This window comes from Taudactylus pleione, unplaced genomic scaffold (assembly GCF_031769625.1).
Source record: "Taudactylus pleione unplaced genomic scaffold, aTauple2 ptg001542l, whole genome shotgun sequence".
Lineage (NCBI taxonomy): Eukaryota > Metazoa > Chordata > Amphibia > Anura > Myobatrachidae > Taudactylus > Taudactylus pleione.
In genome coordinates, this window is record NW_028285939.1 from 156,130 (window position 1) to 300,308 (window position 144,179).

Here is a 144,179-nt window from a genome sequence, read left to right on the forward strand (position 1 = left end):
TTCGGGATGTCCTGTTTCTGTAACGGTGGGCAGATGATGGAGGGAGAGGTCGATGGTGAGATCGATGGAGTGTAGTTGGGAGAAGGAGCCATATATTCACAAGGGCGGTATCTGACCAAACTCAGTACAGTAATTGCTAAGAGATCTGTTAGCCTGGAAACTCGGAGACAGTGTGAAGGTTTATCGTTTGAGGAATATTGTATTTGTGAGTTTTGTGGGTCCCTAGTCGATGAGAGATGCATCTAACGGTGCCAGCCTACCCTTTAGAGGATTATCATACCATGGTGGGCAAAGTTTTAAACCAGACTGACTGTTGGGTGTGCTCTCACGTGCCTCAGGGACAGCATAATGTAGGGTTAGTGCCATTTCCATTAAATGTCTCTGAGGTTTTATAATTGCAAAAAGGGAAGACGCTGGATGGAAAATTTCTTATGTCCAAACCACCTCATTTTAAACTCCACCAGTACCAGGTAGATAGATCACTTTTGTGTTTGAACATCACCATCTTCAACAAACCAGGAAGTTGGGAGGTGACTGGGAATAACCACACAGTGACCTTTTACGCACAATTAGATTAAGTGGGAGACACTTCCAGTATCTGTATACAGGTAGTGACACCAAAGAAATGGTTGGTAGGGTAGCAGAAGGGTACTGTGCCAGGGTTATACAACCAGAAACGTGTGATAGTCAGATGGGAGAACCTGAGATAGGATCATTTGCTAGGGAAATGTGTTTGATGATTATGATGCATTCTATTCCTTACCTTCTCCCCGATGATGTGTATTTTATATGTGGAAGGAAAGCGTATAAGTGGCTCTTTCCGAGTTCAGAAGGTTTATGCTACCTGGGAAGGGTACTTCCAGAGGTTATGACCCTTACACATGGTGAAATGCTTGGTATCCATAAGAATACACCACAAAAGAAATATGATACCTGGTGACGTGCATAAAGCCACACAGTTGATTAGTGAAACAACTGGCTTTCAAGTTTTGGTAGCATTGGATCCCACCAGGATCGCTCGGGGTACTTTAAATTTTAGATATATACAAGATTTTGCCAAATCTGTAGATAATATCACCGAGATGTATGATGATATGTTTAGGTACACAGGTAAGGAGTTACAGGCCTACAAGAAAGAACTTGTGCAACATAGGCTAGTGTTATATTATTTATCAGCTGTCACTGGAGGGTACTGTGTGACTTTAGCCACCCTATTTGGTGTCAAGTGTAGAGGAAAACGTAGAAGAGTGGTTCTGTTGGTTGAACCCAGTGAAATGGTTCTCCGGTCTAGGAGAGTGGGTACAGGAAATGGTTGCGAGCGTAGGCAAGCTCCTGATCCTCATACTTATTGTCATCCTAGTAATTGGCTTATGTGTCAGGTGTGTTCCTAATGTCTTGAAGTGTGGAAAATGTACAAGGGCAAACAGATGATGGTGGTAAGCAATGATATTATGGATACCAAGGTCAAGGAAGAACTGTATTACAACCCTGAATTAGAGTGTACTATCAGATGATGAAATATAAAATCACGTGGTCATGCATGAATGTATTAAAGTTATTTTCAAACATCCTAGATAATGTAGTCTCAATCCCCCCAAACTTCCTTTATAGGTTTGATGAGATCCCACCAATGATCCCTATAGATCCGCAGATAGCGTATAAGGGTTGTTCTACCGTCTTGAAACGCATTATTTAATGGTCAGTGTCTTTTTGTATTACATTGTGTCCTGATGAAAATACTCATGTATTGAAACGTCGACTTGACTGAATGATCGATGTTTGCTGTCTTTCTTTAAAAATCCCTGAGTGCCGCCAGTTCTGCTCGGTATGTGTGTTGGTTTTTTTGTTTTATTGAGTGCCGGATTCTACTTTGGAGATATATATATATATATATATATATATATGTATATATATATATCTCATTCAAGGTTTAGCCAAGTGTGTGAGAAGCAGGAGTATGTCTGAGAAAAGTAATTAAAAATACACAAAGATACTGTGAGTGTTTTGCATACAGATACAGTATGTCTGTGGCAATTGAAATATAACACAGACACTGATATGCACAATTGAAGTGTTCTGAATGTAGGGTTTGAATAACGTTAGTAATTGTTTGCCTTGTGTCCAATGCTGATGTGGTTAAGAAGAACTAAAAATTGTATTCTAAATAAGCATAGGAAAGCCTTTGTTAAAATTATCAGACGACTTGCCAAGCCTTGCTCCACCTGTGAGCAGGGCAAACTTCATTTTATATGACCTTTTGTAATTATCTTCAGACGGATATAATATAAAAAAAACAGTTACTGGATAAAGCTATATATATATATATATATATATATATATATGTATATATATATATATATATATATATAGATATCCATGACACATATTCAGACACACATTAACGAATACATTATACACGACACATGCGCACAGCGTTTGCGTTGCATTCAGACGCACAACACGCACTGCTGAATTCCTGTAAATATCTCACTATTACTTATGCAAGCACATATAGAAAAGGTTCCCTAGCATTAAGAAAAGGTTTTGTTAGACACTCATTATGGTATAAAATGTGCATATATGATATTTAAGGTATACAACATGGTAGACATGTCATGTTTGGTACTATACTGACACCCTTTTTTTTTCCAGATATTCGAGTCTATCAGCGAGGCAGTCGCATCTTGCATTCGATGGTTATGGATCATAGGAAATTATTGGTTAGAATGTACACTCTGTATGTAGTGTCTTAAACCAGTTAAAGAAAGGCAATGTAATCTCAAGACATTGTTGGAGAATTGGGACATACCCCTAGTGACAATATATGAACTACATATATGAACTACAGCGTACTACAAAGACCAAGAACCAATGGAATTATGTTTGTCTGTCTACATTGTTGTTATCTGTGATCTGTAAAGTACATAGCCTGCTTGCTCATCCCAATATACAGCCATTCTCCTTGGATGACCACAGGCTTCCGGACTGATGACTATGCTGGGACCAGTGCGCACGCGTATGTATTGGGCTGTATCTTATTTTCTGTATTTAATTGTCTTTGCGCTAATTGTGCTAGATCAAAGCGTGTACCTTTCTTTTTGAATGCAATAAGAATTTTTGTGCTTTTGAACCACAATTATTGTCTGGACAGCGATTAGTTCTCTAGCAATTTAGGGGTATTCATACTACAATACCCTTAAACGCCTGCATCATAAATATTTAATAAAGTGAATAGTTTGTTGTATTATCACTATATTTATCATAAAGTGATATAATTAATCATTCTTGTGAATATTAATTTTTAATCCCACTTTGTGACAAATTACAAAACTAAGTATATATTCAACTATTATTGATTGCTGTGCTCCAGTGTGTGAATTCTAAGTGTATGTATTGTCATAAATCAATTAATGTATATTTAACTTCTACTCCAATTAATATATATGGTCTTGAATAAAATTAAGTGATGAAAAAAAATAAAATAAAATTAGTGTCACAAATAGTGAAATTTTACATTAGTGTTGTGTATAACTGTGATAATTTTTAAGTGTGTACATAACCGTTATAGATACTTAAATATATTATTATTCTTTATTCAATGATTTTACAACAAAAATTATACTGTAGGATTATTTGTTATTTATAGTTCCATATCTTTTTTATATTTAAGATAATTTGGAAGAATACATATTTGTTTTTTTATATTTAAGATAATTAGGAATGTATTAGAATACAGAAAAACTCATCAGATTGAAACTAAATCTCTCATACTGTAGTTGGTTGTTTCTAATTATAAAAATACAGTATAGTCATTATTTTCATTAAAGCCATGAGGCGTTATGCTGTTCATTTGGAAAATCATTCTGGCTTCTTTTTTCTGAAGTTCTCTATTTAATTCTCCACCTCTTATTCCGAAATGGATTTTTTCCATTCCAAAGGCTCTTAACTTTCTGGGATCTCCCTGATGTTCCTTGAGAAAGTGTCTCGCGTTAAGGGTTTACATTTTTTATATCATTATGAGCATTTTTAATGTTGCCAACATTGTTTTAATAGCCTTTGCTTGAACTTTATGCTCGTCATACCTATGTATAGTTTGTTACAGCTACGTGATAGACAATATATTATGCCAGTTGTATTGCTATTGATATATTTGATCTTCATTTCTTGTTGGTATCTGTTTTTGAAGGTTTTTGTTCGGATGATGTATTGACATGCTTTGCATGTACCACAGGCATAACTTCCTTCTATTCTCAAGTTATTTTGCTTGCTGCCTTTTCGTGTATGGTGGCTTTGCACAAGATGGTCCTTCAAATTATGTGATCTTCTCCAATTTAATTCAATTCTTGGACCTACGAATTTCCTAATATCATCTGATTATAATATGTGATGTTTTTGAATTATCATGTTGATCTCTTTCCATTAGGAGTTGAAGGTTGTAATGAATCTAATTTTGTCATTTGAGGTTTCTTGTTTTTTTGTTCGTTTTTTTGTGAGGTCAATACGTTTTTTTCGATCACTGTTTTTAGCTACCTTGTATGCATTTTTGATCGTTTTTTTGGCTATAGCCTCTTGCTTTTAATCTTGTTTTCAGCTCCATTGCTCGTTGTTCGAATGTAATTTCATCCGAACAGTTCCTTCTTGTTCTTAACATCTCTCCTTTAGGTACACCTCTCAAAGTTGGAGGAAAATGTGCGCTTGTTGAATGCAGAAGGCTCTTTGTTGCCGTTTTCTTCCTATACATCTCCGTCCGGAATCAGCATGAAATACCACCGGCAGTTCGAATCCAGGCAGCGGCTGGCCGACAGAAGCAGAGATCCCGGCAGCGGAAGCCTGACAGCGCTGGAAATCCTGATCATCTGTAGGTAAGTAAAAACTAACCTAACCCTCTTTAGGGGTGCCTAATCCTTACCTCCCCCCCAAGTGCCTAAACCTGATTTCCCCCCCCCCCCCCTTCCCCGCTGCCTAAGTCCCACCCGGGAATGCCTAACCCTCCCGGGGGGGTGCCTAACCCTAATTCCCCCCCGGGGGCCCTAAACCTAACCATCCCCCCCCCCGCAGCTGCCCACTCGCAGCGCCAGGCATGCCGGATGCAGGTCTCCCAGCATCGGGAAAATGACAGGCGTCTAGATATAGACGCCTGTCATTTAACCCTCGCTGGGATAAAGCAGTCGGGAAGCCGGCTGTCGGGATTAAGACAGTCTGTTTCCCGATTGCATCCCGTCCGTCCTTATATATCATTTGTAGATGAAATCTAAAGGTCCAAAAAGGTCACCTGTGTTTTATCTATCTCTGAAGTTAGTCTTAGATCAAGTTCATTATTAGTCAGGGTTGAGTCACCAGAATAAATCATGAAAAGGGCCTGAGGGCAGTCGATTACTTCCTCAACATGGAACAAATGGATGATTTTAACATCATCTTCATGCGATTATTGGAACAAATGAATTTCTTTTTATACCACCCTCAAATACAGGTGACTTGCTGCCACAAATGAATTTCTTTTTAAACGGCCCTCAAATACTGGCCCCTAATGCAGGCTATTTAGAATGTAGTTTTTTTTATACAGCTGCAGCTCCACAAATACTGTCCCAAATGACTTGCTGGTATCACAGAATGGGGCCATAGCTAGGGTAGTGTGGCCGGTGCCAACGCATAGCGCACCGCAGGGCAGGGGGTACTGTTTGGGCCTGTCCAATTTATGTTCATTATCATTTTTGCTTGTAGCGTCCTCTTATTTCATCCCAAGCATCTCCTGGCCTCTCCTATCTCTTCCCTGGCCATTCCCCATGAGGCCATGGCCCTCTCTCAGATGCACTATATTATGTCCCTATTTATCCCCAGCATCTCCTGGCCTCCCCTATCTCTTCCCTGGCCCTTCCCATGAAGCCATGGCCTTTTTTGGGTGTATTATGTCCTTTTGAAAAATGAGGGGGGCGCCAATGCTCATTCTGGCACAGGGCACCAAAAAGTCTAGTTACGGCTCTGGCACAGAATATACTGGCCACTAAATACAGTCCCCACAGATTATTTTGAGCTCCAACACAGAGAGAGGGGACACAGGTCTACTCTCTGTAATCAGCTGAGGTAACTGTTCCCGCCTGAACTGTGTGCCTGTGATTTTATACAGGGGGAGGGATCTCTCCGCTGCTGTCTGACACCTCCCCTGCCCAGCACGGTCATCCACCCGACACCTCCCCCGTTGCATAAACGCACGGTTATGACTAGAATAGGGGACTGCAGGGGAACTGTGACATCACATCTACGTGACTGGCGCTGAAAGTGGGAGGGGCAAGTATGAGAATGGGGGACCAAAAGTCTTCCTTGGCGGGCTCGCTACGAATATTTATTCCCCCTCTATGCCCTAGTGGATGGTAACACAGGAGCGGTCTAGGCTCCTGCTGCGGGCACGTGGATGATATGTCACAGAGGTCCTTTAGCCACTTAGGATCTAGCATCAACCCTTCAAGGGGGAATATAACAATGTGGCGAGAGAAGCGAGCCCGCGAGTGGTTAACTTTCTTTTCTTTGACTGATGTGTGGGCAGGAAACTGCACTTCCGCCCTTAGTGTACGTCACTTCCGCCCTTAGTGTACGTCACTTCCGCCCTTAGTGTACGTCACTTCCGCCCTTAGTGTACGTCACTTCCAGGTACAATATCTGAAGTGGAAACAGTCTGTAAGACGCTCCCCTTGTCCGGCACCTGCTCCCCTTCCTAAGCAGCGTCCAGTGTCCGGCACCTGCCGCAGCAGCATCCCGACTGGCACCTCGGAGTCCGTTGGTATCACATCCGGGCGGCACCAGCGTCGGCGTCATATCCGGGCGGCAGAGGTCAGGGGACGTTGAGCGCAGTTGCCCGGGGGCGTAGGGGGGGGGGGGAATGCTAAGTGCCGGGCACCAGAGACTTCCTGCCGGGCGCTGCGCCCGGAACACAGAGCGTGGGGAGCAGCCTGCAGGAGATCGGTAAGAGGCGTGTTCCGTATCTCTGCCCTGTGTAGTACCGGGCACCATGGGGGGGATGTCATAGGCCTGGTGTACAGAGACATTAGGGGAATGGGGCGGCCTGTGCGGTGCTGGGTCTCCTCCCTGTGTAGTACCGGGCACCATGGGGGGGGGGGATGTCATAGGCCTGGTGTACAGAGACATTAGGGGAATGGGGCGGCCTGTGCGGTGCTGGGTCTCCTCTCTGTGTTGGGCTGAGAAGGGAGGAGGTATACACCCACACACCCACAGTGTACAGGTCAGTCACCATTAGGGCTGGGACACTGTCCTCTCCCGGCATATATAGATGTTAGTATTATACCTCCCCCCTTACACTGACCCTCTGACTGTACCTTCATGTATATAAGTTATCAGTGGTTAGCATTGCTGCAGTTGTGTGTTTTATCTCTGACTGAGCCCTCTCTGTGTGGAGTTTGTATGTTGTCCAATGTTTATGTGGGTTCCTATGGGTTCTCCAGTTTCCTCCCACACCAAAACATACTGGCAGGCTAATTGGCGTCTGACTAAAATCCCTGTGTATATATGTGTGAGTATCATGTGTGGATATATAGCACAGTACAGTGTTCCTGTCGCGGCGAGGAGCTCGGTGCTGTCGCGGCGAGGAGCGCCGTACCTCCCTCTCAGGCAGCATAAGCTGTAGACCTGGTAGAAGCCATTTCTCACTTCTCTGATTTACATACGTCTTGCATCCAGTTTTAAAAGAAGTGCTTTCCTGTTCCATGTCCTGTCATGCCATGCATCCTTACACACATTATGCAGCACTTCTCATAGAATATGTGCTCATACACAACAGTCCCGGCACCAATAGAGTGGTGCGTCGAAGAAACGCAGGCGTGTCTGTCCGTTTAAACGCCGTTGCATGGGCGTGCGTAAATTAGCCAGTGCGATTGCATACTCCGCCTGAGTACTCGCTGCGTGCAACGAGGTTAGCAATTTCTACGTAAGGTCAGGGCTGTCGTAGTTCTACGTGAGGAGCTGATGGTACTCGATGTTACCGATGTTTTTGGAGGTTTGCTAGGTATTATGGATGTGAGGTAGTGAGTGGGTGTCTCTATGCCGGCAGTGCGATTGCATTCATTACCATATTTTCGCAGCAGACCTGCGTGCGATTATGGAGCTGCGATCACAATAGCGATCCTTACTGAATCAGACCCCGAGTACAGAGGGGCTGAAGTTCCTGCTCATAGAGTAGACCCTTAGGGGTCATCTCCTCCTTGGGAGAAATAAATGTTCTTATTGGATGTACAGAAAGGTGCGTGAGGAATGTGTACAGTACTCTGCACACTCACAACAGGCTCCTACTTGCCCACATTCATTTCCAGGGACACTTTGCTGCTTAGCATGTGTATGGACGCCGGCATTGCCGCAATCTATGGGGGGAATGAGCCCACAACTCCCCACAGTGACATCAACTTCAATGAAACATTGATGCCTGATACACATTGTCCCTCCTTGTATATGATGACAATGGAAGGGGAGGATGGGATTGTGCAAGGAGGGATATTCCAAACCATCGCTACTTACTGCACCATGTCATGTGACCGGGGCAGCCATGGTGGTCCCCAGGGCCGCTGTCTGTGCATCATTCATTCAAAATCAGGAAATAAATGCACACAGTGATAGTGGTGCAAACCCCCCGCACACCTGCATCATGGCAATTGTGGCTGTAATTAGGCTGCGTAAGGAGCGATACACGCGCCACGATTCTTCCTCTCTTGCTGAATTGCAGTTGGTAGTAAAATATTGTCAGGCTTTAAAAATAGGCCACAAATCACGCTCCATCTCTGTGATAAACATTCCACCAGGTCTGGGTCCCAGGGCTATTTTATCAAAGAAAGTCTTTGAATTTTCCATTTTCCCCCAACCAACGTTTTTTCCAATTTCTAGAGTTTTTGAATGTACAGTAACCTCACCTAACTCTACCATCTAGCGAATATCTCCGTATCCGCTCTCCTGTACAGTAACCTCACCTAACTCTACCATCTAGTGAATCTCTCCGTATCCGCTCTCCTGTACAGTAACCTCACCTAACTCTACCATCTAGCGAATCTCTCCGTATCCGCTCTCCTGTACAGTAACCTCACCTAACTCTACCATCTAGCGAATCTCTCCGTATCCACTCTCCTGTACAGTAACCTCACCTAACTCTACCATCTAGCGAATATCTCCGTATCCACTCTCTTGTACAGTAACCTCACCTAACTCTACCATCTAGCGAATCTCTCCGTATCCGCTCTCCTGTACTGTAACCTCACCTAACTCTACCATCTAGGGAATCTCTCCGTATCCGCTCTCCTGTACAGTAACCTCACCTAACTCTACCATCTAGTGAATCTCTCCGTATCCGCTCTCCTGTACAGTAACCTCACCTAACTCTACCATCTAGTGAACCTCTCCGTATCCGCTCTCCTGTACAGTAACCTCACCTAACTCTACCATCTAGCGAATCTCTCCGTATCCGCTCTCCTGTACAGTAACCTCACCTAACTCTACCATCTAGTGAATCTCTCCGTATCCGCTCTCCTGTACAGTAACCTCACCTAACTCTACCATCTAGCGAATCTCTCCGTATCCGCTCTCCTGTACAGTAACCTCACCTAACTCTACCATCTAGCGAATCTCTCCGTATCCACTCTCCTGTACCGTAACCTCACCTAACTCTACCATCTAGTGAACCTCTCCGTATCCGCTCTCCTGTACAGTAACCTCACCTAACTCTACCATCTAGTGAATCTCTCCGTATCCGCTCTCCTGTACAGTAACCTCACCTAACTCTACCATCTAGCGAATCTCTCCGTATCCACTCTCCTGTACAGTAACCTCACCTAACTCTACCATCTAGCGAATCTCTCCGTATCCACTCTCCTGTACAGTAACCTCACCTAACTCTACCATCTAGTGAACCTCTCCGTATCCGCTCTCCTGTACAGTAACCTCACCTAACTCTACCATCTAGTGAATCTCTCCGTATCCGCTCTCCTGTACAGTAACCTCACCTAACTCTACCATCTAGTGAACCTCTCCGTATCCGCTCTCCTGTACAGTAACCTCACCTAACTCTACCATCTAGCGAATCTCTCCGTATCAGCTCTCCTGTAGCTGTCAGTGATCAGCACCCCTTGCCCCCTCCCAAACCTTATGTTTTGTAGATATGCTGCCTAGTCTGTTCTTCTTCTGTACATTGGGAAATGCAAAGCTTCGGATTCCGTATATATGGTTACCTCTAAATCTTTCACGTTTACTGAATGCATCCGACTTTTGGGCCTGATTGAGAGATGGAAGCTAATGCGATCGCCGCAGCGATTCCGCACGGCATGCAGCTGAGAAAATATGCTAACGTTTCCAAAGAGCACCCGAGCATAAGGACGCCCACTGCTGCCCTCTCGCATGCATACGACGACGCTTACCTGCGTAAATATCGGTAACATCGAGCGGCCATCTTGCCCTTGCGGAAGGTCTCACCTGCTGCAGATTTGGCAGCTCTCCTGAAGCGCAGAGCTGCGTAGGAGATCGCAAGGGCAAATTTATGCATGCCCGTGTAACGGCAGTCAGACGCGCCTGCGTTTTTATGAACACTCCCCGTTTTCTCCACCCCCCCAAACACTGACAGCCTGTCACTCGCTTTGCGATGTATTTTTCTGTGCATCCGTGATCGCTGCACACGTGCAGTGCGGTTTTGCGCATGTGCAATGACAAACCATCGTTAAACTTGCATACGTAATCGCCATTGCGTTCAAATCTGAATCAGGCCCTTTGTTCTATAAATTTTATGGAATGATTGGCTATGTAAATATGGGTGGTACCACCATGTGCAAATCGGAAATGGTCACGGAAAACGTACTTGTAATGCCCCAACATAAAGTAGGAGGCGGGATAAGAGTACCGGAGCATCTTATTTAGGTTCCAAACCTTTTGGTGAGTGAATAAAGAGCTGCACGTTGTCCCGGCATGTACTGGGGCAGGTTCAGAGGAGGACGCAGAAGCACCAGCAGCTGCGTCTAATGGCGGTCGTCTGTCTGCAACTTTATTCAAATACCGCTACAAACTAAGACGCCCACTGTCAGCGTCCGTACACGCTGTAATACCGATTGGTGCGTCCTAAGACGCAACCATGGTTCTCACCATTGAAACTCGCACCAGCCCTAATGTCTATGCGAGTATGGCCTCCTATGTGAGCGGCCAATCATCTGTGTACGCACTTTCACTGTGACTTCCGTGACACGCCCCTAAGACAGACCATCTCCGCGCATACACTAAGCCACCTGTCACCACCCAAGTGAGAACTGCGACTCTGCGTGGACACAATGGAGAAGGATGCACGGTGCGACTTAGATGCGCGCGCAGTAGCAAAAAATCGCTCCACTGCGGCCGTCATCGGCAATCATACACCTCTAAATCAGGCGCACCGTGTATAGAGCGAGCTGTCTCTCCTTAGCCGTTTTCTCACATTGCAGCGTTTACCTACACTGTGAATGACGTCATCGAGGGTCAGACCAGCCCAATCGCCTGATGTCCATGTGGTGTGTTTGGAGGGCCATGCCAAATTTCAGGCATCTAGAACCACCTCTCTTGTCCATCAGTCTGAGAGCATAGTGCTTGTTTTAGCTTTAGTTTTGCGACAAGACCCTTGTGGTAGGGTCTCGTGGCCGCAAGCCCCAGAGAGCTTCTGGCTCTAATAGAGCCGGAAGCTCTCTCACTGACATCACTGGTGACGTCAGTGGGCCCGCCCATAAACGGCAGGCATTCGCATGGGAACGCCTCCCTTTGTGAAGCCACCCCCCGCCAGGCCTACAAAATGTGGCGAGCTGTCGATCAACATCGACAGCTGCCCCTTTTGTAGTGAGCCACAGAGCGAGTGCTTTTTGCGCTTGCTCCGGGGCTCGCGCACTGGGCCACCATTGACCCGCTTGCGAGCGGGTCTGAATCAGGCCCTGTGCTACTATTCCTAAAAACGCGTTTATCCGCGGACGTGTAAAACGCACCTCGCTATAAGCAGAGGGATAAGGTGGGGTTTCCGGCACCTCGAACACGTGTACTGCTAACTTTTTAATGTTCCTTTATCCATACAATAAATAGAAACTAGCACTTGCGGGTGTTTTTACAGTAGCAGAATAAGGTGGTGACGGAGAAGCATTGTGTGTGCGCGCTAACCAGTACCGCACTTATAGCATGCTGTGTTTTCCGGGTGCCTCCATTCCTCGTTCCAGCATTGAGGCACTTAGTGCCTCGGTTTTGTCACTTGGTCCTAGTAAATTACTGATCCAGGCCTCCGTCTATAGGATGGTTCTATGACATATAAATAATTGATCCCCTTACACTGTAGCTGTGGGGCAGAGCTCTGCCTGGTGATTTACGGGTCTGTCCTGCGCCTCGCTGGGCTTGGCTCACATTTCGCTTCTGTTTTGGAAGGAAAGAAAGGGAATTAATATTCTTCTCTTTACTGTCTGGTTGCGTCCAGCTCTCGCTGCACTGAGCACAGCATCCTGGAAGAAGTTCTGCGTTTTTATTTTTTGTAAGTTTTTCTAAGACTTTTTTTGTTTTTACGGGTTTATCTTTTTTTCGTGTTAAATGATTGAAACCGCATATTATGCATTTTTAGATCTATCTGCATAGACGCCATGTTAGAGAAGATAGGGAAATAACCCGCTGCTTGCTTTAATCTCGGGCGCCGTCATGGCGTGCATTGTTATTCCGTACTCTTTCCTCCGATCCTGGGTGGATTACACCCTGTAGGAGGCCGGTAACGCGATACGACCTGTACCGGTGATTAGCTCCATTCACGTCGCCCCTGTGTGAAATTCCTGTCTGTAGGACATAGGAGGCAGCTTGTAGCTTTATATATATAAGTTGTGAAAGAACTGGTGTAGCGTATTGGCGAGATTCCCGACCTCCTGGAGTCTGGGAGATGGAGGCTGATTAACAGGATCCCAGCTGCTGCTGTTATAACCTTGGCGACAAGAGCTGCTGGATCAGCGCCCAACCTTGGCGAGCTGGCATTGACCAGGCGAGCGAGGACAGCGCGATAGAATCGCACTCTTTTCCTGGATATATAGTTGCTTGTTGGAAATACAGCTACAGATAGTTACTTATTAATATGGACCTATCTCTGCCATATGGACCTCCTTCTGATGCCCAAAGCTATTTTTATATTTCCTTTTAATATATTTATATTGACCCATCATCCACATACTGTATGACCAGAGCCTATTGGTAGTGGGGTCTTTTCCTTGCTGTGTATTTACGCTGATGCTGCCAGTGATGTCCTATGTGCTGCGTAGTATTGCAGGCTCCAGCATTAGAGCGTCAGGGTTTCGGTCCATAGGGTATTTTGTTTTCCGATGGTTTCTGCTGAATTAAACCTTTTTTTGGGGGAAGCAGATTTAAGACACATCCTGTGTGGTGAGATGACGCCTGCATAGGCTATTAAAGGGAGTCATCTCATGGTGACCCCATTACCCAAGCTGTCCCTAAGGATTGTGGGTAGGGTAATGTAAATGACCTCTTAGTGGAAATATTGACCTATGTATGTAATGTGTAGGACGCCCTGTGGAGAGTGGACATTGCGATTATAACAGCGTGAGCGCTTTTGATATCATTCCCTAATTTTTCTGATGCATGGAAAATATTCTCTAATAACGAATCTTGAACGTCTCTCCTGCCGTTGTCGGGATTTTGTTGTATTTAATAAAAGTTTGTGTACAGATGAATTAAACTTAATTTTCCGTGGTTGGGCTATCAAAGTATTCAGTGTGATCTATTATATTGAGCATCCTAATATATATCTCACAGTTGCACGTTATAGCGCTGCAGGGAAGCCCCGGACCCTCCCAACCCTGACAACTCTCACCCCTCACAGCTCTCACTGGCTGCCTGCTAGCCCCAGCCTCTTTTCTCACCCAGGCAAGCACGGTCAGCGCCTAGATGTAACACAAACCATGGTCATGTAAAGCTTCACACATGGAAATATACAATATCTTATCACATAATCGTTTCCATTATGTTACTAAAGGAACATGGTAGCTACAATCTATATGTTTAGGCCGTATTCTCGAATACTTGGAAGCCGTGCCGGATAGAATTGTAATTCCTGCTCACACAGCTGCTACAGCCATATTGTGTCCAGCCAGTGTGATCGAGATTATCGGCCTGATTGAGATTTGGGTGCAAAGCAAAACAAAAGCGAGTACCTTTGCCCCATGGTAGTAACTTTGCAACTTCGTAAAACCATGCGTCACTGCAAGGGGGGACAGATATAAAATGTGCGGAGATTTAAGCTGCGTACGCACGCAGCAATATTTTGGACGATAACTATATCGTTATCGTCCACTCGTTGAAAATATTCATTTTCTGCCCCAAAACGATGAACGGTAACGACCAATGTGCGCTCCCGCTGGTTGTTGGTCTTTGAGCAGCCAGTATTTACCATGCATGCTAAATAATACATGTATTTGCTCCCTTGCAGTGCAGCACGGTTTGTTCCAGGTGCAAAGTTACTTAATTTTTTTTTTGCTTTGTTCCCAATTCAGAATCTGTTCCTATGTTTAGGGCTCGGTCACACAGATCAATTACATGCACTGGACAGATGTTCTAATGCTGGGCATGTTTTCTGTGTACGAGTTGTCACTGGTTACAGCCCTATTACAGAGACCAGAATGTAGTTATACTATGCTGTACAGACAGGCTAGGGCAGCCATAATGTTGGAGGAAGGCGTATTCAGGTGGCAGTGGGGTGTGACTGAGTAACGGCCTGGGCGAAAGGACACCCTCACCCTCTGGGCATCTGTTCTACGTTTAGCATTGTCAGAGAGGTGCTGGTGTACATTCTGTGCGGGGACCCTTCCTGACCTGCCTCTGATTCCCATGGGAACGTACGCTGAGTTGCTGGCCTATTGCTGATACAAGGGGACCCCTGTCCTCTATGGTCACATGATATACGCTGGGGTACGTTTTCCATCCAGCCCTCAGTCTGCTGTGTCCTGTGCTCCAGCACCACGTGGGACTGTCCCTATTATTATTTAGTTACCTATTACCATCATATTCCATAGCGCTTTGCAGTTGAAAAGAAAGAGCGTAATAAAATGAGATGTGGTTTGTTACAGTGCCACGTGTGGGACTCTGTGTGCAACTGTTCTAGGTACATTTATACTGTGCGTTTTACAGATATTCTAGACAGGACTGATGCTTCCAGCTGCACTTCTATCAGTCCGTCACTAGGATCTATAGACCCGTATTCCCGCTAGAGCTTTGCAGTCACACAGACGTCGCAGTCACATCTGGTGGCGCTGAGGTTATGGAGCTTCTCTGCAGCACTTTCTAAGACATTAAGGGCCTGATTCAGAGCCGCTCGCTCTGACAATGCCGCTCGCTCTGACAATGCCGCTCGCTCTGAATCAGGGCCAGGCTTCTTCTTTTTTTATAGCGAGCGGCCATGATGATGGTCGCGATGGTCAAGACCATCGCGAACCATCGGGCTTGCAACGAGACCCTTGTGGTAGGGTCTCGTTGCCGCAAGCCCCAGAGAGCTTTTGGCTCTAACAGAGCCGGAAGCTCTCCACTGACATCAGTGGGGCCGCCCCCAAACGACAGGCGTTCTCATGGGAACCCCTACGTTTGGGCAGCCACCCCCCTGGCCCGCCCACCAAAGGGGGCGAGCTGTCACTCAACATCGACAGCTCGCCCCCTTTGCTGCGAGACCCGGAGCGACGGATTGCCCGTCGCTAGCCGGGTCTCGCGCATGCGCACAACGGAGCCGGCTCCGTTGTGCGCATGCGCTGTGCGCCACCATCGACCCGGTTGCGAGCGCTCAGCGCTTGCGACCGGGTCTGAATCGGGCCCTAAAGCCAATAGAAATGCATTATGGGAACTTGCCAAGTCATGTCTATGTGAAGATCATGTCCGCTCTCTGCTTTGTATTTATATAGTGTCTTACACATCAGCAAGAAAGGAAAACATCATCATAATTTGCGTTACATATAAGATATAAGGCGTAAGAAAAATGAGAACATTTTCGTGTTCATAAACTGGACCATTCGTAGGAACCGATCCAAAGTCACAAGCGTCATAGCCTGGTCTCAGCCCTATGTGTTGAAGGGATCCTGGATAGGTCAGCTGTCTACGCGTTTTACGCTGGGGATCTTCCTAAAGGTTCCAGGGAATGTGTCTGTATTTCACTGTAGAAGCTCTTGTTTTGTCTTTTCTCTATAGCGGAGTCTAGATTTACACGGAGGAACTTTCCATAACTGCCGGAGGGTTCTCGCACTTTTTTTGCAGTGATTTTTCTATTGGCAATTATTTTTATTTCTACACCTCATTCTTCCAGTCTTAACCTAAAAGTTGCGTTTGATGACATCGTCTTTGTTTCTTGTGTTAAAGATTGAGCCACGAATAGAGTGAACGTGTTTCCACTGTCTTGTCCAAGGCGCTCACTACTTGCTGCCATATTTCACTGAATGTCTGTCCAAAGTTACCAACCTGATGAAGTAAATAAACCTGATAACAGCACAGGACTCTTTGGTATATATTCATATCGTGAACTATTCTGTAAGTCAGTAATCGCAGTATATGTCCCATGTATTAGCCACGGGCTAATAGCGTAGAAATCCTGCTCCATAAAATAATTTCTATCAGCCAGCGGCTACTTATAAGACTTTATCCTCCCCTCACGCTCATAGGCTGCAGGAAATGGATCTGCCATAGACCCACAGACCTCCTGCTTGTCATATTGTGCTCACTGGTAGCAGACACGGATGGATCCTGCCACCCGGCTGCCTCCATTTTGTCCTGATACTGTGTGTAGCAGGTTAGTGCGTGCTCAGGCTGACAAAGGTCGCTTGAGCTGTTCCAGGTTTGCGGAATGCGTCGCATAGGAACAGCTGGAGGGTAAACTCGGACCCTTTTTGTGTAACAGTAGGACAGCTGTACGAATCCTGTCTTCCTGCCCAGCGCCCACTGAAAGGCCGTCTGATGGCCGGGTCACTCTGGAGCATGCTGGTGGTCTCTGGGGGCGCTCGTGTCTGGCTCTTCTGTGTTATGGTGTATTGGTAGATGGTGGGAGAGCTACTGCCAGCCGCCAGATTTGGGGCCTTTGGATCCATGCTGGTCATCGGCATCCATTGCGTTCCGTCTGCATGTTACTTACCTTCTCTCCTCTTCCTCTGGTTATTGCTACAGTCGCCCTAAATAAAATGCTCACACCAAACGTTTTAGGAGGTGCCGCTATTGTGAATGGATGTATATACTGCCTGTTTCCTATAAAGGCGCTGCTGGCTCCTACATCCTATGTATAGTGTATACAGTAAGCGTCTCTGCTGCTTCTGTAATTCATAGTTACCTGGGTTTAAGTTGTTCTATTTCTATCCCTACGTATCTGTTATACGTACGACTAAGCCCGGTGTTTTTTGTGCAGTTGTTTAGATCCAGTTATCTGGAGTGAATGATTTACAAGCTGCATTGTGTAATCACTGGGCGTCTATGTAAACCTGGATTATGTAATGTACATTACTACACTGTCCTGGCCAGCGTCCAACCTGCAGCCGTGATTTCCCCTGTATATGAGCTCTGTATATACAAGGTGCGGTGTGGGCTGTAATGTTTATGCTGTGTGTAGTGCTGCCGTACGCCGGTATTAGTTGTGCAAATGTACCGAGTAGTCTCCCCAGCTTCGCAGCTGGTCAGACATGCTTCCTAGTGATCGCCAACACGATAAACCTGGCATGTCAGGGCATCCTTGTCTGATAGGCAGGTAACCCTGGATTTCCACGTGTGCAGCCTGCATGTGGCCAGTCACCTGATCTGTTGTAGTTTGTTTGTATCGCAGAAACTGATCATCATCATTTGCGACACTGACATCATGGCTGCTCCTACTCGCAGCATAGCTCTGTTACAAAGTATTAGACATTGTTGGATGAATAAAATAATAGAAATTGGTAATATATCAAATATGGCACTCTGTCACTGACAGTCTATACTTTGTCCCCCCTCCACCTGTTTCTAGTCCTTGTACTCTGCATAGTAATTCCATGTGCACATGCCGATCACCATTATCTATACTGTGACACTATTCCACACTCCACATCTATCCCTCAGCTGCTGCTGTCTTCTCCTTACATTATATAGGGTCATTATTTTACGGTACAGAGTCCGCGGTGGACACGGCAATATCGGCGTTCTTGTGTATATATTGGCAAGCAAAGTCCATGTTCGATTACGCTGGGTCCCTGGCACACTCAGCCTTTGATCTAATCCTTTAACTAAGTTTCACTAATCAGATGGGATTGTTGCCAGGAAGAGGCCATACATCCAACAAGAGGCCGCGTGTGGTGACTGCGCTGCATGATACAACACTACACCGCTACGCTCCCAGGCTGTCAGAGTGAGGAAGAGTCCCCTGTAGCAATGTGTGCAAGGTAACGCTGGTTTTATGGCAGTGTGTGTGTGGCCCCAAGCAGCTGCTATGCCTGGTTATGAAATGGATAGGATCATTATGTAGCACAGCGGAAGAAGACACGTAATGTCCTCAGTAACGGGCCGCATTGAAGGCAGAAGCCATCCGGCCGCTGGTTCCGAGTGGTGAGCAGCGTTCTATGCCCAGACTGAATAATGATCCTGTTGCTGGACCCTTCGGGAGTGGAGGGAAATTTATGTGTGATCTCTCTCCTACAGCCCCCAGTACGGAGCTCTACATCCAGGTCTTCTCCAGCCGCCCCATAACTAGTACTGTTTCTTCACCCGTCTGCTCATCTAACGCATCAAAACCATCACGGTAAATATGGGAAGCTCTAAATGGCCTCAGACCTGTTGCAGATGGTCCGATGTCCGGCCTGAGCCTCTGAGTGATTAGTTGGTCCTGTCATTGATGGCGTTTGTATAGTATGTATACTAAATCATCATTTCTCAGTCTTTGGGGGTGATTCGGAGATGGATGCAGTAGCACAGCTGTTACTGCATCAGTATGGTAATGGGACGGCCGATGGGCCCACTGACAGAGGCGCGATTCTACCGATGTGCATACAAAGACGCATCATTGGAGCACCATCGGACATAGCACCAGGTTATAGTAAGCGCAGAATGTCCGCCTGTGTCAATGCAACTGTGTAAGGCTCCGCGACTGGCTATCCATGCAATTTCAATCTGCGTCTGTGTGCGGTATCGATCTCGGCGCCTGCGCAGTTCTTCAGAGACGCCGCTGTTATTGCACCTCTATGTTATATATGCAGGGTGTGTGTTTATTACATTGTTCTCCATTCCATTAGCAGCATTTTCCTGTCGCCCACTGACAGCATCCCAGCTCCATTATATTGCCCCTGCGGTGCCCGAGCAGCGTTAGACCAGCTCCGGTGAGGGGAGCCTCACTGCAGACAGTCTCTATAGCTTGTTACATAATCCCTCTGTCACTGCGCTCCCATATAGTGGCTGGTTGTGGCTGTCTGTATCCAATCTGTACATGTGTGTTTAGGTCGCTTTGGATGCTAAACCTGTTTTCTCTTTCATCCACTAGGGGACACTGGAGGTGCTTACACTGTGGTATAGAGGCGTGGATAACTGGAGCCGGCACTTTAAATAGTTTAGAAGTGTGAAGCTTCTCCCCCTCTATTCCCCATCAGCCCCCAGTTTAGAAAATGAGCCTCTAGGAGCTGGTCACATTATGCTGTGATCCAGCAGCACATTTTATTATTTTTTATAGGGTTTTTTTAATTTTATTTTTTTTATTATTTTATACATCTTTTACATACTGTAGGTACCCTTCGTCACCTCTTCAAAGGTGGGGTCCGGGTACCTGGCACCCTGTCTTATTAGAAGCAGGAAGGAGCGCACAGTGCTTACATTAAAAGCACTGACAGCTCCTTATTGCCACAGCACAGGAAGAAGTGCTGAAGCCGATTGCAGAGAGAGACCTCAGCGGGGACACGCAGTGAGTATCAGCGCTGCACATCCCCCGCTACCCAGCGCTATCTCTGCACTTTGTAAGAAGTGCCTGCGCTGGGTTAGGAAGAAAGCGCTACAGCGCGGCTTCCTGCTTCTCCCTCTCCCCACTGACAACACGCGCTGAGACGGGTGGATATTATGAGCAGCCATCTTTGAAGCCCTCGAGGCAGAAAATGGTGGGTTGCTTAGGCAGCACGGGCTCTCTCTCCTGCAAGCGGCTGTGTAAAACAGCGTGGCTGCCGTTTGTTATTACTAATGCTGCATCTCTCCTTCAGCCAGGAAGTGCGCAGGTTTTTAACAGGATCCTTGGCAAAGGATTACACGGAAGGCTGACCTGACCACATCCCTGGTACAGAGGCTGAGAGTATCACTGGGGTGTAGGCAGGGATTCTGATCTGTGGGAAGGGAGTGGGGTGTACTCCTCCTCTGTGTCCCAAACCAGCCTTCTGTTATTCTGTCTATACTCTGTCCCTCTGTGTGTGGTGACTGTGTGTATCCATGTCAAACAGAGCTAAAGCTTCTCAGAAAATGTTTGTGTTCAAAGTGTAACAACAAACTAACCAAGCCGCATGCCGCTGGGTCCACGTTATGTGATGCTCGTATAGCAATGGATCCATCTATGGCTATTTCTGCCTCACCTGCGCCTACACGGGCCGCTGACATGGTAGGAGTTATGTCAGACTTAGCGTCAGAGTTAGCTGAGGCATGTAAGTCTCAACCTCCCTGGGTGGCGGGGCTAACCAAGTCTCTAGACACCTTGGTACAGGTTATGGGTACAGCGGCATCTGCACCCTCCACTTCCTGCCAGAGACCGACACAAAAGCGTCCTCTGACGACTGTTCTCCAGTCAGAGGAGTCGGACGAAGAATTTTTCGCTATGGAGGATACTGAAGAAGGGGAATTGGAGGAAGCTTTACAGGACGATACCCCTCAGGAGTTAGAGTCCACCTCTCCCGGGGTGGAGTCTCTAATTTTGGCGGTCAGAAGGACCCTGAATTTACCTGAGGTTATAATTCCTGCACCACAGGAGCTTGAAATAATTCAAGGACAACCTAAGAGCTCTGCGGTTTTTCCGTTCTCACAGCAACTTCAGCAACAGCTCTCGGTGGCCTGGAAACAGCCGGATAAGCGGTTCCAGATTCCGCGGCGGTTTTCGTCTAGCTACCCTTTTCCATCATCCATGATGGAGAAGTGGGAAACACCACCTCCAGTAGATGCGTCTGTCTCCCGTCTCTCAAAGAAAACAGCACTCCCCGTACCAGGCGCTACAGTACTAAAAGATCCTTCGGATCGTAAGTTGGAGACAACGCTAAGATCTATTTATACTGCAGCGGGTGCTCAACTTAGACCCACCCTTGTTACCGCTTGGGTTAACAAGGCTGTGGTTTGCTGGGCTGACCAGTTGGTTACAGGTTTGGACTCAGGTAATTCCAGAGCAGAGTTACGTCTACTAGCAGAACACATCCGTGAGGCTGCAGTTTACATGGGAGAAGCTTCTAAAGATATCAGTCAGATTAGTGCTCGCATATCTGCTTCGGCGATTTCGGGCCGCAGAGCCCTCTGGCTGCGCGCTTGGCAAGCGGACGCAGAATCCAAGCGTGCTGTGGAGGGTTTACCATTAAATGGCGATATGCTGTTTGGCCCGGAATTAGACAAATGGATATCCCAGGCCACGGGGGGTAAGTCTTCCTTCCTCCCGTCAACTACACCGGCTCCCAGAAAAGCTTACACAGGACCTTCGTTTCATTCCTTTCATGCGCCACATTCCTTTCGTGGTAGAGCCAGAGGGGCTCCCTCCCAAACATGAGGCGGCAGAGGTAAAGGCCGCCCACACACGGTTGCACGCAGACAGGAGCCTAAGCCAGCTGAAAAACAGGTGGCAAGACGGTCTTCCGTCCCACCTGGGACCACCTACAGTGGGTGCCCGGCTGCAAGGATTTCAACATGTTTGGAACCAGACATCTCCGGAACCGTGGATCCGCAGACTAATTTCCCTGGGGTACCGAATAGACTTCGAGGCCCCCCCTCCGCCTCGGTTCTTCACTACAAGTCTGCCAATACCTGCAGACAAGGCCAGAGTTCTACAGGAGGCTATCCAGTCTCTAGTAGTATCATCTGTGCTCGTTCCGGTTCCAGAACATCAACGAGGTATGGGGTTCTACTCAAACCTGTTTGTAGTACCCAAACCGGATGGATCGGTCAGGCCCATCTTGAACCTCAAGTCATTGAACCTGTATTTGAAGATGTATCGATTCAAAATGGAGTCTCTGCAGTCCGTTATTGCGAGGTTGGAACCAGGAGAGTTCCTATTATCCCTGGATATCAAGGATGCCTATCTCCATGTTCCCATCTGGGAACCACACCAAGCCTTTCTGCGTTTCGCCATATTGAAGGATCATTATCAGTTTCGGGCATTGCCGTTCGGGTTATCCTCGGCTCCCCGCATCTTCACCAAACTCATGTCATGATTGCTCTCCTTCGGTCATCGGGAGTGAACATAATCCCAGGAAACCAGTTTCGGCTGCGCATTATCATCGTAACTGGCTTTCTTATATCTCGTGGTGTTCCAGTCGGGATCTTCCATCTAGGACTTTTCGGTTGTCCCGGTTTCTGCTTTTTCTTCAGACTGGTCTGGATTCTGGCCTTCGTCTTGGAACTTTAAAGGTGCAGGTTTCTGCCCTATCCATTTTCTTTCAACGCAAATTGGCTCTCATTCCTGAGTTGCTGACGTTTCTTCAGGGGGTCTTGCGTATGCAGCCTCCTTTTGTACCTCCGATAGCTCCCTGGGACTTGAACTTAGTGCTTTTGTTTCTTCAGTCGTCCATGTTTGAACCTTTTGAAGAGGTTGATATTCAGTACTTGTCTTGGAAAACGGTCCTACTCCTGGCTCTAGCTTCGGCTCTGTCCTATAAGCCACCTTACCTTGTTTTTCATGCTGATAGGGCGGAACTCCGGACGGTAGCCGCCTTCCTTCCCAAGGTAGTGTCGGCTTTTCATATTAATCAGCCTATTGCGGTACCGTCTTTGGTGGAAGACTCTGGTGGTTCTTCTACCTTGGATGTGGTTAGAGCTCTCCGCATCTATGTTGACAGGACTGCTTCCCTCAGTAAGTCTGAGTTGCTTTTTGTCCTCTGTGATGCGGTTCAGAGGGGTTGGCCAGCGTCTAAGCAGACTCTGGCACGTTGGATTCGGCTGACTATTCATCAGGCTTATGTTGGTGCCGACCGCCGGCCTCCTTCGTCCATTTCGGCTCATTCCACACGTTCAGTGGATGCGTCATGGGCGGCCGGTAGAGGAGCCTCCACGTCACAATTGTGCCGTGCGGCCACTTGGTCTTCAGTTCACACGTTTGTCAAGTTTTATAAATTTGATACGTTTGCTACTTCGTTTGCATCCCGTTTTGGCCGTCTTGTTCTACAGGTGCCGCAGAGCGCTCCCTTCCGTGGGGAGAACTTTGGGACGTCCCCAGCATAAGCACCTCCAGTGTCCCCTAGTGGATGAAAGAGAAAATGGGATTTTGGTACCTACCGGTAAATCCTTTTCTCTGATTCCACAGGGGACACTGGACGCCCACCTCTGCGCTCTTAGCCTGCCTCTTTGGTTTGTTACATATGTTGTATGTTTTGTGTGTTCTCTCCCTTTTACTCCGCTTGTTCTCCATCTCCTCTCGGTCTCCATTTTCTAAACTGGGGGCTGATGGGGCATAGAGGGGGGAGGAGCTTCACACTTCTAAATTATTTAAAGTGCTGGCTCCAGTTATCCACGCCTCTATACCCCAGCGTAAGCAACCTCCAGTGTCCCCTGTGGAATCAGAGAAAAGGATTTTACCGGTAGGTACCAAAATCCCATTTTATCACGTGTATTCAGATTTCGCCGCTTACCCAGACATCGTATCGTTTTCTAATTTTCTGAAAACAGACCTCGAAAATGTTTTGTCCCCGTGCCATAATTTTCATCATCTACAAGTCACCGGACATTTCACCTCTTATGAATAATGAGTTTAGCTCAACATCTTCATATTTATATGAGGGCCCAGCATTCTCAATATCAGCTCCTTGGTGTAAAGGCCCTCAACATGCGCTTCCCATGGATGCCGCATTAGCTATCGGTGTTGAGTTTATAATTAATATCGGTCTTTAAATCCAGTTGAGGACAAATCATTTGAGATGCAAACAGTTGTTTATCTTAATTTTTCCTACATTATGGCATGTGCTGTTGTTGCCGACAGGCATATGTACACGCATATTGCTGACAGGCATATGTACACACGCATATACTGTACATATCAGTGTTAATTGTGACCAGGCTGTGAATACATGTGATGTCTTGTTTTTTTTTTATAAAATTTTCAAAAATCTCAAACTTTTTACACGTGGTCATTATGGGGTATTGTGTGTAGAATTTATTCCATTTTGGAATAAAGCTGTAACCTAACAAAACTGTGGAAAAAGTGAAGCAATGTGAATACTTGTAAAGTTTTTTTTTTATTATTTTTTTGCAAATTTAACTAAGAAATCACATGTACATAAGTATTCACGGCCTTTGCTGATGCACCTTTGGCAGCAATTACAGCCTCAAGTCTTTTTGAATATGATGCCACACGCTTGGCACACCTATCTTTGGGCAGTTTCGCCCATTCCTGTTTGCAGCACCTCTCAAGCTCCATCAGGTTGGATGGGAAGCGTCGGTTCACAGCCATTTTCACATCTCCAGAGATGTTCAATCGGATTCAAGTCTGGGCTCTGGCTGGGCCACTCAAGGACATTCACAGAGTTGTCCTGAAGCCACTCCTTTTGATATCTTGGCTGCGTGCTTAGGGTCGTTGTCCTGCTGAGAGATGAACTGTCGTCCCAGTCTGAGGTCAAGAGCGCTCTGGAGCAGGTTTTCATCCAGGATGTCTCTGTACATTGCTGCATTCATCTATCCCTCTATCCTGACTAGTCTCCAAGTTCCTGCCGCTGAAAAACATTCCCACATGCTGCCACCACCACGCTTCACTGTAGGGATGGTATTGGCCTGGTGATGAGCGGTGCTTCCAAACATAACGCCTGGCATTGATGCCAAAGAGTTCAATCTTTGTCTCATCTGACCAGAGAATTTTGTTTCTCGTGGTCTGCTAGTCCTTCAGGTGCATTTTGGCAAACTCCGGGTGGGCTGCCATGTGCTTCCGTATAGCCGCTCTACCATACAGGCCTGATTGGTGGATTGCTGCAGAGATGATTGTCCTTCTGGAAGGTTCTCCTCTCTCCACATAGGAATGCTGTAGCTCTGACCAGAGTGACCATCGGGTTCTTGGTCACCTCCCTGACTAGGGCCCTTCTCCCCTGATCGCTCAGTTTAGACAGCTGGCCAACTCTAGGAAGAGTCCTGGTGGTTCCGAACTTCTTCCATTTACAGATGATGGAGGCCACTGTGCTCATTGGGACCTTCAAAGCAGCAGATATTTTTCTGTAACCTTCCCCAGATTTGTGCCTCGAGACAATCCTGTCTCGGAGGTCTACAGTCAATTCCTTGGACTTCATCCTTGGTTTGTGCGCTGACATGCACTGTCAAGTGTGGGACCTTATATAGGCTGGTGTATGCCTTTCAAAATCATGTCCAAACAACTGAACTTACCACAGGTAGACTTCAATTAAGCTGTAGGAACATCTCAAGGATGATCAGTGGAAACAGGATGCACCTGAGCTCAATTTTGAGCTTCATGGCAAAGGCTGTGAAATACTTATGTACATGTCATTTCTTAGTTTTTGTTTTTTTTATTCATTTTGCAAAAATCTAAAAAAAAAAAAAAACTTTTTACACGTTGTCATTATGGGGTATTGTGTGTAGAATTTTGAGGACAAAATTAATTTATTCCATTTTGGAATAAGGCTGTAACATAACAAAATGTGGAAAAAGTGAAGCGCTGTGAATACTTTCGGGATGCACTGTATGTAGAATGTTGGCTTGCTGTAAATATCTCTCTGTGTTTGGGGGCCCAGATTGATTCCTGGTCTGACAAGGGTTATGGGGAGTTAGGGCTCATTCAGATGAAAAGAACCGTTTCAGCATTGGGATATTTTAGGGTGACCGGCTTCAGGTTATATTGGTTCCTTGGCTCGGATAATCTGAATACGGAATCAGTTGTATTGATCCTGATACAGGAAGCATTGTAATGAGCATTGCGAGGTCTGTCCTCACAATACAACAAAATGTGTACAATTATCTCTATCTTTCTAATCCCCTATGTGAGAGGAACAGCACACGGCATATGTATATATGGTTAGCTATACATGACCTCTGACAGCGCAACCATGTGACCCGCGACAACGGGGAGGAGCGAAGGTCACAATGGGGGGCCAAAAGTGTGCCCTCGCAGGCTCGCTTCACTCGTCCCGCTTCTGGCGCAGTGGCTTACTTCGCTCGCCGCAGGTTTATATTTCCCCTCTATGTCCAAGTGGATAGTAAAACTGGTAGCCCCTCCCCTTGCTATCGCTGGTCACGTGGTTGTGACATCAGAGGTCCTTTTGCCAACTTGGATCTAGCATCAACCATGTATATATTCCACCCTGGTGACCTACACACTGTTATCCTCTATGGGGGGGAGTCTCTATGTCCAGTCACATGGTCGACATCTACCTTGTCAACACCACAATGTCGACACAGTTCAACAGGGAGGTTAGGGTTAGGCCCTACTAGAGGGAGGGGTAGGGGTTCAGGATAGGACATGTATACTTACCGAAACTCCGGTGCATCATCTCCCTCTGCTGGAACTGGCAGTCACGTCACTGCTGGGCAGACACTGAAGATGATGCTGCCACCTGGACCAGGGAAGTAATTGCTGGGCCTCCAGGGAAATGAGGTCGACGTGCTGTCATGTGTAGACATGCCTTATGCCGATATGAGAACTGTCAACCTATCATACCACACCCTGCACACACCTTTCCCTGAGTAATGGCGGCTAACCGAGGAGTAGACTCTGGGCCCTATTCAGACCCGGTTGCTATGAGCGTACGCTCACATGATGCGTATGCAAATATTTGAAAGTGACGCGGCGGGGAGCGATCGCTCGCCAAGGCATAAGCACGTCCATCGTACCTGTACGAGCGTTCATTCGCAGACTCCCCTTAGCGAATGCAGAGGCGCCCACTACCCCCACGTCATCTCCTGGAAGTGTATGAAAACTTTGGTACATCGACCACTATCGGATGTGAACGCAGTGCTTGTGGTAGCTTTTTTTTTTTTTTTTTTACCGCAAGCATTGCGAGGAAAATAGAGGAAAAAAATGGCTGGTGACGTGTACTATGAACGCTGCCTGTTAATTATGCACGCCTCTAAAACGGCGTTGAAACACTCGGGCACGCCTGCGTTCGCCTCTCCAACCCGCTGTTTTTACTGGACTGCCCCTGTCACCACCCACAAACGGCCTCTCCTGTCACTCACTCTGGGCTGGCTTTGCTGGGCGAGCGAGGGATCTGTGATCGCACTGTGTAGCAACCATCGGCAATTGCGAACGGACTGCAGATACCGTCCGGGTCTGAATGAGGTCCTTGGTCCCGTAATGAACGCAGTAAGCCTGCCGGGCCGCTTCTATAGATGCTGCATTGCAGTTTTGGCTTGTCGCATATTTGTCACCCGCTAGTCACAGTACTTTCTGTTATGGGAAATGCCTCCTCTGATCGCAGGGCACTAATGACTCAGTTCATTTATAAACCAATAAGACATCATTAGCCTAGATCCCTGGGGAAGCCCCTTAATCTGACCTTCCAGCCACTGTGTGACCACTGGTGAGTGTTGCATTGATTGGAGCAGCCGGGTAGGCAATGCAGACGTTACAGCTAGCGCCTGACCTTCGCGAGTATTCAGGTGACTCCCTGCTCATCTGCCCCAGCTTCTTAAAAGATGCCGAATAGTAAATAATTTTGTGCATCCCGAAGCTGTCTCACGTATATGGCTTTTTTCTTTTAGTAGAGATATGTATAATTTCTGTCCCAGCTTATGCCGCATGATGAGATGACACAAGTCTGTTACCAGCTGTACTGTAATAAATGACCGGATGGCCTTAGCCTCCACTCCCGATCACAGATTGGATTTGACTGGGTCTTGGGGTATCAGGGATTCCCTCTTACTGTCATTGACCGCCTGTCACTGACTCCGCCCACTGCGCTGTGGGCGTGTAACGATGCTGCCACCACCAAACTCTGCCATCGGTGTGTGGAACCGCTTCTTACGTACAATCAGGCTCCTCTCTCGGCACCTGGAACCGCTGCTGCTGCGTATGCGTCGACTAGCTGCGGCCACACCTCCAGATTCGTGTCGGCTGCTTCCTCCTGATCCCTCGCAATAGACCAGGCTCTGCGCGGTAGCTGGCAGAGGGCTTGCGCTTTGGAGACGCTTGACTCAATCCAGAACAGCAGGAGAATGGAATAGCGTTTTGCGCAATTTTGTTGGTCACAGGATACAGATGCAGTCGTAGTCAGGCAAAGATGTTTGTTGCTCGATGGTCTTGAAAAAGACCCTTCCCCTTAGCTTCAAGGGGGTATAGCATACAGAGATGTTCAGTAGTCTTAATGTTCAAAAGATACACAAGGATGTACCCAACCCAGGCTCGCAGGCCTGGTATATACTGTATGTCACTGCAATACACATTACCACAGGCTCGCAGACCTGGTATATACTGTATGTCACTCCAATACACATTACCACAGGTCCGCAGACCTGGTATATACTGTATGTCACTGCAATACACATTACCACAGGCCCGCAGACCTGGTATATACTGTATGTCACTGCAATACACATTACCACAGGCTCGCAGACCTGGTATATACTGTATGTCACTTCAATACACATTACCACAGGCTCACAGACCTGGTATATACTGTATGTCACTGCTATACACATTACCACAGGCTCGCAGACCTGGTATATATATATATATATATATCACTACAATACACATTACCACAGGCTCGCAGACCTGGTATATACTGTATGTCACTCCAATACACATTACCACAGGCTCGCAGACCTGGTATATACTGTATGTCACTCCAATACACATTACCACAGGCTCGCAGACCTGGTATATACTGTATGTCACTCCAATACACATTACCCCAGGCTCGCAGACCTGGTATTTCTACTTCAGGGTCCATAGGTTATCCACAGGATACCTTGGGGGTATTGGTGTGACGTCAGTCGCTGGGCACCATAGAGTTAAGCTTTTCAGCCTCCCAGGATGCACTAGGGTCCCTCTCCTATACCCCGCCCCCGAGCCAAGGCACCTCAGTTTAGTTTGGTGCCCGGCCGGCGTCGGGTGCACCTGTCGGAGTGGGGCTAGAAGAGCCCCTGAAGCTTTCTTCAGTGCAGCTGTGGCTGTACATCTGGATGTACAGCATGGACAGTCAGTCCTGACGTCCATGCTGTCTTCCCTACACCCCCGCCGGTACCAGAACGCCGGTACCGATCCGGGTATGCTGGTGAGCATCTGGGGTCACAGCTAGCGGTGACCCCAGATGTTCCGGACCATGGCCGGATCCAAGGGGGACAAAGGTAAGCAGCGGGGTCCCGCGGTGGGTCCCCGCTGGTCACATGGTCCTAAGTCCCCAGGCAGGGGGCTCCCTGGGGACTGGCTGCAGCGTGGAGCCCGGCGACCAACCTGCGCTTTCCACTACCCCCTGGGACAGCGGACCGCAGCAGAGCGGTAGCGCTGCGGCGTCCCAGGGGTTAAATGCATGCCAGGGGAGCGCGCCTTCCCTGTCTCACAGCCAGCGCCTCCCCCGCTGCACACAGCCCTCTCTGCATGCTGCCGACTGGTCCTGTGGCAGCGCTCCTCCCCCAGGCCAGCCTCCTCTCTGCTCCTCGGCGGCCATCTTCTCCAGAACGCATGGTGAACGCTGCTGGAAGCGCTGGACGGAAGCATCGTGGTCTGGGTCCCCCCGCATACCTCTCCTCCGCTGTGGCTCAGGTCTGTGTATGCAGCGCTGTGTCCTACCAGGCCCTGTGTCTGTGTAGTTGAGTGATCAGCGCTGTTAGTGCAGGAATTGTTATTTCTCTGCATTGTATGTGACTGTGCTAGCGCTGCCTGTAGCTTTTCTTCTCTAAACTGTCAGCTTTATTACTGTCCCTGTTCTTTCTGCTAAAGCCCTTGCGGTGCGGTGCTGCAGGGTGGTCTCTCGCCTATTTAATACTTAATTGGTGAGAGAGGTCACATACGTGGTGCCATCATGTCTGAAAGTGATTTTCCCCTCCGGCTACAGTGTACCACGTGCAAAGTACCGTTAGCGGAGGGGGAGGGTAGCGCGGAGGGCCTTTGCCGGCAGTGTTTGTCCATGGCGCGGCCTATTACGGTTACAGCACCGGTACAGGAGCCGCCCTGGGCTTGTTTCGCTCAGGCGTTAACAGCTTTAGTGGGCCAGTTAGCTCCGCAGCCCGCGTTTACTCCGATGGGTTTGTCCCAGCAGTCTGTGGTGTCGTCACCCATGCAGGGGTTCCCACGACAATTGGTGGTACCCCACAGTCTCCCTATTTCCCCGCTCCCGGGTTCTCAGGAGCCAGCGTGGGTTAACTCCCTGACGAGTTCTGTACAGCACTTGTCGGATGTGTTGCAAGGGGAGTCTGTGATGCGGCCTCATACAAGGCCGGTGGCGTCTCTGTCCGCTCCTTATGAGGATGACGAAGGGACGTCTGATGATGGGGAGATTCTGGATCCTTACGATCAGGAACCTCTCCATACTAAGGACGCTGATGCTAAGTCCAAAGTATATATTCCTGGACTTATTCGGGCGGTCCGCACAGCCTTGGTGATTGAGGACGAAGTTCCCCCAGCGGCTAAATCTAAGTATGCCTTTTTCAAAGATGTGAAGGGCGATGCCACAGTCTTTCCTCTTTCGGGTCAGTTGGTGGACCATTTAGAGGAGGCGTGGAAACAACCTGGCAAAAGATACCAGCCGCAGAGACGCCTGGCGGTGGCTTATCCGTTCGCGGATAATTATTTTGCTAAGTGGGAATCCCCTCCACAGGTGGATTCTCACGTGACCCGTCTTGTCCGTAGTGCCACATTGCCGATGCCATCCATGTCCTCCCTTAAGGATGCTACGGACCGCAAGGTAGAAATCTGCCTGAAGTCCGCTTATTCCCTTGCAGGGGGGCAGCACGGCCGGCTATGGCCATTTGCTGGGTTGCCAGAGCGATGGAGCGCTGGGCGGATTCATTAGAGGCTTCTTTTGAATCCGACTGTCCGGCCGAACAGGCGGAGTTGATTGGCAATCTCCATGATTCGGCCACCTACATCAACGAGGTGGCTCTAGACATTAGTACTCTGGTGTCAAGAATTTCTTCAGCAGCGGTAGCTGCTCGTCGCACCTTGTGGCTGCGATCCTGGAAGGCGGACGCAGATTCCAAGAAAGGTCTGGAAGCGTTGCCGTTTACCGGAGAAGTTCTCTTCGGTCCGGATCTGGATAAGATTGTGGCCACGCTGGCAGCAGCCAAATCTGCTTGTCTCCCGTCGGCCGCTGCTCCTTCTGGTTCTGGACCATCGTCTTTTCGGTCATCTAGGGCCCAGGGCAGGCCCAAACCACAGTTGTTTCCTCGACAGGCTGGCCCTAAGAAATCGGTCAAGCCCCGGAAGCAGGCATGGAGTACCAGACGTCCGGCCCCCAAGCCAGATGACAAGCCTGCGGCCTGACGGTCCGGGCCTCCCTTTGGGGGATCCCAGGGTGGGAGGCCGCCTGCTACAGTTCGCCCAGTGTTGGTCGACCACTACGACAGACACTTGGGTTCTGGAGGTGGTTTCCCACGGATACGCCCTCTCCTTCCGGCACAGACCCCCGGCTCGATTCTTCACACGGGTCTACCATCAGACCGGAACAAGGCTACGGAGCTGCGGAAGGTATTGCACACTATGCTCCAGGCTGGAGTTATAGTGCCTGTTCCATTCTCCCAGAGGGGCCAGGGTTTCTATTCAAATCTATTTTTGGTACAGAAACCCAATGGGTCATATCGTCCGATTCTCAACCTCAAAGCACTCAACAAGTCTTTGCGGGTCCCGAAGTTTCGGATGGAGACCCTACGGTCCATCATTCTAGCGCTGGAACCTGGGGACTACATGGTGTCATTGGACATACAGGACGCTTACCTGCATGTCCCTATTCTTTTGCGCCATCAACAGTTCCTCAGGTTTGCAATCCGCAGCGACCACTTCCAGTTTCGGGCGTTACCTTTTGGCCTGGCAACAGCACCACGTGTTTTCACCAAGGTGATGGCGGTCATGGCGGCTTCTCTGCGGCTGCAGGGAGTCCGCATGTTGCCGTATTTGGACGACCTGTTATTGGTGGCAGGATCTCCAGAGCTCCTGTTACGCCACTTGGACCTGACCATTGCACTGCTGCAACGGCACGGCTGGCTAATCAACTGGCAGAAGTCCACTCTCATCCCGTCTCGGAGGATTCTGCATCTTGGAGCCTTATTGGACTCGGGACAGCAAAGGATCTTCGTGACGGAGGACAAGATCTCTGCTTTACAGTCAAGGGTGCGCAGTTGTCTGCACAGCCGCCGGGTGTCCTTACACTCGGCGATGAGGTTACTGGGCTCCATGGTGTCGGTATTCGACATGGTGGAATACACCCATTTTCACTCCAGACCTCTGCAGCACCTGATCCTGTCCAAGTGGAACGGGCTGCCTCAGTCTCTGAAGTCCCGGACGATTGTGCTCACCCCGGAGGTTCGCCTGTCCCTTGCGTGGTGGTTACAGACGACCCACCTCAACAAGGGACGTCCGTTCTGGGTTCCAAATTGGGTCCTGTTGACAACGGACGCCAGTCTTCGGGGCTGGGGAGCTGTTTCGGGTCCACACTTGTTCCAGGGCAGGTGGACGCCGACAAAAGCGGAGCTTCCAATAAATATCTTGGAACTCCGTGCGGTCTTCAATGCTCTCCAGCAGGCACAGCGGTTTCTCCAGGGTCACCCGGTGCAGGTCCAGTTGGACAACGCTACCACCGTGGCCTACATAAACAGGCAAGGAGGAACTCGCAGTCGGGCGGCTCTCGTAGAGGTCTCTCGGATCCTGGTTTGGGCGGAGCGCAATCTTCCGGCCATATCAGCGGTCTTCATCCCGGGAGTGCTAAATTGGGAGGCGGACTTTCTAAGTCGCCAGGACGTTCATCCGGGGGAATGGTCCCTGCACCCGGACGTTTTTCAACTACTGGTGGACAGGTGGGGTCTTCCAGAAATCGACCTCATGGCGTCCCGGCACAACAACAAGTTGCCGGTGTACGTGTTTCGCACAAGAGACGAAGGGGCGGCTCTGGTGGATGCTCTGTCCGTCCGGTGGACGTTCCGGTTTGCATACCTGTTCCCTCCGGTCTCCCTTCCACGGGTAATCCGGAAATTCAAACAGGAAGGAGGGTCGCTCCTGTTGATAGCTCCCGCGTGGCCCAGACGGCACTGGTTCTCAGACCTTCAGGGTCTGTCCGTGGACAGTCCTCTGCGGTTGCCGCTACGACCGGACCTTCTGTCTCAGGGTCCTTGCCTTCACCCGGACCTGACTCGGCTGTCTTTGACGGCGTGGCTGTTGTGACGGCCATGCTGAGGTCCCGGGGGTTTTCCAGCTCTGTGGTGCGTACCATGTTACGAGCTCGGAAACCGTCTTCCGCGAGGATATACCATCGCGTGTGGCATACGTTCTTCCAGTGGTGTCGACCGAGAGGTTATGCACCGCGGGAGTTTCGTCTGTCTCGGATTCTCGCCTTCCTGCAAGCGGGACTAGATCATGGGCTTCGCCTTGCTTCTTTGAAGGTACAGGTTTCGGCCCTATCTGTCTGGTTTCACCGTAGGATTGCTACAATCCCGGATGTGCGCACCTTTATGCAGGGTGTTCTCCGCATTCAGCCGCCCTTTGTTCCACCTGTGGCGCCTTGGGATTTGGCTGTGGTCCTGAGGGCTCTCCAAGGGCCGCCGTTTGAACCACTGGGCTCAGTGGATCTTAAATGGCTAACAGCTAAGACTGTTTTCCTTCTGGCCATTGCTTCGGCCAGACGTGTTTCTGAGTTAGGGGCTCTTTCTTGTAGACCCCCTTTCTTGGTTTTTCATGGGAACAGGGCAGTGCTCCGCACTCGGCCCGAGTTTCTTCCCAAAGTTGTTTCCCAGTTTCATGTTAACGAGGAAATAGTTGTTCCGGCCTTTAACTCACCGGGTCTTTCCGTGGGTGAGGCCTCTTTGGATGTTGTGCGGGCCTTAAGGACTTATGTTGACCGCACTTCTTCGTTTAGGAAGTCGGATGCTTTGTTTGTCCTCTATGGCTTCCGTAAAAAGGGTTGGCCTGCTTCAAAGCAAACTTTGGCAGCCTGGATCCGTATGGCTATTTCTGAAGCTTATCTTCATGAAGGCCTACCGGTCCCTCCTTCTCTGAAGGCTCATTCCACTAGGTCTGTGGGTCCTTCGTGGGCAGCTCGACGTGGTGCCTCTGCAGTTCAGATCTGCAAGGCTGCTACGTGGTCCTCTGTCCATACCTTCGTGAGGTATTACAGGTTTGACACCTTCGCCTCTCAGGATGCTTCCTTCGGGCGGCGGATTCTCCTTTCTGCACAGGAGCGTCCCCACCCTTAAAGGATACTGCTTTGGGACATCCCCAAGGTATCCTGTGGATACCCTATGGACCCTGAAGTAGAAAATATGAGATATGGTAAGAACTTACCCTTGTTATCTCTAATTCTACGAAGTCCATAGGGTTCCACAGGACTCCCGCCCTGTCGCACCTGTGCTGCAGATGGGCTTTGCTCTGGTCACCGGTTTTCCGTCTCCCTCTGGTGAGAATGTGATTCTTGTATGTGTCCAGATCTTTTTTCTCTCTCCTCCTTCTCCTCCTCCGGCCTATGGCTTGATAACTAACTGAGGTGCCATGGCTCGGGGGCGGGGTATAGGAGAGGGACCCTAGTGCATCCTGGGAGGCTGAAAAGCTTAACTCTATGGTGCCCAGCGACTGACGTCACACCTATACCCCCAAGGTATCCTGTGGAACCCTATGGACTTCGTAGAAATAGAGATAACAAGGGTAAGTTCTTACCATATTTCATATTATACTGTATGTCACTGCAATACACATTACCACAGGCTCGCAGACCTGGTATATACTGTATGTCACTGCAATACACATTACCACAGGCTCGCAGACCTGGTATATACTGTATGTCACTCCAATACACATTACCACAGGCTCGCGGACCTGGTATATACTGTATGTCACTCCAATACACATTACCACAGGCTCGCAGACCTGGTATATACTGTATGTCACTCCAATACACATTACCACAGGCTCGCAGGCCTGGTATATACTGTATGTCACTCCAATACACATTACCACAGGCTCGCAGGCCTGGTATATACTGTATGTCACTCCAATACACATTACCACAGGGGGTAAATGCGCCCTGTGTTCCTTTTAGCCAATCAGGCTAGCTCACAAAATATAAATATACACATCTTACATTTTAAAGCTAATAACATAATTTCCTCTTCACCACCCAAAACACAGCTGCTTTGCCTAAAGCACATACGGAGTTGCCATATACTGTTTCTGCAAGGTAAATATAATGCAAATTCCTATTACATTCGTCCTCTCACATGTCTATGACTAAACCACCATTGGCTTTCTGAGTCTCGGCACCTTCTAAGTTCTTACACAAAATAGCTTTCCCCACACGTGCTGGGTATTGTACATAGACACAAACACATTGCTTTCCCCACACGTGCTGGGTATTGTACATAGACACAAACACATTGCTTTCCCCACACGTGCTGAGTATTGTACATAGACACAAACACATTGCTTTCCCCACACGTGCTGGGTATTGTACATAGACACAAACACATTGCTTTCCCCACACGTGCTGGGTATTGTACATAGACACAAACACATTGCTTTCCCCACACGTGCTGGGTATTGTACATAGACACAAACACATTGCTTTCCCCACACGTGCTGGGTATTGTACATAGACACAAACACATTGCTTTCCCCACACGTGCTGAGTATTGTACATAGACACAAACACATTGCTTTCCCCACACGTGCTGGGTATTGTACATAGACACAAACACATTGCTTTCCCCACACGTGCTGGGTATTGTACATAGACACAAACACATTGCTTTCCCCACACGTGCTTGGTATTGTACATAGACACAAACACATTGCTTTCCCCACACGTGCTGAGTATTGTACATAGACACAAACACATTGCTTTCCCCACACGTGCTGGGTATTGTACATAGACACAAACACATTGCTTTCCCCACACGTGCTGAGTATTGTACATAGACACAAACACATTGCTTTCCCCACACGTGCTGGGTATTGTACATAGACACAAACACATTGCTTTCCCCACACGTGCTGGGTATTGTACATAGACACAAACACATTGCTTTCCCCACACGTGCTTGGTATTGTACATAGACACAAACACATTGCTTTCCCCACACGTGCTGAGTATTGTACATAGACACAAACACATTGCTTTCCCCACACGTGCTGGGTATTGTACATAGACACAAACACATTGCTTTCCCCACACGTGCTGGGTATTGTACATAGACACAAACACATTGCTTTCCCCACACGTGCTGGGTATTGTACATAGACACAAACACATTGCTTTCCCCACACGTGCTGGGTATTGTACATAGACACAAACACATTGCTTTCCCCACACGTGCTGGGTATTGTACATAGACACAAACACATTGCTTTCCCCACACGTGCTGGGTATTGTACATAGACACAAACACATTGCTTTCCCCACACGTGCTGGGTATTGTACATAGACACACAGGAGACCTCTGCATTACATTACAATGAAAGTGCTGTAAACGAAGGTTTGGTCACTACGTCAGGATAATTACATGTCACTAGGAGGTGAGAAGGTCTCATAACCATGTGACTTTAATATTACAGCCGTCTAACACAGAATAACTTATACATTCCTTATAAGTGCGTAGGCTGTACATTAAAAAGTACATTTCCACATCTGCGCACAGCACATTGAATATAACCTGTTCAAACACATTACATATACATTCGCAGTACGTGGCGCACTGCGCCTAGGTCCTTTTAAAAATGGTGCCGTGGCATGAGGGTTTGTCCCGTGGCAGCCATTTTAATCACATGTGGTCGGGCTCCGGCCACGGTTGTGATGTAAGCGGAGGCTGTATAGTTAGTGCGATCATCATGCGCTTCCTCTGGTGCAGGTGGCCATGATGGAAGAGAGGGGCTTCTTTAAATGTATAGGCAGGATGTGACTGACAGCTTGGCAGACTTGCATGGCTTTAGATTGGTCAGTTCATGCACAGGGGGCAGGGTCAGTTATGTCACAGCAGCTCAGATGACTGTAGCCTCAGCTATCTACAATACGGGAAGGGCCTCTGCTGCCTATATATTATGATTTTTTTTTTAATGGCGCTACAGTAGAATATCAGGGTAACGCTGCACAATGTATGTTCCATTCCGTGTTCATGTCTGATCATACTGACCTGACCGTGCTCCGTTCTCTTCTGTCTCACGCAGGTTTCACCATGTTCCCAGTAAGTAGAGAACCAGCGGTGGAGTAGCCTGGGGGGCACATTACGTGATGGATCGAAGGTGACAGCAGCTGAGGATGCCCCTGACTGATAAGCTACGTGACAGGATATCACAGGCCTTCTACAGGCATGGTCTGCTGTGTGCATCCTACCCGATCCCCATCATCCTCTTTACAGCGCTGTGCATCCTAGCCTGCTGGTGAGTGCTGAGCCAGGAGTGCTCGTACAAGGGGCTAGATAGACACCAGGTGTTAGACAGACAATAGGTCGACTGGGACAAAAGGTCGACATGTGAGAAGGTCGACGGGACAAAAGGTTGATACACTACAGGTCGACATGTACGAAAGTCAACACAATAAAGGTCAACATATAAGAAGGTCGACATGTGATTTTATTTTAATTTTTTTTCTAGCCCTAATCTTACCCCTAACCCTCCATCCTGGTGCCTAAACCTAACCATCGGGGCAGGTGCCTGAACCTAACCTTCCCTTCTAGTGTCTAACCCTCTGGTAAGTGCCTAACTTTCCCTCCTGGTGCCTAACCCTAACCGTCGTAAGTGCCTAACCCTTCGATAAGTGCCTAACCCTAAAAACAAATGAAAAGATCTTGTCGTACATTTTTGTGTTGACCTTTTCACCCTGTTGACCTTTTGTCCCAGTCGACCTATTGACTCACTAGCACACGGAGGGGGGGTTTCTAAGTACCCAGAAACCCCCGCCCCCCCTGACCAACCAATATTTTTTTTTATTCAGAGATGGAGACAGCCTTGTCTCCATCTCTGCACCATCCCCGGGCCACCCATGATCGCCTGCGCGGCGCTGTCCGGCCAGGCCCCTGCCAGTTCTAATGTCAGCGCTTCCACGTCAGATGGCTTTCATACCACCTGACGCGGAAGTGCTGGCAGCTGAATTGGCAGTGGACGGGCTGTGCGCCATGCACACAACCCGCCCAGAGGGAGCTAGACAGAGGGAAGCATTGCCGGAGCCGGGCTGCACCTTCCGGCTCACGGACTGAGGCGGGCACAGGAGCGGGGATACAGGTAATTGTTTTGGTTTTTTTTGTGTTGTATATGTATGGGGCACTGCTGGGAGAGGCACTACTGGAGGGCACTATATTGGGGACACTTCAAGGGGGGACCACTAGTGGAGGCACTGTCACTGCTGGGGGTCACTGCTGGGGGGAGGCACTTCTGGGGGCACTGGCACTGGTGGGGGGAGGCACTACTGGGGGCACTGGCACTGGGGGGAGGCACTATCTAAAGGGCACTACTGGGGGCACTAAATAGGGGGGACTACTACTGGGGGCTCTGGCACTGCTGGGGGGGGCATTACTGGGGCACTATATAAGGGGCACTACTGGGGGCACTGCATAGGGGGTACCATCACATAAGGCACTGCATAGGTGGGTCTACTACTCGGGGCATTATATAAGTGGCACTACATAGGGAGGACTACTACTGGGGCCAATACATAAGGGGCACTGCATAGGGGGAGGACTACTGGTGGCAGTATATAAGGGGCACTGCATAGGGACAGGACTACTACCGGGGGCACTATATAAGGGGCACTACATAGGGAGAACTACTACTGGGGGCCTCTGTCGCGCGCAACTATGTATATATATGTATGTGTGTGTATGTATATGTGTATATATATATGTGTGTATATATATATATATATATATATATATATATATTGTGTGTGTGTACATATATATTGGAAACCCCTCCCTGAGAATCCTGCGTTTGCCCCTGTGACTGTCTGACATCTGGCGTCTATATAGACATTGTCGACCTTTTTGCTGTCTATCTATAGTCTGGCACCGAGTAGAAGTAGCCAGGAAAAGACAAACTCTGCTGCCTGCACAGATATCTCTGCTGATCCCGAGCAACTGTCAGACCAGCAGCTTAAAGAACATTGTTTCTTTAGCCAAAAAACCCAGCACATTCAGGGGGAATCGGTATGAAATACTGCCGGCCGTGTTCATTTTGGCGACTAAATTGTAAACTGTAACGAAAATATTAATTTTTTTTTTACAGCATCATTTAACGATTTTCAAAAACTTCTGACTTAAAACATTATCTGAAATTAGACTAAAATGAAAACTGAGATCCACTGACTAAATCTTGTCTAAAACAAAGCAAAAAGAGAGACTAAAATGTGACTTAAACCAACTACAATTTCAAATTAAACAGAGATACAAAAAGACTGGGCGCTAATCAATGAATAGAATATTATAATTAATAGCAGCAAATTCACCCAATGGGCTTGTGTCTGCCCACTACTAATATAGAGATACCACAGTGGGGATGCGCTAATAAACAGATAAATAATATACTATGTAGTTCCCGAAATGGCAGAAAAAATTCTCAAGACACCACCTATATAATATTAATAATCTTTAGAAAAATTGTAATATGTCAGTACATATAATCACATATAACCAATATAACCAATACAGGATCAAATACACTCCTGAGAATTGAAATATATAAAATATACTGCCTCTAATAGAATCACTGGAGCAGTCTCTCTTGTCATATTAATGACACGTGGAAAGTCCAATAATAACTATATAAAGCTCTTTCTGTATGATATAAGGGCCTGATTCAGACTCGCTCGCTAGATGCGTTCGCCCGCAGCCAAAATATGCAAATCCCGCGATCGCACGGCAGGGCATTAGCACGCCCGCTATGTCTTGCTGTGCGAGCTCGGGGTGTATTTAGACGCCCACTTTCCCTTAGTGATACACGTCATCTCCAGGAAGTGTATGCAACAATCGGTAACATCGGATCCATACGCAGCACTTGTGGCTGACCATTCCCTACCACAAGCACTGCGAGCGCTGCTGTGTGTAATTCAGCCATGTGACGTGTACTATGACGCCGCGTCTTAATTATGCACGCCTCTAAAACGGCGTTAAGACGCTCAGACACGCCTGCCTTCGCACCACCACTCCCCCGTTTCCATCGACCATCCCAGTCACCACCCAGAAACGGCTCGTACTGTCACTTTGATAAAGCCCCCATATTGGAGTGAAACCGGTCAGAGATTTACCTGCCAGTGATTATATATTACAGGAGCTTTGCTGCCACACTAATGAAACCGGGATCTTGTGCTGTGGAAGCCTAATAGACTGAGAGGGAGATTTAATAAAGCTCGGAGAGCGATAAAATTGGAGATAAATAGCACCAACCAATCAGCTCCTAACTGTCACTTTACAGGCTGTGTTTGAAAAATGACAGGAGCTGATTGGTTGGTGCTATTTATCTCCAATTTTATCTCCCTCCACACACACACACCCGAAACCCCCCCCCCCCCACCTGTGACGCAGAACAGCTCACATTGCTTGGGACTGTGCATTGGAAACTCCCTTGTTTATCAGCTGCACACGTGAAACACCGACCAGACCCCCACTACTTACCAGGAGTGCCACCGTGGGCGTGCTTCATAGGAGGTGTCCTTCCAAACTCAGGGGATTGTTCATGGGACTCTGCAACTAGGGATCTATGTGGTGAGTGACTGGTATAACAGTGTGCGCACTTATATCATACAGACAGAGATATATATATATATATATATATATATATATATATATATATATATATATATATATATATATATATATATATAATTTTCCACATGTCATTAATTTGACAAGACACTGCTCCAGGCATCAAAGATCCAGTGATTCATCTCTATTAGAGGCAGTATATTTTATATATTTCAATTCTCAGGAGTGTATTTGAGTCTTTCTATATTGGATAAATGTGATTATATGTACTGACATATTCCATTTTTATAAAGAGTATTAATATTATATAGGTGGTATCTTGAGAATTTTTTTCTGCCATTTTTGGGAATTACATAGTATATTATTTATCTGTTTATTAGCGCGTCCCCATTGTCTTGTTGTGGTATCTACAATTTTAAATTAGTGACTAAAACTTGTCAGAATTAACACTGCTTCCCCCACCCACTGTGTGCACCTCATATACAGTATAAGATCAATGTGTACAGCAGTCCTGCCACACCCCGCTAATCTCACATTCAGCCTCTGTGTGTTTAGTGCCAGTAGGTGAGGGGGACCTGTGCCACTGTGCCAGTAGGTGAGGGGGACCTGTGCCACTGTGCCAGTAGGTGAGGGGGGCCTGTGCCGCTGTGCCAGTAGGTGAGGGGGCCTGTGCCGCTGTGCCAGTAGGTGAGGGGGGCCTGTGCCGCTGTGCCAGTAGGTGAGGGGGGCCTGTGCCGCTGTGCCAGTAGGTGAGGGGGGCCTGTGCCGCTGTGCCAGTAGGTGAGGGGGGCCTGTGCCGCTGTGCCAGTAGGTGAGGGGGGCCTGTGCCGCTGTGCCAGTAGGTGAGGGGGGCCTGTGCCGCTGTGCCAGTAGGTGAGGGGGGCCTGTGCCGCTGTGCCAGTAGGTGAGGGGGGCCTGTGCCGCTGTGCCAGTAGGTGAGGGGGGCCTGTGCCAGTAGGTGGGCGGGGGCCTGTGCCGCTGTGCCAGTAGGTGAGGGGGACCTGTGCCAGTAGGTGAGGGGCCCTGATGTGATTGTAGTGTGAATAATGGATACAGGGAGGGCACGTGTGTCTCATTACCCGGTGGGGAATTCCTGGTGTCACTCTGAGACATGGTAACCAGGGTGAGAGACTGCTCACCTTTCATACAGTACTCGCTCAGGTTACACACTGGTCATACCGGACCAACAGCTTCACAGATAGCTGTGCTCTCCCTGCATTCATGTCCCTCACAGTGTACGGCCCAGGACATTTATCAGGTTTAATTAGGCAACAGACAACTGGTGGGATGAACACGTTGTTTATTGTTCTCTTATATGGCCTCAACATATTCTGCGATGGTGTATAGTACGGCACTAATTCAGACACATCCAGGAACATTGACGCCAGTTACTGCAACAGTGCTATCCATTCTGCCCACTGTAGCTCAGGGGAACGCAGGTGCCTGTATAGTCAGAAGCCAGTTACTGCAACAGTGCTATCCATTCTACCTATTGTAGCTCAGGGGAACACAGGTGCCTGTATAGTCAGAAGCCAGTTACTGCAACAGTGCTATCCATTGTACCTACTGTAGCTCAGGGGAACGCAGGTGCCTGTATAGTCAGAAGCCAGTTACTGCAACAGTGCTATCCATTCTGCCCACTGTAGCTCAGGGGAACGCAGGTGCCTTTATAGTCAGAAGCCAGTTACTGCAACAGTGCTATCCATTCTGCCCACTGTAGCTCAGAGGAACGCAGGTGCCTGTATAGGAGCTCGGGAGAAGCGATTCCATGTGTCGATGTAGGAGGCTGGTGGTGGCAGCGAAATACCTGCCCACTGCGCAGAGGGAGGAGTCAGTACCAGGCAGTTACTGATGGTGAGAGGGAATCCCTCGTAGTGGTGTAGTAAGCCCACATAGGTTACACAGGGACGAGTAACCAGCTTCTACTCTATCGGTGGATCAGTGACATCGGTGACTGCCTGGTGGATCACATCTTATTACACCACTACAAAAACATTTCTAGAGAATCTCTTCCTTTTCCTATATTGCCCCCGTGACCAAAACCCCCCGCCCCCGCACCACCACTCACTGCATTTAGCAGGGTCTCAATACTCTCTTATACACAGGACAATTACCTTCATCCCTGATTGGCTCACTCTTTAGCACTTTGTACAGAGAGAATCTCTGTATCTGTCTGTACAATATGTATGTATGTGTGTGTGTGTCTACAATATGTATGTGTGTGTGTGTGTCTACAATATGTATATGTGTGTGTGTCTACAATATGTATGTGTGTGTCTACAATATGTATGTGTGTGTGTGTCTACAATATGTATGTGTGTCTACAATATGTATGTGTGTGTCTACAATATGTATATGTGTGTGTGTGTTACCTGTGGTGTATTCTATTGCATAATGTTAATTGATTTATCTGATCATAGTATCATTGATAAATATGTCTTCACAGAGCTGTGGATGTTATCTTGTGCCTAGAGCTATGTTGCTGTTACATCTCTGTATTATGCACCTCCTATTTTTATGTAAAGTAATATGTATCCTTCTCTCTCCTTCCTCTCATTTCTCTCCTTCCTCCTCTCCCCTTCTCTCTCCTTCCTCTCTCCTCTCTCCTCTCCCCTTCTCTCTCCTTCCTCTCTCCTCTCCCCTTCTCTCTCCTCTCCCCTTCTCTTTCCTTCCTCTCTCCTCTCCCCTCTCCCCTTCTTTCCTCTTCCTCTCTCCTCTCTCCTTCCTCTCATTTCTCCCCTTCTCTCTACTTCCTCTCTCCTCTCCCCTTCTCTCTCCTTCCTCTCTCCTCTCCCCTTCTCTCTCCTTCCTCTCTCCTCTCCCCTTCTCTCCTTCCTCTCTCCTCTCCCCTTCTCTCTCCTTCCTCTCTCCTCTCCCCTTCTCTCTCCTTCCTCTCTCCTCTCCCCTTCTCTCTCCTTCCTCTCTCCTCTCCCCTTCTCTCTCCTTCCTCTCTCCTCTCCCCTTCTCTCTCCTTCCTCTCTCCTCTCCCCTTCTCTCTCCTTCCTCTCTCCTCTCCCCTTCTCTCTCCTTCCTCTCTCCTCTCCCCTTCTCTCTCCTTCCTCTCTCCTCTCCCCTTCTCTCTCCTTCCTCTCTCCTCTCCCCTTCTCTCTCCTTCCTCTCTCCTCTCCCCTTCTCTCTCCTTCCTCTCTCCTCTCCCCTTCTCTCTCCTTCCTCTCTCCTCTCCCCTTCTCTCTCCTTCCTCTCTCCTCTCCCCTTCTCTCTCCTTCCTCTCTCCTCTCCCCTTCTCTCTCCTTCCTCTCTCCTCTCCCCTTCTCTCTCCTTCCTCTCTCCTCTCCCCTTCTCTCTCCTTCCTCTCTCCTCTCCCCTTCTCTCAGTTACCCTCTGTTAAAGCTCCCTCTGCCGGGGACAGGCCCAGTTGAGTACATTACCCCCGTGAAGGATTACTCTCCCCCTCCAGCTGACGTGACTCCTGACACCCGCAGTGAGCGCCCGGATTGGGTGAGCAGTGTTACAAATCTCTCTGAGATAATGTTGAAACGCCATTTGTCGATAATAAACGGTAGTGTTTGTTAAGACCTGACATGTCCCTTACATGGCACGGCATGTACACAGCACATATAGGAAGCACATCTGTGTGGGGCATAGCAGAGGCGTCGCTGCCCTGTGTGAGGACATCACAAAACACCAGATAATTCCTGTATGTGTCCTTGGCTGGTGCATGTCTTATCTGTCCACATGTCATGTCATCTACAGGGGAAGGATCTGATTACCGACCTTGGTACCATGTAATACACAGATACATCCGACACACTGCTAATACCTCATTACTAGCAGCTTTCTAGCCATGCAATAACTATCACTATCGTGCTGATAATGTTGCTTATAATGAGTGAGTGTGCAGTGTAGCATTGCACTATCATGCTGATAATGCTGCTTATAATGAGTGTGCAGTGTGGCATTGCACTATCGTGCTGATAATGCTGCTTATAATGAGTGATTGTGCAGTGTGGCATTGCACTATCGTGCTGATAATGTTGCTTATAATGAGTGAGTGTGCAGTGTGGCATTGCACTATTTGCTATCACCCACACATCTGGTTGATTTTGGGAAGCGGTCCTGTTGCCCAGTGCTGAAGCGGAGCGCCCGTACAGTGCCTGTGTGTCACCAGCTCAGACACCATAGAGCAGCTCTTCTCTATTACAAAAACCATTCTGTCTTTATGGCTCTGCAAGCAAAAATATAGCATTACAGTACATTACAGCAATAATGTCATAACAGTACAGTACAGGAACAATATGGCATGGCAGTACAGTACAGCAATAATATGACAGTACAGGAATAATGACAACAGTACAGTACAGTATAGCAATAATATGACAGTACAGGAATAATGACAACAGTACAGTATAGCAATAATAGGGCATTACAGTACATTACAGCAATAATGTCACAACAGTACAGTACAGGAACAATATGGCATGGCAGTACAGTACAGCAATAATATGACAGTACAGGAATAATGACAACAGTACAGTACAGCAATAATATGACAGTACAGGAATAATGACAACAGTACAGCAATAATATGACAGTACAGGAATAATGACAACAGTACAGTATAGCAATAATATGATAGTACAGGAATAATGACAACAGTACAGTATAGCAATAATAGGGCATTACAGTACAGAAATAATATGGCATTACAGTACATTACATCAATAATGTCACAACAGTACAGTACAGGAACAATATGGCATGGCAGTACAGTACAGCAATAATATGACAGTACAGGAATAATGACTACAGTACAACAATAATATGACCGTATAGGAATAATGACAACAGTACAGTATAGCAATAATATGACAGTACAGGAATAATAACAGTACAGTATAGCAATTATATGGCATTACAGTACAGCAAATATATGGCATTACAGTACAGCAAATATATGGCATTACAGTACAGCAAGAATATGGCATTACAGTACAGCAAGAATATGGCATTACAGTACAGCAAGAATATGGCATTACAGTACAGCAAGAATATGGCATTACAGTACAGGAATAATATGGCATTACAGTACAGGAATAATATGGCATTACAGTACAGGAATAATATGGCGTACAGTATAGCAATAATATGGTGTACAGTACAGGAATAATATGGCGTTACAGTACAAGAATAATATGGCATTACAGTACAGGAATAATATGGCATTACAGTGCAGTATAGGAATATGGCATTACAGTACAGCAAGAATATGGCATAACTGTACAGTACAGGAATCAAATGGGACGGTATACATTTGATATGCCGGCAGACGGAATCCCGATGCGACAACGATATCCACAAGAGGTTCGGGGTACAGTACAGCAATAATATCGCATAACTGTACAGTACAGCAATAATATGGCATAATTACTGTACAGCAATAATATGGCATTACTGTACAGCACATTAATAATATAGAAGTACAGTTCAGCAATAATGTGGCATTACAGTACAGCAATAATGTGGCATTACAGTACAGCAATAATATGGCATTACTGTACAGCACATTAATAATATAGAAGTACAGTTCAGCAATAATGTGGCATTACAGTACAGCAATAATGTGGCATTACAGTACAGCAATAATGTGGCATTACAGTACAGCAATAATGTGGCATTGCAGTACAGCAAATATATGGCATTACAGTACAGCAAATATATGGCATTACAGTACAGCAAGAATATGGCATTACAGTACAGCAAGAATATGGCATTACAGTACAGGAATAATATGGCATTACAGTACAGGAATAATATGGCAGTACAGTACAGGAATAATATGGCGTACAGTATAGCAATAATATGGTGTACAGTACAGGAATAATATGGCGTTACAGTACAGGAATAATATGGCGTTACAGTGCAGTATAGGAATATGGCATTACAGTACAGCAAGAATATGGCATAACTGTACAGTACAGGAATCAAATGGGACGGTATACATTTGATATGCCGGCAGACGGAATCCCGATGCGACAACGATATCCACAAGAGGTTCGGGGTACAGCAATAATATCGCATAACTGTACAGTACAGCAATAATATGGCATAATTACTGTACAGCAATAATATGGCATTACTGTACAGCACATTAATAATATAGAAGTACAGTTCAGCAATAATGTGGCATTACAGTACAGCAATAATGTGGCATTACAGTACAGCAATAATATGGCATTACTGTACAGCACATTAATAATATAGAAGTACAGTTCAGCAATAATGTGGCATTACAGTACAGCAATAATGTGGCATTACAGTAATAATGTGGCATTACAGTACAGCAATAATGTGGCATTACAGTACAGCAATAATGTGGCATTACAGTACAGCAATAATGTGGCATTACAGTACAGCAATAATGTGGCATTACAGTACAGCAAGAATGTGGCATTACAGTACAGGAAGAATGTGGCATTACAGTACAGGAAGAATGTGGCATTACAGTACAGGAAGAATGTGGCATTACAGTACAGGAAGAATGTGGCATTACAGTACAGGAAGAATGTGGCATTACAGTACAGGAAGAATGTGGCATTACAGTACAGGAAGAATGTGGCATTGCAGTACAGGAAGAATGTGGCATTGCAGTACAGGAAGAATGTGGCATTGCAGTACAGGAAGAATGTGGCATTGCAGTACAGGAAAGAATGTGGCATTGCAGTACAGGAAAGAATGTGGCATTGCAGTACAGGAATAATGTGGCATTGCAGTACAGGAATAATATGGCATTGCAGTACAGGAATAATATGGCATTGCAGTACAGGAATAATATGGCATTGCAGTACAGGAATAATATGGCATTGCAGTACAGGAATAATATGGCATTGCAGTACAGGAATAATATGGCATTGCAGTACAGGAATAATATGGCATTGCAGTACAGGAATAATATGGCATTGCAGTACAGGAATAATATGGCATTGCAGTACAGGAATAATATGGCATTGCAGTACAGGAATAATATGGCATTGCAGTACAGGAATAATATGGCATTGCAGTACAGGAATAATATGGCATTGCAGTACAGGAATAATATGGCATTGCAGTACAGGAATAATATGGCATTGCAGTACAGGAATAATATGGCATTGCAGTACAGGAATAATATGGCATTGCAGTACAGGAATAATATGGCATTGCAGTACAGGAATAATATGGCATTGCAGTACAGGAATAATATGGCATTGCAGTACAGGAATAATATGGCATTACTGTACAGCACATTAATAATGTGGCATTACAGTACAGCAATAATGTGGCATTACAGTACAGCAATAATGTGGCATTACAGTACAGCAATAATGTGGCATTACAGTACAGCAATAATGTGGCATTACAGTACAGCAATAATGTGGCATTACAGTACAGCAATAATGTGGCATTACAGTACAGCAATAATGTGGCATTACAGTACAGCAATAATGTGGCATTACAGTACAGCAATAATGTGGCATTACAGTACAGGAATAAAGTGGCATTACAGTGCAGTACAGGAATAATTGTTCTAGTACTGTATATGGATAATATGGTATCTGGTCAAATGGTTGACATTCAGAATGTCGAAATTTTTAGGTGGACAACCAATATGTTGTCATTTAACATGTCGACACCAGAAAGTCAGCATATGTTTTTTTTGCTTAGGGGTTAGGTTTAGGGTTAGGTTAAAATCAAAAAACCACATGGGGACATTCTGACATCGACATGTAATAATTCGACATTATGAGCATGTCGACATATTGGTTGTCAACCTAAAGTCCATGTCAACATTCTGAATGCCGACCTTCTGGATGTCAACTTCTCATACCACAGCTGATAATATATGGAAGCCTTTCCCCACAGTATCTCGGCCTCCCAGTAGCCTATATCCAGCAAGTCTTGGTTAAAGGGGTCGTGTCTCCCTGGGACAAGAACTTCCTGGCTGTTGATGTTTTCCGCTCCCCGCTGTCCCGAGTGTTCCCGTTAGTGGAGGAGATCAGGAACCACGTTCTGAGAGAGAGGTAACCGCAGTTTTCTTCAGCGCGGATCTTCTTAATATGTCACTCTTTCATTTTAATGTAGCTAAATGTCTGATCACAGAATGAAAGGCCCACGTTGTATGTCTTTCCTGTCGTATGTGGCAATTTGTTTGTTTTTTTTGGTCACTTGGACCTTAGGCCTGAACTTGTTTTGTGCTTGGGACAGAATTATAGGAAAGAATTGAATACATTTGTGGCTGTCCATTTACCTAATGTAGGGCCCATAGCTGTGATTTCTGCTGTGTTCTCCCCCCAGAGCCAGTGAGAAGAGCCTGGAGGATGTGTGTCTGCAGGTGACCGACCTCCTGCCAGGACTGAAGAAGCTCCGGGACAAACTTCCAGAACATGGCTGCCTCCTGCTGTCCCCAGCTAACTTCTGGCAGAACAACCGCGAGCAGTTCAACAAGGACCCAGATCTTATTCGGACCATTCAACAACATGAGCCCAAGACCCTACAGACCTCGGCCACGCTCAGAGGTTGGGGAATATCTGCCCTCATTATTCCTTTATATGTATATATTAATCTTAATTTCCCACGCATTCTGTAGCATGCTACTTGTGCTGAAACTGGATCATTTCTCACTGAAATAGATGGTAACAGCCGGCATTTCGCAGACCCCCTGAAGCCTTTATTACAGTGCGGTTTCACGATGGGGGAATACAGTAGCCGGCTTTGTTCTGAGAGGGCTTATTTCACCCCCTTTCCTCCATCTCTCCCACAGATTTACTTTTCGGAGTTCCAGGGAAGCAGAGTGGGATCAGCCTGTACAACCGCAAGCGGATCGTGTCTTACACCATCACGCTGGTCCTGCGCACACATGACGCAAAGTAAGGAGGGCGGGGAGCTCTGTTACTGTCATCCTCCATCCTCTCCGCCTGTGATTCTGAGCAGAACTTGGTACAAAGCCGCTATTTACCCTCCTGCCTGACCGGTGCTGTCTTACAGTTGTGTCATTTTCCATGATGATTTCCCACTAGTAGACGCTGGTCCCTTAGTGCCTATGGCAGATACTCTTATCTTGGTTCTGCTATATGTATATAGATAGCGATAAGTTCTGTACAGCCTGAAGATAACCCTGCTGATAAATGGAATCGGCCACTTGTACTGTAATATAGAGCTGCTGGGTTATTATACATGTGACTTGTGCTACACGTTTCCCCCCGTCCTACGTGCGCTCATCGCGTTCGGGATTAGACAGTCTGCTTGGGTAACGCATGTCGGGCATCTCTCCGTCTGTCTGACAGATTCCTGAGCAACCTGAGAACTCGCCTCCGACAGCTCCACCCCAGCACCAACTGCACCTCCCGAGGGCAAAACATGGTCCACGTCCATTTCAAGGAGGAGATCGGAATCGCCGAGCTGATTCCTCTTGTCACCACCTACTTCATACTATTCGCTTACATCTACTTCTCCACCAGTAAGTACACAATGTCTGTATATGTCCATCGTGTTCCTCAGAGCCCAGCACAGCGGTCAGGTCTCTCCTGGGGGGTAACCCATACAAAGGGTCTTCTGGGACTGCAGAGAGGACGCCTATATAATTATTAGAGATCATGGATGACATCCGTTATAAGAATAGATTGTCCTCCCTAAATGCATTTACAGAGGCACTTGCAGACCTTGCAATTTAGGCATCTTTCCTTCCCCAGCACCTGCTGTAAGTACAAATGTAGTATAGTTTCAGGACAGTGTCAGCTTTTTGTTCATAGGTCTCTCATGGGGTCACTATAGACCTGCAGATAATACAGCCAGGTAATGGGCCTCTACAGTAGTCTGTGTCATCTGGTGATGTTGCTCGGTGTGACAAAACGCGTCAGTATGCAGCTCATCTCACCATTTGCTCTTTATGGCGCGTTTGTCTCGCTGGTGCGCCTCCCGCACTCTGACTGCTCGTGGGGACTACAGTAACTAGCTCTGTAAGTACACGCACATGTGCATATACATGTCAAGTGGGGGTACATGCCGTGTCGTAAAGCAAGATGAGGTAAAATGCTTTAAGTAACATTACAACCGCGTCGGTATTATGCTTTCGGCATATTCACTGTTGACAACATGACGACTTCCCGTCAAATGCAACCCCCTCATCTGCAGTACGTCGCTGATCAGGCGTCCGTGTTGTCCTGGGAAGTGAGATCATTCTAAACACTAATCCGCATAGAGGGGGGAACTCGGGCTGAATGTGGTGCAGATGGATCACATAATATTTGCAGGATATGAGAGTGCGATGGACGTGTTCTGTGTAACCATTCCCTAATATAGCTCATCCTAATGAAGCAGCAGGATCCCCCGTGTCGGGGATCACAAGAATCAAATGAATATCTGGACCCCTTCAAACCTGCTGTAAAACCTAGCAGAGGGTATGTACTAAACGCACCATGATCCTCCAGGACATATAACGTCAATAAGCCATCTTGTTATCGTTGGGTACAGTATGTCGTCGACGTTCATTTCCTAGACACCATAATGTCGATGGGTACGGAATGGCAAAAACCACAATGTCGACATGTTGCAAATGTCGATAAGTACGTAATATGGAAACCACATTTTTAGCCTAACCCTTAAATTTCTATGGGCGACATTGTTATTGTTGACTTAATTACTATATATCGTATAGTTATGTGGGGAGATGATACAGGGGCTGATTCAGCGTTGCGCAAAAGTCCTCTTTGCAGACGGATCTGGTGATTTTTAGCACCGTAGCCGACCGTTCGCAGCTCTCAGCAACTCCAGCTAAGTTGGCCGGACTGTATAAATGCTCCAAGGACGAGTCGCAGGTGTATAGGCGGAATTGTGGGTTATTCGGCGTCGCACGTACGTTACGCAGAACTTCCGTCTCATTTGGGGAACTCTTGCACCAGTTATAGGGCTGGTGTAAATTAGCGCTGATGGCGATGGCCGTTATGTCCGCAGGCGGATGGATTGTGCGGGTGCTTAGATGTGGCCAACGCTGAATATAGGTGAACATTTGCATTTATCTCAAACAAGCAACACAATGCCACTCCATCTGTGGACGACTTAAGCGCTCGACTCTAAACCAGGCCCTTTATGCATAAGGTTAGAACACTTTGGGCCTGATTCACTAACGTACTCAACTGCGATTGGCCGATTGTTGCGTACTGCGCATGTGTATGCATCGCAGTGCAGGAACTAGCCACTGCAATCGGGACTGCGATCGCAGTGACTACGCAGACCCTTCGCAGAGTGATTGACAGGAAGTGCTGTTTGGAGGTGGTGACGGGGGGGGGGGTTCTTGCGAACGCACGTGCACCAGTGCGTTTCAACGCCGTTGCAGGGACATGCATAAATTATCCACTGTGATGCCCTACGCAGCCTGAGGTCTCATAGCGTGCAATGAAATTAGCAATTCCTGAGTAAGGTCAGAGCCTGTGTAAGTGTGTGTGAGGCTGTGATGGTACTCCATGTTACTGATGGTGTCTCAGTCTTGTGTAGTCACTGCGTGTGATGAGGTTAGTAAGTCCTGAGTAAGGTCAGAGCCTGTGTAAGTGTGTGTGAGGCTGTGATGGTACTCCATGTTACTGATGGTATCTCAGTCTTGTGTAATCACTGTGTGTGATGAGGTTAGTAAATCCTGAGTAAGGTCAGAGCCTGTGTAAGTGTGTGTGAGGATGTGATGGTACTCCATGTTACTGATGGTCTCTCAGTCTTGTGTAGTCACTGCGTGTGATGAGGTTAGTAATTCCTGAGTAAGGTCAGAGCCTGTGTAAGTGTGTGAGGCTGTGATGGTAGTCCATGTTACTGATGGTCTCTCAGTCTTGTGTAATCACTGTGTGTGATGAGGTTAGTGATTCCTGAGTAAGGTCAGAGCCTGTGTAAGTGTGTGTGAGGCTGTGATGGTACTCCATGTTACTGATGGTCTCTCAGTCTTGTGTAATCACTGTGTGTGATGAGGTTAGTAATTCCTGAGTAAGGTCAGAGCCTGTGTAAGTGTGTGTGAGGCTGTGATGGTACTCCATGTTACTGATGGTGTCTCAGTCTTGTGTAGTCACTGTGTGTGATGAGGTTAGTAATTCCTGAGTAAGGTCAGAGCCTGTGTAAGTGTGTGTGAGGCTGTGATGGTACTCCATGTTACTGATGGTATCTCAGTCTTGTGTAGTTACTGTGTGTGATGAGGTTAGTAATTCCTGAGTAAGGTCAGAGCCTGTGTAAGTGTGTGTGAGGCTGTGATGGTACTCCATGTTACTGATGGTTTCTCAGTCTTGTGTAATCACTGCGTGTGATGAGGTTAGTATTTCCTGAGTAAGGTCAGAGCCTGTGTGAGTGTATGAGGCTGTAATGGTACTCCATGTTACTGATGGTTTCTCAGTCTTGTGTAATCACTGTGTGTGATGAGGTTAGTAATTCCTGAGTAAGGTCAGAGCCTGTGTAAGTGTGTGTGAGGATGTGATGGTTCTCCATGTTACTGATGGTTTCTCAGTCTTGTGTAATCACTGCGTGTGATGAGGTTAGTATTTCCTGAGTAAGGTCAGAGCCTGTGTGAGTGTATGAGGCTGTAATGGTACTCCATGTTACTGATGGTTTCTCAGTCTTGTGTAATCACTGTGTGTGATGAGGTTAGTAATTCCTGAGTAAGGTCAGAGCCTGTGTAAGTGTGTGAGGATGTGATGGTACTCCATGTTACTGATGGTCTCTCAGTCTTGTGTAATCACTGCATGTGATGAGGTTAGTAATTCCTGAGTAAGGTCAGAGCCTGTGTAAGTGTGAGTGAGGATGTGATGGTACTCCATGTTACTGATGGTTTCTCAGTCTTGTGTAATCACTGTGTGTGATGAGATTAGTAATTCCTGAGTAAGGTCAGAGCCTGTGTAAGTATGTGTGAGGATGTGATGGTACTCCATGTTACTGATGGTTTCTCAGTCTTGTGTAATCACTGTGTGTGATGAGGTTAGTAATTCCTGAGTAAGGTCAGAGCCTGTGTAAGTGTGTGTGAGGATGTGATGGTACTCCATGTTACTGATGGTGTCTCAGTCTAGTGTAATCACTGTGTGTGATGAGGTTAGTATTTCCTGAGTAAGGTCAGAGCCTGTGTGAGTGTATGAGGCTGTGATGGTACTCCATGTTACTGATGGTGTCTCAGCCTTGTGTAATCACTGTGTGTGATGAGATTAGTAATTCCTGAGTAAGGTCAGAGCCTGTGTAAGTATGTGTGAGGATGTGATGGTACTCCATGTTACTGATGGTTTCTCAGTCTTGTGTAATCACTGTGTGTGATGAGGTTAGTAATTCCTGAGTAAGGTCAGAGCCTGTGTGAGTGTATGAGGCTGTAATGGTACTCCATGTTACTGATGGTTTCTCAGTCTTGTGTAATCACTGTGTGTGATGAGGTTAGTAATTCCTGAGTAAGGTCAGAGCCTGTGTAAGTGTGTGTGAGGATGTGATGGTACTCCATGTTACTGATGGTGTCTCAGTCTAGTGTAATCACTGCGTGTGATGAGGTTAGTAATTCCTGAGTAAGGTCAGAGCCTGTGTAAGTGTGTGTGAGGATGTGATGGTACTCCATGTTACTGATGGTGTCTCAGTCTAGTGTAATCACTGTGTGTGATGATGTTAGTAATTCCTGAGTAAGGTCAGAGCCTGTGTAAGTGTGTGTGAGGATGCGATGGTACTCCATGTTACTGATGGTTTCTCAGTCTTGTGTAATCACTGTGTGTGATGAGGTTAGTAATTCCTGAGTAAGGTCAGAGCCTGTGTAAGTGTGTGAGGATGTGATGGTACTCCATGTTACTGATGGTCTCTCAGTCTTGTGTAATCACTGCATGTGATGAGGTTAGTAATTCCTGAGTAAGGTCAGAGCCTGTGTAAGTGTGAGTGAGGATGTGATGGTACTCCATGTTACTGATGGTTTCTCAGTCTTGTGTAATCACTGTGTGTGATGAGATTAGTAATTCCTGAGTAAGGTCAGAGCCTGTGTAAGTATGTGTGAGGATGTGATGGTACTCCATGTTACTGATGGTTTCTCAGTCTTGTGTAATCACTGTGTGTGATGAGGTTAGTAATTCCTGAGTAAGGTCAGAGCCTGTGTAAGTGTGTGTGAGGATGTGATGGTACTCCATGTTACTGATGGTGTCTCAGTCTAGTGTAATCACTGTGTGTGATGAGGTTAGTATTTCCTGAGTAAGGTCAGAGCCTGTGTGAGTGTATGAGGCTGTGATGGTACTCCATGTTACTGATGGTGTCTCAGCCTTGTGTAATCACTGTGTGTGATGAGATTAGTAATTCCTGAGTAAGGTCAGAGCCTGTGTAAGTATGTGTGAGGATGTGATGGTACTCCATGTTACTGATGGTTTCTCAGTCTTGTGTAATCACTGTGTGTGATGAGGTTAGTAATTCCTGAGTAAGGTCAGAGCCTGTGTGAGTGTATGAGGCTGTAATGGTACTCCATGTTACTGATGGTTTCTCAGTCTTGTGTAATCACTGTGTGTGATGAGGTTAGTAATTCCTGAGTAAGGTCAGAGCCTGTGTAAGTGTGTGAGGATGTGATGGTACTCCATGTTACTGATGGTCTCTCAGTCTTGTGTAGTCACTGTGTGTGATGAGGTTAGTAATTCCTGAGTAAGGTCAGAGCCTGTGTAAGTGTGTGTGAGGATGTGATGGTACTCCATGTTACTGATGGTCTCTCAGTCTTATGTAATCACTGTGTGTGATGAGGTTAGTAATTCCTGAGTAAGGTCAGAGCCTGTGTGAGTGTATGAGGCTGTAATGGTACTCCATGTTACTGATGGTGTCTCAGTCTTGTGTAGTCACTGTGTGTGATGAGGTTAGTAATTCCTGAGTAAGGTCAGAGCCTGTGTAAGTGTGTGTGAGGATGTGATGGTACTCCATGTTACTGATGGTCTCTCAGTCTTGTGTAGTCACTGTGTGTGATGAGGTTAGTAATTCCTGAGTAAGGTCAGAGCCTGTGTAAGTGTGTGTGAGGATGTGATGGTACTCCATGTTACTGATGGTCTCTCAGTCTTATGTAATCACTGTGTGTGATGAGGTTAGTAATTCCTGAGTAAGGTCAGAGCCTGTGTGAGTGTATGAGGCTGTAATGGTACTCCATGTTACTGATGGTTTCTCAGTCTTGTGTAATCACTGTGTGTGATGAGATTAGTAATTCCTGAGTAAGGTCAGAGCCTGTGTAAGTATGTGTGAGGATGTGATGGTACTCCATGTTACTGATGGTTTCTCAGTCTTGTGTAATCACTGTGTGTGATGAGGTTAGTAATTCCTGAGTAAGGTCAGAGCCTGTGTAAGTGTGTGTGAGGCTGTGATGGTACTCCATGTTACTGATGGTTTCTCAGTCTTGTGTAATCACTGTGTGTGATGAGATTAGTAATTCCTGAGTAAGGTCAGAGCCTGTGTAAGTATGTGTGAGGATGTGATGGTACTCCATGTTACTGATGGTTTCTCAGTCTTGTGTAATCACTGTGTGTGATGAGGTTAGTAATTCCTGAGTAAGGTCAGAGCCTGTGTAAGTGTGAGTGAGGATGTGATGGTACTCCATGTTACTGATGGTTTCTCAGTCTTGTGTAATCACTGTGTGTGATGAGGTTAGTAATTCCTGAGTAAGGTCAGAGCCTGTGTAAGTGTGTGTGAGGATGTGATGGTACTCCATGTTACTGATGGTGTCTCAGTCTAGTGTAATCACTGTGTGTGATGAGGTTAGTAATTCCTGAGTAAGGTCAGAGCCTGTGTAAGTGTGTATGAGGCTGTGATGGTACTCCATGTTACTGATGGTCTCTCAGTCTTGTGTAATCACTGTGTGTGATGAGGTTAGTAATTCCTGAGTAATGTCAGAGCCTGTGTAAGTGTGTGTGAGGCTGTGATGGTACTCCATGTTACTGATGGTCTCTCAGTCTTATGTAATCACTGTGTGTGATGAGGTTAGTAATTCCTGAGTAAGGTCAGAGCCTGTGTAAGTGTGTGAGGATGTGGTAGTACTCCATGTTACTGATGGTTTCTCAGTCTTGTGTAATCACTGTGTGTGATGAGATTAGTAATTCCTGAGTAAGGTCAGAGCCTGTGTAAGTATGTGTGAGGATGTGATGGTACTCCATGTTACTGATGGTTTCTCAGTCTTGTGTAATCACTGTGTGTGATGAGGTTAGTAATTCCTGAGTAAGGTCAGAGCCTGTGTAAGTATGTGTGAGGATGTGATGGTACTCCATGTTACTGATGGTTTCTCAGTCTTGTGTAATCACTGTGTGTGATGAGGTTAGTAATTCCTGAGTAAGGTCAGAGCCTGTGTAAGTGTGTGTGAGGATGTGATGGTACTCCATGTTACTGATGGTCTCTCAGTCTTGTGTAATCACTGCGTGTGATGAGGTTAGTAATTCCTGAGTAAGGTCAGAGCCTGTGTAAGTGTGTGTGAGGATGTGATGGTACTCCATGTTACTGATGGTCTCTCAGTCTTGTGTAATCACTGCGTGTGATGAGGTTAGTAATTCCTGAGTAAGGTCAGAGCCTGTGTAAGTGTGTGTGAGGATGTGATGGTACTCCATGTTACTGATGGTCTCTCAGTCTTGTGTAATCACTGTGTGTGATGAGGTTAGTAATTCCTGAGTAAGGTCAGAGCCTGTGTAAGTGTGTGTGAGGATGTGATGGTACTCCATGTTACTGATGGTCTCTCAGTCTTGTGTAGTCACTGCATGTGATGAGGTTAGTAATTCCTGAGTAAGGTCAGAGCCTGTGTAAGTGTGTGTGAGGATGTGATGGTACTCCATGTTACTGATGGTCTCTCAGTCTTGTGTAATCACTGTGTGTGATGAGGTTAGTAATTCCTGAGTAAGGTCAGAGCATGTGTTAGTGTGTGTGAGGCTGTGATGGTACTCCATGTTACCGATGGTTTCACAGTCTTGCTAATGGTGCCCACACACATAGCGATATTTTACCCGATCTGGCCGATGAGTCCCCACTCACGATCGCGATGCGAGTCCCCGCAGGTCGCACATCGCATCTTCACGTCTGCCGTGCTGTAGGACAGATCTGACACTCTTAAGTCAGGATGCACTGGAGTAGTTAGGAGGCACAATAGATTGTGTCCAATTGGCAGCATTTTCAGGCCAAATCATGTGCAGGACTGCCGGGTAGCTCCCGGGGAGAGTTCAGGGGGAAATCGTACACATCGTGTGATTGAGATAACATTGGTATGTGTGTGGGCACCTTAAGGATTACAGATGTGTGGTAAGTTAAGTGGGCATCCTTTATGTTATGCTGCGAGGGCATTGAGATCGCAATGAATTAGCAGAACTTCGTGCGTAATCGCTATTGCATTCGCAGTTGCATACAGTAGTAAATCAGGCCCTTTATCGCAATCAGAGAGAAGAGCAGCAGCTGCCTGTATATATTGGATCTGGTATCAGGCCTGGTTAGGACGCGGCGGTTCCTGGACTGTTTACCCGCTGTCCCAGACACAGGAAACCAGCGGATCTGCCCACTCTGCAGTGTGTATTGTTATATGTGCAGCGCACAGCGAGGGACCTTTATAAATAAATGCTAATAATAATAAAGGAAATGTCTTTTGTATGAGACCCGTGTATAATAAACAGGTTGTCCCTCTTATACAGCTTTACCATTTATAATGACTTACCTGTCTGTCTCACTCACCGGCTGCTGGTTTTGTTTTGCTGTCATTGGGAAACATAAAAAAGTTGTGTTATAATATTATCCCTTGCTTTGCTGGTCTGCCTTATCGCCTTTTGTTATAAATACAGAGCCGGCAAATTTACTTTATTTCACGGATAATGTTTCATTCACACTCGTCCCTGTCCCAGTGGAGCTTGCAATCTATATTCCCTGTCACATGTTCATAAACGCACACATTAGGGCAACTTTCTACTTCAGGGTCCATAGGGGGTCCACAGGGTTGACCTTGGGGTATAAGCTGGATCTGGATCCATGGGCACCACGCAGTTAAAGCTTTAGCTGCTCCCAGGATGCACTTGGGTCCGTCCTCCTCTATACCCCGCCCCCGGCCACAGCACCTCAGTTTGAGTTGGTGCCCGGCCGGAGTCGGGTCACCTGCGCAGGGGGGCTGCAGGAGCAGCCCCCAAAAGCTTTCTATTTTTATTTAAAAAAAAAAAAAAAAAAGAGCCTGTTAGATTTTTATTTTAAAACAGAGGCTCTAGTGTGGCAGCGACGGGCTGTCTATGCAGACGCCCACGCTGCCGCTCTCCTTCCCCGCTGGCGTCGCGACGCCAGTACTGCACTGGGGATCGCGGCGGGAGGCCAGAGTCCGTACTAGCCGGACTCTGGGTCCCTCCCTGGACTGCTGCCGGAGTCGCCGGGGACAAGGTAAGCCGCGAATCGCCGATTAGCGGCGGCTCACGGGTATTGCCTGCACATGCAGTCCTTTGCCCCCGGGGGCCGCTAGCGGTGGCGGCGGGCTCCCCCTCTGAGGAGGAATAACCCGTGGGACCACTAGACCACCCGGGATATATGGCAAGTGGGATGCCGGCAAGCCCTGGGGTTAATATGCTAGCCAGGGGAGGAAGCCTTCCCTGTCAGCGGCTCCTCCCCTCAGCTCAGCGCGCCTTTCAGCACGGAGTCTGGCGTCGCTGAGCTGCAGTTACACGCCCACTCCTCCTCTGAGGTCTCTGGCGGCCATTTTCTACAAGTGGCAGCGCAGATCTTCAGGGAGCACGCGGACCGGTCCCCCTGTGTACCTCTCCCCCGATATAAGGACAGTGTACACAGCACTATAGCCCTCCCAGACACTGAATCTGGGCAGGTTGATTGTAGTGGAAAGGTGCAGTGAGTATATCTTCCTGCATGGTATGTGACTTTTGCTAGTGCTGCCTGTCTGTGCTTATTTTCCACTTACTGTCAGCTTATACCTATCCCTTTACTTCTCCTACAAGCCCTACAGGTGTGTGGGGGAGGGGCGTTTCTGCAGACCTCACCTATATAAATCACGTATTTGTGAGGTCCGTCACATACAGTTGTGTGCTACACAGTGCCGTATTGTGGGCTGTTGTTTAGCACACCGGTGAGTGCGTTTTCTTCTGCCCTGTTGCCAGATATATTTTTTGACTATATAATATATTCTGTCATGTCAGACGAGGAGGTTGAGCGCTCAGTGGCTCCGGTGTTGGCCTCCTGCGGACGCTGTTCTGCAGGAGTAGATAGGGAGGATTTGTCACAGGATGGCCTGTGTAGTCGATGCCAGGTGGCTCCTGGCCCATCCAGACCTTCTCTGGCGCAGGAACCACCGTGGGCAATGTTTTCTCAAGTGCTGGTGTCTATTGCGGACCGTCTGTCGGTCCTGACTGCTCTCCCTACTAGGGCGTTGCCCCAGCCGACCATCCCCCATTCCCCGGGTGTCCCGCAGTTATTGCGGAGTCCTCCTGGGTCTCAATCAGTAGGTCCCTATGCGGGGTTGCCTATGTATATACAGGCTTCCCCTGTGCCGCAGCAGCCTGTGGTACCTTTTCAGGCCCCTATGGCGACTCCTCCACCATGGGTGGATGTGCTCTCCAACTCTGTGCAAAATTTGGCGGCCGCTTCCTCGGCTTTTCAGTCAATGTTGCAGACTGACATGCCTTCTAGGATTTCAAAACGCCCATTCATGACACGGGCTGCTCAGGTATCGGACTCAGAGGGTTCCTCAGACGATGGGGAGGTCCCTGATGACACTGACTCGGACGCCTCGGTCCAGGAAATGGATACCAAGTCGTCCATTAATGTGCGAGCACTAGTTAGGGCGGTGCGAGCTATTCTTCTTATAGAGGATGAGGCACCGGTTCCTAAGTCGAAGTTTCCTAGTTTCAAAAAAACTAGGATGGCTTCTGCGGTGTTTCCCCTGTCGGATCAGTTGACGGATCATATGGCGGTAGCTTGGCAGGCGCCCAGTAAGAGATTCCTTCCTCAGAAGCGGTTGGCTTCTAATTACCCCTTCCCTGAGGCACATTGTAAAAAATGGGAAACTCCACCGGCGGTGGATTCCCATGTCACCCGTTTAACTCGGGGCGCCACCTTACCATTACCGTCGATATCCTCGCTGAAGGATCCCACGGACAGGAAAGTTGAGACTTGCTTAAAGTCTATTTACTCCCTCTCCGGGGCGGTGGCCCGACCGTCCATTGCCATCTCCTGGGTGGCCAAGGCCATTGAGGGGTGGGCCAGTGCATTGGAAGATACCTTCCCGGACGACGATCCGGATGTCCAGCGGGCGTTGTTGGGACAAATGAGGGATGCTGCTTCTTACATTGGAGAAGCTTCTTTAGATGCTTGTCTGCTGACCTCACGGGTATCGGCTGCAGCGGTGTCTGCCCGCCGATCCTTATGGTTGCGGTCCTGGAGAGCGGACTCTGATTCAAAGAAAGGTCTGGAGGCCTTACCTTTCAATGGGGAATTACTATTTGGTCCGGACTTGGACAAAATAGTGGACACCCTGGCTAAATCCAAGTCGGCCTTCCTCCCTTCGGCGGCACTGCCTGCTAAGGTTCGGAGTTCGGCTTTTCGTTCCTTTCGGGTTCAGGGTAAGGCGAAAGGTCAGTCCTTCCCGAGACAGTCTGCGAGTAAGACGGCCTCTAAACCCAAGAAGCAAGCCTGGAGTGCTCGGCGCCCTTCTTCCAAGCAGGAAGATAAACCTGCGGCCTGATGGGACGGGCCTCCCTCTGGGGGACCTCAGAGTGGGAGGCCGACTTCTTCTATTTGTCCAGTGCTGGCACAATACCACCACGGATGCCTGGGTTCGAGAAGTGGTCTCCCCACCAGTTTTTCTGCACAAGTCCTTCTCAGGACAAGACCAAGGCGTTACAGGTTCAGGAGGCTATAGAGTCCTTGCTGAAAGCAGGGGTCATTGTTCCCGTTCCTCTATCACAACGAGGGACGGGGTATTATTCGTCTCTGGTTCTGGTGCAGAAACCCAATGGTTCTCATCGCCCTATCCTCAACTTGAAGTCTCTGAACAAATTCCTCAGAGTTCCCAAGTTCAGGATGGAAACGTTACGTTCCATCATTCTGGCGATGGAACCGGGGGATTACATGGTGTCCCTGGACATCCAGGACGCCTACCTCCATGTTCCGATAGCATCTTCACACCAGCGGTATCTGAGGTTCGCTATCCTTCAACACCACTATCAGTTCCGGGCGCTACCCTTTGGTCTCTCCACGGCACCGAGGGTGTTCACGAAGATTATGGCGGTCATGGCCGCACATCTTCGGAACCAGAATGTACGGCTGCTGCCGTATCTGGACGACCTCCTGTTGCTGGCGAGCTCCCCGGAGGTACTGCTTCAACATCTCCACCTGACGGTCGCTTGCCTGCAAGCACACGGGTGGTTGATAAATTGGAAAAAGTCCTCCCTGATTCCATCACAGCGGATGGTTCATTTGGGAGCCCTGCTGGATTCGCGTCAGCAAAGGATCTTCCTGACTCCGGAGAAGGTCGCCTCCCTACAGCTGCGGATACGCAGTTGCCTGAGCCGTTGCCGCCTGTCGGTCCATTCGGCTATGAGAGTTCTGGGGTCCATGGTGTCGACATTCGACATGGTGGAATTTGCCCAGTTCCATTCCCGGCCCCTGCAGGGGCTGATTCTATCAGAATGGAACGGGTTACCTCACCGGATCCGCTCTCAGGTGCTGGTGTTGTCTCCGGACGTTCGGCAATCTTTGGCTTGGTGGCTTCAGACAGCTCATCTGGTCGAGGGGCGCCCATTTTGGATCCCGGATTGGGTCCTGCTCACGACGGATGCCAGTCTCCGGGGTTGGGGGGCAGTGACCGGCTCTTTGTCGCTTCAGGGTCGTTGGTCAGCGGAAGAAGCACTTCTCCCCATCAACATCCTGGAACTGCGGGCAGTATACAGGGCCCTGCAGTCGTCCGGCCCCGCTCTTCACGGAAGGGCGGTACAGGTGCAGTCCGACAACGCCACCACGGTGGCGTATATCAACCACCAAGGCGGAACTCGCAGTCAGGCAGCGATGTCGGAGGTGTCTCGTATCCTGACTTGGGCGGAGGGTCACATTCCAGCGATCTCGGCGGTCTTCATCCCCGGAGTCCTCAATTGGGAGGCGGACTTCCTCAGCCGTCACGACGTGCATCCCGGGGAATGGTCGTTTCACCCAGAGGTGTTTCAGCTACTCGTGGACAGGTGGGGACTGCCGGAGCTGGACTTGATGGCCTCCCGTCACAATCACAAGTTGCCCGTTTAAGGGTCAAGGACGAGACGCAGGCGCAAGTCTGGTGGACGCGCTGTCGGTGAAATGGACGTTTCACCTGGCGTATCTGTTTCCTCCGATATCCCTGCTTCCTCGGGTTCTGCGGAAATTCAAGCAGGACGGCGGCATGCTTGTGCTGGTAGCTCCGGCGTGGCCCAGACGTCCTTGGTACTCCGACCTCAGGAGCCTCTCCATCGACGCTCCGTACCTTCTTCCTCAGCGTCGGGACCTGTTGTCTCAGGGGCCCTGCCTTTACCCGGATCTGGGTCGGCTGTCTTTGACGGCGTGGCTCTTGAGACAGCCGTCTTGAGGTCTCGGGGCTTCTCCAGTTCGGTTATTGGTACCATGCTCAGGGCACGCAAGCCTGCTTCAGCACGGATTTATCACAGAGTGTGGCACACTTACTTTCAGTGGTGTGAGTCCAGACATTATGATCCTCAGGTGTTCCGAGTTTCTAGGATCTTGGAATTTCTTCAGTCAGGATTGGATCTCGGCTTACGCCTTGCATCTCTGAAGGTTCATGTGTCCGCCTTGTCCGTGTGGTTTCAACGGCGGATTGCAATACTACCAGACGTTCACACCTTTTTCCAAGGTGTTCTCAGGATCCAGCCTCCCTTTGTGCCTCCTGTGGCTCCTTGGGACTTGGCGGTGGTGCTACGGGTCCTGCAGGGTCCTCCGTTTGAGCCTCTTGAGGCGGTGGAGCTCAAGTGGCTGACATTTGAGACGGTTTTTCTCCTGGCAATTGCTTCGGCCAGGAGGGTGTCTGAATTGGGGGCGCTTTCCTGTCGCCCTCCTTTCCTGATTTTTCACCAGGACAGAGCGGTGCTCCGCACTCGTCCTGAGTTTTTGCCCAAAGTGGTCTCGAAGTTCCACATTAATCAGGAACTTGTTGTGCCAGCTTTTGATCTTTCAGCTGGTGAGACTTCCTTAGATGTGGTCCGGGCGCTTAGAATTTATGTAGACCGGACGGCTTCGGTTAGGAAGTCTGATTCCTTGTTTATCCTCTTTGGTTTTCACAAGAGGGGTTGGCCTGCTAACAAACAAACGTTAGCCCATTGGCTTCGTTCCGTTATTTGTGAGGCTTATGCACAGGAGGGCTTACCTGTGCCAGCCTCTGTTAAGGCTCATTCCACTCGTTCTGTGGGTCCCTCTTGGGCTGCTAGACGTGGCGCTTCTGCTGTTCAGCTGTGTAAGGCGACCACTTGGTCTTCAATTCAAACGTTTTTGAGGTTCTATGCGTTTGACACCTTCGCCTCTCAGGATGCATCCTTTGGGCGCCGGGTACTCCTTTCAGCACTGGAGCATCCCCGCCCTTAGTTGTACTGCTTTGGGACATCCCCAAGGTCAACCCTGTGGACCCCCTATGGACCCTGAAGTAGAAAACAAGAGATATGGTAAGAACTTACCTTTGTTATCTCTGTTTCTACGAAGTCCATAGGGTCCACAGGGCGCCCGCCCTGACGCACCTGGCTTCAAATGGGCTGTGTGGCTGGTCACCGGTTTTCCGTCTCCCATTTCTGTGAGTATGGTTTCTTGTGTGTTCCAGTCTTCCTTCTCTCTGTTTAGTCTCCTCCTCCGGCCTTGGCTGCTTACCAACTGAGGTGCTGTGGCCGGGGGCGGGGTATAGAGGAGGACGGACCCAAGTGCATCCTGGGAGCATCCTGGGAGCTTTAACTGCGTGGTGCCCATGGATCCAGATCCAGCTTATACCCCAAGGTCAACCCCGTGGACCCTATGGACTTCGTAGAAACAGAGATAACAAAGGTAAGTTCTTACCATATCTCTTGTTTTTTCTCCGGAGCCAATTAACCAACAATCATGTTTTTGGAGTGTCGGAGGAAACCTGAGAAACACTAGGAGTACATACAAACTCCATTCAGATAGTGACTTGATCATGAGTTGAACTAATGACCTTAGGATGGTGAATCAGCAATGCCGATCGCTACACCAACCATGCTTTTAATTGTTAATCATCTTTAAATGGCGTGAAGGGGGTGTGAGCAGGGGGACCAATCACAACCCCTGGAGGAAGAGGGTAATATCTGCCCCTGTACTGCTGATAATATAGCCTAATAGCGCTGACAGGAGAGAGAAGTATACTTCTGACCCTTTGTAAGACGTCAGTGAGACCTCACCTCCGATTTTTGGCAGCATTTCATCATTAGGATGTTTTGGAACTGGAGAGAGAGGGCAGCTAAACTAGTAAGTGCCACGGAAGACCAGGGTTATACGGAAAGGCTGCCCTATATACAGGACCTTCAACCTTTTTTGTGCCAGCGGTTTGAGACACTTTTCACACTAGTGCAGTCAGAACAGTGTTAAAGATTCTCACGTACAATAATATAAGAACTAATCTCCGCCCAGTTCCGACGTCCACTCTTAGACCCCGCCCCTCTGCTAGCACAGCGCAGGAAAAAGTACGCAATCCACAGTAAAACGGCAAAAGACACGAGTGACCCGCGCCATGCATCCGTAATGTTTTATCTGCAGCTTTATAATAATTACTTTGCAGCATAAAAACAACCTAACCCTAAGTACCTAGTCCGCTTTATGCAAGCTATGACGCAAAATTAAGGAAGAAGTGCACCGCATGGGAATCTCGCTCCATATGGCGCACCAAGGTCACATCTGTAAGCCCTTTAAATCTGCCTTTTGTTTTATTTTGGGTTATATTTACTATCAAGTTTTCGTTTAACTTTAATTTGATGTTATACAGAGTGTTTCCAGGATGTCGTCCTACTACTACTGTGGGGAAGACGCATTTGGCTGCTCCCAGCTGGAACCCGCTCCTGATAAACGGGGCCCCGTTCTTGAGTACATGCCGTCCCTCCGAGCACAGTGTATCAGGGGAAGGAAGGGGTAGGGTAGGGGGGAGCGTGCTGAGATGAGAGCCATAGACCCCTACGTTGTGTCATGTGACTCTGCAGCAGTGGTCACATGACGCTGGGGCAAATCATGACTACAGTAGTAGAGTAAATGAAGAAAGTGAGGGGAATAAGAAGTGGGTGTTATATGACAGTAACCCAGAGTGATTTATAGAAGATAACCCAAACACACAACGTCTCCTGTCATCGCAGCTCTCAGCTCCCATCGTGGAACCTCTGGCACCTTAGGCAGGGTTCCTATGGTACATGTGGTGCCATCACACACCCATGAGCTTCCTGTAGATGAGTGTTACATCCGAAGAGCAGGGACACAGGTGTAAGTGGTGCCCAGTGATGGCTTTCCTCACCCTCATACATTGCAGGGCGCTTTTGCTGCTGGTTCACGATTGTCTATGCCCTGGATCTGGCTTTCCTGCAGGTGGCTCCCGTTTCCTTCAACTTTACAAGAAATGCGCTGGGAGGTTAATTAGCTTCTGATTGTAAATGTACCCTAATGTGTGTGTACTGGCATGATGGGGAATTTAGAGTGTAAGCTCCCGTGGGGCAGGGACTGATGTAAATGGCAGAGATTCTCTGTACAGACAATAAAAATACAATGTTACATATATACTGAACCTCTATATATGAAATCTAAAATACTTTGACCATTGAGCTTTGCTTTTTTTTTTCAGGGAAAATTGACTTGGTGAAGTCGAAATGGGGATTGGCTCTGGCGGCCGTGGTGACGGTCCTGAGCTCGCTGCTCATGTCAGTGGGCCTATGCACCCTCTTTGGACTGACGCCGACCCTCAATGGCGGGTATGTACCCAGCGTTCAGTATGTGGGTGTCACGCTGTGGTCAGATCAGCACACAAAGCCCCTCACTTACCTGTTGTGTCCTGCAGAGAGATCTTCCCCTACCTGGTTGTGGTCATCGGTTTGGAAAACGTTTTGGTGCTAACGAAATCTGTTGTGTCCACTCCAGTTGACCTTGAGGTTAAGCTCCGCATAGCACAAGGTGGGATGAGCTTGTGGGTAGCGTGGTGGGGTCGCTAGAAGCGTGGTTAGGCCGTGACTCCATGTCTCTCTGTCCTGTCACCACAGGGTTGAGTAACGAGAGTTGGTCCATTATGAAGAACATGGCTACGGAGTTGGGGATTATCCTGATCGGTTATTTCACCCTGGTTCCTGCGATTCAGGTGAGACATTATTACTTGGGGAGATTCCCACTCATAAATAAATGCGCCACTGACCATCTGGACGTTTCCTGTCTGTTATGTAAAAGATTATTTTGCAGCTTTGTTGCGTGAACCCGTGATCAGTGCCGTCATTAATATATTACTGTAAGGTCATGTACACGGAGCGTCCTGTGTGCTGGGAATTACCGATGGCTCCTCGGTCTGCTATGCAGGGCCTGAGGGTGTATCCGGTCACACAGTGAAGGACACTAAAAAGTGCAGCTTATTATTAATACTTTAGGTCATACCCAAAATCCTCAGCTGCAGGGGTACAGCTGTACTCTGAACGATGTGCTCTGGTTATAGTCCGCACCTGAATTTAAAGATATAGTTATTGTGTTACCTCTATATGGGGCGAGCCTCGTGGTCAGAATTGGTAGTGTATGAGGTAACATGGTTGGCCTATGTCACCGTGTCAGACAGAAGACCTCCGGTAGGTCCCCTCCCCACCAGATCTTGAATGCTATTAGCAAAAGCAGCCATTTGTTGTCAGTTGTGCTTGATGTCCCATACTCCAGGGGGAGCTGGGTGAGGAGTGTGGGCTGTATAAAGGCACTGTGTCTGTAGTATGCAGCCATTTTCCTGAAGCACGGTTAGGGAAGGTCTGTGTTCCTGATTCACTACGGAACGCAGTTTCACTACGAATGTATGCTAATCCATAGCGATCGCAATGCCACCACAGCACTACATCAGGACGGCCACTTCACCTACACGCACATCTGTAATATTTGGCAAGACTGCAAACACATTGGTAACATGGAGTACCATCGTAGCCTCACTCACAGTTGAGGCAGGGTCAGACCTTACTCAGGAATTGCTCACTTCAGCGCACGCTATGAGGCTTCAGGCTGCGTATGGTATAGCAGTGACTCATTTATTTACTCCCCCGCAACGCTGTTGAAACGCACTGGCACTGCGACGGGTCTGCGTAGTCACTGTGATCTCAGTCCCGACCGCGGTGACTGGTTCGTGAGCGCGCACTGCGATGCCTACGCAGTACGCAACAATCGTCCACTTGTGTGCGTTCCTTGCTGAATGAGGCCCCCTGTGCGATGTGATTGTTCCTCATCCTCTCCCTGTGTCTTCCCTCTGCCAGGAGTTCTGTCTCTTCGCTGTAGTCGGGCTGGTGTCTGACTTCTTCCTCCAGATGTTCTTCTTCACCACCGTTTTATCCATCGACATCCGCAGAATGGAGGTAGGGAGAGCCCGGCAGCCGCTGAGAGATCCCGATAACAGCTCTCTGGAGTCAGGAGAATAGAGATGCATCCTAGTACAGGGCGGCTGTCTCTCCCTAGCACGCCACTGGGGGGACCATGGGCTTGTGTGGTTTTATTAATGTTACTTCATTTCATGTTACATACTCTAGCACTAGGGGGCGCTGGGCAGGGGTCATCTTGATCATCACATCATGGGGCTGATTCACAGCAGGAAAGGAGCATTATTTGCACCTGGGGGAATCCCATGTTGCACTGCAGATGTAGAATGCGCAGAGAGATTACGAGCTCGGAGGGGCCTGTCCCAGCTGAACTTTAAATTGCAGTATGAAAATAAAACTGTCCAGCATTTGCCCTGCATGTAAGCGATAGATGCATGTATTCCACCCCCTGCATAGCAACATGGTTTGCTCCATATTTTACTCCCCATTCTGTATCAGCCCCCCGTTTGTTTCCTGCCTGTTTGCTGGGCTTCCCCCATAAGGTAAACCCCATGTGCCATATACTGTACATACCAGTGAGCTGTCTCCTGGCTCCCGCAAGTCCTGAGCTGCGGCAGCAGCAGCCTAGAACGGCCAGGGAGGCAGCGCTGTAAATTCTACACAAATGCCACTAAAGGGTTAAACTCCCCGCCCTTCCCGTACGTAAGCACAGAACAAATGGGCTCAGCGATGGAGGAGGGTAGTCATAGCCTTGGAGAAGATCTTGGCATCTTCATTGAATAACAAGCAGCCTATAGGAATAATGGCTGCCAGGATTTCTGAGTCCGAACCAGGGACTCTACCAGTAGGGGCGGCAGAATGTATTATTTCCTGGGGACACTGGGGTTTCGCAGTTGCCTTGACGATCATTCTCATTGTTACAATGTGTCCCCCACTACTTGCAGCTTGCTGACCTGAACAAGCGAATGCCAGCTGAAGCCTGCATGCCCCCAGCCAAGTCCCGCACACCGAGATACGAGCGCCAACAAGCCCTGCGCCCCAACACCCCTCACACCATCACCCTGCAGCCCTTCCGAAATCTCCGCCTTCCCAAAAGGCTTCGCCTCATCTATTTCTTTGCCAGGACACGACTGGCTCAGAGGATCATCATGGTAAGCGTTACACGTGTGTGTCTTTGTATCCACCTGACTTCATTACATTACATCATAATACATATGTAACCACCGTGTTATTACAGCCCCAGCAGGTCAGTTGCCCCAATTTGTTATTAAACAGAACTTTTGTATAGTTAATGGTGCACTAATAAGAACGACAGACTGGGAGAAACCTTTGTGCTAGAGATGGTTTTGCTCCATATTAAGTGGAAGGGATCGAAATGTGAAAATCCAACTGGAAACTTGCTTAAAAAAAAAGAAAAGAAAAGTACTGTGGTATTAAAGCATATCGAAGTTGTGTACCGATATACATTGTAAGACTAGTGAGGAAGTCGTATGTTTCATACTTAATGCATTATATAATTTTCTTATAAACGTATCGGTCCAGCGTGCGTGGTAACCGTGAGCTGCTCTTTAATGTGCTGCACTATGTATCTCTCCAGGCAGGAACTGTGGTCTGGATTGGAATCCTGCTGTACACTGACCCTGCCGGCCTTCGCACCTACCTAACTACAGTTCAGGTCACAGAGCAGAGTCCCCTGGGCGGAGCAGTGGTCCAGCCTCTTCCCGTGCCTGTCCTGCCGGCTTCTGACCCCCAGAGCTCACTCTCCATCTTCCCTACCGGCTCCTCACAACTGCTAGAGAACCAGTCTCAAAGAGACCACAAGGAGGTACTGGAGACCCTCCGAGGGGGATTGGAGGTAAGCGCCAGGGGCTGGGGAGAAAGCCAGCCAAAGGACCAAAGCAAACTCAGACAACCGACCAAGGAGGATCAGGCCTACACGGAGGTCACCTGGGGCCCGGAGGACGAGGAAACCTGGAGGAAGCTGTCCTTCCGGCACTGGCCTACGCTCTTCAGCTACTATAACATCACCCTGGCCAAGAAGTGAGTGTCCTGAGGTCAGGTGGAAACGTAGCTTTTCCACGCAGCACATAACATAGAGACACTGTATTCACCAAACACTTTGAAGAACCTTAATTCTGCTCTTCAAACATGAAATAGATAAATACACATTATTATTACCAATAGAAACCTCTTTATAGAGGCCTTAATTCCCCTTTATGGATGGGCACCTTGTAACATACACACGCATATACATGTACACACTACACGCACACATGTACACTCCACATAACTTCCGCTCTGATGAGCTTCTGATCCGTTGACCAGCAGCTCTGTCTGAAGTCTCACTGGGCACCGACTCTTTGTCTCTTGGCTCTAGGTACATCAGCATCTTACCTATGATTCCCATCACTCTGTACCTCACCCCGGAGGAGGTGGCTGAGGCCCGGCACCCACATGAAGCTCAGAACTCTCACATCTTTCAGCCCCAGCGGGATGGACGTCCAGAGGAGGACAAAGCAGTTCCCCCTCCCACCAAAACTTCGGGATCCGTGGATGTCACATTGTACAAGTAAGAGAGACGATGTCTCCTGTGTCCTGTCCATTCTTTCATGGACAGCGAGTTGTGCACCCCCTCCCCCCCACCTTCCTGTCTCTGTGTTATACGCCTCTTCCAGTTTTCATCCATTGTTGTCCACGTCCCTCTACAGAGTTGCAGCTTTGGGTTTGGCCTCTGGGATTTTCCTGGTTCTGCTTCTGTTCTGTCTTTACCGACTGCTGTGCCCTAAAAACTATGGACAGAACGGGCTGTCTCACAACCGGCGGAAGAAGGGGGACCTGCCGTGTGATGACTACGGTTACTCACCACCGGAGACAGAAATTGTGCCGCTGGTTCTGAGAGGTCATCTCATGGTGCGTATGCTGGACATCCAATACATTTACTGAGGCAATTCATAAGATGATCCGTTCAGTAGAGCTGCAGTCTCTCATCGTCTCTGTCTGTCTCTCTCCCCCACTGTGTCCAACTCCCCAATTGTTCACCTCTATCTCTCCTGGTCCCTTGTTTCTCTCCGGCCCCTCTCTGTCCCTAACCCCATATCTATATGTTCCATATTCTCTCTCTCTCTCTCTCTATCTTTCTCTCTCTCTATCTTTCTCTCTCTTTATCTTTCTCTCTCTTTCTCTTTCTCTCTCTTTCTCTTTCTCTCTCTTTCTCTTTCTCTCTCTTTCTCTCTCTTTCTCTTTCTCTCTCGATCTCTTTCTCTCTCGATCTCTTTCTCTCTCGATCTCTTTCTCTCTCGATCTTTCTCGTTTTCTTTCTCTCTCGTTTTCTTTCTCGCGCTCGCTTTCTCTTGCTCTTTCGCTCGCTCTCTTTCGCTTGCTATCTCTTTTGCTTGCTCGCTCGCTCTCTATCGCTCGCTCTCTATCGCTCGCTCTCTATCGCTCGCTCTCTATCGCTCGCTCTCTATCGCTCGCTCTCTATCGCTCGCTCTCTCTATCGCTCGCTCTTTATCTCTTTCTCGCGCGCTCGCTCTTTATCTCTCTGCTCCATCCCCCCCTTTCCACTTATCACTCTCTCCTACTTCCCCCACCTGTCTGTCTCTCTCTCTCATCTGTCTCTGCCTTCCTCTATCTGTCTCTCTCTCATCTGTCTGTCTCTATCACCTGTCTCTCTCTCATCTGCCTCCCTCTATACCCCTCTCTGTGTGTGTCTCTCTCTCCCCTCCATCTGTCTCTGAATCCCTCCCTGTGTGTGTCTCTCTCCCCACCCCGCCTGTTTCTGGCCCCCTCTATGTGTACCCCTCCCTTTGTCTCTCTCACAGGACATAGAGTGCCTGGCCAGTGACGGGATGCTGTTAGTGAGCTGCTGTCTGGCTGGTCAGATCCGCGTGTGGGACGCACAGACTGGAGATTGTCTCACTGTTATTCCCAAGCAAGGGTGAGCTGGACATGTCTATTATATATACACAGCTGGAAGCATTCTGTATTATACGGGACTTTGGACATAGAGCATACACCCCCCCCCCCCCCCCCCATATAGGGTACACAAACTTATTATTGAGTCACACTACCCAGATGAAATCGTAAATAAGTAAAATAAAGATATTGGTCCTGTCACATCCTTATAAGTTACAAAGTGGTTTGTAAGATTCCAAATCCTGCTCCTGACTGACCAACTGGCTCTGTGTTATTCAGCCCCTGCTCCCAGATCCAATATATCATTATACAGACAGATTCCGCCATAAGGTATTGTGCATTCATAGAGAGGAAAGTATGAAGTAACATCGGGGTCTATGTACTAAGCCATGGATGGAGATAGAGTACCAACCAATCAGCTCCTAACTGCCACCTTACAGGCTGTGTTTGAAAAATGACAGTAGCTGATTGGTTGGTACCATCCACTATCTCTCTCCAAGGGTTAGTACAAAGACCCCATAGCAGTGCCACATTACACTTTACGTCTCTGTAGAGTTCTAGACTGCAGCAGAGCGTCATATAACGTTGACTTTCTCTTACATCCAGGCTGCGCAGAGACAGCAGCGGGATCTTCGAGTATCAGGACGCCTGGGACCAGTTATCAGATTGTAAATACAGCCCAGAGGACTCCTTGGAAAATGGTTACCTGCTGAAGAGAAGGCCGACCCCCTCCCAGCCTCCCCGATTCTATGACCAGCCAGACTTGTCCAGTTTCATTGATTCAAACTTCTCTGAGCAGGTCAGACAGAAGGAGCCGGGCACTGAGCATCGGACGGTGGCTGTAAAGCAGGAGGCGGACACTGGCGGTTATGACTTCAGCAGCCTGGTGCAGCGTGCCTATGAGGAACATGGGGCTTCCAGCATGGGCAGTTTTTCCCCGGTCTTCTCACCTGCTCCATATGGATATTGCCAGCTTGTGTCAGGAGGACGGAGCAGGTCGCCTGGAAGCCGCGCAGAGGGTGGATGTATATCTGCCAGGAGGAAAAGCTCGGCAGAAGAGCTTGTGTTCTTTAATGGGACATCTTCCCCCGTCTCAGGCTGGGCAGAAGACTTTGACAGTTCTGTGTGGAGTTTGGGACTCCAGGGAAACCTGATTGTGGCTGGGCGTAGTAATGGGAAGCTGGAGGTGAGGCTGACACTGACCTGTATGTACTAGGAATATTATCAGGAACAGTTCTGTATTTATGCAGTGGTGGAGTAATCTGCACAATCAGGGGTAACTGTGCGAGTAATCACATGACATTGCTTCATAATTATTGCCAGTCAAGGGATCAGTAGCCTGTGGGTACCTGACTGAGGGGTCACTGTAACCTGGCTACCAAGCTGATGGTTCAGTGGCCCCTGTTGACATATCTGATGGATTAGTGGTCCTGTGTATCTGCTGGATGGTTTAGTGGCCCTTGTCTACATATTTGATGGTTTAGTGGCCCCAGCCTACGTATCTGATGGCTCAGTTGCCCCGGCCTACGTATCTGATGGCTCAGTTGCCCCGGCCTACGTATCTGATGGCTCCGTAGCCCCGGCCTACGTATCTGATGGCTCCGTAGCCCCGGCCTGCGTATCTGATGGTTCCGTGGCCCCGGCCTGCGTATCTGATGGTTCCGTGGCCCCGGCCTGCGTATCTGATGGTTCCGTGGCCCCGGCCTGCGTATCTGATGGTTCCGTGGCCCCGGCCTGCGTATCTGATGGTTCCGTGGCGCCGGCCTGCGTATCTGATGGTTCCGTGGCCCCGGCCTGCGTATCTGATGGTCCCGTGGCGCCGGCCTGCGTATCTGATGGTTCAGTGGCGCCGGCCTACGTATCTGATTCAGTGGCCCCGGCCTACGTATCTGATGGTTCAGTGGCCCCGGCCTATGTATCTGATGGTTCCGTGGCCCCGGCCTACGTATCTGATGGTTCCGTGGCACCGGCCTGCGTATCTGATGGTTCCGTGGCCCCGGCCTGCGTATCTGATGGTTCCGTGGCCCCGGCCTGCGTATCTGATGGTTCCGTGGCCCCGGCCTGCGTATCTCATGGTTCCGTGGCGCCGGCCTACGTATCTGATGGTTCAGTGGCCCCGGCCTGCGTATCTCATGGTTCCGTGGCCCCGGCCTGCGGTTCGGTGGCCTCTAAGTGTGGTGGTTTAGTGACTGTTGGCTATAAAAGTGATTGTTCAGTAGCCCCTCGCTCTTTATCTGATGATTCAGTGGCCCCTCGCTCTTTATCTGATGATTCAGTGGCCCCTCGCTCTTTATCTGATGATTCAGTGGCACCTGGCTCCAGCTATGATGGTCCAGTAACCCCCTGGCCGCAGACCTGTGTACATGTTCTTTGCTTAATCTATCTCTGAGACTTAGAAGATGAAAACCACTGATGAACGCCCTTGTGGTGCAATGTAATAATCTCTCTCTGTAGGTGTGGGATGCTATCGAGGGGGTTCAGCGCTGCAGCAATTACGAGGGTCAGAGCGGCATCACTGCGCTCGTCTTCCTAAATCACAGGTATGAAACCCATTCCAGCCTACAGAACTGCGGCCAAAGCATAGCGCCTGCTCTACAGAGATACCCAACCCAGATGATAACATTATCCTGGCCTATAGTAAGAGTCACTAATATGTGTTATAGAATAAGAACTTATTATAAGACACTTATAGTGTCATTAGCTATAGCCATTTGCACTGTAGTATCATTGCTGCTCACGTAGTTGGAGGTAGTATTAGTGTGTCCATCTCTAGTCGGTGGAAGTCGCAGAGGCTGGGCCAGGCAATAGAGGATGCTGTTACATTAATCTTTATATGACTTATATCTCCCAGGATTGTGGTGGCCAGGCTCAATGGCTCCTTGGATTTCTTCTGCCTGGATTGCCAAAAATCCTCCAACCATTTACAGTTCAGAGGTGAGAACTTCTTAGTGACGGAGGAAGACTGAGAGCTGGACATAGACAATGATCCGTAGGTCTAAGGGGAGCGTCTGGCCGCTGACATCAGTCCGTGCCCGACTCAACATTCCCATGACCACAGCTGCCAGAAGGGCCGATGGCTTGATGGGCCAGCCGGCCGTCTGGGGCTCTGTTTTGACGGATGCCCACTGTTAACGCAGATGTGCCATGGGAACGGGAGGGATGACAGGGCCTAAATTAAGTCCCAGTTCATCACTACTCATGACCATCCTATACAGTACTGCATCCAACTTCACCCATAATCGACCATATAGAATTCTCCAGCCCATCGTGGTAAATCCTGTTTATTAACCAATCAGTTCACCAAAATCAAGGGGAATGGAAGCTTCAGTTCAGGAAGCCAAAGACTGAGAGGATGTGAGGAGGGGAATTGAGGCAGCAGGAAGTCAGATTGAGAGTTATATAGTGGGAGGAGCAGGGTCCCCAGCAGCACAGAGTATATCAGGAGATGAGTGATGTGTTAGTGAGGACAGGGCTGCATGTGACAGGGGCAGTGACATGATGTGAGGAGGGGAATGGAGGCAGCAGGAAGCCACAGACTGAGCGTTATATAGTGGGAGGAGCAGGGTCCCCAGCAGTACAGAGTATATCAGGAGATGAGTGATGTGCTAGTGAGGACAGGGCTGCATGTGACAGGGGCAGTGACATGATGTGAGGAGGGGAATGGAGGCAGCAGGAAGCCACAGACTGAGCGTTATATAGTGGAAGGAGCAGAGTCCCCAGCAGTACAGAGTAGTTGTATGAGGCTCCTATCACGCTAATGCAGGGAGTTTGGTGTAATACCCACTTCTCTGGTCAGTCTGGCTGGAATCTCTGTGTATCCTCTTGTGCAAAATGATCCAATTATTATTTATTATACAAGGTGCTCAGTAATGTGTCTTCTCCATTCCAGGGACATCAAACCGCAGCGCAGTCCCAAGCTCCCCGTTATACTCTAGTGATGATGTCATCCGTTGTCAGCTGACCCACAATGTGGCGTGCGCTCACCAGAAGCCAATCACCATGTTGAAAGCTGCAGCTGGCCGGCTTGTAACCGGGAGCCAGGACCACACTCTGAGAGTGAGTTGGGCGATGGCGGCGCACTCCTATTGTACCCCCAGTATCTAACAAATTATAATAATAAATTGCTTTACGGAGTTTATAGCATGTTGTGAAGACAGCGCAGTATGTGCAGTACTTGTTATGCAGCATATTACGTACTTATTACCCGTGTGATTGCCAGTGTGCCCATGAGTCTTTGCGTTGCTTAGTTACATACACAATTTAGCTAGGTTTGAACTCCATAACTCTGTCCCCTGATTTCAGCCTAAAAAAAAAAAACTTTGCTGACCTAGAGGAACCCAAAATATGCCCCAATGTGACCGTTGCCATCTTACCCGTATGCTTGGAAAATAGTGACCTGTCCCCAAACATGGCAATTGGGAAACTTCTCTGACATCATCGCCACATAGTGTCCTGCGGTACATAGAGCTACAGATATCATGTACATTGTGTGACATCACGGTGCCGCGTCCGCCGTACATACTGCGGTGTATAACAACCACACACGTGCTCCCTGGAAAATGATAGCGATTCAGTGCAGCAAGTGAGTTTACAAAAACATAAGAAAACTCTGAATTCCTATAAATGCAGCTTTGCTGACATTGTAACGCAGAAACGTGTACGCATTTGTTACGGCGGCCTCTCCCCTCGTACACCGCTTTAGCAGAGGCCGGTAACCTTTGCAGTGGGTCCCTCTAGTGGTGGAGTAAAGAACATGTCATCTCTTTCTCTAGGTGTACAGATTGGAGGACGCATGCTGCCTGTTCACGCTGCAGGGACACTCAGGGGGTATTACCGCCATTTATATCGACCAGGTAAGTGGCTGTATAAATAAGAAAAAACAGCGCTTACCCAGATCAGGGAAACAGGGATTTATGCAGCAGTAAAAATTAGGTTCTTGTTACCTCTTGACAACAGTACAGAAAAGGCAATATACTGCGCTTATATACCCAGCCAGGGCATTCATTCAAACACACGTAAAAATGTATAGGTTTAATTACCTGCACTTATGGTCAGAAAAAGTACCTACATTTACATAGACAAATACCAATAAATACACTACCTAAAGGAATAAATATATATATCAACTGATAACAATATAGATAGTATTCTAAAAATACGGAGAGTTGATCAGACTCTCTGTATAGGAACCATATTTCTCCTTCAGGGTCCATAGGGGGTCCACAGGGTTGACCTTGGGGTATAACTGGATCTGGATCCACGGGCACCACGCAGCTAAAGCTTTTGCTGCTGCTCCCAGGATGCACTTGGGTCCATCCTCCTCTATACCCTGCCCCCGAGCCACAGGCACCCCAGTTTGAGTTGGTGCCCGGCCGGAGTCGGGTCACCCTGCGCAGGGGGCAGCCCCCAAAAGCTTTTTCTTAAAAAAAAAAATAGAACCTGTTTAGGTTTTTTTATTTTTAACAAGGGCTCTTCAGTGGCAGCAAAGGGCTGTCTGTACAGACGCCCACGCTGCCGCTCTTACTCCCCGCTTGCGCTGCGACGCCAATATCGCACTGGGGATCGCGGCGGGAGGCCAGAGTCCGTACTAGCCGAACTATGGGGACCTCCCTGGACTGCTGCCGGAGACGCCGGGGAGTGACAGGTAAGCCACGAGTCGCTGATTAGCGGCGGCTCGCGGATGCCTGTATAATGCAGTCCTTTGCCCCCGGTCTTGGGGACAGACCAGGAGAGCTATCGGTGGCAGCGGACTCCCCCTCCATCGGAGGAATACCCCGTCAGTCCACTAGACCACCAGGGTTATTTAGCGGCAAGTGGGATGCTGGCAACCCTGGGGTTAATAGCTAGCCAGGGGAGGAAGCCTTCCCTGTTTAGCGGCTCCTCCCCTCAGCTCAGCGCGCCTTTCAGCTCGTAGTCTGGCGTCGCTGAGCTGCAGTTACTCGGCCACTCCTCCTCTGAGGTCTCTGGCGGCCATTTTCTCTGTGGCAGCGCAGATACTCTCAGGGAGCACGCGGACCGGTCCCCCTGCGTACCTCTCCCCTGTTAGGACAGCGTACACAGCACTATAGCCCTCCCAGACACTGAATCTGGGCAGGTTGATTGTAGTGGAAAGGTGCAGTGAGTATATCTCCTGCATGGTATGTGACTTTTGCTAGTGCTGCCTGTCTGTGCTTATTTTCCTCTTACTGTCAGCCTATACCTATCCCTTTCCTTCTCCTACAAGCCCTACAGGTGTGTGGGGGAGGGGCGTTTCTACAGACCTCACCTATATAAATCACGTATTTGTGAGGTCCGTCACATACAGTTGTGTGCTACACAGTGCCATATTGTGGGCTGTTGTTCAGCACACTGGTGAGTGCGCTTGATTCTGCTCTATTGCCAGATATATTTATTTATATAATATATTGTCATGTCGGACGAGGAAATTGAGCACTCCGTGGCTCCGGTGTTGGTCTCCTGTGGACGCTGTTCTGCAGGAGTGGATAGGGAGGATTTGTCACAGGATGGCCTGTGTAGTCAGTGCCAGGTGGTTCCTGGCCCATCAAAGCCTCCTATGACGCAGGAACCACCATGGGCGATGTTTTCTCAAGTGCTGGTGTCTATTGCGGACCGTCTTGTCGGTCCCGACTGCTGTCCATAATAGGGCGTTGCCCCAGCCGGCCGTCCCCCGTTCCCCGGGTGTCCCGCAATTGTTGCAATTGTTGCCTATGTATATACAGGCTTCTTCTGTGACGCAGCAGCCTGTGGTGCCCTTCCAGGCCCCTGTGGCGGCTCCTCCACCCTGGGTGGATGTGCTCTCCAACTCAGTACAAAATTTGGCGGCCGCATCTTCAGCTTTTCAGTCAATGTTGCAGACTGACATGCCTTCTAGGGCGTCAAAACGCACTCTAATGGCGCAGGCGGCACACGTATCGGACTCCGAGGGGTCCTCAGATGATGGGGAGGTTCATGATGACACTGACTCGGACGCCTCGGTCCAGGAAATGGATACCAAGTCGTCCATTAATGTGCGAGCGCTGGTTAGGGCGGTGCAAGCCATTCTCCTAATAGAGGATGAGGCCCCAGCTCCTAAGTCGAAGAATCCTAGTTTAAAAAAAAACTAAGGTGGCTTCTGCGGTGTTTCCCCTGTCTGATCAGTTGACTGATCATATGGCGGTGGCTTGGCAGGCGCCCAGTAAGAGATTCCTACCACAGAAGCGGTTGGCTTCTAATTACCCTTTTCCTGAGGCACATTGTAAAAAATGGGAAACTCCACCGTCGTTCAATAAGGAGCGCTACTTTGCCATTACCGTCTATTTCTACTTCAGGGTCCATAGGGGGTCCACAGGGTTGACCTTGGGGTATAGCTTGGATCTGGATCCACGGGCACCATACAGTTAAAACTTTAGCTCCCAGGATGCACTTGGGTCCCCCTCTATACCCCGCCCCAGAGCCACAGGCACCTCAGTTTCAGTTTGTGCTGGCCGAAGTCGGTTGCACTGTGCAGTGGGGCCCCTAAGCTTTATTTTTACAGAAGAAAAGTTTTTTATTTTTTCTCTGGTTTTACACTTAATGCGGCAGCATAGGACTGTCCTTCTGGACGTCCACGCTGCCGCTCCAACACCCCGCTGGCGCTGCGACGCCAGTACTGATCTGGCGATTGCAGCGGGACCCCGGAGTTAGTCCTAGCATGGCTCCGGAACCATGCTAGGAACTGACTGCTGCAGGACACTACGGGGAACAGGTAAGCCGCGAGCAGCGCTCTTAGCGCCGCTCGCGGGTATAAACGCAGTCAGTTGTCACCGGTCTCTGGGGACAGACCGGCGGCGCTAGTAGCGGCAGCGGGCTCCCCCTCATGCAGGCATACCCCGCGCTCCGCTGGACCACCAGGGTATAAGTTCCGGAGGGGAACCGGCATCCCTGGGGTTAAATACTAGCCAGGGGAGGCAGCCTTCCCTGGTTTAGCGGCTCCTCCCCTCAGCTCAGCGCGCCCTTTCTCATGTGTACTGGCGTCGCTGAGCTGCTCCTCTGCTGGCCGCCACTCCTCAGAGCTCTCCGGCGGCCATCTTTAGAAGGCTATAACGCAGGCTCCCAGGCAGGTGCATGGTCAGGTCCCCCTGTGTACCTCTCCCCTACCTAAAGGACAGTGTACACAGCGCTATAACTCCCCCCCAGACACTGAATCTGGCGGTGGATTCACATGTCACTCGCTTGGTTAAAACCGCTACGCTACCATTGCCGTCTATTTCCTCTTTAAAGGATCCAACTGACAGGAAAGTGGAGATTTGTTTGAAGTCCATTTACTCGCTCTCCGGAGCGGTGGCGCGCCCGTCCATGGCCATTTCCTGGGTGGCTAAAGCCATTGAGAACTGGGCCAATGCCTTGGAGATTCTCTTACGGACGATGTTCCGGATGTTCAGAGAGCATTAGTGGCACAAATGAGGGATGCCGCTTCCTATATTGGGGAAGCGTCATTGGACGCAAGCATGTTAACCTCTAGAGTTTCGGCTGTGTCTGCTCGGAGATCCTTGTGGCTGCGGTCCTGGAGGGCTGATGCGGACTCTAAAAAGGGTCTGGAGGCTCTCCCCTTTAATGGAGATTTGCTATTTGGTCCGGATTTGGACAAAATAGTGGATACCTTGGCTAAGTCCAAGTCTGCTTTCCTCCCTTCGGCTTCTGCGTCGGCTAGGGTGAGGAGCACTGCCGTTCGGTCCTTTCGGGTTCAGGGTAAGGCAAGGGCCAGTCCTTCCCGAGACATTCAGCGACCAAAGCCTCATCCAAACCAAAGAAGCATATGGAATGCTTGGCGCCCCTCTTCCAAACAGGAGGATAAACCTGCTGCCTGACGGGACGGGCCTCTCCCTGGTGGACCCCAGAGTGGGAGGCTTCTCAGATTCGCCCAGTGTTTGTTCAGTACGCACCACGGATGCTTGGGTTCGAGAAGTAGTCTCTCAGGGGTACGCCCTGTCGTTTCGGTGCAGGCCGCCCCACCAATTTTTTTGCACGAGTCCTTCGCTGGACGAGTCCAAAGCTTCGCATCTCTGTTTCTGGTGCAGAGACCCAATGGGTCTCATCGCCCTATTCTGAATTTAAGGGTCTCTGAACAAGTACCTCAGAGTTCCCAGGTTCAGCATGGAAACATTGCGGTCCATCATCCTGGCGATGGAACCAGGGGACTTCATGGTCTCCCTCGATAGCCAGGACGCCTATCTCCATTGCCGTGGCACCGGCACATCAGCGGTACCTGAGGTTTGCTATCCTAAACCATCACTACCAATTTCGGGCATTGCCTTTCGTTCTTTCCACGGCTCCGAGGGGTTTTCACCAAGGTGATGGCAGTCATGGCTGCCCACCTTCGGGGTCAGGGTATACGGCTGCTGCCGTACCTGGACGATCTGCTGCTGCTGGCGAGTTCCCCGGAGGTGCTTCTTCATCATCTACACCTGACAATTGCTTGTCTTCAAGCACATGGGTGGTTAATAAATTGGAAGAAGTAGTCTCTGATCCCATCTCAACGGATGGTCCATCTGGGAGCACTTCTGGACTCCAGTCAACAAAGGATTTTCTTGACTCTGGAAAAGGTATCCTCCCTACAACTGAGGATACACGGTTGCCTAAGCAGTGGCAGGGTGTCAATACATTCGGCAATGAGTCCTGGGGTCCATGGTGTCGGCATTCGACATGGTGGAGTTCGCCCAGTTCCATTCCAGACCCCTGCAGGGGCAGATGCTTGTGGAATGGAACAGGTTGTCCCGTCGGATCCGATCCCAGATGCTGGTATTGTCCCCGGAAGTGTGCCGGTCCTTGGCGTGGTGGCTGCAGTCCAGCTCATCTCAGCCAGGGTCGCCCCTTTTGGATTCCGGACTGGGTTCTGCTCACGACAGATGCCAGTCTCCGTGGTTGAGGGGCAGTGACCGGCTCGTTGTCTCTTCAGGGCCGTTGGTCGGCGGAGGAGGCCGTCCTTCCATAAACATTCTAGAGCTACGGGCAGTGTACCGTGCTCTTCTGGCGTCAGGCACCGTTCTCGGAAGAGCAGTTCAGGTGCGATCAGAAAATGCCACCACGGTGGCATACATAAATCACCAGGGAGGAACTCGCAGTTGAGCTGCGATGTCGGAAGTGTCCCAAATCCTGACTTGGGCGGAGTGCCACCTTCCAGCAATATCGGCAGTCTTCATCCCGGGAGTCCTCAATTGGGAGGCAGACTTCCTCAGCCGTCACGACGTGCATCCCCGGGGAATGGTCGCTTCACCCAGAGGTGTTTCAACTTCTCGTGGACAAGTGGGACTGCCGGATTTGGACCTGATGGCCTCTCGTCCCAATTACAAGTTGCCCATATACGGCTCAAGGACAAGGGACGCGGGCGCAAGCCTAGTGGATGTGTTGTCAGTGAAATGGTCGTTTCACCTAGCGTATCTGTTTCTCCAATCTCCCTGCTCCCTCGGGTACTCCGAAAAATCAACGGGACGGAGGCACGTTTCTGCTGGTGGCTCCAGCGTGGCCCGGACATCCTTGGTACTCCGATCTCACGGGCCTATCTGTAGACGCTCGTACCTTCTGCTTCAACGTTGGGATCTGCTGTCTCAGGGTCCCTGCCTTTACCCGGATCTGGGTCGACTGTCTTTGACGGCATGGCTCTTGAGACAGCCGTCTTAAGGTCCCGGGGCTTTTCAAGCTCTGTCATCAGTACCATGCTTAGGGCATGTAAACCTGCCTCTGCACGGATTTACACAGAGTGTGGCACACTTACTTTCAATGGTGCGAGTCTAGAAGCTATGACCCTCAGGTGTTCAGAGTTTCTAGGATCTTGGCATTTATGCAGTCAGGTCTTGACCTGGGCTTACGGCTTGCTTCCCTAAAAGTTCATGTATCGGCCCTGTCAGTGTGGTTCCAACGAAGGATTGCCTCACTGTCTGACGTTCACACCTTGTTCCAAGGTGTGCTGAGGATCCAGCCTCCCTTTGTGCCTCAAGTGGCTCCGTGTTGACTTGGCGGTGATTTTTCGGGTCCTGCAGGGACCTCCTTTTGAGCCTCTTGAGTCGGTTGACCTCAAGTGGTTAACACTTAAGACTGTGTTTTCTCCTGGCTCTTGCTTCGGCCAGGAGGGTATCCGAGTTTGGGGCACTTTCCTGTAGCCCCCCCTTCCTGATTTTTCATCAGGACAGGGCTGTGCTTCGCACCGTCCTGAGTTTTTGCCTAAAGTGGTTTCTAAGTTCCACATAAATCAGGAACTTGTGGTACCAGCTTTTCAGGCTCCGGGTCTTACGGCTGGCAAGGCTTATGGTCTCTCAGAATTTATGTTGAACAGACGGCCTCTGTTAGGAAGTCCGATTCGTTGTTCATCCTTTTTGGTTTCCATAAGAGGGGTTGGCCTGCCAACAAACAAACTTTAGCCCGTTGGCGTTGTTCTGTTATTGGGGAGGCTTATATACAGGAACCTTTGCCTGTTACAGCCTCGGTTAAGGCTCATTCCACTCGGTCTGTAGGCCCTTCTTGGGTTGCTAGACGTGGTGCCTCCGCTGTTCAGCTGTGTAAGGCGGCCACTTGGTCTTCAATTCAGAAATTTTTGAGGTTTTATGCGTTTGACACCTTTGCCTCTCAGGATGCATCCTTCGGGCGCAGGATTCTCCTTTCTACTCAGGAGCGTCCCCGCTCTTAGTTGAACTGCTTTGGGACATCCCCAAGGTCAACCCTGTGGACCCCCTATGGACCCTGAAGTAGAAAACAAGAGATATGGTAAGAACTTACCTTTGTTATCTCTGTTTCTACGAAGTCCATAGGGTCCACAGGGCGCCCGCCCTGACGCACCTGGCTTCAAATGGGCTGTGGTACTGGGTCACCGGTGTTTCCGTCTCCCATTTCTGTGAGTATGGTTTCTTGTGTGTTCCAGTCTTCCTTCTCTCTGTTTAGTCTCCTCCTTCGGCCTAGGCTACTTACCAACTGAGGTGCCTGTGGCTCGGGGGCGGGGTATAGAGGGGGTCCCAAGTGCATCCTGGGAGCTAAAGCTTTAACTGTATGGTGCCCGTGGATCCAGATCCAAGGTCAACCCTGTGGACCCTATGGACTTCGTAGAAACAGAGATAACAAAGGTAAGTTCTTACCATATCTCTAGTTATCCTCACTGAAGGAACCCACGGATAGGAAAGTTGAGACTTGCTTAAAGTCCATTTACTCCCTCTCAGGGGCAGTGGCCCGACCGTCCATGGCCATCCTCCTGGGCGGCCAAGGCCATTGAGGGTTGGGCCAACGCATTAGAGGATACCTTTCCGGACGACGCTCCGGATGTCCAGAGGGCGTTGTTAGGACAGATGAGGGACGCTGCTTCCTAAATTGGATAAGCCTTTTTGGACGCTAGTCTGCTGACCTCTCGAGTATCAGCTGCAGCAGTGTCTGCCCGCCGATCCTTATGGCTGAGGTCAATCGCAATCGACAGCCACCCCGTCTTGTAGTGAGTCCCGCAGCGCGTGCCATCGACCCACTTGCGAGCGCGTCTGAATCAGGCCCTTTGTATCCAAAATAAAATCCTCACTTGCTACAAGTGGTATGACAAGTATACGGCAGTCCCCCTCAAAACATTTGTTTAGTCATTCTCATTTGATTTCAACATTAGGACATCTATTTCCCAGCACCCCAGCTGAAAATGTCGGTCTGGTGTGTCCTTGAGAGTTTTAGTACTTGCCGTCACCTCTCATCAGGGGGTGTTGGTAGAAAGGAATACCCGCACATGTAAATGTATGTACTTTTTCTGACCATAAGTGCAGGTAATTAAACCTATTAATTTTTATGTGTGTTTGAATTAATGTCCTGACTGGTGTATTTAAGCGCAGTATATTGCCTTGTAGGTAAGTGGCCTGTGACAAGAGCTTGAATGGAAGCCCAAGAATGGTGGCTGTATATAGGGGTATTGGGCACAGGCTCACTATGTAACGAGTGACTGTATATAGTGGTATTGGGCACAGGCTCACTATGTAACGAGTGACTGTATATAGGGTATTGGGCACAGGCTCACTATGTAACGAGTGACTGTATATAGGGGTATTGGGCACAGGCTCACTATGTAACGAGTGACTGTATATTAGGGGTATTGGGCACAGGCTCACTATGTAACGAGTGACTGTATATAGGGGTATTGGGCACAGGCTCACTATGTAACGAGTGACTGTATATAGGGGTATTGGCACAGGCTCACTATGTAACGAATGTTGGAGAAACAATGTATGAAGGCAGTGAGGATGTCTATATGGAATTAAGGCGTTTGATTTGAAACAATTAGTAATAATCACACAAAGTTCTGCTATATACAAGGAGTATATCACAGATTGTCTGAGACTAATGGGCTAACACTCTACTGTGTCCTGTACTGAAAGGACTAATTCAGACCATAAAACAGGACAAGACTAAGAACCTGATCTTGGCTCCCTTCCCTGAGTGCAGACCGCCCCTATTTGCTGGGTGCGTGAGGTTGGCGGCCCATCCTCTGTCTGTTAAAGTTGATGAAATGTAACTGTGAGATAGTATCCCTGATATACTGCCTTCCCCTGTACCCACAGACTATGGTCCTCGCCAGCGGGGGGCAGGATGGAGCCATATGTCTCTGGGATGTCCTCACCGGAAGTCGCGTGGGTCACATGCACGGGCACCGCGGGGACATCACTTTCTTGATCTGTACAGCGTCTTGCGTGATCAGCAGCGGCCTGGATGATGTCATCAGTGTGTGGGACCGGAGCACGTGCATCAAACTCTACTCCATACAACAAGTGAGTTATGGGTCAGGGGAAGACTAGGGTCTGGTGTCGCAGAATAATTATATTGCCCCATCTCCTATATTTGTGTCACTACACTGTTCTAAGTGCATGCGTATCCTCATCCGTCATCTGCTCTGCGCAGCTTATAATATGTGCAAGCTATGACCGCGTTATAACCGGGCCCATGTACCGTCTCTCCGCAGGACTTGGGCTGTGGCTCTAGTTTGGGCCTCATCTCTGACAACTTGCTGGTGACTGGGGGTCAGGGCTGCGTGTCATTCTGGGACATTGGCTATGGTGATCTCTACAGACGGTATATCTGGGAAAGTGCGAGGAAGCTCAGCCAGCCCGCAGATCCTGGTTCTGGACAATGCGGCAATTGTCTGTGACTTTGGCAGTGAGCTCAACCTGGTCTATGTTCGTCAGTCCTGGAGAAGTTGGACTAAGGAGGACTCAAGTCAAGAACTTAGCTTTAATCCCCCTTGCCGAAGGGTCGGTCCGGAAGGGGTTAATCTGTCACAGAAAGAACAAGCTCCAATACATATATAAAATGCTATCTATACTTCCAATGGAATTGTACAATTTACAGCTCCGGGTTTTCCTGGCTCACCTGTCTCAGGTTTATCTTTCAGCCGAGGCCGGAAAGATTCGTAATGAATCAGTAGCACTTCATGGTCACGCGTGGTGGAGGTCCTGGAAGAGTTGCGCTAGCTTTATATTTTATTACCATGTCGTTCCGTACCACGGTTCGAGTGTGTTTAATCAATAATTAGGAATTTTATCCAGACCCTCCCAGATGGGGTGGGGGGTGACGGATCTGTCACACAAGGCACTTGGAAAGAGCAATTATTTTTCAGGATTGTGGAAGAAAATAAAAAAAAATCCATGCTGCACTATTTAATGATACTGAGTATCTACATGCACTTCATTCCATGATCTTCAGCGGAGGGAGACCAAGCATTTTCTTCCATCGATATATATCGATTTTCTATCCGTACCCAGATTGTGTTGTCAGAGGCCGTAATGGCTCCGCGAAGGAGCTGTGGCCGCGGTTTGGGTACAGGATGCCGGCGCTCAGAATCGTCACAGGGTTAGGATACTGACACCTGCAGGTAAGTATCCTAACCCTAAAACTACCCCCCTAGTGCCTAATCCTAGGAGAGGGGTTTATTTAACAGCAGCTCCAGCGAGGGATGTTCATGCAGAGAGCTAGGGCTGGTTACACCAGTCATCAGATGAGATACTGTAGAATGCAGAAATTGTGAAACGCGTGATGCATGTGTCACACAATTATCTTTAGATTAATCCCTATTTTTCTGTTATTCCTCCTCAAATCAATGTGCACTGAGAAGCAGTGATGGGGATTTGATATCTTTTTTGATAGCGTTGCGATGTTGGCGTGTAGTAGTCTGCCCCGCAATGAGCTATATCACCCACAGGGAGAGTACAACAGTGTAAGGGTGTGGCTTAATAGTGGATCTGTCATGTGGGTGTGGCCAGAACCTGCGTGACAATGCGTGTCCGCATAACCGGAAAGGTATCTATTGATATACAGAACCCAGTGCTGCGTCTTGAAGTGGATTCTTTATGGCTCTCTTCCCTGCACCCTCTAGGGGTAGCTACCGCTGGCCCCAGTGTCCTTCTCTGCACCTGCTGGCTATCACTGAGGGTGGGATCTGGGGTGACGGTAGTGGACCTTGCAGGACAGTCTGATAACATAACTCATGTAGTCTGGCTTAGGCCCAGCGTTCTACGAAAGACCTGGACATGTGTTGTTGTGAATATTCTTCAGCCCAGCATATAATAATTGGGGTAGGGGGAGCCAACCATTGCTGCGGTCCCCTCTGACAATGACTTTCACTGTAGCTCCTAATATTGAGGTGACTATTTTAATAAATTATTTGCAGTTGCACTGAACATTGATGCAGATTAAACAGGAGATATTTCAACATCAATTCAAGTTTAACTGATGCACTGAATGGTAATGATGTAACCAGAGCTCTCATAGCAGACACACAAATCATCTTCTTATACTGAGGAGGTGCAGAAGGGTCTCTGAGCCCAGACATCTCAGTACCATGGCTCCTCACAGAATAATGTCAGTCTTCACCATAACAGGACAATTCTTACACCATTATACTGAAGTCTGTGTGACCAAGCGCAGTATAGCTCGCGCAAGCTATAGGAGCGCGCTTACACACCCTATTTCCAGGGTTACATTTCTCATCTAAACGGCACTAAGCGTAAAACAGCCCCCTACACTCTGCGGGGCAGCCGCGCTCAGCCATTGTACTATCCACATACGGCTGGCTGAGAAGTGATGGAGCTCTGACCCAGAATACTGCTGGGGGGGGGGGGGGTCATAGCCCCAGGGCAAACATGATGAATGTGCCGCAGGTCCCCTCCTTGTATGGGAGAAATACCCAAGAACGGATTCAGGGATGGAGACAGACAATAGCAGTGGCACAGGACGCCATGGTCAGACGCTAGTCCTGCCATAGGGCTGGTGCATCAAGACGTATGGGCACTGCTGTCAGTGGCCGCCTCCGTAGGAAGAATGCCAGTGCCACAGCTGCTTCCATTTCTGAATCGGGTCCTTAGTGTTAAGGGTCTGATTGTCACATGCAGGGGTCCAACCAGGAACCAGATATCCCGCTCGCTGCCCCCTGCTGGGCATGGCTCACATCGCTGCAACTACTGTGTTATGTCATGGTCTAAAGAGAAATGTAATAATATTTTTGGTAACGGTTATAATTTATTTTGATGTAGGTCTTATACTTTTTAGAGCTTTACATGAGAGGTAAATGTTATTGTACAGTCTTAGTTTCTCTGTATATTTTTAATTTCATTTGTTTTTTTTTGTTTTGTTTTTTTAAATCTTCCTCCATGATTTTCTTTTATAAAACATTTCTTCAAATGGTTTGTGCTGTTTTGTATATGGTTCTTCCATTCGTGTCTGTCTTGCAGTGTAGTGTGCAACCCGGGTCATGCCCAACCCACCAGCTCTACAGAGCGCACCATCCACATCACCTTCTAACTGCTCCCGCTGCGTACTCGCTGGTCTACATCACATACCGTCTCCATCACGCTGTACTCCATACTGTACACTGCTGTCACACCACTACAGTGTACCCTCCCTGTCACGCCGTACACTGCTTCCACACTACTACAGTGTACCCTCGCTGTACACTGCTTCCACACCACTACAGTGTACCCTCACCGTACAGTGCTTCCACACCAACTACAGTGTACCCTCCCCATCACGCCGTACACTGCTTCCACACCACTAGTGTACCCTCACCGTACACTGCTTCCACACCACTAGTGTACCCTCGCCGTACAGTGCTTCCACACCAAGACAGTGTACCCTCCCCGTCACGCCGTAAAGTGCTTCCACACCACTACAGTGTACCCTCCGTTGCACTGTACATGGCTCCCACACCACTACACCCACCCTGTCACACCACTACAGTTGTACCCACCCCGTCACTCTGTACGCTGCTCCCACACCACTACAGTGTACCCGCGCCGTACTAGTGATGTCAGTGGGGCTGCCCGCAAGCGGCATTCTCATGGGAACCCCTCCGTCTGGGTGGCCTGCCCACCAAAGGGGGCGTGCTGTCACTCAACATCGACAGCACGCCCCCTTTGGTGCGAGACCCGGAGCGACTGATTGCCTGTCGCTATCCGGGTCTCGAGCATGCGCACGACGGAGCCGACTCAGTCATGCGCATTCGCTCTTGGCCACCATCGACCTGGTTGCAAGCGGTCAGCGCTTGCAACCGGGTCTGAATCAGGTCCACTGCTTCAACACCACTACAGTGTTCCCTCCGTTGCGCTGTACACTGCTGTCACACCACTACAGTTTTCCCTCCCCGTCACGCTGTACACACCACTAGTGTTCCCTCCCTGTCACGCTGTACACACCACTACAGTGTTCCCTCCGTTGTGCTGTACATGGCTCCCACACCGTACTCACTGATCTACAGAGTCTACCCTCTCTGTCACTCTATACACTGCTGTCACACCACTAGTGTACCCTCCCCGTCACTCTATACCCCGCTGTCACACCACTACAGTGTACCCTCTCTGTCACGCTGTACACACCACTAGTGTTCCCTCCGTTGCGCTGTACATGGCTCCCACACCGTACTCACTGATCTACAGTGTCTACCCTCCTCTTCACTCTATACCCCTCTGTCACGCTGTACACACCACTACAGTGTACCCTCCCCGTCACTCTATACCCTGCTGTCACACCACTACAGTGTACCCTCTCTGTCACGCTGTACACACCACTACAGTGTTCCCTCCATTGCGCTGTACATGGCTCCCACACCGTACTCACTGATCTACAGAGTGTACCCTCCTCTTCACTCTATACCCTACTGTCACACCACTACAGTGTACCCATGCTGTCACACTCAGATGTACAGCGCCTATCCTACCTGTCACACACTAACTTTATCTAGGTTATAGAGCATGGGTTGGTAATAAGCGGTCTTCCAGCTGTTGGAACTACAAATCCCAGCATGCATTGCAACAGTTTTAGCATGGCCAAATAGCAAAACCGTGGCAGGCATTGCTGGGATATGTAGTTTTACAGTATCTGGGGGGGGGCAGCTTATGGCCCACCCCTCCTATAGAGGATACATGCTGGACCCTGCTGCTACTGTGTGGCTGTACTGCTGAGACCCAATCTGTCCTATGCTATGTATCATAGCTCCACAGAAAGAATCAGAGAACAATAATCCTTTATTTATATTGCACCTTTCTCCCAAAAGGACTCAAAACACTTTACAGTATTGCAAAGGGTGTGGGCACCCAGAGATAACCCACTCAAGCATGATGAGGACATACAAACTCCACACAGACAGGGCCTTGGTAGGAGTCAAACCCATAACCAGAGCGCTGTGAGCCAGCAATACTAAACACTGTGCTGCCCTTTGTCCTCATCACATCTGTAGTGACAATTACACTGACAGTCCCTGGACAGGGCTCCTGCAGAGTAATACCCAGAATCCTGTACTGCATTTTCTAGGTTCTATAGTATAACACACGGGTTTTACAATTGCTGATGCAGTGACTTCATCAGGTACAGACCCATCCACCAGTGAGGGTGAGTAATATCCACGTGTCCTGTTTATGTAGCTCTGTGCACCATTGCAGCCATACATCCAATAACAGCTGCAATCATCACACACGTATGCTGCAATGTCCAGTCCCCGCAGGAGACCTGCGAGCCCAGCGTGCGCTGCTTATAACACCGCTGCAGAGAGGCCTCTGGCAAAAAAGCTGACAGTCTTGTCCTGGATTTTGTACTGATAGACGGCAGATTGTCTCTTCTGCGTGATGGTCAGCTATGAGGAAAAGAGGCTGTTATACACCAATGACACTACAGACGGGTAATGATTACATTTGTGTGACCCCTATAGTTCCGCTGTGAGGAAAAATTAGAATTATGGTATAACATACCTCAGTTAACTCTGTCTTCGAGGTCTGCAGGATCTACCTTAGGGGGGCATGTAGTTGGAGTGATCCATTACACCAAACCGCTTACAGCTTTGAAGCTCCCAGCATGCACTGGTCCTCCCTGTATACCCCGCCCCCAGCCACTCAGTTTGTATACGAGCCTAACGGCAAGAGACAGAAACTGGAGAAGGAAGTACAATGTACATAAGAAACACGAAGAGGGATTCAGTGATACAAAAAGAAAGGAACAGATGCCAACTGAGACCAAGTGCGTCAGGGAAGGTGCCTTGTGGACCTTGAAGATAAAGTTAACAGGTATGTTATACCATAACTCATTTTCTACTTCAGGGTCCATAGGGTATCCACAGGATACCTTGGGGTATAGGTGATGACATCAGGCACCATAGAGTTAAGTTTTCAGCCTCCCAGGATGCACTAGGGTCCCCCTCCTATACCCCGCCCCCGAGCCAAGGCATCTCAGTTTCGTTGGTGCCTGGCTCGGGGTCGGATGCACCTGTTTAGGGGGGGTCTAAGGATAGCGTGCCTTCCCTGTATACAGCCAGCGCCTCCCCCGCTGCACACAGCCCTCTCTGCACCTGCCGATTGACCCTGTGGCAGCGCTCCTCCCCCAGGCCGGCCTCCTCTCTGCTCCTCGGTGGCCATCTTTATGGAAGCATGGTGGAAGCTGCTGATCGGTGGCATCGCGGTCTGGGTCCCCCGGCACACCTCTCCGTTGGAACAGGTCTGTGTATGCAGCGCTGTGTCTGCGTAGTTGAGTATCAGCGCTGATAGTGCAGGAATTTATTTTCTTTGCATTGTATGTGACTTCTGCTAGCGTCTGCTGCCTGTACTTTCACTTTCTACGGTCAGCTTTTTCACTGTCCCTGATCATCTTCTGCTAAAGCCCTTGCGGTGCGGTGAATGCAGGGCGGTTCTCTCACTATACTAACGCGTATCAGTGAGAGGGGTCACATACTTGCCATCATGTCTGAAAGTGATTTTCCTCTCCAGCTTCTGTGTACTACGTGTAAGGTACCTATAGCGGAGGGGGAGGGTAGCGCGGAGGTAGTGTGTTTTATCGACGCAGACAATTACTGTCACGGCTCCAGTACAGGAGCCGCCCTGGGCTTGTTTCGCTAAAGCGCTTACAACCCTAGTGGGCCAGTTAGCTCCGCAACCTGCGTTCCCTCAGATGGGATTGTCCCAGCAGTCAGTGGTGTCGTCACCCATGCAGGGGTTTCCGAGACAACTGATGGTACCCCACAGTCTCCCTATTTCCCCTCCTCAGGTCTCAGGAGCCTGCGTGGGTTAATTCGCTGACAAGTTCTGTGCAGCATTTGTCAGACGTGTTACAAGGGGAGTCTGTGTTGCGGCCTCACAAGCGGCCGGTGGCGTCTCTGTCCACTCCTTATGAGGATGACGATGGGACGACCGATGATGGGGAGATTCTGGATCTGTCGGACCAAGAACCTCTCCGTACTAAGGAGTCGGACGCTAAGTCTAAGGTTTATATTCCTGGCCTTACTCGTGCAGTCCGCACTGCTTTAGTTATTGAGGATGATGAGCCTCCGGTATCAAAATCCAAATATGCCTTTTTCAAAGATGTTAAGGGTGACGGGGGGGGGGGGGGGAGGGGGCAGCCAGGCCGGCTATGACCATTTGTTGGGTAGCCAGAGCTATGGAGCGCTGGGCTGATAAGTTTGGAGGAGTCTTTCGATTCCGACTGTTCGGCTGAACAGACCGAGTTGATAAGCAATCTCCGGGATTCGGCCACTTACATTAACGAAGTGGCTTTAGATATCCGTACCCTGACCTCACGGATTTCTTCGGCAGCTGCGGCGGCTCGTCGCACCTTATGGTTGCGATCTTGGAAGGCGGACGCTGATTCCAAAAAGGGTTGGGAAGCTTTGTCTTTTAATGGAGAAGTCCTATTTGGTCCGGATCTGGACAAAATTGTAGACACGCTGGCGGCAGCCAAATCGGCATGTCTCCCGTCTGCTGCAGTTCCTTCCAGTTCAGGTACGTCGTCCTTTCGGCCTTACAGGGCCCAGGGTAGGCCTAAAGCACAGTCCTTTCCCCGACAGGCTGGCCCCAAGAAATTGGCCAAGCCCCGGAAGCAGGCCTGGAGTACCAGACGTCCGGCCCCTAAGTCCGATGACAAACTGACGGTCCGGGCCTCCCTTTGGGGCGGGGTATAGGAGGGGGACCCTAGTGCATCCTGGGAGGCTGAAAACTTAACTCTATGGTGCCCGATGCCTGACGTCATCACCTATACCCCAAGGTATCCTGTGGAACCCTATGGACTTTGTAGAAATAAAGATAAAAAGGGTAAGTTCTTACCATATCTCATATTTTCTTCAGGGTCCACAGGAGCTAGCTTGGGGACGTCCTAAAGCAGTTCCCTTAAGGGTGGGGACGCTCCTGAGCAGAGAGGACAATCAAGCCGCCCAAAGTAAGCATCTTGGGAGGCAAAAGTATCAAGTTTATAGAATTTTATAAAGGTATGGACGGAAGACCAAGTGGCCGCCTAGCACAGCTGTTCAGCCGAGGCGCCATGTCTAACCGCCCACGATGGTCCCATAGACAGAGTAGAATGTGCTGTCACCTTGTTCGAGACAAGGAGATCAGCCTGTGTATACACCTGAGAAAGTCATACGCAGCCAGTGAGCTAAAGTCTGTTTGTTTGCTGGCCAACCCAGTTTGTGAAACCCATATAACACAAAGAGCGCATCTGGTTTCCTGATGGAGCTGGTACGATCCACGTAGGGCACGAACCACATCCAGGGAAACTTCACCCTTAGAAAGGTCTGAAGACTGCAAGGCCAGGACTACAATTTCTTCATTAATATGAATACGGGATACCACTTTTGGAAGGTAACCCGCTCTAGTACGGAGGACAGCTCTATTTTGATGAAAAATCAAATATGGGGAGCGACATGACAGCTGCCAAACCAGAAACTGCGAGCTGAGGAAATAGCGCCGGGAAAAAAAGTGTCTTCGCTGTCAACCATCTAAGGTCCACTTTATCCAAGGGGTTAAAAGCAGAAGCTTGCAGTGGCCTGAGACCAAAGAAAAATCCCACGGTGCCACCGGAGGGACAAATGGAGGTTGCAGACAGAACCCCCTGCAAAAATAGCTGCTTCTTGCATGTGGCTGAGATGAGACCGCTGTTCTTTGGTAGCTATCCTCCAGAGCCTTCGTCCATTCTTCCATAGCTTTGGCTACCCAGGCTACAGCCATAGCTGGTCTGGTAATAGCTCCAGATAATGAAAACACTGATTTTAAATAGTTATCAAGTTTTCTATCTGTAACTTCTTTCAATGAGGATGCTGCAGGAATGGCTCTTGATCAATCTAGTTACATGAGCATCTGCCGATGAAGGAACTACCCATGTTACACTCACCAAGTGCAAATGGGTATCGAGAGGTTAAATTCCTTGTAACATGAAAATGCACCATGCTTCAGACGTGAGATTCATCATTTGTTCACACTGAGGAAAATAATCTTTAGCCACCTTCTGACGCCTAAAGACCGGAGTCTTAGATCTCGAGGGACACTCTTCCTCTATACTGAGGACAGATCTAACCGCTCTCACCAGAGAGAGGACATCCACAGAGGATTGATGGTCTTCTTCCACTAAGACCCAGAACTCTGAGTATCAGAGTGTGATGAGGAGGCAGAATCCTGAGGCAATGTCTGAAGAGAACCTCTCTTATGACCCTGCTTTACTCCCACTGGTCTATTCACCTGCACCACCCGCTGAGGGGCTATAGACAGCAGCATACTCTGACTAGAGTGAGCAGAAGAATCAAACCAACAGGGATCCATGGGGGACATATACATAGAAGGATGCAAATGCTGTGGGTATCCGAAATAGCAGGAGGCAATATTGTGGCAGGAGCACGCAGACGCTGCGGCCCTGTCCACCAAATGCAAAAAAAAAAAACCTGAGACCAAGAGGCCACCCAGGGTGGCTCTTCTGCTGGGGCAGGTGTACAAGATAGAAAAGGTGGCTATTTACAACAGACACTACACAACCCATCCTGCACAAAATCCTGCTCAGACAGGCCTGCAAAACAGGATTTACATGATTTCAGCACAGGAAGCTCATCCTTCTCTCCTTTACCTTTAGACATGGCAATGTGTCACAGGTATAAGGTATGGAGTAAAAATGCAATGTGATTTTAAATTAAAAAGCCCCACACACCTTCAGAGGGATGAGGAGAAACACAGTGATAGATATATCGGACAGTTTTGAAAACAAAAAGGCAGTATACATACAGCAGCAAATGTACTCTGAATCAACTGACCAGCCCCCTCAGGGGTATTGGTAGGATATAGAGTGCTATATACCTGACCCAAGGAAGAGGTATACAGGGAGACAGACCAACCTCTGAGACCAACATGTTACCAGCCGCGGTCACGACTTGTCTTCTTCGAGCAGGTTACCCAGGTCAGGACGGGGTTACTCCAGTTTCTCCTGTCACTAGGCGACCGGAACGCCTCAGGAAGTGTCGTGTCATCCACAGTGCTGCGTGATTGGCGTTTCCTTCTATTTGTACACACTGGACTTTTGCCGCCTCGCCGACTATAGTGTATCTGAGTTCCATCGGCTTGGCTGCATGGTCAGCGTTCTGTTCCTCCTCGTGATGCAGATTTTGACCTTCCCGAAGTGGCTTCCGTGCTACCTCCGGCTTTCCAGATTCTACAGCTTCCAAGCCGCACCTACACATCCGTGCTGCCACCACTGGCTCTCCAAGCTGCAGCACCGACTGCTTACTCCTCTACTATCGGCTTTAGCCGCACCAACAGCTTCCATGTTACCAGCTCTACGGCTTCCAAGCCGCACCTACACCTCCGTGCTACCTCCGGCTCTCCAGCTTCTTCTACGGCTTCCAAGCCGCACCTACACCACTGTGCTGCCACCGACTCTCCAAGCCGCAGCACAGACTACTTACTCCTCTACCATCGGCTCTTGCCGCACCTTTGCCGCACCAATAGCTTCCGTGCTGTTGCCAGCTCTCCAGCTTCTTAGCCGCACCTACACCACCGTGCTGCCATTGGTTCCTTACTCCTCTACTTATCTGCTTTTGCCGCACCAACAGCTTCCGTGCTGTTACCAGCTCTACGGCTTCCGAGCCGCACCTACACCTCCGTGCTGCCATCAGCTCTCCAAGCCGCAGCATTTACTTTGAACTACCTACCAATAGCTATTGCCGCACCATCGGCTCTCAAAACTAACAGCTATTTACGCACCATCGGCTTCCAAAGCCATATCATAACCATTGACTGTCTACCAACAGCTATTGCTGTATCATCGGCACAGTAGCCGCACCATCGGTTCCCAAGCCGCATCTCTACAACTGTATAATCTCCCCTTCTTGTACAAAACCCCTCATCACCTCAGGATTCCAGTTGACACTCCTGTAAGTTTCTACTACTCCGAGCAGTAAGTCCTGGCGGCAGCCTAAGTACCGGTGAGTGAATTATCTCTAAGGGAACAATGGGCGGTTGTTAGTGGCGGAAGACCTCGTAGCCTGAAGTTCTAGACTGTTTACTGGGAGTGGTCACTGGTAATCATAACACAACAACTTTCAGCAGCGCACCCAAGGTGGACTGAGAGCGTCTCACACACGAGGTGGTCAGAAGTAGCAAATCGGACGCAGGAAACCGCAACCGGACGTTGCGTCTGGGTTGGGGGAGGAGCGGCCAGGGGAGCGCCTATCTCCTCTAAACTGCAATTTTGACAACACGGGTACGCTCGCCTCACAGTAGTTGATGCTACCTAGTGCGTCTAATACCCGTCTCCGGCGAAAGAAGATATGGCCCTGCCACCTTAGTGAGGAGACCTTCACCCACACCTGCCTCCGATGCATCTCCTACACTGGAGGCCTGGACTGCTTCGCTCACAATTCCCCACACGAGGAATCACTTACCTGCCATCTCCGTGAATCCAATCGCAGTCCGGTCCCCAGCGATGCCGCTAGCTGAGCCACGCCGAGGCCGGATGAAATCCCCAGGGCATATAGTGGTACTGGCGTTTCGGCATCAGCGAATATAGGAGTCACAGTATATTCGTCATATTCGGCACCTAATACCGCTAAACTCAGATGTTCAAAAACAAAGGAAAAACCTGGGACTGCCTAAGCAGGCCCGCTGTTTAAAACGGTGCGTCTGGATACTTGCTGCGCACCAAACAAAGAAACTGAATGCCGGGGGCGGGGTATATAGGGAGGAGGACCAGTGCATGCTGGGAGCTTCAAAGCTGTAAGCTGTTTGGTGCAATGGATCACTCCAACTACATACCCCCAAGGTAGATCCTGTGGACCCTGAAGAAGAAAAAGGCCGATATACTCCAATGACACTACAGACAGGTAATGATTATATTTATATAACCCCTATAGATCAGCTGTGATAGCACCAACTGCAGCTAGCCACCCACTACAAGCGAGTGTTCCTGTCCCCAGTACTGCAGCTAGCCACCCACTACAAGCGAGTGTTCCTGTCCCCAGTACTGCAGCTAGCCACCCACTACAAGCGAGTGTTCCTGTCCCCAGCACTGCAGCTAGCCACCCACTACAAGCGAGTGTTCCTGTCCCCAGTACTGCAGCTAGTCACCCACTACATGCGAGTGTTCCTCTCCCAGCATTGCAGCTAGCCACCTACTACAAGCCAGTGTTCCTGTCCCAGCATTGCAGCTAGCCACCTACTACAAGCCAGTGTTCCTCTTCCCAGTACTGCAGCTAGCCACCCACTATAAGCCAGTGTTCCTCTTCCCAGTACTGCAGCTAGCCACCCACTACAAGCCAGTGTTCCTCTTCCCAGTACTGCAGCTAGCCACCCACTACAAGCCAGTGTTCCTCTTCCCAGTACTGCAGCTAGCCACCCACTACAAGCCAGTGTTCCTCTTCCCAGTACTGCAGCTAGCCACCTACTACAAGCAAGTGTTCCTGTCCCCAGTACTGCAGCTAGTCACCCACTACATGCGAGTGTTCCTCTCCCAGCATTGCAGCTAGCCACCTACTACAAGCCAGTGTTCCTGTCCCAGCATTGCAGCTAGCCACCTACTACAAGCCAGTGTTCCTCTTCCCAGTACTGCAGCTAGCCACCCACTATAAGCCAGTGTTCCTCTTCCCAGTACTGCAGCTAGCCACCCACTACAAGCCAGTGTTCCTCTTCCCAGTACTGCAGCTAGCCACCCACTACAAGCCAGTGTTCCTCTTCCCAGTACTGCAGCTAGCCACCTACTACAAGCGAGTGTTCCTGTCCCCAGTACTGCAGCTAGCCACCGACTACAAGCGAGTGTTCCTGTCCCCAGTACTGCAGCTAGTCACAGACTACAAGCGAGTGTTCCTGTCCCCAGTACTGCAGCTAGTCACAGACTACAAGCGAGTGTTCCTGTCCCCAGTACTGCAGCTAGTCACAGACTACAAGCGAGTGTTCCTGTCCCCAGTACTGCAGCTAGTCACAGACTACAAGCGAGTGTTCCTGTCCCCAGTACTGCAGCTAGTCACAGACTACAAGCGAGTGTTCCTGTCCCCAGTACTGCAGCTAGTCACAGACTACAAGCGAGTGTTCCTCTCCCGGCATTGCAGCTAGTCACAGACCACAAGCCAGTGTTCCTGTCCCAGCATTGCAGCTAGTCACAGACCACAAGCCAGTGTTCCTGTCCCCAGTACTGCAGCTAGTCACAGATTACAAGCGAGTGTTCCTGTCCCGGCATTGCAGCTAGTCACAGACCACAAGCCAGTGCTCCTGTCCCCAGTACTGCAGCTAGTCACAGACTACAAGCGAGTGTTACTGTCCCCAGTACTGCAGCTAGTCACAGACTACAAGCGAGTGTTCCTGTCCCAGCATTGCAGCTAGTCACAGACTACAAGCGAGTGTTCCTGTCCCGGCATTGCAGCTAGTCACAGACCACAAGTGAGTGTTCCTGTCCCGGCATTGCAGCTAGTCACAGACCACAAGCGAGTGTTCCTGTCCCGGCATTGCAGCTAGTCACAGACCACAAGCCAGTGTTCCTGTCCCCAGTACTGCAGCTAGTCACAGACTACAAGCGAGTGTTCCTGTCCTGGCATTGCAGCTAGTCACAGACCACAAGCCAGTGTTCCTGTCCCCGGTATTGCAGCTAGTCACAGACCACAAGCCAGTGTTCCTGTCCCCAGTACTGCAGCTAGTCACAGACTACAAGCGAGTGTTCCTCTCCCGGCATTGCAGCAAGTCACAGACTACAAGCGAGTGTTCCTCTCCCGGCATTGCAGCTAGTCACAGACCACAAGCCAGTGTTCCTGTCCCGGCATTGCAGCTAGTCACAGACTACACAGATCACTCACCTCGCCGTGCACATCCTTACAGTACCCGGTTGTGAGGCCTTGGACCTGCAGAATTAGGCTGCTCTGGTGACAAAGTGATTTCATCAGCAGCTCATTATCCTCCTCATCCTCCTCATCTCTCTGCAGCAGACACACCACGTTCCCCTGTAACACCAATCACCAAGGACATACAGACAGACGTCATCCATATGGGCAAGTATGAAACACGTGTCCCCTACACAACGTTCTGTATTGTGCCCACCAACGCTCTGCCAGCAAGTGATCCTTACAGGAGTCACACATATGATGGCACCATATATACCAATATCAGCGGTTTCCCCTGCTAATAATGGCGTAAGACTGACGTACACGCCCATATGGTCCCGCATGGTGCCGTCTTCCACCCACAGAGAACTGTAGGATGTCCGTACCTGGTGCTCTGTGCACACGGTGGCTCTGCAGTAGTGGATGAAGTCCATCACCTGCAGACAGGTAGCCCCCAGACTGAGCAGCAAGCTGACATCGTCCACGATCAGCACTGGACATTTCCACTGTTCACCTGCAGGGGGCACCAGTGCAGCATGAATAAAATGATAGAGAGGGCTGAGGTCCGAACCCGTCCTGCAAGAAATGTGCAATTACTGGGAATGTGGGAACGCTGGTAACGAAAATAACGGCTATAAAGGACGTTCCGTGTCCTACCGACCTCAGAAAGCAGAGGGGATTCTCAGCTTCCGCCTCAGGCGTCTCTGGAAATAGCAGCCTGCTGTACGATTTCAGCCCTTCCAGGAACACCAGCTGCCCCTGATCCCTGGCATTCCCCAGGTTTATTCCCTGGAAAGGAACATGAATGGGACATGGCTGAGAGAGGCAATTCTGTTACATTTTGGTATTAAGTCTTATAATAGACAGAATACTAGCAGTCGATTCACCTTCAGGTCTTTGATGACCTATATAACCATTATACTTCAACGTCACCAATTTGGTCACACTATGAAGAGACGATAAACGTCTAATCAGAAATCTTGTTAACGCGTAAAATAGAACGATCTGGTGGTCGGCTATATACCCTACGTCCCGATATCACACTTGAGCTCACGTACATCCCCCTGAGGAAGTCAACTGAGACGAAACGCGTTGCACCCAATTTTGACACGCTGCAACCGCTATAGGGCCGTATTCAATTTGTGACGAAAAGCCGTTTCCGCGTGTTTTTGGCGGAAACTTTTCGCCGATGACGTCATTATCGCCTGTTTTGGTTTTACCCCGTATTCAATTTCAAATACTTTCTACCTAGGAGGAAAGTCAATGCAATGTAGTAGGCGGAAAAATTTCGCCCATGAATAGCAGACAGAAAAAAGTGCAGAATTGGGGTTTTGGGGTGCAACGATGCGGGCACACCCCTGCAGCCTTCAGACAGTCCCCCAAAGGTAAACTGTGTCAAAAAAAAAAAAAGACTTAAGAACACCCCAAAAAATGACTTTGAAAAAGGGGGCGAAAAAAAAAAGTTGGGGTACAAAGTTAAAAACTAGCAAACTTGACTCGGGGGGGGGTCCCTAAGTATGCCCCAGGTGTTTTTTTGATTGCAGGTGCTTGCCGAAGGTGGATTTTTCACGATTTTTTCAACTTCACTTTAGCAACTTTTAAATATGCTCACCCCCATTTTCATGTACCCCAAATTTGCTGGGATAAGTTATTTTCTGGAAAAAATACTCCTGTTTTTGCCTACTTTCAAATTGAATACGGGGTAAAGCATGCACGCGCACGATACTTTTCCGCCTGCAAAACAGGCGGAAAGTCCGGGACGCGAAAAAGTATTGTGGCCCGGCTGAAATTGAATACGGCTGATAGCCGGAATTACATGCGTGTTCTGCAGTGCAGGCAAACTGGTTTTCAGCCTTTAACGTGATCTGGTTATTAGGTATGTAGTCCAAGAGGGCAGAGAACGAAGCCCTGTCTATGGGATCTCCAGTGTTACATAGCGAATAAGGATAAAATAAGACCATGTTTATATTAGAGGTAAGACCCAGCAATCGGTGGAGAAGTATAACCTGCAGGCAGCTGTAATAAGAGCAATGAGGCTGCCCAATCTTTATTACACTCCCCCGTGCAGCGGGGGGCTGATGGAAGCGATATCGCTGAGGGGTCACATACACGCCTCTAGTTTATGGCTGGAGGTCTCTGACCTAAAAGGACCAATCATCCTAATCAGAACTCATTTAAAGGGGGGCACTAAATAGGAGCTGAGCCACAACCGTAAAGCACATTTGTCACGTAGCTATGCGCCTCACGTACACATGGGCATCTGGGGATAAACGTTGTCTAGCGGAGATTTAACCCTTCATGAATGAGCTTGTCACGCAGTAGAGAGGAGCGCATTATACCGAATGCCAGGAACACCGTGCGTAAATGAAAGATTAGGTGAAATGTAGGAGGAGCTTACCAGCTTCTGCGCGATGATGCTGTAGTGGCTGAACGACTGCCCCAGGGCCACAAAACACACTTTACAGCTGGCTGAGGACAGAAAAACAAGACTATGACCGGACGGCACACAGGTATAACAGTGACAGGGGCTGCTCTGCTGCTGGGAGTAATTTAGGAAATATACCGAATATCTGCGCCAATAAAAATGTATAAGTAATTCCAAGAGAATTGATATGTGCAAATCACCACTAAAACAAGAATTATATTATAATAACAAGAGATATGGTAAGAACTTACCTTTGTTATCTCTGTTTCTACGAAGTCCATAGGGTCCACAGGGTTGACCTTGGGGATAGAGCTGGATCAGGATCCATGGGCACCACACAGTTAAGCTTTTAGCTCCCAGGATGCACTTGGGTCCTCCTCTATATCCCGCCCCTGAGCCACAGGCACCTCAGTTGGTAAGCAGCCTAGGCCGGAGGAGGATATGGAACAGAGAGAAGGAAGACTGGAACACACAAGAAACCATACTCACAGAAAAAGGAGACGGAAATACCGGTGACCAGCAACACAGCCCATTAGAAGCCAGGTGCGTCAGGGCGGGCGCCCTGTGGACCCTATGGACTTCGTAGAAACAGAGATAACAAAGGTAAGTTCTTACCATATCTCTTGTTTTCTACTTCAGGGTCCATAGGGGGTCCACAGGGTTGACCTTGGGGATGTCCCAAAGCAGTTCAACTAAGGGCGGGGACGCTCCTGTGCAGAAAGGAGAATCCTGCGCCCGAAGGATGCATCCTGAGAGGCAAAGGTGTCAAACGCATAAAATCTTAGAAACGTTTGAACCGAAGACCAAGTGGCTGCCTTACACAGCTGAACAGCTGAGGCACCACGTTTAGCAGCCCAAGAAGGGCCCACAGAACGAGTGGAATGAGCCTTAACAGAGGCTGGAACAGGTAAATGCTCTCGTATCTAAGCCTCCCTAATAACAGAACAAAACCAACGGGCCAAAGTCTGGTTGTTGGCAGGCCAACCCCTCTTATGAAAACCAAAGAGGACAAACAAGGAGTCGGACTTTCGAACAGAAGCAGTCCGATCAACATAAACTCTGAGAGCACGGACAATGTCCAACGAAGTCTCCCCTGCTGTAAGATCAGGGGACTGAAAGGCTGGGACCACCAGTTCCTGATTGATATGGAACTTAGAGACAACCTTAGGTAAACACTCAGGACGAGTGCGAAGCACTGCTCTGTCCTGGAGAAAATAATTAAGAAGGGGGGACTACATGAAAGTGCCCCCAACTCGGAAACCCTCCTTGCTGAAGCAATAGCCAGGAGAAACACAGTTTTAAGCGTTAACCATTTGAGGTCAACTGACTCAAGAGGCTCAAAGGGAGGACCTTGCAGAACTCAAAGAACCACCGCCAAATCCCACGGTGCCACCGGAGGCACAAAGGGTGGCTGAATCCTGAGAACACCCTAGAAAAAAGTCTGTACGTCCAGTAACATAGCAATTCTACGTTGGTACCAAACCGACAAAGCAGACACGTGCACCTTCAGAGAGGAAAGGCGTAAACCTAAGTCCAAACCCGACTGAAGAAAAGCCAGAATCCTTGAAACTCTGAATACCTGAGGATCATAAGTTTCTGGACTCACACCACTGAAAGTACGTGTGCCACACTCTATGGTAAATCCTTGCAGAAGCAGGCTTGCGTGCCCTCAGCATGGTAGAAATAACGGAACTAGAAAAGCCCCGGGACCTTAAGACGGCCGTCTCAAGAGCCACGCCGTCAAAGACAGACGACCCAGATCCGGGTAAAGGTAGGGCCCCTGAGACAACAAGTCCTGCCGCTGAGGAGGAAGGTACGGAACGTCGATGGACAGACTCTGTAGGTTGGAGTACCACGGACGTCTTGGCCACGCTGGGGCCACCAGTACCAGAGTGCCTCCGTCCTGCTAGAACTTGCGCAGGACCCAAGGCAGAAGGGGTATCGGAGGAAACAGATATGCCAGCTGAAACGTCCATCTGACCTACAGAGCGTCCACCAGACTGGCGCCGTCGTCCCTTGTCCTTGACCCGTACACGGGCAACTTGTGATTGTGACGAGAGGCCATCAAGTCCATCTCCGGCAGTCCCTACTTGGCCATGAGTAGTTGGAATACCTCTGGATGAAGCGACCATTCCCCTGGATGCACGTCGTAACGGCTGAGGAAGTCTGCCTCCCAATTGAGGATTCTGGGAATGAAGACTGCCGAGATCGCTGGAAGGTGGCACTCCGCCCAGGTTAGGATGTGAGACACTTCTGCCATCGCAGCCCGGCTGCGAGTTCCTCCCTGGTGATTGATGTACGCCACCGTGGTGGCGTTGTCTGACTGCACTTGCACTGCCCTTCCGTGAAGAGTGGTGCCGGCCGACTGCAGAGCCCTGTACACGGCTCTTAGTTCCAGAACATTGATGGGGAGAGCCGCTTCCTCCACTGTCCAACGACCCTGAAGTGACAAGGAGCCTGTCACCGCCCCCCAACCCCGAAGACTGGCATCTGTCGTGAGCCGAACCCAGTCCGGGATCCAAAAGGGGCGAACCTCGAGGAGGTGAGCTGTTTAAAGCCACCAATTCAGGGACTGTCGTACATCCGGAGATAGCACCAGCGTCTGTGACCGGATCCGGTGAGGCAACCCATTCCAGTTTGCTAGAATCAGCCTCTGCAGAGGCCTGGAGTGAAACTGGGCAAATTCCACCATGTCGAATGCCGACACCATGGAACCCAGCACTCTCATTGCCGAGTGTACCGAAAGACTGGCACAATCCAGGCAACTGCGTATCCGCAACTGTAGGGAAGATACCTTTTCTGGAGTTAGAAAGATCCACTGCTGATGAGAGTCTAGGAGGGCCCCCAGATGGACCATCTGCTGAGATGGGATCAGGGATGACTTCCTCCAATTTATTAACCACCCGTGCGTCTGCAGACAAGCCACCGTCAGTTGGAGATGTTGCAGCAGAACCTCCGGAGAGCTTGCCAGCAATAGGAGGTCGTCCAGATACGCTAACAACCGTACCCCCTGGTTCCGAAGGTGGGCAGCCATAACTGCCATCACCTTGGTGAACACCCTCGGCGCTGTGGAGAGCCCGGAACTGGTAGTGACGGTGCAACAGAGCGAACCGCAGACACCTCTGATGTGACGTTGCTATCGGCACATGGAGGTAAGTGTCCTGGATATCCAGGGAGACCATGTAATCCCCGGGTCCCATAGCCAGAATTATGGAACACAAGGTTTCCATTCTGAACCTGGGAATCCTGAGAAACCTGTTCAGAGACTTTAAATTTAGAACGGGTCGATGGGAGCCATTGGGTTTCTGTACCAGAAACAGCAGAATAGTACCCCATCCCATGCTGAGATTGTGGAACAGGTACAATGACCCCTGCAGTCAGCAAGGAGTCTATAGCTTCCCTGATCAGCATAGCCTTGGCTATGTCCTGAGAAGGACTCGTGCAGAAAAACTGGTGAGGCGGTCTGCGCCAAAAAGACAGGGCGTACCCCTGGGAGACCACTTCTCGCACCCAGGCATCGGTGGTGGTATTAAACCAGCTCTGGGCGAATTGAAGAAGTCGGCCTCCCCTCTGGGATCCCCCAGAGGGAGGCCCGTCCCATCAGGCGGAAGGCTTATCTTCCTGTTTGGAAGAGGGACGCCTGGCACTCTAAGCTTGTTTCTTGGACCTAGCCAGTCTATCCACGATCCTATCCAAGTCTGGACCAAAAAGTAATTCCCCATTAAAAGGTAAGGCCTCCAGGCCCTTGTTTGAATCAGCGTCTGCTCTCCAGGACCATAAAGAGCGGCGTGCATGCACAGCCGCAGCCGACACCCTAGAGGTTAGCAGACTAGCGTCCAAGGAAGCTTCTCCAATATAAGAAGCCGCATCACTCATCTGTCCTAGTAATGCCCTCTGGACTTCCTGAGTATCCTCAGGAAAAGTGTCCTCTAAGGCATTGGCCCAACCCTCAATGGCCTTAGCCACCCAGGAAATGGCCATGGACGGGCGAGCAATTGCTCCCGAGAGGGAATAAATAGACTTAAGGCAAGCCTCAACCTTTCTGTCCGTGGGATCCTTTAACGAGGAAACTGACGGTATTGGCAGCGTAGCACTCCTAATAAGGCGTGTGACATGGGAATCCACCGCTGGTGGAGCTACCCACTTCCTACAATGCGCCTCCGGGAATGGATAATTGGAAGCCAACCTCTTTTGAGGCACAAATCTCTTACTGGGTGTCTGCCAAGCCACCGCCATATGATCCGTTAATTGATCAGATAGGGGGAATATCGCCGAAGTCACCTTAGTTTTTTTTTTTGTTTTTTTTTTAAACTAGGGAATTTCTACTTAGGATCAGGTGCCTCATCCTCTATTAGGAGAATGGCACGCACCGCCCTAACCAGAGCTCGTACATTAATAGACGACCGAGATTCCAACTCCTGAGCCGAGGTGTACGAATCGGAGTCGTCCTGGACATCACCCTCATCTGAGGACCCCTCAGTGTCCGAAATCTGCGCCGCATGCAACTTATGTGCACGCTTAGACGCCCCTGCAGACCTGTCATTGTGCAGCATCGACTGAAAAGTCGAAGATGCAGCTGCCAGACTCTGGACTGAACTGGAGAGCACGTCCACCCATGGTGGAGGAGCTGCCACATTGGTCTGGAAAGGCATCACAGACTGTTGTGTAGCAGGAGTGGCCTGAAAATAGATAGGCAATCCTGAATAAGGGTCCACAGTCTGTGACCCAGAGGAACTCTGCAATAATTGCGGGGTACCCTGGTAATGGGAAATGGTAGGCTGGGACAGAGTCCTCGTAGGGACAGCAGACGGAGCCGCAAGGCGGTCGGCCAGAGACACCAGCACCTGTGAAAACATAGCCCATGGTGGCTCCTGTGTCATAGGGGGTCTGGATTGACCAGGAGTCACCTGACACCGCTCATAAAGGCCATCCAGAGATGCCTCTTCCCTATGTGATCCCGCAGAGCAGCGCCTGCAGGAAAACATCACTGGAGTCCCGGAGTGCTCAACTTCACCCTCAGACATGACCAAATATAATGTACAGACAAAATATATATGGCAATAGAGGAAAAAAGAACTGCACTTCCCTGTGTGCTGAACAACAGTCCTGAATATGGCACTGTGTAGCACACAACTGTATGTGACAGACCTCACAAATACTTGATTTATATATGTGAGGTTAGTAGAAAAGCCCCTCCTCCACACCTGTAGGGCTAAGGAAGAAGGAAAGAGATAGATATAAGCTGACAGTAATAAGAGAAAAATACAGACAGCAGCACTAGCAATAGTCACATACCATGCAGGAAGATATACTCACTGCACCTTTACACTACAATCAACCTGCCCAGATTCAGTGTCTGGGAGGGCTATAGTGCTGTGTACGCCATCCTAACAGGGGAGAGGTACACAGGAGGACCGGTCCGCGTGCTCCGAGGGATCTGCGCTGCCACATGTAGAAAAAAATGGCCGCCAGAGACCTCAGAGGAGGAGTGGCCGAGTGAACTGCAGCTCAGGGACGCTAGACATGCAGGCTGAAAAGCGCACTGAGCTGAGGGGAGGAGCCGCTGAACAGGGAAGGCTTCCTCCCCTGGCTGGCCATTAACCCCAGGGATGCTGGCTTCCCGCTTGCCGGTTATCCCTGGTGGTCTAGTGGTCCCACGGGTTATGGGGGGGCCCGCCGCCACTGCCAGCAGCCTCCGGTCTGTCCCCAGGACCGGAGGCTAAAGGACTGCATTTTAAGGTATTCCGCGCGCCGCCGCTAGCCAGCGACGCGCGGCTTACCTGAATCCCCGGCGACTCCGGCAGCAGTCCTGGGAGGTAGACAGAGTCCGGCTAGTACGGACTCTGTCCTCCCACCGCGATCCCCAGATCAGTACTGGCGGCGCGGCGCCAGTCGGGGATCAGAGCGGCAGCGTGGGCGTCTGTACAGACAGCCCTTCGCTACCGTCTGTAGTAAAAAGAGAAACTAAAATAAATAAAATCTATTAGAAAATAAAAAGCTTCTGGGGGCTGCTCCTGCAGCCCCCCTGCGCGGTGACCAACTCCGGCCGGGCACCAACTTATACTGAGGTGCCTGTGGCTCGGGGGCGGGATATAGAGGAGGACCCAAGTGCATCCTGGGAGCTAAAAGCTTAACTGTGTGGTGCCCATGGATCCTGATCCAGCTATATCCCCAAGGTCAACCCTGTGGACCCCCTATGAACCCTGAAGTAGAAATATATATATATATATATATATATATATATATATATAAGATGTTTTTACTGTAATAAATCCAATATGACCAATATATAGACAACAAGAATTATATTATATAATATATATAATATGTTTTTACTGTAATAAATCCAATATGACCGGTCAATATATAGACAAGAATGTTCACATACCATTAGCAATTACAATAAACTGAGAAGCTAATTGCAGCAAATATAATACTGGTAGATATAAAATATATTAGTAATAATACTACTATTAAAAGAATTGCTGGAGGAGGTGGATCCAAAAAATAGAAACCTAAGTATTAATCCCTAATGTGCGCATGTGTAGTAGGTGGTCTCGCCAAGGGGAATATGCTGCTGTTACAAAGTTGGATACCGCATGTGACCAGGTTCCTAGCAGACGGGTCGCATGTGATAACTTACACATCACTTAGTTCACATCCGAGCAGATGGAGAAGCTGTGTGAGCGGCGGAGGCGGTTCCGGATAGACGGAATAATAGCGGCTCCTTGATGGTCAGATGTAGTTGATATCGATCCGGCCGCGTCTCAATCCTGCCTCTACTCCAGCTGCCGGCTAGCGTCCAGCAGGACCGCAGGTCTCGCGTTCCGGTGTATAGATGACATGACCAATGAAAGATGCAGATGGATAATCCAATGGTTCCAAAAGAAAAGTCCGCTGACGCGTTTCGCTCCACAAATCTGGAGCTTTATCAAAGAGTGAATTTATTACAGGTAAAAACCTCTCATATATAATATAATTCTTGTTTTAGTGGTGATTTGCACATATCAATTCTTTATACATTTGTATTAGCGCAGATATTCAGTATATTTCCTACGTTTCGTGCACCTGGTGTATTTTGTGTGGGTGCTGGCACAGGCACATTGATTTAATCTGCTGCTCCAATTAGAAGAACTTCTTGATGGATTTTTATTTAACATTGATAAATATTAATTACTTGTACATTTAGAATATATTTAAATAGCGCTGAGTTTCTGATTTTTAGTATACTGGGAGTAATTTACCCACACTCAGAGATTCACTGGATTTAGTTTTTATGTAAAATATATATATATATATATATATATATATATATATATATATATATATATCCGTCTAAAGCTGAACACCACAAATAAAAGCGCACGGACCTCTCAGGTAATAGGACAGGAAATGATGCACCAGGAATCCGGCGTCCGTCTTACAGCCACTGATCAGGGTGAACCGACGCTGGAAGACAGAAAAGACCCCGGCTTCTGAGTCTGTACACAGGCCGCTGACTCTGGGACAGACATACAGCTGGGGGGCGCTGGCCTCCCTAGGTACTGGCGGGCATGGTGATTTTTGGGTGCAATAATGGTAGGTGGACTATCCAATAATAGTTTATATAGGATAAGCCTTACCCCCAAGCGTTACCCTGAGGCACACAGGGGACTGAGGCGCACAGGGGAGGCAGGGAGCTGAGGCGCACAGGGGAGGCAGGGGGCTGAGGCGCACAGGGGAGGCAGGGGGCTGAGGCGCACAGGGGAGGCAGGTACTCTACGTTCAGGGGTGAGAGATTTCATGAGCAGCAAGAAGTAGTTATTTTAGGAGCAGGATTTGGGGGATAGTAGTTTTAGGACAGTACTGACAATATGGGGCACAGGATTGAAAGAATGATGACATAGGTGCAGTAGTGTGTGTATGATGAGATGGGGGTGCAGTATTCTGTGTATGATGAGATGGGGGTGCAGTATTGTGTGTATGATGAGATGGGGGTGCAGTAGTGTGTGTATGATGAGATGGGGGTGCAGTATTCTGTGTATGATGAGATGGGGGTGCAGTAGTGTGTGTATGATGAGATGGGGGTGCAGTATTCTGTGTATGATGAGATGGGGGTGCAGTATTGTGTGTATGATGAGATGGGGGTGCAGTATTCTGTGTATGATGAGATGGGGGTGCAGTATTGTGTGTATGATGAGATGGGGGTGCAGTATTGTGTGTATGATGAGATGGGGGTGCAGTATTGTGTGTATGATGAGATGGGGGTGCAGTATTCTGTGTATGATGAGATGGGGGTGCAGTATTCTGTGTATGATGAGATGGGGGTGCAGTATTCTGTGTGTGATGAGATGGGGGTGCAGTACTGTGTGTGTGATGAGATGGGGGTGCAGTACTGTGTGTGTGATGAGATGGGGGTGCAGTATTGTGTGTGTGTGTGATGAGATGGGGTGCAGTACTGTGTGTATGATGAGATGGGGGTGCAGTATTGTGTGTATGATGAGATGGGGGTGCAGTATTGTGTGTATAATGAGATGGGGGTGCAGTATTGTGTGTATGATGAGATGGGGGTGCAGTATTGTGTGTATGATGAGATGGGAGTGCAGTATTGTGTGTATGATGATATGGGGGTGCAGTATTGTGTGATGAGATGGGGTGCAGTACTGTGTGTGTGATGAGATGGGGGTGCAGTATTGTGTGATGAGATGGGGGTGCAGTATTCTGTGTGTGATGAGATGGGGGTGCGGTACTGTGTGTATGATGAGATGGGGGTGCGGTACTGTGTGTATGATGAGATGGGGGTGCAGTACTGTGTGTATGATGAGATGGGGGTGCAGTACTGTGTGTATGATGAGATGGGGGTGCAGTATTGTGTGTGATGAGATGGGGGTGCAGTATTGTGTGTGATGAGATGGGGGTGCAGTACTGTGTGTGTGATGAGATGGGGGTGCAGTACTGTGTGTGTGATGAGATGGGGGTGCAGTACTGTGTGTGTGATGAGATGGGGGTGCAGTATTCTGTGTATGATGAGATGGGGGTTGCAGTATTGTGTGTGTGATGAGATGGGGGTGCAGTATTGTGTGTGTGATGAGATGGGGGTGCAGTAGTGTGTGTGTGATGAGATGGGGGTGCAGTAGTGTGTGTGTGATGAGATGGGGGTGCAGTATTGTGTGTGATGAGATGGGGGTGCAGTACTGTGTGTATGATGAGATGGGGGTGCAGTACTGTGTGTATGATGAGATGGGGGTGCAGTACTGTGTGTGTGATGAGATGCGGGTGCAGTATTGTGTGTGTGATGAGATGGGGGTGCAGTACTGTGTGTGTGATGAGATGCGGGTGCAGTACTGTGTGTGTGATGAGATGCGGGTGCAGTACTGTGTGTGTGATGAGATGGGGGTGCAGTACTGTGTGTGTGATGAGATGGGGGTGCAGTACTGTGTGTGTGATGAGATGGGGGTGCAGTATTCTGCAGTAGTGTGTGTGATGAGATGGGGGTGCAGTACTGTGTGTGTGATGAGATGGGGGTGCAGTACTGTGTGTATGATGAGATGGGGGTGCAGTACTGTGTGTGTGATGAGATGGGGGTGCAGTACTGTGTGTGTGATGAGATGGGGGTGCAGTATTCTGTGTATGATGAGATGGGGGTTGCAGTATTGTGTGTGTGATGAGATGGGGGTGCAGTATTGTGCGTGTGATGAGATGGGGGTGCAGTAGTGTGTGTGTGATGAGATGGGGGTGCAGTATTGTGTGTGTGATGAGATGGGGGTGCAGTATTGTGTGTGATGAGATGGGGGTGCAGTACTGTGTGTATGATGAGATGGGGGTGCAGTACTGTGTGTGTGATGAGATGGGGGTGCAGTATTGTGTGTATGATGAGATGGGGTGCAGTATTGTGTGTGTGATGAGATGGGGGTGCAGTACTGTGTGTGTGATGAGATGGGGGTGCAGTACTGTGTGTGTGATGAGATGGGGGTGCAGTACTGTGTGTGTGATGAGATGCGGGTGCAGTACTGTGTGTGTGATGAGATGGGGGTGCAGTACTGTGTGTGTGATGAGATGGGGGTGCAGTACTGTGTGTGTGATGAGATGGGGGTGCAGTATTCTGCAGTAGTGTGTGTGATGAGATGGGGGTGCAGTACTGTGTGTGTGATGGGGGTGCAGTACTGTGTGTGTGATGAGATGGGGGTGCAGTACTGTGTGTGTGATGAGATGGGGGTGCAGTATTCTGCAGTAGTGTGTGTGATGAGATGGGGGTGCAGTACTGTGTGTGTGATGAGATGGGGGTGCAGTATTGTGTGTGTGATGAGATGGGGGTGCAGTACTGTGTGTGTGATGAGATGGGGGTGCAGTACTGTGTGTGTGATGAGATGGGGGTGCAGTACTGTGTGTGTGATGAGATGGGGGTGCAGTACTGTGTGTGTGATGAGATGGGGGTGCAGTACTGTGTGTGTGAGGAGATGGGGGTGCAGTACTGTGTGTACGATGAGATGGGGGTGCAGTACTGTGTGTCTGATGAGATGGGGGTGCAGTACTGTGTGTGTGATGAGATAGGGGTGCAGTACTGTGTGTGTGATGAGATGGGGGTGCAGTACTGTGTGTGTGATGAGATGGGGGTGCAGTATTGTGTGTGTGATGAGATGGGGGTGCAGTATTGTGTGTGTGATGAGATGGGGGTGCAGTACTGTGTGTGTGATGAGATGGGGGTGCAGTACTGGAGGCACAGTGATATAGGGGGCAGTACAGGAGGCACAGTGATATAGGGGGCAGTACTGGAGTTATAGTGACATAGGGGGTAGTACAGTAGTTATAGTGATATAGGGGGTAGTACAGTAGTTATAGTGATATAGGGGGCAGTACAGTAGTTATAGTGATATAGGGGGTAGTACAGTAGTTACAGTGATATAGGGGGTAGTACAGTAGTTATAGTGATATAGGGGGTAGTACAGTAGTTATAGTGATATAGGGGGTAGTACAGTAGTTATAGTGATATAGGGGGCAGTACAGTAGTTATAGTGATATAGGGGGTAGTACAGTAGTTATAGTGATATAGGGGGCAGTACAGTAGTTATAGTGATATAGGGGGCAGTACAGTAGTTACAGTGATATAGGGGGCAGTACAGTAGTTATAGTGATATAGGGGGCAGTACAGTAGTTATAGTGATATAGGGGGCAGTACAGGAGTTATAGTGATATAGGGGGTAGTACAGGAGGCATAGTGATATAGGGGGTAGTACAGTAGTTATAGTGATATAGGGGGTAGTACAGGAGGCATAGTGATATAGGGGGTAGTACAGTAGTTATAGTGATATAGGGGGTAGTACAGTAGTTATAGTGATATAGGGGGTAGTAAAGTAGTTATAGTGATATAGGGGGTAGTACAGTAGTTATAGTGATATAGGGGGTAGTACAGTAGTTATAGTGATATAGGGGGTAGTACAGTAGTTATAGTGATATAGGGGGTAGTACAGTAGTTATAGTGATATAGGGGGTAGTACAGTAGTTACAGTGATATAGGGGGTAGTACAGGAGGCATTGTGATATAGGGGGTAGTACAGTAGTTATAGTGATATAGGGGGCAGTACAGTAGTTATAGTGATATAGGGGGTAGTACAGTAGTTATAGTGATATAGGGGGTAGTACAGTAGTTATAGTGATATAGGGGGTAGTACAGTAGTTACAGTGATATAGGGGGTAGTACAGTAGTTATAGTGATATAGGGGGCAGTACAGTAGTTATAGTGATATAGGGGGCAGTACAGTAGTTATAGTGATATAGGGGGTAGTACAGTAGTTATAGTGATATAGGGGGCAGTACAGTAGTTATAGTGATATAGGGGGTAGTACAGTAGTTATAGTGATATAGGGGGTAGTACAGTAGTGATATAGGGGGTAGTACAGTAGTTATAGTGATATAGGGGGTAGTACAGTAGTTATAGTGATATAGGGGGTAGTACAGTAGTTATAGTGATATAGGGGGCAGTACAGTAGTTATAGTGATATAGGGGGCAGTACAGTAGTTATAGTGATATAGGGGGCAGTACAGTAGTTATAGTGATATAGGGGGCAGTACAGTAGTTATAGTGATATAGGGGGTAGTACAGTAGTTATAGTGATATAGGGGGTAGTACAGTAGTTATAGTGATATAGGGGATAGTACAGTAGTTATAGTGATATAGGGGGTAGTACAGTAGTTATAGTGATATAGGGGGTAGTACAGGAGGCATAGTGATATAGGGGGCAGTACAGGAGGTATAGTGATATAGGGGGCAGTACAGTAGTTATAGTGATATAGGGGGCAGTACAGTAGTTATAGTGATATAGGGGGCAGTACAGTAGTTATAGTGATATAGGGGGTAGTACAGTAGTTACAGTGATATAGGGGGTAGTACAGTAGTTATAGTGATATAGGGGGTAGTACAGGAGGCATAGTGATATAGGGGGTAGTACAGTAGTTATAGTGATATAGGGGGTAGTACAGTAGTTATAGTGATATAGGGGGTAGTACAGTAGTTATAGTGATATAGGGGGCAGTACAGTAGTTACAGTGATATAGGGGGCAGTACAGTAGTTAGTGATATAGGGGGTAGTACAGTAGTTATAGTGATATAGGGGGTAGTACAGTAGTTATAGTGATATAGGGGGTAGTACAGTAGTTATAGTGATATAGGGGGCAGTACAGTAGTTATAGTGATATAGGGGGTAGTACAGGAGGCATAGTGATATAGGGGGTAGTACAGTAGTTATAGTGATATAGGGGGTAGTACAGTAGTTATAGTGATATAGGGGGCAGTACAGTAGTTATAGTGATATAGGGGGTAGTACAGTAGTTATAGTGATATAGGGGGTAGTACAGTAGTTATAGTGATATAGGGGGTAGTACAGTAGTTATAGTGATATAGGGGGTAGTACAGTAGTTATAGTGATATAGGGGGTAGTACAGTAGTTATAGTGATATAGGGGGTAGTACAGTAGTTATAGTGATATAGGGGGCAGTACAGTAGTTATAGTGATATAGGGGGTAGTACAGTAGTTATAGTGATATAGGGGGCAGTACAGTAGTTATAGTGATATAGGGGGTAGTACAGTAGTTATAGTGATATAGGGGGTAGTACAGTAGTTATAGTGATATAGGGGGTAGTACAGTAGTTAGTGATATAGGGGGTAGTACAGTAGTTATAGTGATATAGGGGGCAGTACAGTAGTTATAGTGATATAGGGGGTAGTACAGGAGGCATAGTGATATAGGGGGCAGTACAGTAGTTATAGTGACATAGGGGGTAGTACAGTAGTTATAGTGATATAGGGGGCAGTACAGTAGTTAGTGATATAGGGGGCAGTACAGTAGTTATAGTGACATAGGGGGTAGTACAGTAGTTACAGTGATATAGGGGGCAGTACAGTAGTTATAGTGACATAGGGGGCAGTACAGTAGTTATAGTGATATAGGGGGCAGTACAGTAGTTATAGTGATATAGGGGGTAGTACAGTAGTTATGGTGATATAGGGGGTAGTACAGTAGTTATAGTGATATAGGGGGTAGTACAGTAGTTATAGTGATATAGGGGGTAGTACAGTAGTTATAGTGATATAGGGGGTAGTACAGGAGGCATAGTGATATAGGGGGTAGTACAGTAGTTATAGTGATATAGGGGGCAGTACAGTAGTTATAGTGATATAGGGGGTAGTACAGTAGTTATAGTGATATAGGGGGTAGTACAGTAGTTATAGTGATATAGGGGGTAGTACAGTAGTTATAGTGATATAGGGGGTAGTACAGTAGTTATAGTGATATAGGGGGCAGTACAGTAGTTATAGTGATATAGGGGGCAGTACAGTAGTTATAGTGATATAGGGGGTAGTACAGTAGTTATAGTGATATAGGGGGTAGTACAGTAGTTATAGTGATATAGGGGGTAGTACAGTAGTTATAGTGATATAGGGGGTAGTACAGTAGTTATAGTGATATAGGGGGTAGTACAGTAGTTATAGTGATATAGGGGGTAGTACAGTAGTTATAGTGATATAGGGGGTAGTACAGTAGTTATAGTGATATAGGGGGTAGTACAGTAGTTATAGTGATATAGGGGGCAGTACAGTAGTTATAGTGATATAGGGGGCAGTACAGTAGTTATAGTGATATAGGGGGTAGTACAGTAGGTATAGTGATATAGGGGGCAGTACAGGAGGCATAGTGATATAGGGGGTAGTACAGTAGTTATAGTGATATAGGGGGCAGTACAGTAGTTATAGTGATATAGGGGGTAGTACAGTAGGTATAGTGATATAGGGGGTAGTACAGTAGGTATAGTGATATAGGGGGTAGTACAGTAGTTATAGTGATATAGGGGGCAGTACAGTAGTTATAGTGATATAGGGGGCAGTACAGTAGTTATAGTGATATAGGGGGTAGTACAGTAGTTATAGTGATATAGGGGGTAGTACAGTAGTTATAGTGATATAGGGGGTAGTACAGGAGGCATAGTGATATAGGGGGTAGTACAGTAGTTATAGTGATATAGGGGGTAGTACAGTAGTTATAGTGATATAGGGGGTAGTACAGTAGGTATAGTGATATAGGGGGCAGTACAGGAGGCATAGTGATATAGGGGGTAGTACAGTAGTTATAGTGATATAGGGGGCAGTACAGTAGTTATAGTGATATAGGGGGTAGTACAGTAGGTATAGTGATATAGGGGGTAGTACAGTAGGTATAGTGATATAGGGGGTAGTACAGTAGTTATAGTGATATAGGGGGTAGTACAGTAGTTATAGTGATATAGGGGGCAGTACAGTAGGTATAGTGATATAGGGGGTAGTACAGTAGTTATAGTAATATAGGGGGTAGTACAGTAGTTATAGTGATATAGGGGGTAGTACAGTAGTTATAGTGATATAGGGGGTAGTACAGTAGTTATAGTGATATAGGGGGTAGTACAGTAGTTATAGTGATATAGGGGGTAGTACAGTAGTTATAGTGATATAGGGGGTAGTACAGTAGTTATAGTGATATAGGGGGTAGTACAGTAGTTATAGTGATATAGGGGGTAGTACAGTAGTTATAGTGATATAGGGGGTAGTACAGTAGTTATAGTGATATAGGGGGCAGTACAGTAGTTATAGTGATATAGGGGGTAGTACAGTAGTTATAGTGATATAGGGGGTAGTACAGTAGTTATAGTGATATAGGGGGTAGTACAGTAGTTATAGTGATATAGGGGGTAGTACAGTAGTTATAGTGATATAGGGGGCAGTACAGTAGTTATAGTGATATAGGGGGTAGTACAGTAGTTATAGTGATATAGGGGGCAGTACAGTAGTTATAGTGATATAGGGGGTAGTACAGTAGGTATAGTGATATAGGGGGTAGTACAGTAGTTATAGTGATATAGGGGGTAGTACAGTAGTTATAGTGATATAGGGGGTAGTACAGTAGTTATAGTGATATAGGGGGTAGTACAGTAGTTATAGTGATATAGGGGGCAGTACAGTAGTTATAGTGATATAGGGGGTAGTACAGTAGTTATAGTGATATAGGGGGCAGTACAGTAGTTATAGTGATATAGGGGGTAGTACAGTAGTTATAGTGATATAGGGGGCAGTACAGGAGGCATAGTGATATAGGGGGCAGTACAGGAGGCATAGTGATATAGGGGGTAGTACAGTAGTTATAGTGATATAGGGGGTAGTACAGTAGTTATAGTGATATAGGGGGTAGTACAGTAGTTATAGTGATATAGGGGGTAGTACAGTAGGTATAGTGATATAGGGGGTAGTACAGTAGTTATAGTGATATAGGGGGCAGTACAGTAGTTATAGTGATATAGGGGGCAGTACAGTAGTTATAGTGATATAGGGGGCAGTACAGTAGTTATAGTGATATAGGGGGTAGTACAGTAGTTATAGTGATATAGGGGGTAGTACAGTAGTTATAGTGATATAGGGGGTAGTACAGTAGTTATAGTGATATAGGGGGTAGTACAGTAGGTATAGTGATATAGGGGGCAGTACAGTAGTTATAGTGATATAGGGGGTAGTACAGTAGTTATAGTGATATAGGGGGCAGTACAGTAGTTATAGTGATATAGGGGGCAGTACAGTAGTTATAGTGATATAGGGGGCAGTACAGTAGTTATAGTGATATAGGGGGTAGTACAGTAGTTATAGTGATATAGGGGGTAGTACAGTAGTTATAGTGATATAGGGGGTAGTACAGTAGTTATAGTGATATAGGGGGTAGTACAGTAGTTATAGTGATATAGGGGGCAGTACAGTAGTTATAGTGATATAGGGGGTAGTACAGTAGGTATAGTGATATAGGGGGTAGTACAGTAGTTATAGTGATATAGGGGGTAGTACAGTAGTTATAGTGATATAGGGGGTAGTACAGTAGTTATAGTGATATAGGGGGTAGTACAGTAGTTATAGTGATATAGGGGGTAGTACAGTAGTTATAGTGATATAGGGGGTAGTACAGTAGTTATAGTGATATAGGGGGTAGTACAGTAGTTATAGTGATATAGGGGGTAGTACAGTAGTTATAGTGATATAGGGGGTAGTACAGTAGTTATAGTGATATAGGGGGTAGTACAGTAGTTATAGTGATATAGGGGGCAGTACAGTAGTTATAGTGATATAGGGGGTAGTACAGTAGTTATAGTGATATAGGGGGTAGTACAGTAGTTATAGTGATATAGGGGGTAGTACAGTAGTTATAGTGATATAGGGGGCAGTACAGTAGTTATAGTGATATAGGGGGTAGTACAGTAGTTATAGTGATATAGGGGGTAGTACAGTAGGTATAGTGATATAGGGGGCAGTACAGTAGTTATAGTGATATAGGGGGTAGTACAGTAGGTATAGTGATATAGGGGGCAGTACAGGAGGCATAGTGAGGGTACAGTGATATAATGGGTCCGTATTGGAGGTATATCGGTATTCGGGTCACGGTGAGAGCAGTGGCTTAGGAAAGATGATGAGGCACTGAGCGGGTCACACACACACACACACTCGGGTGTCCCGGGTCTCACCCGCTCCGCAGTCTCGGTGCTGGCGCCCAGCAGAGCATTTAGTTCGGGGAACATCTTGCAGTGTCCACGTGGTTGCTATGGTGAGGAAAAGGCGATCAACACTTCCGGGTTACAGATCAGGACTGCCCTCCACTCCGCCATCTTGTGGCTGGCGTCCACAATGACGTCAGTGTTGTGTGAAGTGACCGGCAGAGGGAGCCAGAGAGCTTGCACATTAATGTTCTGCTCCTGCCCATCCCTGGCTGCAGCCATCTCTCATTATTCCCCAGGCAGAATAATAGTAATGATGTCACATCATAGTGTAATCATGGGTGTCCTCTATGAGTGAGGTGCCCCCTGCTCCCCTAGATACCCCATACCTAGGGCTCTATCTATCTATAATAACCAGCTTCCTGCCACAGGTATGTAAGAAAAGGAATCCTGCACACAGATGACTGATCACTATATTTACTCAGTTTCCCAAATCCCTATAGCCTGCCTTTTGGGACCTATAGCCTGCCCTGGGTACCTATAGCCTGCCCTGGGGACCTATAGCCTGCCCTGGGGACTTATAGCTTGCCATGGGGACCTATAGCTTGCCCTCTGTACCTATAGCCTGCCCTGGGGACCTATAGCTTGCCTTAGGGAACCTATAGCCTGCCCTGGGGACTTATAGCTTGTCCTGGGGACCTATAGCCTGCCCTGGACCTATAGCCTGCCCTGGAGACTGCGGTGACAGCTCAGCTTTTCCGCCGCAACGTTCTGCCATCATTAGATGTAGTTAGCTACAGGGGCTAGTGGTGGGGTAATGAGCCGGTGGGTAAGTTGACCTACCCCCTGTTTCTAGGCAACTGTACAGATTTGTTGTCATTTGACCATAAGATCAGGAAGCGTCCGTCATTTCTATCTGGCTGTAATGGCGGGAAGCACGTGGTAAGCTGGTAACTATGATTTGCTTTGTTTTATTCACAGGAAACCGCTTTTGCTTTTCCACATACCAGGTATAATGACTGTTATCTCAAAGCAAATTTTTATATATATATTTGCACCCCGATGTTGTGGCTGATATAGATGTGAGTGCGGGACCTGCTCAAATATATATATATATATATATATTATTCTTTATTTATATGGCGCCACAAGTGTTCCGCAGCGCCTTACATAGTACATAGAACTAATAAGTGAACAAGAAACAAGTAAATTACAGTGCAGGACAAGGACACAACTTATATACATTACTGCAATAGCGATTATAGCACTCACAGTAAGCAGCCAGGAGTTGATCACAGTAAGCAGCCGGGAGTTGATCACAATAAGCAGCCGGGAGTTGATCACGATAAGCAGCCGGGAGTTGATGACAGTAAGCAGCCGGGAGTTGATGGCAGTAAGCAGCAGGGAGTGATCACAATAAGCATCCAGGAGTTGATCACAGTAAGCAGCCGGGAGTTGATGGCAATAAGCATCCAGGAGTTGATCACAGTAAGCATCCAGGAGTTGATCACAGTAAGCAGCCGGGAGTTGATCACAGTAAGCAGCCGGGAGTTGATCACAGTAAGCAGCCGGGAGTTGATCACAGTAAGCAGCCGGGAGTTGATCACAGTAAGCAGCCGGGAGTTGATCACAGTAAGCAGCCGGGAGTTGATCACAGTAAGCAGCCGGGAGTTGATCACAGTAAGCAGCCGGGAGTTGATCACAATAAGCAGCCGGGAGTTGATCACAGTAAGCAGCCGGGAGTTGATCACAGTAAGCAGCCGGGAGTTGATCACAGTAAGCAGCCGGGAGTTGATCACAATAAGCAGCAGGGAGTGATCACAATAAGCAGCCGGGAGTTGATCACAGTAAGCAGCCGGGAGTTGATCACAGTAAGCAGCCGGGAGTTGATCACAGTAAGCAGCCGGGAGTTGATCACAGTAAGCAGCCGGGAGTTGATCACAGTAAGCAGCCGGGAGTTGATCACAATAAGCAGCCGGGAGTTCCGTGTTAGGTGCCGTTATGGGGAGTAAGGAGTAGAGGAAAATGTAAAGAGAAGCACATGAGGGAAGAGGTCCCTGCTCGTGAGGGCTTACATTCTAAAGGTATATATATAATGTTGAAAGAAATGGTCACTGCAAGGACCAACATTTAGACAGGGAGAATAGATGTCTATTCTCCGGCGGTGACCGGGTCACCGCACATTTCTTCACCCGCGGGTGAAGACGGTTCCCACAGGCTGTTAGGGCAGGGCGCTTTCCGCCTTCCAGAAAGAGGGCAGGGCGCCACGCCCCGCTAAAACAGCCTAGTGGGAACGCTATATATATATCATACATGTTTGACTAAGGCAGCTTTTTCCAAAATGGTCGCTGTGGGGCAAAGTGAGCCGAAAGCTGTGGGGTGAATTGAGCCTGTGGTTCAACTTACCCCACCATCAAGCACTGAAGTTGAGTCTCTGATTAAGTTTATCGTGCCCCACACATAGATGTGCTTCACCAAGTGACACAGAATTGTTTCCCAACTAGGGTGGCCAATCCTGGGATCTGGTTTGGCGGGATCCCGGGATTTTGGCCAAAAATCAGCAGGATCTGAATCACAGGATTAGTCACCGTATGCGTTTTTTGTTGTTTTTTTTTTTTTATGCCGGGCAGCACTGAGCACCTGCAGCAGATGGGAGAGAGATAAGGACTGAGGGGGAGAGATAAGGACTGAGGGACAGAGGTGGGGAGAGAGATGAGGACTGAGGGACGGGGGGGAGAGAGATAAGGACTGAGGGACGGGGGGGAGAGAGATAAGGACTGAGGGACAGAGGTGGGAGAGAGATAAGGACTGAGGGACAGAGGTGGGAGAGAGATGAGGACTGAGGGACGGGGGGGGGAGAGATAAGGACTGAGGGACAGGTGGGAGAGAGATGAGGACTGAGGGACGGGGGGGGAGAGAGATGAGGACTGAGGGACAGAGGTGGGAGAGAGATGAGGACTGAGGGACAGAGGTGGGAGAGAGATGAGGACTGAGGGACGGGGGGGGAGAGAGATGAGGACTGAGGGACGGGGGGGAGAGAGATGAGGGACAGAGGGGGGAGAGAGATAAGGTCTGAAGGACAGAGGGGGGAGAGATGAAGACTGAGGGACAGAAGGGGAGAGAGATAAGGAGTGAGGGAGAGGGGGGAGAGATTAGGGACACGGAGAAGAGAGATAAAGACTGAGGGAGAGAGATAAGGACTGACGGACAGAGGGGGGAGAGAGATAAGGATTGAGGGACAGGGGGGGGAGAGAGATAATGACTGACCGACAGAGGTGGGGAGAGAGATGAGGACTGAGGGACAGGGTGGGAGAGAGATGAGGACTGAGGGACAGAGGTGGGAGAGAGATGAGGACTGAGGGACGGGGGGGAGAGAGATGAGGACTGAGGGACGGGGGGGGGAGAGAGATGAGGGACAGAGGGGGGAGAGAGATGAGGACTGAAGGGCAGAGGGGGGAGAGATGAAGACTGAGGGACAGAAGGGGGAGAGAGATAAGGAGTGAGGGAGAGGGGGGAGAGATTAGGGACACGGAGAAGAAAGATAAAGACTGAGGGAGAGAGATAAGGACTGACGGACAGAGGGGGGAGAGAGATAAGGATTGAGGGACAGGGGGGGGAGAGAGATAATGACTGACGGACAGAGGTGGGGAGAGAGATGAGGACTGAGGGACAGGGGGGGAGAGAGATGAGGACTGAGGGACAGGGGGGGAGAGAGATAAGGACTGAGGGACAGGGGGGGAGAGAGATAATGACTGACGGACAGAGGTGGGGAGAGAGATGAGGACTGAGGGACGGGGGGAGAGAGATGAGGACTGAGGGACAGAGGGGGGAGAGAGATAAGGATTGAGGGACAGGGGGGGGAGAGAGATAATGACTGACGGGCAGAGGGGGGGAGAGATAATGACTGAGGGACAGAGGGGGGAGAGAGATGAGGACTGAGGGACAAGAGGGGGGTAGAGATAAGGACTGAGGGATGGGGGGAGAGAGATAAGGACTGAGGGACAGTGGGGAGAGAGAAGGACTGAGGGACAGTGGGGAGAGAGATAATGACTGAGGGACAGAGGGGAGGAGAGATAAGGACTGACGGACAGGGGGGAGAGAGATAATGACTGAGGGACAGATGGGAGAGATAAGGACTGAGGGACAAGAGGGGGAGAGATAAGGACTGAGGGATGGGGGAGTGATAAGGACTGATGGACAAGAGGGGGAGAGAGATAAGGACAGATGGACGGGTGGGAGATAAGAACTGAGGGATGGGGAGGAGAGAGATAAGGGAGAGACACTGGTTCCGCGCAGCTGGAACCAGTGTCCTGGACTGCAAGGCTGAGTGCCACACACAAGAGGACCGTGCTAGCCGGCTCCATGCGCAGCAAAGCAACATATTAACCCCCAGTGCGCTGCAGCGGGGAGTGTGTGTAGAGTGGGGCGGTGCGCTGGGGGACATGGAGAGCCAGCTCCCCGGACCCCCAGCGACGTGGCTGGGTAATTAGGAGAGTCCCAGCACAGAGACCCAGCACTACAGGGCTGAGTGCCCCACGCTGGGTACTGGGAGCTTGGGGACTGATTCAGGTTTGTACGCAAGGCTGCATTCGCACGCACCCTGCTCGCTGCGAAAATATGCTAATGAATGCAATTGCACGACAACCGCAGCTCTATACCAAGACACCCATCACTGTATAAAGCCGCCCACTACCCATGACATGCATCCGCAAGACAGCGTAAACATCGGTAACATCGAGTAATAGAACCATCCGCACAGTTGTGGTGGACCTGACCCTACCGCACAAGCTGCTAAACTTCCTGTCGCCATCTAGACCTCTGCCAGCATATGCCATCGCAGGGGCTTAATTATGCTCGCCCCCTTTAACGGCGTTTAAACGCCCAGGCACACCTGCGTTTCTCTGACCACCCCCATCACCACTCTCAAACGGTCACTTCCTGTCAATCACTGTATGAAGACTGAGGGCCTGATTCAGACCCGGTCGCAAGCGCTGAGCGCTCGCAACCGGGTCGATGATGGCCCACAGCGCATGCGCACGACGGAGTCGACAATCCGTCACTCCGGGTCTCGCACCAAAGGGTGCATGCTGTCGATGTTGAGTGACAGCACGCCTCTTTTGGTGGGCGGGCCCGAGGGGTGGCTGCCCAGACGGAGGTGTTCCCATGAGGACGCCTACCATCTGGGGGCGGCCCCACTGACATCACAAGTGATGTCAATGGGAGAGCTTTCGGCTCTGTTTGAGCCGAAAGCTCTCTGGGGCTTGCGGCCACGAGACCCTTGCAGTCCCCAGCAGTGGTCTCTCCCCAATGCAGTGCCCCCAGTAGTAGCTCTCTGGGGCTTGCGGCCATGAGACCCTAGCAGTCCCCAGCAGTGGTCTCTCCCCAATGCAGTGCCCCCAGTAGTAGCTCTCTGGGGCTTGCGGCCATGAGACCCTAGCAGTCCCCAGCAGTGGTCTCTCCCCATTGCAGTGCCCCCAGTAGTAGTCCCCCCCAATGTAGTGCCCCCAGTAGTATCCCCCATAATATTAGTCCCCAGTAGTGGTCCCCCCCAATGCAGTGCCCCCAGTAGTATCCCCCCCCAGTAGTAGCCCCCCCAATGCAGTGCCCCCAGTAGTATCCCCCCTGTATTAGTCCCCAGTAGTGCCCCCCCAATGCAATGCCCCCAGTAGTATCCCCCCCAGTAGTAGTCCCCAGTAGTGTTCCCCAGTAGTGGTCTCCCCCCCCAATGCAGTGCCCCCAGTAGTGGTCTCCCCCCCAATGCAGTGCCCCCAGTAGTGACCCCCCCCAATGCAGTGCCCCCAGTAGTATCCCCCCAGTAGTAGTTCAGAGAGTCGTCTGACTCACATTGGCTGCTGATTAACACACATCGCCACCAGCGCTGCCGGCGATGTGTGTGTTAGCACAGCCTTAGCCCACCCGCCTGCCACCCTCCTGGCGCTATTGGGCAAGAGCTCAAGGGGAGGGAAGGGGCTCGGCTGTGTAGCACAGGACCGGCGCTGGAAGCCTAGCGTCGGTCCTGTGTAAATGTGTAGCGCTGACCACACTCACTGTGGTCGGCGCTACACTGGCTAACTAGGGTGGTCAGGTACCGTGGCCAGCGGTGCCCTCCCGACACACACACCCGCGCCGCCGATCTCACGGCGCTCAGGGCACATGCCCCGCTTGCCCTGCCCTAGTTACACCACTGGCCTAGGCACACCTTACCTAGAGCCTAGACACACCTTACCTAGAGCCTAGACACCCCTTACCAAGAGCCTAGGCACACCTTACCTGCAGCCTAGACACACCTTACCTGCAGCCTAGACACACCTTACCTGCAGCCCAGACATCCCTTACCTAGAGCCTAGGCACACCTTACCTAGAGCCTAGGCACACCTTACCTGCAGCCTAGACACACCTTACCTGCAGCCCAGACACACCTTACCTGCAGCCCAGACACACCTTACCTAGAGCCTAGCCACACCTTACCTAGAGCCTAGGCACACCTTACCTAGAGCCTAGACACTCCTTACCTAGAGCCTAGGCACACCTTACCTGCAGCCTAGACACACCTTACCTGCAGCCCAGACACCCCTTACCTAGAGCCTAGGCACACCTTACCTAGAGCCTAGACACACCTTACCTAGAGCCTAGGCACGCCTTACCTGCAGCCCAGACACACCTTACCTAGAGCCTAGCCACACCTTACCTAGAGCCTAGGCACACCTTACCTAGAGCCTAGGCACACCTTACCTGCAGCCTAGACACACCTTACCTGCAGCCCAGACACCCCTTACCTGCAGCCCAGACACCCCTTACCTAGAGCCTAGGCACACCTTACCTGCAGCCTAGACACACCTTACCTGCAGCCTAGACACACCTTACCTGCAGCCCAGACACACCTTTCCTAGAGCGTAGATAGACCTTACCTAGAGCCCATATATACCTTACCTATAGGCTATACACCCCTTACAGTACCTAGAGCCTAGATAAACCTTGCCTATAGCCTAGACACCCCTTACAGTACCTAGAGCGTAGTTAGAACTTACCTAGAGTCACTGAAGCGTAACAGATATCTGTCAGTCCCATAAACCGACTCAGTGTGACAGACACACAGACAGATATGGCTTTGGCAGCGAGACGGTCCTCCAGCTGTTGGCTATATACCAGCTGCGCTCCATTGTTTACAGCATTATTATGTCTAATTTGTTTACCTGTGATTTGTACGCTGACTGTTGGGCGCTGTAGGATTTGTGGCGACAATTAAACGCTTTTGTTAATGTTAGTATATATGGCCATCGGGATTCCAGAAGCGTCACAGGAATCCTGCTCATTGTCTGCCAAAACTTCCTTGTGCATAAAAATAGTCCGCTCATATTCTAATACAGGAGATACATATCTTATACACAGTATATAATAACTGTACCAGGGCCTCCTCACTGAATCTATCTATTCTCTGAATGAATGTCAGTGAGGCTGCACATCGTCCCCTGTCCTGTCTCCTGCTCCTCATTTCATTACTAGAGTTTAATTATGGGAAACCTTTACCAAAGAAGTCAGCAAACGCGTGACCTGGTTCCAGTATTTATGGTTTCCTCTACTTATTTACCAGCCCATTCGGTTCATTAAATCCACTAATTGCCCGGTGTTTGTGTTAGTGATATATTGCCATGAATACAGCTGCTGGGCGTGTGGTCGCCTAACCTCATTACATTTTATTACCCCCCTCCCCCACACGTTCCCCGCTGTATTGTGTATTTATTTATTACCAGTTATTTATATAGCGCACACATATTCCGCAGCGCTTTACAGAGAATATATAGCCATTCACATCAGTCCCTGCCCCAGTGGAGCTTACACTCTATATTCCCTATCACATGGTCACACACATACACACTAGGGGTCACATCACTCCCTGCCCCAGTGCTTACACTCTATATTCCCCATCACATGGTCACACACATACACACTAGGGGTCACATTACTCCCTGTCCCAGTGCTGCTTACACTCTATATTCCCCATCACATGGTCACACACATACACACTAGGGGTCACATCACTCCCTGCCCCAGTGCAGCTTACACTCTATATTCCCTATCACATGGTCACACACATACACACTAGGGATCACATCACTCCCTGCCCCAGTGCTTACACTCTATATTCCCCATCACATGGTCACACACATACACACTAGGGGTCACATCACTCCCTGCCCCAGTGCTTCCACTCTATATTCCCCATCACATGGTCACACACATACACACTAGGGGTCACATCACTCCCTGCCCCAGTGCTTCCACTCTGTATTCCCTATCACATGGTCACACACATACACACTGGGGGTCACATCACTCCCTGCCCCAGTGCTTACACTCTATATTCCCCATCACATGGTCACACACATACACACTAGGGGTCACATCACTCCCTGCCCTAGTGCTTACACTCTATATTCCCCATCACATGCTCACACACATACACACTAGGGATCACATCAGTCCCTGCCCAAGTGCTTACACTCTATATTCCCCATCACATGGTCACACACATACACACTAGGGGTCACATCAGTCCCTCCCCAAGTGCTGCTTATACTCTATATTGCCCATCACATGGTCACACACATACACACTAGGGGTCACATCACTCCCTGCCCCAGTGCTTACACTCTATATTCCCCATCACATGGTCACACACACATACACACTAGGGGTCACATCAGTCCCTGCCCCAGTGCTTACACTCTATATTCCCTATCACATGGTCACACACATACATACTAGGGGTCACATCACTCCCTGCCCCAGTGCTTACACTCTATATTCCCCATCACATGGTCACACACATACACACTAGGGGTCACATCAGTCCCTGCCCAAGTGCTTACACTCTATATTGCCCATCACATGGTCACACACATACACACTAGGGGTCACATCAGTCCCTGCCCAAGTGCTTACACTCTATATTGCCCATCACATGGTCACACACATACACACTAGGGGTCACATCAGTCCCTGCCCAAGTGCTGCTTACACTCTATATTGCCCATCACATGGTCACACACCTACACACTAGGGGTCACATCACTCCCTGCCCCAGTGCTTACACTCTATATTCCCCATCACATGGTCACACACATACACACTAGGGGTCACATCACTCCCTGCCCCAGTGCTTACACTCTATATTCCCCATCACATGGTCACACACATACACACTAGGAATCACATCACTCCCTGCCCCAGTGCTTACACTCTATATTCCCCATCACATGATCACACACATACACACTAGGGGTCACATCACTCCCTGCCCCAGTGCTTACACTCTATATTCCCCATCACATGGTCACACACATACACACTAGGGGTCACATCACTCCCTGCCCCAGTGGAGCTTACACTCTATATCCCTATCACATGTGCACACACACTAGGGTTAATGTTGTTGGGAGCCAATAAACCTACCAGTATATTTTTAGGAGTGTAGAAGGAAACCGGAGCACCCGGAGGAAACCCACGCAAGCACAGGGAGTGTATACAAACTCCACACAATTACGGACGTAGTGGGAATCTAACCCACGACCTCTGTGCTGTGAGGCAGTAATGCTGACCATTACACCGTCTGTGCTGCCCATTTTACAGCCATCCCCTACAATCTGTACAACCTGCACAAAACAAAACTATGATTCACTACAAAGTCTTATCCTGGCTTAAATGGCCGCTCCATGGTCTTATCCTTGCCTGTATGAGGAGAGGTCGGGCCTCACATCCAACTGGAGACAGCAATAGAGGGTGGGAAATATTACACAGAATTTATTTCACTTCTCATGATAAATACAACTCACAATGCAGTTACAGGGAGTCACGGACACAAAATACTGCTGTCAGGAGGACGTACAACGCTGTACTGTGATGATGATTTGCTGAGGGTTGCTGCAAGAGAGGACGGAGCGGGTACTGTTTACATGGGCTTGTTCCAGGGGCCCATCACTGCACAATAGATCAGGGAAAAGGGGATATAGGAAAACCTGCACTACTAGGTATATTGTACAAATATCGCAAATGTCCCAACTTAATACTCAAATGTCATTATTTGTAAGGTTAATGGGGGTGCTATCAATTCCTACCTATCGATTCCTACCTATCTATACCTTCTAAAATTGTCGCTATTTAGCATTATGAGTCGCACAAGAAATAAATGCTTTCAGACTTTGAGTGTGGTTCCAAAGCACAAAAAGTTATTCAATATAAAAACAGATGGTTACACGCTGTGATCTAAATACATTCAGTGCAAATAAATCATACAGACCCAAGGTACAGTTGTTACATACGCACGCGCTCTGGACCCAGATACCGGCATCAATATAGAAACCTCCGTCAACAGCAAGGCAAGAAGACTGGCATCCAAGTTTAGAGAGCCCACATATATACACTAGCAGAGATAGGCAATACAATAGAACAGTTTGGCATGATTCCATTGGTTCTTCTTCTTGCTTCTTCTGTTACAGTATAGTTCATAGGTCAATTCGATTGGACACAAACCAGCCTCCAACAGCCCTTTGTGTCCTTTTTTACCGCTGCATACTAAATCTAAGCTGGTTACATTACATAGTAAATTTGAATGTTTAACTCTCTATAGTCCATAGTTTGCAGACACATGTTGCGATCTTTTCACCGATGATACCGGAAATCTGCAAAGACACAGTGGATCAGTACAACACCAAACACTGTCTGCTTATCATGTACTAAACCTTAGATATCAAATTACATTTATTTCACATCATTAATAATACTGAATAAACCTTGAATATTACACTTTAATGCTAGGGAACCTTTTATGTAAATGTGCAGTGTGTAAGTATTGGGGTTTTGGGAAAAGACGCTAGTTAGCATTGTGCGACTACGTATTTGTGCAGTACACCATGGAACGTGTTTTTCAGGGTTGATCATATTATATGTTTTAGTGACTGTATTTATATGGTGAGGACTTTTAACTTCTTTCTATTGCGTGGGAATCGCACAACGCTAAATAATAGCATCGCCGTATGTACTTATAATGGGCGAGATTCACTAAAATGGCACTGGGCGGCCAGTCACAAAATGGCGTCTCATTGCCATTCGCAAAATGGCGTTGCGCAGATTTAATTTTAAACCGATCCTGTCTCAGCCAATTATCCGGCTTCGACAGTCCACCCTTTGATAGCAAACAACATGCTATCATACTCTGATTTTAAAATTAATTTAGGCTTACATTATGTTAATTTATGGGATGACACAAGGTGGTTCTTAATCCATCAGTAATGTGTCTCTAGGAGGGGACATAAAACTACCCTTATACGCACACCGCGGATCTTGTGAGATCATGGGAAAGATGTGGGGATGCACCAATCCTATAAAGGAAGTCTTGAGGGGGAATAGGGACTTACATTATTTGATGTTTTAAAATAACATTTCATGCATGTCTAAATCCTATACATCATATGATGGTACCTTCTAGTTCAGACTTACATTTACCTCAGTATTCATATTGTTACTACTGACCACCATCATAATTTCATTCCTTCAGTTTACCTTATTATTACATTTTCCACATTTCAACACAGTAGGAACACACCTGACACATATGCCAATTACTATGATGACAACCAGTATGAGGATCAGGAGTTTACCTATGCTCGCAATTATTTCCTGGACCCACTCCCCTAGACCGGTGAAACATTTCACTGGGTTCAACCATGAAACCCATTCCTCTACCTTCTCCTCTACTTCAGCCACTGAAGCATTATGGTTCTTTCAAAATTCCCATTTCAGCTGCAGAATTTCATCCATCTTCCGGTCTATCACCTCCTTGGGATTGCTGGTATCGTTTGTAATGTAAGTGAAACATTTTACACCAAATTGGGTGGCCAAAGTTACGCAATATCCTCCAGTGACAGCTGTTAAATAATTTAACACTAGTCTATGTTGCACAAGTTCTTTCTTGTAAGCTTGCAACTCCCTACCTGTATACCTGAATGTGTCATCATACATCTCGGTGATATTATCTACTGTATTAATTTCGCAAGATCTTGAATATATCTAAAATTTAGTGTACCCGAGCGATCCTGGTGGGATCCAATGCTACCAAAACTTGAAAGCCAGTTGTCTCACTAATTAACTGTGTGGCTTTATGCACGTCACCAGGTATCATATTTCTTTTGTCTCTGTGTTCATACTGTGTGTGAAGATATAGTGATGGTGTGTTTTTATGAATACCAAGCATTTCACCATGTGTAAGGGTCATAACTTCTGGAACTACTATTCCCAAGTAACACAAACCTTCGGAACTCGGAGAGAGCCACTTATATGCTTTCCTTCCACATATAAAATGTACATCATTGGGGAGAACATAAGGAATGTAATGCATCATGATCATCCAACACATTTCCCTCACAAAGGATCCTATCTCAGGTTCTCCCATCTGGCTAATACATGTTTCTGGTTGTATAACCCTAGCACAGTACCCTTCTGGTATTCTGCCAACCATTTCCTTGGTGTTACTTAGTGTATATTTATACCGAAAGTGTCTTCCACCTAACCTAATTGTGCATAACAGTTCATAATTCATAGGCTCACGATCAGCTCTTTGTGAGTAGGTCATCGTCTGGTTATTCCCAGTCACCTCCCAACTTCCTGGTTCATTGGAGTAGGTGATGTTCAAACATATAAGTGTTTTATCTGCCTGGTACTGGTGGAGTTTAAAATGGGGTGGTTTGGTGTTAAGAAATTTTCCATCCAGTGTCTTCCCTTTTTGCAATTCTATAATTTCAGAGATATTTAATGGGAATGGCAATAATCCTACATTATGCTGTCCTTGGGGCACGTGAGAGCACACCCAACAGTCAGTTTGGTTCAAAATTTTGCCCACCATGGTATTATAATCCTCTAAAGGATACCCACCCCAATACTGGTTATACTTAGGTTGGCACTGTTGGATGCATCTCTTGTTGACTACGGACCCACAGAACTCACAAATACAATAATCCTCAGAGGATAGACCTTCACACTGCCTCCGAGTATCCAGAATAGCAGATCTCTTAATTACTGTACTAAGATTGGTCAGACACTCCCCTGATTGGCATAGCACTCCTCCTCTCGACTCCACTCGATCAATACTGCCATTAGCTCCCATCTCCTCTATCGGTCCTCCGTCACAGCAACCAGAAATCCGTGAACAAACCAGGATGATGGAAACTCTGGAAGAGAATACAAAAATGAACACAACAGACCAGTCCATTGACGTAGCAAGGATCTACAAATTTCTTTAGTTCAGATATCGCACTGCAACCTTTTAACCCTCCCGGAACAAGCTCGCTATCGACAGGTCCACGTTATCTGCCTTGTATCTCCACCGGTTGGTCGACCTTCATACAGTGAGTGGAATGGACTCAGGTATCTCTCTCCGCCACCTTCAATGAGGTTGTTCTCGTCAACAACACCTGATACGGACCTTCCCACCGATCAGTCAAACAACCTGAACGCCAGAAATTTCTGATCATAACAAATTCTCCAGGTTCAACATCATGACAGTTTGTTTCTGGCATATCATGTGCCAACAATTTCAGTTTCTGCTGTTGCTGTTTTAACTGTATACTCGTTGTTACAAGATACCTTACAGTTACCTTGTTGTTACCTTTCAAATCTTTCTGCGGACTTATAATCAAATGAGGCTGTCTACCAAACAGTATTTCAAAGGGGGACAGATTAAGAGGAGGCCTTGGAGTTGTCCTGATACTATGGAGAACAAGTGGTAGTGCTTCTGGCCAACCTAGTCCAGTTTCCGACATGATTTTACTTCATTTGTTTTTAATAGTCCCGTTCATCCACTCCACCTTGGCACTGGCTTGCGGTCGGTAGGGGGTATGAAGTCGACTATTAATACCCATTAACTTACACATATTTTGGAAAACATCACGTGTGAAATGTGTACCCCTATCACTCTCAATAATTTTAGGGATACCGTATCTGCATACAAGCTCCTGAACAATTTTCTTGGCAGTAAATGCAGCAGTATTAGTGGCAGCTGGGTATGCCTCAACCCAATTAGAAAACACATTAGTGCACACTAATACATACTTGAGATTCCTGCAGGGTGGTAATTGGATTAAATCAATTTGTGTTACCTGAAAAGGTCCGTCAGTCGGAGGAATGTGGGATGGTTCGGTAGGGATCGTTGTCCCAATGTTTTTCCTCAAGCAGGTCAGACAGGACATTGCTCTCTTTTCCGCTTGAGAAGAAAAACCCAGTGCGCACCAGTATGCTCTCACCAATTTGCACATACCTTGCTTTCCCAAGTGAGTCAGACCGTGCGCTGCCTCAGCCAGGTTTGGGTAGTACACCTTGGCAGCCAATGGCTTACCTTGTCCATCTCTCCAGAGTCTAGAAGACTCTTGCCCACATCCCTCAGACTTCCAGACTGCCTTTTCCTGAATGGAACACAAATTTTGCATCTCAATTAATTTCAGCATGTCAGTCGTTTGAAAAGTCATCATTTGTTCAGTTGGTACATTCATTTTTAACCCTGCTGCCTATTTTGCCGCTTCGTCTGCCCTGTTGTTGCCCAGTGACACCGGATCATCCTCACATGTATGAGGTTTACACTTAATTACCGCCACTGTCTTAGGCAATTGGATTGCTGTCAATAGTCCTTTTATATGTCTGGAATGTGCAGTTGGTGTGCCTGCTGCTGTCATAAATTTTCTAAGATGCCATAGAGCGCCGAAATCGTGTACTACCCCGAAGGCGTACCTAGAGTCAGTGTTAATATTTGCAGATTTACCTTCCGCTAATTCACACGCCCTATTTAGTGCCACCAGTTCCGCCACTTGGGCCAAGTGTGGTGGGCCTAAAGGTTTGGCCACTATAACGACCTTGTCATTTACCACAGCATAACCTGTACATAACTCTCCAGTGTTAGTTTGTCTATGACAACTCCCATCCGTGTAAAATGTCAGATGTACATTTTCTAATGGGTATCCCGTATGTCAAGTCTTGCAGTAAAGGTTTGATTCAGATATTCCATACAATCATGTGCATCAATATACCTGCAGAACTCACCTTTCGCCAGCGACTCACCTCTCTCCACCCTTTGTGCATCATGTTGCACATATGGTAAATACGTAGCTGGGTTTAACGTACTGCACCTTTTGATGGTGATGTTTGCAGGTGCTATTAAGGCTAGTTCCCATTTTGTGAATCTAGCTGAGGATACATGTCTGGTTTGGGCAGAGTTTAGCAAAGCAGATATAGCATGGGGAGTATAGACAATCATATCATGGCCTTGTACCACATCCTCACTCTTACTGACCAATAGAGCAGTTGCTGCTACACTTCTTAAACACGTTGGGAGTGATCTTGCCACAGTGTCCAAATGTGCACTGTAGTATGCTACGGGCCTACTGGCATCACTATGTTTTTGTGTGAGGACACCTGCTGCGCAACCATCAGCTTCTGTACAATATAAATCAAAAGGTTTTTCATAATCAGGTATTCCCAATGCAGGTGCTCTTGTCAGACTATCCTTAAGATTAAGGAAAGCCTGCTCTGATTCCTCTGTGTGTATGACACGATCGGGCTTTGAGGAAGACCCGGTCGCAAGCGCTGAGCGCTCGCAACTGGGTCGATGTTTGCCCACTGGGCATGCACACGTCGGAGCTGGCTAGAGACCCGGCTAGCGACGGGCGCTCCGTCGTTACGGGTCTCGCACCAAAGGGGGCAAGCTGTCGATGGTGATTGACAGGTCACCCCGTTTGGGAGGTGGGCAGGGGGGTTGGCCGGCCAAACGGAGGCGTTCCCGACGGAACGTTTGCTGTTTGGGGGTGGCCCCACTGACATCAGCAATGATGTTAGTGGGGAGCTTCCTGCTCGATCAGAGCAGGAAGCTCCCTGCGGCTTGCGCTTGCCTAGACCCAACCTTAGGGTCTGGTCAGTCGCTAAGCTGTGGGTGGTAACCCACAGTTTAGCTAGCGACCAGGTGGCCGCACTAAAAAAAAGAAGTGGCCGCCCTCATTCAGAGAGAGCGAACGCTTCATGCGACCGCCTCTGAATGAGGGCCTAAGTCCTGTAATGGCAAGGCCAAAATAGAAAAGCCTGGGATCCACATTCTGCAGTATCCACACATTCCCAAGAAGGTACAAATTTGCTGTTGATTCTGCAGCAGTGTCATGTTCTGTATTGCTTGGATTCTGTCATTTGTCAGATGTCGTAACCCCTGGGTTAGGCAATGTCCCAAGTTTTTAACCCGGGACTGGCATGGCTGTAGTTTGTCCTTAGCAACCTTGTGTCCTGTTTGCGAGAGATGAAGCAATAAAAGTTTAGTATCATTTAAACATGACATATACGAATCAGAACATAACAATAAATCGTCCTCATATTGTATTAGAACAGATCCATTGGCAGGTTGAAAAGATTTTAAACAGTCGTGTAAGGCCTGGGAGAAGATACAGGGGCTGTCTATGAAACCCTGGGGCAATCATGTCCATGTGTATTGTACACCCCTGTATGTAAAAGCGAATAGGTACTTACAGTCAGGATGAAGAGGTACAGAGAAGAAAGCAGAACAGAGGTCAATGACAGTGAAATGGGTTGCATTTGGTGGGATCTGCATAAGAATGACAGCTGGATTTGGCACTACGGGAAATTGGCTCTCTACTACCTTATTAACACCTCTAAGGTCTTGTACCAGCCTATAACCCCTCCCACCACTCTTCTTCACAGGAAAGATGGGACTGTTGGCTACACTTGCTGTATGGACTAAAATTCCCTGCTGTAATAATTGCTCAATTATGGGATAAACCCCTAACTCTACCTCCTGTTTTAAATGGGTACAGGGGAATTTTTGGAGCTTGCCTACCGCTTTTTAGATTTACCATTATGGGAGCTACATTTGCCATTAATCCAGTGTCCTGTCCATTCTTGGTCCAAAGTGAATCTGGAATTTGGGATAACATTTGATCTATCTGAGATGGATTTTTACCTGAACCAGTAGAGTGATACATTATCCTTTGGGGAGTGTCCAATATATCCCTCACCTCGTCGCAACTCTCTCTGGGATATCTAGAAATATACCATCAGGGGTACAATATATGACACATCCCATCTTACATAACAAATCCCTTCCAAGTAGGTTAGTAGGAGCCGCTGCTGCCAGAAGGAAAGAATGCCTGGTATGCAATGGCCCGATAGTGACCTCCATGGATTTGGTTACAGGATAATGTTGCACTTTACCCATTACACCCATTGCTGGTACTGTCTCACTGGTCACCTGTAAATTAGCAGGAGATTTCATCACTGATCTGGTCGCCCCTGTGTCTACAAGAAAAGGATATTTAATACCAGCTACATCAACCATCATCACCGGTTCTTCCCTACTACTTCCCGTTAACCTGACTATCTGTAGACTACAGGTATGACCTGACCCCTAGCATTGACTCTCACTCTCCAATACAGCATTTAAGACCACAATTGGAGCTGGCGACTGTTGGACATTTCCTGTACACTGTGTATATACCTTCTTCACCTTACAGTTCCTACTTACATGTCCCACTTGGTTGCAGTTAAAGTACCTTAGTGGGGTGGGTGAAAGGGTTGCTGTATGGGTTGAGCAGTAGGGAAAGATTATGTGTGTGGATAAGGATGTTGAGGGTAATATGGTGATTGTGGATAGTATGGGTTTTGAGGCTGTGTGTGATAAGTGGGGTAGGGCTGTGTTTGTGGTGGTGCAGGATTTGTGAGGACGTGTAGCTGTGTAGGTGCATGTGTGTCTAGTGGCTGTGATGTTACAGTCATTCCTTCTCGCTCTGGGTCTCTCTTTTTGAGGATATTTTTATCATGTTCAATAGCGGATTCTATGAGCGTGTCTACAGTAACTCCTCTCCAGCCAAGTAGTGAGGTCTGAACTCGGGTCTTTAGATTCTCTTTTAGACCATCCATAAGTACAGTGATGATCATTCCCCTGTGATGAGTGCTATCTTTAATATCCTCTATCCCAGTGTACTGGGCGATAGCCTGCAGAGCTCGGTTACAATAATCTTCTGCAGATTCACTCTCTTTTTGTTTTATGGTGAAAATTTTACTCCAGGTAACTACTACTGGAAAATATACACCCAATTGAGTTATTATGCGGGTAATGTTACCTTGGTTACTCTCGTCTGTTACGGGACCATCTCCATCCAATACACAATCCGTGATAAACTTTTTCACATCGGTATTGTGTGGAAGACAAACCCTTAACACCATACGCCAATCCTTATTGGTTGGATTGTGAGCACTACCCAAATTTTTCAAAAATCTTTGGCATTTGGCTAATTCATTTTTAGGATCAGGGAAATCATTCATTATGGAATTTAGCTCCGCTCTTGTCCAAGGACAATGCATTGCTACCTCCCTTGTGGGCACTACACCGTTCGCATCCACATTCCCATTCGTAACAGTTATTGTCCGGATGGGATGCAGACCGGCCGCACTGCTACTTTTGACCTTGTTACCTGGCTGGGGGTTTAGTCTATTACTGCTACGTATGTGATTAACAACTTCCTCTACGGGTGCAGTGGATGTTAGCACTTCCCGTACTATCACTGATGGAGATGGAGGCACCACTTGTGCTTGTTGTGATGGAGCATCTAACATGTGTACAGCATGGGAAATGGCAGACATAACAGGTTCATCATCCACATCATAAATATTTTCTTTGTGATTACTCAAGAGAGGGTACAAGTTACTTGTTAAATTTTTATAGGTTTTTACAATGACTGTACCTGCACCCCCATCCGCATAGGGCAGTGGTGGTGCGCCTGAACCACTGGCAATACCTTCTGCAACGTTACCTTGCGCATGCACGCTATCTCGCGGCGTGCACACACCGCAGTTTAGCGCTGCGTGTGCACTCTCCTGTAACGTGCTTGCGACGCTAGTTTGTGTCGCGTGCACACCTTTAAGCCACGCATCCCCCTCACGCTGCCACAACTTTAAACACTCGTTATATTTTACCTTTTTCATTCGAGAATGCACCCTACAGATGCCATCTCGGACATTGTTCAATACCTCCTTATCAAAGCTGCCAATTCTGGGTAACGGTCTAACACTCTTCATCGTCATTATAAACCATACATCACAGTACTTAGTCGCATAATCACCGTACTTAGTATGCATAATATGCCGTGCCGACCCAAGCGGCGCTTCCAACAGCAGCTCATCATCTAACATCTCTACCATTTGCTTGGCCCCCATTCTGGGAGAACCCTAAGCTTTTCAATAGAGATTTAAACTGAGTCAAGATCCTTTCACTTACCTGCGGACGCTATTAACAGGATGCGCCCACACACCTATGGAAGAATAACCAGGCTGCTTCCACGCACCTAATCCCTTTTTGACTACCTTTCAACTGCTAGCATGTATGTATTCCAATAACACCTATTTCAGTGATTTCATCCACCCTCTACTCAGTTCACAATCACAATTTAGCCAAAACTGTGCGGTTCAATTACAATGCTCAAATAACCCTAACTGATCACTGAATACTGTAATCACACTGAGAGCCGAAACTACAACAAGGACAACAACTACATCTGCTTATGTGTATAGACTGCGGTATCTACTACCGAGCCACTAGGCCGACACAGGCGCCTAGCACTTAAGGGTCCTACGATACCCTTAACTAGGGAACATGTTACCCCTACCAACAAATATTCACTGTTACACACCCTTTTCCTGCGCAGAAAAATACACGTTTCCCAGATTATGGCAACACTGATCAAGGTATTTACAACAATGCTATCTATCAATATCACCGTGTACTCTCAACGGCTTTGTTTAAAACACATGGCAGCAATACAGGAAATACGTATACACAATAATGCGACTACTACACAAAACGTATTATTACCCTTACGCTATTGTGCGACTTCCCCTTTTAAACATAAAAATCTATCAATGAAGGAAAACAAACTATTTCCTCCTATGTCCCTGGATTCCAATCAGCGCTCCTTAAACCACAATAACGGGTAGCAGACTCTCGGCAACAAAGTGGTAGCAGATTTTCGAAGGCACAGTGGGCCTCATTCAGTTACGGTCGCAAACGCTGAGCGCTCGCAACCGGGTCAATGTTTGCCCACTGGGTATGCGCACGTCGGAGCCGGCTCCGACGTACGCATGTGCGAGACCTGGCTAGCGACGGCCGCTCCGTCGCTCAGGGTCTCGCACCAAAGGGGGTGAGCTGTCAATGTTGATTGACAGCTCACCCCGTTTGGAAGGCAGGCCGGGGGGGTGGTCGGCCAAACGGAGGCGTTCCCGATGGAATGCTTGCGGTTTGGGGGCGGCCCCACTGACATCAGCAATGATGTCAGTGGGGAGCTTCCTGCTCGATCAAAGCAGGAAGCTCCCTGGGGCTTGCGAGTGCCAAGACCCAACCTTAGGGTCTCGTCACAAGCCCCGATGGTCGCGATGGTCCTGACCATCGCGACCATCACCCTGGTCGGTCGCTTAGCTGTGGTGGTAACCCACAGCTTAGCTAGCGACCAGAAGGCCGCACTTCAAGATGCATGCGGCCGCCCTCAAGCAGAGTGACGGCTTGCATCTAATGACTGGGTCTGAATGAGACCCAATGCGTTCTCCTGCTATGGCGCTTCCACCCTTTTGCTGAGAGTTCGCTGACCGAGTGTTACCAAGTGACCGATAGCGTGATTCACACTGCGAGCCCCCAATTATCGATTCCTATCTATCTATACCTTCTAAAATTGTCGCTATTTAGCGTTATGAGTCGCATAAGAAATAAATGCTTTCAGACTTTGAGTCTGGTTCCAAAGCACAAAAAGTTATTATTCAATATAAAAGCAGATGGTTGCATGCTGTGATCTAAATACAATTAGCGCAAATAAATCATACAGTACAGTTGTTACATACGCACATGCTCTGGATCCAGATACCGGCATCAATATAGAAACCTCCATCAACACCAAGGCAAGAAGACTGGCATCCAAGTTTAGAGAGCCCACATATATACACTAGCAGAGACAGGCAATACAATAGAACAGTTTGGCATGATTCCATTGGCTCTTCTTCCTGGTTCTTCTGTTACAGTATAGTTCATAGGTCAGTTCGAATGGACACAAACCAGCCTCCAACAGCTCTTTATGTCCTTTTCCCCGCTGCATACTAAATCTAACCTGGTTACATTACAGAGTACATTTTAATGTTTAACTCTCTAATTGTCGCTATTTAGTGTTATGAGTCGCACAAGAAATAAATGCTTTCAGACTTTGAGTGTGGTTCCAAAGCACATAAAGTTATTATTCAATATAAAAACAGATGGTTACATGCTGTGATCTAAATACAATCAGCGCAAATAAATCATACAGACCCAAGGTACAGTTGTTACATACGCACGCGCTCTGGACCCAGATACCGGCATCAATATAGAAACCTCTGTCAACAGTAAGGCAAGAAGACTGGCATCCAAGTTTAGAGAGTCCACATATATACACTAGCAGAGATTGGCAATACAATAGAACAGTTTGGCATGATTCCATTGGTTCTTCTTGCTTCTTCTGTTACAGTATAGTTCATAGGTCAATTCGATTGGACACAAACCAGCCTCCAACAGCCCTTTGTGTCCTTTTTTACTGCTGCATACTAAATCTAAGCTGGTTACATTACAAAATAAATTTTAATGTTTAACTCTCTATAGTTCATAGTTTGCAGACACATGTTGCATTCTTCTCACCGATGATACTGGAAATCTGCAAAGACACAGTGGATCAGTACAACACCAACACGGTCTGCTTACCATGTACTAAACCTTAGATATTAAATTACATTTATTTCACATCATTAATAATACTGAATAAACCTTGAATATTACACTTTAATGCTAGGGAACCTTTTATGTAAGTGTGCAATGTGTAAGTATTGGGGTTTTGGGAAAAGACACTAGTTAGCGTTGTGCGACTACATGTTTGTGGAGTACACCATGGTACGTGTGTTGCAGGGTTGTTCATTTTATATATTTTAGTGACTATATGATGAGGACTTTTAACTTCTTTCTATTGCATGGAAATCGCACAACGCTAAATAATAGCATCGCCGTATGTATTTATAATGAGCAAGATTCACTAAAATGGCGCTGGGCAGCCAGTCGCAAAATTGCGTCTCATTGCCATTCGCAAACTGGCGTCGCGCAGATTTCATTTTATACCGATCCTGTCTCAGCCAGTTATACGGCTTCGACAGTGCTGCCGAGGACAATATTAAATTACTGTCAAAATACAAAGAGAGAAAAGAATGTTAGGTTTGGCTACGAGAGGGAAGGGTTAGGCTGCGGGGGTGTTAGAGTTAGTCTGCAGGAAGGAGGGTTAGGCACTAGTGAGAGGGTTAGGCTTTGGTGGGGTTAGGGTTAGGCTGTGGGGGGGAGGGTTGGGTTTGGCTACGAGAGGGAAGGGTTAGGCTGTGGGGTGGTTAGAGTTAGGCTGCGGGGGGCAGAAGTTTAGGCTGCGGGTGGGAGGGTTAGGGGTAGGCTGTGTGGGGTTAGAGTTAGGCTGCGAGAGGGAGGAGTTAGGGTTAGGCTGTAGGGGGTTAGAGTTAGGCTGCGGGGAGGGAGGCTTAGGCTGCGGGGGGTTAGGGATAGGCAGCGCGGGGGAGGGTTAGGATTAGGCAGCAGGGGGGAGGGTTAGGTTTGGGGAGGGGAGGGATAGGGTTAGGGGGATGTTTACGGTACTTACCAAGTGGTGTCGGCATTGTCACCCATTCAGGATTCCGGCGTTTGGTTTCTCAGCGCCAGTATTCTGTGCGCCATGATCCCGTACCCAGGTGAGCAGATACAGTATTTGTAAATGGGTAACAAAGTAATTGTTACAGGGCAGTCAAACAGCGGTTTCTCCTTTAACGCTTCTTGTCTGGAGTAGGAAGTTGCTGTCGGCGTAAATCTGAGACCTAACGAAGTGTTGTAATGTAATATCAGCAGCCGCCGTTCCGCGACAATGGAGATGGCTGTTAGGTGTTTCTGATATCAGAGTAGATGTATTGGACTGTGAGAAGCACCTGTCACCCATAACCAGGTTACATGTGTATTTATAATACATGGAGTGAGTTATGTGTGATTGAGAAGAGATAGTACAATAGTTGTGGTTCTGTTTGCTAACATTTCTGGGGTCAAACTTGTATCATTTACAATTAGGGTGAAAATGCACCAAGACATTTATATGATATCTAATATCTATCTATCTCATATCTATCTATCTAATATCTATCTCATATCTATCTATCTCATATCTAACTCATATCTATATCTATCTCATATCTATCTCATATGTATCTATCTCATATCTATCTATCTCATATCTAACTCATATCTATATCTATCTCATATCTATCTATCTCATATCTAACTCATATCTATATCTATCTCATATCTATCTCATATCTATATCTATCTCATATCTATCTATCTCATATCTATCTATCTAATATCTATCTCATATCTATATCTATCTCATATCTATCTATCTAATATCTATCTAATATCTATCTATCTCATATCTATCTATCTAATATCTATCTCATATCTATCTATCTCATATCTAACTCATATCTATATCTATCTCATATCTATCTATCTCATATCTATCTCATATGTATCTATCTCATATCTATCTATCTCATATCTAACTCATATCTATATCTATCTCATATCTATCTATCTCATATCTAACTCATATCTATATCTATCTCATATCTATATCTATCTCATATCTATCTATCTAATATCTATCTCATATCTATATCTATCTCATATCTATCTATCTAATATCTATCTAATATCTATCTATCTCATATCTATCTCATATCTATCTATCTCATATCTATCTATCTATCTATCTCATATCTATCTAATATCTATCTCATCTATCTATCTATCTCATATCTAACTCATATCTATATCTATCTCATATCTATCTATCTATCTCATATCTATCTATCTCATATCTATCTATCTAATATCTATCTCATATCTATCTATCTCATATCTATCTATCTATCTCATATCTATCTATCTATCTCATATCTATCTATCTAATATCTATCTCATCTATCTATCTATCTCATATCTATCTATTTCATATCTATCTCATATCTATCTATCTGTCTCATATCTATCTCATATCTATCTATCTATCTCATATCTATCTATCTCATATCTATCTATCTAATATCTATCTCATATCTATATCTATCTCATATCTATCTCATATCTATCTAAAATCTATCTCATATCTATATCTATCTCATATCTATCTATCTCATATCTATCTATCTCATCTATCTAATATCTATCTCATATCTATCTCATATCTATATCTATCTCATATCTATCTATCTATCTCATATCTATCTATCTCATATCTATCTTCTATCTATCTATCTCATATCTATCTATCTATCTCATATCTATCTATCTCATATCTATCTATCTCATATCTATTTATCTGTCTATCTCATATCTATCTCATATCTATCTATCTCATATCTATCTCATATCTATCTATCTCATATCAATCTATCTCATATCTATCTCATATCTATAGCTATCTCATATCTATCTATCTCATATCTATCTATCTATCTCATATCTATCTATCTAATATCTATCTCATATCTATATCTATCTCATATCTATCTATCTCATATCTATATCTATCTCATATCTATATCTATCTCATATCTATCTATCTCATATCTATCTCATATCTATCTCATATCTATATCTATCTCATATCTACCTATCTATCTCATATCTATCTATCTATCTATCTCATATCTATCTATCTATCTCATATCTATCTATCT

General features: G+C 48.2%; 2 protein-coding genes and 1 pseudogene across 3 annotated transcripts; 2 read left to right on the plus strand and 1 right to left on the minus strand.

Annotated features, from left to right (window-relative positions):
- Positions 1-6,851: 6,851 nt before the first annotated feature.
- SCAP (SREBF chaperone) lies at positions 6,852-89,006 on the plus strand. The gene is given in 26 exon segments (XM_088463980.1): positions 6,852-6,957; positions 37,466-37,678; positions 44,328-44,451; positions 48,853-49,010; positions 49,285-49,505; positions 49,751-49,856; positions 50,274-50,446; positions 66,746-66,872; positions 66,959-67,071; positions 67,158-67,252; positions 68,388-68,486; positions 69,392-69,598; positions 70,045-70,487; positions 70,825-71,016; positions 71,156-71,357; positions 72,269-72,384; positions 72,969-73,548; positions 74,817-74,902; positions 75,214-75,296; positions 76,252-76,418; positions 77,135-77,215; positions 85,892-86,098; positions 86,290-86,386; positions 86,389-86,433; positions 86,436-86,504; positions 86,507-89,006. Coding segments are annotated over 25 exon segments (3,939 nt in total). The 5' UTR covers positions 6,852-6,957; positions 37,466-37,556; the 3' UTR covers positions 86,533-89,006.
- On the plus strand, positions 20,419-21,727 carry LOC148442402 (uncharacterized; annotated as a pseudogene).
- A 1,817-nt stretch (positions 89,007-90,823) lies between the features above and the next one.
- ELP6 (elongator acetyltransferase complex subunit 6) lies at positions 90,824-119,467 on the minus strand. 2 transcript variants are annotated; one of them, XM_088463975.1, is made up of 7 exons: positions 119,346-119,467; positions 109,711-109,789; positions 102,314-102,384; positions 100,577-100,704; positions 100,302-100,491; positions 99,892-100,035; positions 90,824-91,446 (listed from the first exon to the last, which is right to left on the minus strand). In XM_088463975.1, exons 1-7 carry the CDS (start codon positions 119,397-119,399, stop codon positions 91,345-91,347), a joined length of 768 nt encoding a protein of 255 aa, XP_088320101.1. In that variant the 5' UTR covers positions 119,400-119,467; the 3' UTR covers positions 90,824-91,344. The 2 variants fall into 2 exon arrangements, with proteins under 2 accessions (XP_088320101.1, XP_088320102.1); XM_088463976.1 differs by lacking the exon at positions 99,892-100,035.
- Between the last annotated feature and the right edge of the window lie 24,712 nt (positions 119,468-144,179).

What these genes read in the sequence shown, in the direction of transcription:
- ELP6 (XM_088463975.1), bottom strand. Translation starts at nt 119,399, where the DNA reads ATGTTCCCCGAACTAAATGCTCTGCTGGGCGCCAGCACCGAGACTGCG. An exon ending in GCACCGAGACTGCGGAGCGG is followed by an intron (nt 109,790 to 119,345) that starts GTGAGACCCGGG and finishes TCTGTCTTCCAG; the next exon opens with CGTCGGTTCACCCTGATCAG. An exon ending in GTAAGGATGTGCACGGCGAG is followed by an intron (nt 91,447 to 99,891) that starts GTGAGTGATCTG and finishes TTTTCCTCATAG; the next exon opens with CTGACCATCACGCAGAAGAG.